Source organism: Danio rerio, chromosome 9 (genome assembly GCF_052040795.2).
Source record: "Danio rerio strain M-AB ecotype USA chromosome 9, GRCz13ab, whole genome shotgun sequence".
Taxonomy (NCBI): Eukaryota; Metazoa; Chordata; class Actinopteri; order Cypriniformes; family Danionidae; genus Danio; species Danio rerio.
In genome coordinates, this window is record NC_141029.1 from 50,735,159 (window position 1) to 50,879,337 (window position 144,179).

General features: G+C 36.1%; 4 protein-coding genes and 1 long non-coding RNA gene across 14 annotated transcripts in view; 3 read left to right on the plus strand and 2 right to left on the minus strand.

The window, feature by feature from the left end:
• The first annotated feature begins 4,819 nt into the window (after window positions 1–4,819).
• abcb11a (ATP binding cassette subfamily B member 11a) lies at window positions 4,820–72,189 on the plus strand. Of its 7 annotated transcripts, none has more exons than XR_015499914.1 (29): window positions 4,820–4,862; window positions 8,312–8,392; window positions 8,519–8,531; window positions 11,650–11,704; window positions 12,459–12,700; window positions 14,650–14,734; window positions 16,106–16,239; window positions 22,074–22,245; window positions 23,872–23,996; window positions 37,880–38,054; window positions 41,314–41,427; window positions 41,581–41,691; window positions 45,230–45,355; window positions 45,924–46,127; window positions 46,613–46,783; window positions 48,202–48,403; window positions 50,796–50,877; window positions 50,964–51,066; window positions 51,147–51,311; window positions 52,155–52,259; window positions 52,338–52,499; window positions 56,798–57,001; window positions 59,019–59,260; window positions 61,974–62,130; window positions 63,918–64,115; window positions 64,647–64,853; window positions 67,607–67,753; window positions 70,798–71,422; window positions 71,732–72,189. XR_015499914.1 is itself a non-coding variant. In XM_087268453.1 (29 exons), exons 3-29 carry the CDS (start codon window positions 8,332–8,334, stop codon window positions 70,996–70,998), a joined length of 3,963 nt encoding a protein of 1,320 aa, XP_087124579.1. In that variant the 5' UTR covers window positions 4,820–4,862; window positions 7,803–7,886; window positions 8,312–8,331; the 3' UTR covers window positions 70,999–72,189. The 7 variants fall into 7 exon arrangements, 4 of the variants coding, with proteins under 4 accessions (XP_087124579.1, XP_087124578.1, XP_087124580.1 ...); XM_087268453.1 differs by adding an exon at window positions 7,803–7,886 and having other exon boundaries at window positions 70,798–72,189; XR_015499915.1 differs by lacking the exon at window positions 8,519–8,531.
• A 2,138-nt stretch (window positions 72,190–74,327) lies between these two features.
• On the plus strand, window positions 74,328–87,157 carry spc25 (SPC25 component of NDC80 kinetochore complex). 2 transcript variants are annotated; one of them, NM_001123057.1, is given in 7 exon segments: window positions 74,335–74,420; window positions 77,366–77,522; window positions 80,163–80,228; window positions 80,323–80,469; window positions 83,415–83,519; window positions 85,732–85,830; window positions 86,727–87,157. In NM_001123057.1, coding segments are annotated over 6 exon segments (705 nt in total). In that variant the 5' UTR covers window positions 74,335–74,420; window positions 77,366–77,371; the 3' UTR covers window positions 86,864–87,157.
• nostrin (nitric oxide synthase trafficking) lies at window positions 86,897–119,048 on the minus strand. 2 transcript variants are annotated; one of them, XR_015498700.1, is made up of 17 exons: window positions 118,912–119,048; window positions 114,696–114,781; window positions 114,380–114,463; window positions 112,071–112,133; window positions 111,908–111,989; window positions 111,557–111,619; window positions 106,500–106,598; window positions 106,303–106,428; window positions 106,134–106,232; window positions 103,889–104,017; window positions 103,698–103,806; window positions 99,504–99,592; window positions 98,665–98,790; window positions 97,043–97,256; window positions 92,351–92,434; window positions 92,022–92,272; window positions 86,897–90,672 (listed from the first exon to the last, which is right to left on the minus strand). XR_015498700.1 is itself a non-coding variant. In NM_001113604.2 (16 exon segments), coding segments are annotated over 16 exon segments (1,617 nt in total). In that variant the 5' UTR covers window positions 118,939–118,968; the 3' UTR covers window positions 92,008–92,135.
• LOC147835423 (uncharacterized) lies at window positions 101,822–112,451 on the plus strand. Its single transcript, XR_015500116.1, has 2 exons — window positions 101,822–102,089; window positions 111,938–112,451. It is a non-coding gene; the product is annotated as an uncharacterized LOC147835423 (long non-coding RNA).
• Window positions 119,049–124,054: 5,006 nt separating the features above from the next.
• The window catches only part of cers6 (ceramide synthase 6), a 70,367-nt gene continuing 50,242 nt past the window's right edge, over window positions 124,055–144,179 (minus strand). The window contains exons 6-12 of one of the 2 annotated variants that reach the window (XR_015500012.1): window positions 142,308–142,400; window positions 135,163–135,291; window positions 134,325–134,431; window positions 133,481–133,637; window positions 132,804–132,827; window positions 126,084–131,122; window positions 124,055–125,929 (exon numbers count right to left, since the gene is read on the minus strand). Coding sequence is in view for 1 of the 2 variants with exons in the window: in XM_087268591.1 (XP_087124717.1) it covers window positions 130,973–131,122; window positions 132,804–132,827; window positions 133,481–133,637; window positions 134,325–134,431; window positions 135,163–135,291; window positions 142,308–142,400 (660 nt within the window). In the remaining variant the exon portion in view is untranslated. Of the gene's footprint in view, window positions 131,123–132,803; window positions 132,828–133,480; window positions 133,638–134,324; window positions 134,432–135,162; window positions 135,292–142,307; window positions 142,401–144,179 lie in introns of both variants that reach the window. The other variant, XM_087268591.1, reaches the window with a different exon arrangement.

Here is a 144,179-nt window from a genome sequence, read left to right on the forward strand (position 1 = left end):
CTAATTGGATATTAGTTAACCCTGCATCCTCTGACTAACTTTAGAATGTTGAGATCCTGTCTGTGACGCATAAACTCTGGGGTGTGAAAACTCTGCGGCACTAGATCCCTAATGGACGTATAACTGAAGAGTATGGAATCAGATATAATTCAAAACACTAAAATGATTTATGAACCACAAATGTGACCCGTTCCTAATTAGAAATACAAACTAAATTTGACCGTCACATAAATTTGAAGTCAGATTGAATCTATAGTTGAAAACAAATATTTATAAATCTTGAAAAATAACCCGATTATTTTCAGAAGCACTTAAAAGGCTTATTTAACCTTTGACCATTGATCGGATTCTGTAGTTGGGCTGATAGAATGGAATCTTACATAATCATCGTACATTGAACAATTACAATTACATGCACAGAAAGAAACAAGTAATATAGATGATTGAATAAGAGGTAGAGGGACTAATGAAAGTGATTTCTACAACCTTTTACCATTAAAAAGTATATCTCTTTTTTGTTCACTTTATTTTGATGGTTCGTTTGGTGAATTTAAGTTACATTGCATCCAACTAATTCTCATTAGATTATAAGTAGACTGTTAGGTTAGGGTTAGGGTTAGTGTAAGTTGACATGTACTTTCAAAGTTTCTTGTAGTCAGTTAAATGTCTGTTGAAGGAGCAGTATCAACAGATAGTAAGCAGACAGTCTACTAATACTCAAATGGACCATCACAATAAAGTGTTACCCAGATTTTTGACTTAATTCTTAACTTTTTACATATTAGGAACAAGCAAACACCCAGCGGTCATTCAACTCAATTTATAACTGATGTCGTCTATGAGATGACGTTAATAATCATCCATGAACTCGGTGTGATTTAATCAGTGACTGATAATACGAGGTACTCATTCACTCTGTTCAGGTGAAGCACAACTGTCAGTTTACAGATGTTTGGCTTTTCATAATTATTATTCTTTTCATCAAATGTAAAGAAAACATACCGAATGCACTTTTTACATTTGAAATGTTCAGATGCAAAAACCTCTAAGTGCCGTCTGAAATTTCAATCGAAAATGAGCATTTATCCTCCTATGTTAATGTTAAGTTATTTCATTTTAAAGACATTTAAAAGAGGGTATTTTTTGTCATAAACTTAAAATTTTAACAGTGTTTTAACTACACACTATAAATCATCAAATAAGCATTAGCAAATAGTGAATTCATTATCTGTTAAGCATTAACTCTACATTAATAAACATTAGTAACAGTTTATAACGGCAGCTACAAATGCTCTATTCTTGACTTACAAACATATTTCAAATGTGCTTAATAATTGTACTTTCATACTTTGTTAATGATTTATTTTTCATTTCTAAATTAAGTATTGCATTATTTACAAACCATTTGTATTTAAGAGTAGTTGAGGGTTTTTAGGATCATTCAGAATGAGTTAGTGAATGATTAATTAACTATTGAAATTAACGTTTATATGTCTTATTATTAAGACATATATTAATGGTTACTATGTATGTTATTAAATGCTTTATTAACTCCACTTCATCTAGTTTTGTGACCTAATCTAAAGTGAGGACTATTTATGCTTTATAAATGCCTTATAAATGACAAATTGTTAAGCGCAAATATTCGTTTCAAAACTATTTTTAAATTCAGTTCTAATTTCCAGCAAACGAATTAATGAACAATATTAACGAAGTGTGCTCAAAAACCTGAGTTATATCCTAAAACACATGCTGTGCCCCATATGGTCTAAAACCTGACAGGTGGGCAAATCTAAGCTTGTTTTTAATAAAACAAATATAAACATGGATATAATAAACAATACTGCTAATAATAATAACATTATACAAAAGCAAATTGTTATGAATGAACTGAAAAAGCCTCCCCAGATGAAGAAGACATAAAAGCAGTGATTTTTTATATTTATGTAGGCTAGAAAATAATGTTTTGTAATATTTTAATCCTTTATATTTATATCCTATATCTATTCTTATTATATCCTATATATATCCTTAATATTAAATTTTTTTCATATGTAAAGATATTTGCCTATTGCTCTCTTTTGTGTATTAAGCAGTGTGTAAGCGAGGCGCAACTCTACGTCAGAGTTTAGACCGGGTTTGTTTTGGTCTAATGAAAAATCTATTATATTTTCTCAAAATAGCCACGCGCCAGCGGTCCGCCTCAGAACGTCTTTCTTTTTAGACCAGAACGCCTATGGGTGCACATATGAGTGCTAATGCATTTGCTATTTAAACAGCGTAGCGCAACGCCTCAAAACAACACCCACATTGCGCCGGGTGTATGATAGGGCCCATAGTGTTCAGAGCAAAAAATCCCAACATTCTTTAAGGTATAATAAATAATATGATGGGTGTTTCTGATGGGACACATTCTGGAGACACTAAAGACTTAAATATTGAAAAAGGGGTAAAATAGGTGCCCTTTAAATTAAAAGTGTGGCCATATTTAGGGATAGAAAGAAAATATATTTAAATTCAAATGAGGTTGAATTCACTAATGAAATTACTTAATATTTGTAATGCCTTTATATTTATTGTAACACTATATTGGATAGCGCTGTTGCCTCACAGCAAGAAGGTAGTTAGTTCGAGCCTCGGCTGGGTCAGTTGGCATTTCTGTGTGGAGTTTGCATGTTCTCCCTGTGTTCGTGCACTCAAAAAAAAAATTGTTGAATGAACATGATTTAATCGTGGCACCCTTTATGCATCTAATCCAATCAAGTAAACCTGAACTGCTTTGAACATGTTGTATGAACACAAAGCACATTTGTAGATAAAACATGGCTTCAATATGTCAGTCTAACTTCTTTGCAACTAATTGACTCAAAATGTTTGTATTGTTTTATTCTAATTAAAATTATTCTAATTTACTCAATGTAACACTAAAGCTTTACTTTAACTAATTTATCTCTTGTTAAATCAGCTAGTAAATTTCTTGTTCAATATTGTTGTTTAAATGGCATTTTTTAAATGACAATACTATGAAGCAAGATTTAAAATTAAGTAATTCAACACAAAAAGGACAGAAAACATGTTTTATATATATATATATATATATATATATATATATTTCTTAGCCTTTAGCAGGCACCAGTCACATTTAAACAAATTTCTTCTTTAATATTCTGATACAAAATGTTATATAGTATCCAAAATTGTAATATGTTATATAAAATGTATAAGAAACATTTAGCCAACAAAATAACCTTGGCTCTTAAGAAAACTGATCCCCAAGCAATACCTGTAGGACGTTAACATCATTTTTTTTTTTACCAATTGAGTTTAAACAGCTTTCTTCACTTTGGTACTCCTATTCAAAATGTAAAAGTATAAAATGTATAGGAAACATATAGCCAACAACATAACATGCATAACATTCAAGCTCTTGGGAAAACCAATTCCCAAACTATGCTTTAGGACACTAATCTTATTGGGAATATGTAAGGCAAACCTTGGCCTAATAAAAACAAACCAACAAATACAGTAACATTGCGTGACAATATTTTAGTATTAAATATTTAACAAATATGAATTAGCAAAATCAAAACATTCACATTTGTGCTGAAAACATGCGTTGATATTTCTTCTTGTTGTTTTTGTATGGTGACATCCAAACGCACTACCGCCACCTACTGATATCCGCGAAGTGACTCTCCAGAGTGAGAGTTGACGATTTGAAGCGTCTCAGTCTCATTGAATCAACATGTTCTGATCAAATTCATTTGATTATTTCTTGATTCAGTTTCAAATAACATGAATTAATCATTTAACATACGTAAACTTGATTTGTTCTTTTCAATCTGGCAATTTTTTATTTTGTAAATCCAATACATGCCTAGTTGATTTTTTTGAGTGCGTGGTTTTCCTCTGGGTACACTAGTTTCCCCCACAAGTCCAAAAACATGCGCTATACGCATCTACTTCGTAAAACATATGTTGGATAAGTTGGCGGTTCATTCCGCTGTGGCGACCCCAGATTAATTAAGGGACTAGGCCGAAAAGAAAATAAATTAATGAATAACATTACATTTTTGTTATTCTTTTGATGTCTCCTCTTTATTAAAAATATTTTCTCCTAGCATATTTATTAAAATGCTTTACCATTTTGGGCTATGAACTTTTATTTATTATATATTATATTTTTACATTATATTCTATACTTATATTTTTGTTAGAATGTTTTCAGTTTGACTTTGATACACATATATATTATTGAACACATAGTGTTATAGTGTATATAAATATGTCCCCCTTTAAAAAAGATAAACACCGTTGAACCTGATTTGATTCAGTGCTGGAACGTTAAATGCAAATTAGCTCATATTTATTTAAATACTCCCTCATTTACTTATTAAAAAATATGTTTCCAAAGCTTACAATACAAAAAAAATGGCTTGCAATTCTTAACATAATCAGTCAAATCAAATCACTTTTATTGTCACATCATCAGCAGCACGTGTGCTATAAAATACAGACAGTGCAAAAACAACATACTGACAGTGCAAAATATAACAACATACAACTACATACTGCCCAAAAAACAGGACAATGTAAAATTGAAAACAATGTCCACTGGATAAATATGATGATTAACTATCGTTGTTATATATTTCTTTCCCCCTGTTCACCTACAGTGTCCTCAGACTCCTCTGAATGCTGTGTTTATTGTGAAGGACAGCCTGAGCACACCTTGACCTGTCAGGCTGAAATCAGGTAAAGTGTTATCAGTCTAATAAAGGGGAAGATATATAATGCTGGAGTTGCGGAAGAACTGACTGATACCGGAGACCCACGCCAGCCAGAGCAGATCATCTCCACAGGTATCTACTTTCCTTGACTGAAATATATTCTTAGTGTTTCTTTTATGTCATGTAGATTTATAGATTATAAAAGTGGTTACATTTAAATGGTGTGATTGTAAATTGGGATCATGAGCAGTGTTTTATAAAGCTTTTATTTTTAAAACATGAAGTCTGGATTTTTTTTTGCGTACAGTTCACATATAAATGTGAACAATTTCTGAAAAAAGTAATAGAGTTAGATACAAAAAAAAAAGCTCTAGGGTAGAGATTAAGTTTTGAGTAGCTCCAAAACAAATCTCTTTCTTCATAATTATTATCACCATTTTATTAGTTTGTTTGTTTTTCTTTTCAAATGAAAACATGTAAATACAGCGGTGTTTTATTACGTTGTGATATTTTTGTTACATTTCAATGAAAAGATTATAAAAAGGATGAATTAATGACAAATAACAATGAATTAATTGAGATTTTTTTTCAATATTAAAAATAAGCTTTTTAACTAGCTGTTATTGAAATATTTCTGACTATCATTTCGTTTTAACGTCAATAAAATTAATTAAACATATAAAGTATATCCAGATACATTTAAAAACAGTTATTGAAAGTAAACTTTACATAGACAATTTTAATGTAACCATTTATCTACTTCAAAGTTGCATGTAAAGTTTACAGTCATTTACAACAAAACAGCAAGTAACAGAGGATCCACATTAAATTTGTAAATTAGAATTTCAGACATTTACCAAGAAATATTTCTAATTATCATTTAGTTTAAATGGCAAAAGTGAAAAAAAAAAAAAAAAACTTGAGATTTATACTAAACCATGTATACACACAACAGGTCAAAGGTTTGGGGTCAGACGGATTTTAAAATAAGCTTCTCCTGCTTAACAAGGCTGCATTTATTTAATCAAAAATACACTACACATTGTGAAATGTTTTTGCACTATAAGATAACTGTTCAATAGTAGTTAATAACCATTAATAATAATAATAATAATAATAAATATTAGAGTGATTTTTGAAGGATCATGTGACTCTGAAGACTGGAGTAATGAAGCTGAAAATTCATCATTAAAATCACTGGAATGAATGATTAAATTAAATCATTAACTGGTAACACTTTACAATAAGGTTCATTAGTTAATGCATTTACTAACATGAACTAATCATGAACAACACATGTACAGCATTTATTAATCATAATTGAACATTTACTAATGCATTATTACCATCTAAAATCATGCTTGTTAACATTAGTTAATGCACCGTGAGTTAACATGAACTCACAATGTACTACTGTATTTTCATTAACTAACGTTAACTAACATAAACAAATACAGTAGTAAATGTATTGTTCATTGTTTGTTCATGTTAGTAAATGCATTATTTAACATTAACTAATGAACCGTATTGTAAAGTGTGACCAGTTAATGATTTAATTTAATCATTCATTCCAGTGATTTTAATGATGAATTTTCAGCTTCATTACTCCAGTCTTCAGAGTCACATGATCCTTCAAAAATCACTCTAATATTTATTATTATTATTATTATTATTATTATTATTATTATTATTATTATTATTATTATTAATGGTAAAAGTAATAATGTCTGGAGTAATAATTTTATTTAAAATCTACATAAAAATAGAAAGCAGTTATTAAAAAGGTTAATAAATATTATTTAAAAAAAGGTTAATAAATATAAAACAATGTTCAATAATAAACAGTTTAACATTGTTTTTACATTTAATAAATGCCGCTCTGATGAACAGAAAAATTTTCTTTAAAAACATGCAAAAATATAGAAAAAACTGACCCTAAACGTTTCTATTTCTAATTGAAATCTATTTATTCTTTTTAATATCACAAATTTTTCTTGTTTGTTTGTTTTTCTTTTTAAATTAAAACATGTAAATACAGTTGTGTTGTATTATGTTGTTGCATTTTTGTTACAGTTCAATGAAAAGATTATAAAAAGGACAATGAATTAATAACAAATAACAATGAATTAAATGTGATGAATTTGATGAATCACATATGAAAATGAGCTGTTACTGAAATATTTTTGATTATTATTCTGTTTTAACCTTAATAAATTAAACATATTAAATATATCCAAATACATTTAAAAAACAGTTGTTAAAAGTAAACTTTACATAGACAATGTTAATGTAACCATTTATCTTTAAAGTTGCATGTAAAGTTTACAGTCCTTTACAACGAAACAGCAAGTAACAAAGGATCTCAATTCAATTTGGCAATTTGAATTCCAGACATTTTCCAAGGAAATATTTCTCATTATCATTTTTAAACATTTGACAAATGCTGTTTAACAGAGCAAGGACATTTTCACAGTGTGTCTGATGCTATTTTTTTCTGAAGAAAGTCTTGTTTTATTTTGGCTAGAATAAATGCAGTTTTTAATTTAAACACCATTTTAAGGACAGTATTGTTAGCCACTTTAAGCTATATTTTTTTCGATAGTCCACAGAACAAACATTGTTATACAATAACTTGCCTAATTACCCTAACCTGCCTAGTTAACCTAATTAGCCTAGTTAAGCCTTTAAATGTCACTTCAAGCTGTATAGAAGTGTCTTAAAAAATATCTAGTCAAATATTATTTACTGTCATCATGGTAAAGATAAAATAAATCAGTTATTAGACATGAGTTATTAAAATAATTATAATTAGAAATGTGTTGATAAAATCTGCTCTCCGTTAAACAGAAATTGGGGAAAAATAAATAGGGGGGGCGAATAATTCTGACTTCAACTGTAAATTGCAGATGAAAGATGACTTATTGAAGTGTGATGAACTACTGTATGTAAATATGTAATTTGCCACACTTGCAAAGTTCTGGAAATGTTTAAACATGTACCTGGAAAAGGCTTAAAGTAACTTCGAAAAAGGGAGAACCCTGTAATTATTTAAAAATGTTTTTGAATATTCAGTAAACAGAATAAGGCAGCACGGTGGCTCAGCGGTTGGCACTGTCTCCTCACAGCAAGAACGTGTCTGGTTCGAGTCTTGGCTGGGTCAGTTGGCATTTCTGTGTGTTTGCATGTTCTCCCCATGTTGGCTCCTCCACTGTCCAAAGACATGCACTTTAGGTGAATTGGCTTCAGTGTATGTGTGTGAATGAGAGAGTGTATAAGTGTTTCCCAGTACTGAGTTGCAGCTGGAAAGGCATCAACAGCATAAAATACATATGCCCGATTAGTTAATGGTTCATTCCGCTGTGGTTACCGCTGATAAATAAGGGACTAAGCCGAAGGAATATGAATGAAGTGGCAGAATAATAAAGCAGGGGAAAGGTTGCTTCAACACACAGATGGAGTGAATAAGTAAAATAATAAAAAAAAACATTTCAGAATTGCTTACTTGTGTATAATGTATTACAGATCAGATTAAAGTTTTTCACTAAAAGGGCAATCATTTCTTGCCGAAAATCACATTTCAGATGCAAACTAACAGAGAAGAATGATGAAGAATAAAAGTGGAAACTCTCCAGAGGACAGCGAAGTCATATACAACGCTGAAGGTATTAATATTATACATTTTGATTGCACTAAAGATGCTTTATAAATGCTCACAATTGAGGTATGTAATTAAAAACTAAGTGAACTGAGTGAAATTAATATTCTGTCACACCTTTTTCACATTTCAGATGCTGACCTAAAGTAAGTACTTTTGTTTACTGATTTTGTTATTATTAATCTTTATTATATATATGCATATTATGACAAATAAACTACTAAAAGAGCTTTCAAAAAGAGCATTATATATATATTTTTATTATTTGTGCAGATATTAAATGTTTGATTTACTGGAAGAAAGTTATTGTTCAGATTCAGAATGCATTTCAGTGATTCATTGAAATATTTGTCATAAATTAATTCATGCTATTAATAATTGTTTATATAATTTAGTGCTGTCAAATGATTAGAGGATCATGTCAAATGATCATTAGCTACGTTTCACAAGTCATTTAATAAATAAAGAAAAGATTGACGCAGCATCTCCTACCGCTGCAAATTCAGTTTTTACGGTTGATATTTGGCACCAGTTAATGAGGAAGTGACGATTTTTGTTCTCTTTGGCTCGTTGGATGGAAACACTGCTGTATTCGCACGTCTTTTATGCGACAATCCAGTTTGCGCATAAAGTTCATTTGCGTTTTTGGATGGAAACCAAGCTATTGTCAGATGATTGCAATTAATAGCATCCAAAATGAAGGTTTGTATTTACATAATGGGTGTAATCACTGTGTGTAAATATTTATTGTTTTATTATTAAATAAAATTAATATAAAATACAAAAAAGTAGAAAATACAAAAACAAAATATTTACATCTATAGTTGTAAATTATTTGAATTTGACATAAATATTTAATTTATAATATTATCTCTATATATGAGCAATATCACATGAGTAGCGCTGCAAAATGGCTGTATATTGGCACTGGTGGGAGGTGTGCATTTTCTCGATGGCATAGGTCGAGTGCCTTATCGTACGTTCACACCAAAAACGGCGAAAGCGTCAAAGTAGCCGGAAGTCATTTACTTTCAATAGGAGTCGGCGGCGAGGAGCAGCATGGCGCGTCTTCGCCGGTGTGGGCGTCGAGGTGAGTTGAAATCAAGTCAACTTTATGGTAATGAGCTTTGACGCGGTGCGGCAGCACAATCAGAATGAAGAAGCCCACCGCTTGAGAGGAGTAAAGAGATCACAGACCTGTGAACTTTGGTTCTGACCACAGTTGTTTCCAAGGGTTTGATGATTGCGGTCGCTGGATTTCCAATTATTTCCAATGTTTTATTACAGGAACATGCATTAAATAAGTTTCTGGTGCGTTACTGATGTGCATTAATGTTATATATATTTATCTAAGCGGAAATCTCATGCAACAGAACAAAACAGTATTGCTGCTTTAGGATATTTCAGACTTAAGGACACATTGGATAATTTAGTGGAGCAAAGCCACACTACACGCAACTTGATCTTCCATTGTTAAATGAATTTGATAAGAAATGCGCAACATCTTCACGATAGAAAACATGTTTTATGCGGGAATGTAACTGATATGATATGCTGCAACGGCTCCTTCAAATACGAGATCAATGTAGCGAATTCTGACACTCTCGCCGCCGGAGCTGAAGGCAGACAGCGTTGTCGCCAGGGCGGCCAGAGCGACCTTGGACGTTTTCATCGCTTTCAGTGTGAACGCACAGTTAGTGTCCCACCAGTGCTGATATACAGCCATATTGCACTGCTACTCATGTGATATTGCGTTTATACAACAGTTTGACGACATAATCGTGTGTATAAAAAAGAAAATCAAACACTGAGAGTCTCAAAAATCCTTTTGTATTAGGGACTACTTTCTTTCGCCATTCACTTTGAATGATTCGTATTTGAATGCTGCTCTAGTGTAATGTCTTAAGTCATGCCAAAACAGGTGATTTCACATTTTAAGATTATAAGGCTGAACAGCATGAAATGCCAACAGTCTACAGAGATTTCCCTGTATTTCTCTGTTGTAATCAGGAGATCACAATTATTAACCTAAAAAAAAACAAAGCAAAGCAAACACTACCAGATTTCTATAGTATAAATACAGCACTACAACATACAAAATAGAGAGATCGACTGAGAATATCACTTACCTAGTTAGTTAGTTAGTTAGTTAGTTAGTTAGTTAGTTAGTTAGTTAGTTAGTTAGTTAGTTAGTTAGTTAGTTTATTTATTTATAAAGCGCAATAAAACAACAGTTGTTGGCCATGGTGCTGTACAAACCTAAAAGCAAATGATCAAAAATAGACAGCAACAGATAAAACAACATAGAACACATCCAACATAACACACAGCATCAACAATAAATAACAAGACACCAGATAGGTACAATAAGATTAATTTTCTCCAAATGTAAAAGCTTTTTTCTAGAAGGTGTAATTTAAGTTTTCCTCTGAACAAAGATTCATTGAAAATTGTTCTAATGGACATAGGTAGGCCAATCCATGTTTTAGGACCTACAACAGAGAAAGCTTGATCTCCTTTTTTATACCTGTTATATATTGTACAGGTTTTTGATACCTGTTTTATAATGATTTAATCAGCTGTAGTTTGAAATACAATAAGAAAATGTTCATTTTTCTCCCCCAAGGACTTATTATGTAGTCTCTGTTGCCATCTTGTGGCGGTCAACCATCAATTTCTTTGCTCTGCTCAATGACAGGCTGATGGCCGCCGATGCACTGTCTCTTGGAAATTATAAATATTTAAAAATATCACTATCCTCATAAATAAACTGCATAGTTTTAATCTAAACAACTACAGTCTCGACTAAAAAAGCCTCAAAAGTACATTATGTTGTCCAACAGCTGCAATATTTGTCAAACTGTAGTAAGTATATTGATCTGCTGCCACTTTCTGTGGGTGGAGTGAAACAAAAGGGTGAAGAGGATGTATGAGTGCTGTTATTGCAGAATATATCTCGGCTATCAACCAATCAGATTCAAAAACCAGACAGAACTGTGTGTGTGTGTGTGTGTATATATATATATATATATATATATATATATATATATATATATATATATATATATATATATATATATATATATATATATATAGTAAATACAAGCTTTAAATTTGAATTTGATTAATTGTGATTAATCATTTGACAGCACTAATATAACAGTAAATTTGTAAAAATCTATTTTAGCTTGACCAAAATATCAATAATAATCTGATTTAGGTTTCACTACAGCTACAGTTTCTAAAATATTTCTGTGTTTGAAGGAATGGTGAAGTCAAAAAAAAAGAAAAAGCACCGACTGTCGGATTCTTTCAGCTGGTAAGCATCTCAGTAGTACTCTACAACGTTTTTTCATTACCTGGATCAAAATATTAGATTAATAAGTGGATGTTTTCAACAACTGAAGTTGGGCAGCAAGAAGGTCACTGGTTCGAGTCCTGGCTAGGCCTGTTGGCGTTTCTGAGTGGAGTTTGCATGTTCTCCCTGTGTTGGTGTGGGTTTCTCCGGATGCTCCGGTTTCCCTCACAGTCCATAGACATGCAGTATAGTTGAATTGGATAAACTAAATTGGCCGTAGTGTATGTATGTGAATGCAAGACTGTATGGGTGTTTCCCAGTGATGGGTATCCACTCGTAAGACATATGCTTTATTGCCAGGTATGTTCATACATTCGAGGAATTTGTTTTGGTGACAGAGCTTCTACAGTGCAACATAATGACAAAGACAGGATATAAAACAGATAATAAATATATTTAATAAAAATAGAAGTAAGAAGTGAATGCCAAGGCTGGAGTGGGACTCCTTTTCAGCCCTGGAGGTTAAGCCTTACACCGGCCCACCTCAGACTGACTATATTAAAATAAGGTCATTTCCAATTCAGGTTCTAATGACACTATCACGCCTTTTTCAAGAAAACAGCTGCTTTAGAACTTCCAATGTTCAACAACCCTAACAGTTTTAATGTTTAAAAAATATATATATATAAATCAGAACTAAGCCGAAGGAAAAAATAGTGAACGAAAGAGCGAAAAAAATAAAATCTAATACTTTTTTTTCCCCTGTAATGTCCAGTTCCGCTTCTCCACATGGAGGGAAGTCTTGATGATGGTTGTGGGCAGCTTTTGCTCTCTGGTTCACGGTGCTGCAACCCCTCTCATGTTGCTGGTGTACGGCATGATGACCAACACATTCGTGGAGTATGAGGTGGAAATTCTGGAGCTCACAGACCCCAACAAAACCTGCATCAACAACACCATCAGCTGGATGAACGGTTCTGCAGTCCAACGGCCTGACAACACCACCATATACTGTGGGTGAGTAAAGAACTACAAACCCGTCTACAAAAGTGTCCACCCCAATCTATAGGTTATTTAAATGTATTGATATTTTCAGATATTTCATTAGATTTATTTTACATTTTAAATATACACTCAATGGCCACTTTATTAGGTACACCTTACTAGTACCGGGTTGGACCCCTTTTTGGCTTCACAACTGCCTCAATCCTTCGTTGCATAGATTCAACAAGGTACTGGAAACATTCCTCCATATTGGTCCATATTGACATGACAGCATCATACAGTTGCTGCTGATCTGTCAGCTGCACATCCATGATGCAAATCTCCCGTTCCACCACATCCCAAAGGTGCTCTATTGGATTAAGTCTGGCGACTGTGGAGGCCATTTGAGTACTGTGAACGCATTGTCATGTTCAAGACACCGGTCTGAAATCATTTGCGCTTTATGACATGGTGTGTTATCCTGCTGGAAGTAGCCATCAGAAGATGGTTACACTGTGGTCATAAAGGGATGGACATGGTCAGCAGCAATACTCAGGTAGGCCGTGACATTGACACGATGCTCAATTGGTACTAAGAAGCCCAAGAAAAAAATCCCTCACACCATTACACTGCCATCAGCAGCCTGAACTGTTAATACAAGGCAGGATGGATCCATGCTTTCATGTTGTTGACGCCAAATTCTAACCCTACCTTAAGAATGTCACAGCAGAAATCGAGACTTAACATACAAGGCAACGATTCCCTATCTTCGATTGTCCAATTTTGGTGAGGCTGTGTGAATTGTAGCCTCAGTTTCCTGTTCTTAGTTAACAGGAGTGGCACCCGGTGTGGTCTTCTGCTGCTGTAGCCCATCTGCCTCAAGGTTGGACATGTTGTGTGTTCAGAGATGCTCTTTTGCATATCACGGTTGTAACAAGTGGTTATTTGAGTTACTGTTTTATTTCTATCAGCTGGAACCAGTCTGGCCATTTTCCTGTGACCTCCGGCATCAACAAGGCATTTGCGTCCACAGAACTGCCGCTCACTGAATATATATATTTTTTTCGGGCCATTTTCTGTAAACCCTAGAGATGGTTGCGCATGAAAATCTCAGTAAATCAGCAGTTTCTGAAATACGCAGACCAGCCCGTCAGGCACCAACAACCATGCCAATTTTAAAAAGTCCCATAAATTACCTTTCTTCCCCATTCTGTTGCTCTGTTTGAACTGCAGCAGATCGTCTTGATCATGTCAACATGCCTAAATGAGCTCAGTTGCTGCCATGTGATTGGCTGATTAGTAATTTGCGTTAATGAGCAGTTGGACAGGTGTACCTAATAAATGTATATGTGTATTTTATTTATATGTATTATTATATTTTGAGATTCATAGTAATTTTCCTAAAGGAATTTTTTATAAATGTAATATTTTTATGTTCAGTATTCATATATAGTATGTCTATTTATTTTATTTATGTTTATTTCGCATTAAATTATATTTAATAATTATATTTGATAATTATATAAATTCTATATATATTATAGAAATATTAATACACACACATATGTGTTTGTGTATTAATATTTATATAATATAAATAGTATTTATATAATTATCAAATATAATTTATAAATATAAGCATGTATGGATGTTTCCCAGTGATGGGTTGCAACTGAAAGGGCATCCACTGCGTAAAACGTGCTGGATAAGTTGGCGGTCCATTCTGCTGTGGCGACCCCAGATTAATAAATTATTAATTAATTAATTTATTAATTTATTTATTTATTTGTTTGTTTGTTTGTTTGTTTGTTTGTTTGTTTGATTTAAATTGTTTCCAGAAGTTACTGAATGGGTTTTAGAAAAGAGCAGAAGGATGTATTAAAACATTGAATATATACTTATTTCAATTTTTGCAAATGTTTCCTCTAAATATGACACATAAAGTCACTATGTCTGTACATATTTCTGCTCTGTCTCCACAGTGTAGATATCGAGGCTGAAATGACCAATTTTGCACTTTACTACATTGGAATTGGAGTTGGAGTTTTAATCTTGAGTTTCTTTCAGGTAAGAAAAGTTCTTGTTTTGTTTGAGGCTTTATTGCACGTGATAATTCAAAGGACAGACCGGTCTGATAATAATGACCAATGTTGGGGAAAGTTACTTTAGAACAGGGGTCACCAATCTCAATCCTGGAGGGCCGGTTTTCCTGCAGGGTTTAGCTCCAACTTGCCTTAACACACCTGCCTGGGTGTTTCAAGTATACCTAGTAAGACCTTGATTAGCTCATTCAGGTGTGTTTGATTAGGGTTGGAGCTGAAATCCGCAGGACACCGGCCCTCCAGGAACAAGTTTGGTGATCCCTGCTTTAGAAAGTAATGCATTACAATATTGAGTCACTCCTCAAAAAGTACTAGTTGTATTACTTGGTTATTTTTATGGTAAGTATTGCTCTGGCCTGCCATCTTGGCTTCTGTCTGTTTCCGTGAAGATCACATTCTCTCATTGACTTAACTCGTTACTTAAAAAAAGTAATGTTATTACGTGATTCACGTTACTTGTAATGCATTACCCCCAACACTGTTAATGTCTGTCTATGATCACAGATGCAATTTTATTGTGCATCTGCTTTATTCATGGGTTCAAGTCAGAGATGCCCAAACTCAAGCTGCGTCCCAAATGGCACACTATACACTATGCACTCATGCACTATGTACTTATGCACTTACACACTCAACAGTATAGTACATGTATGTAGTGTCGTCCTAAATGGCACACTCATGTTTTTTTACTAAGCGGAAACTCAAGCCGTTTTCCTAATGACGTTTGACGGTCGCGAAATCAGTGAAATAAACGACTGAATTATCAAATAATACCTGCCGTTAGTATTGCCGCATTCACCATCGGGAGGCGCTATAATCACTCTTGTAGGAGAATTTTGCTTTCATCATCCAAAATAAATAAAGATGTGCGCCCGATAGCTCCGCCCCTTCCGCTACGTAAGCAAACCTGCGGTCGTTGAGTGCGTGAAGTGTCCATCATTACACACTTCATTTTAGCAGCTGAATGAGTGCATCATCCGGGTAATTAAAGTGCACTTATTATTTTTAGAGTTCTTGCACTATTTATACTACAAAATGGCGTAGAATAGTGCATAAGTATGCGATTTGGGACGCAGCTTCAGTCCTGGAGAGCCAGTGTCGGAATTTAACGCCAACCCCAATCAGACACACCTGGACTAGCTAATCAAGCTCTTACTAGGCTTTCTAGAAACATCTGTGCAGGTGTGTTGAGGCAAGTTGGAGCTAAAATCTGCAGGACACCGGCCCTCCAGGACCATGTTTAAGCACCCCTGATTTAAGTAGTGCATATTTATAATAGCAAAACCTCATCTGGTTTGCAGATTGTCAGTCTAAATGAGCTTTTCTGTGGTTTCAGATCACGTTTTGGGTTTCTGCAGCTGCCAGGCAGATCCAGCGCATCCGAAAAACCTACTTCAGAAAGATCATGCGCATGGAGATCGGCTGGTTTGACTGCAACTCTGTGGGGGAGCTGAACACGAGGATGTCTGAGTAATGTCCAAGTCTATCTGCGTTATCTTAAACCATTGTTAGCTTTGCTCACGAGCCTGTGATTAGTGGTGTTAAATATTAAACTCAGGTACTAAAACCAGGTGTCTTCAATAGTTATCAGATCTGTTTTGGTGGAGGATAGGAATAAAAGTTTCTTATTGTGGAGTTAGACTATTAGTGAGTTTCATATAGTTTAGTTTTATTTCTAAAGATTTGGGCCTGGTTGTGCCCCAAAAAAGCTTAAGCTTGTGAAAGCTTAAGCTTACAAATCCCTTTTTTATAAAGTTCCTCACAGCAGGAAAGTTGCTGGTTCGAGTCCCAGCTGGGTCAGTTTGCATCTCTGTGTGGAGTTTGCATGTTCTCCTCGTCTTGGCGTGGGTTTCCTCCTGGTTGCTCCAGTTTGCCCCACAGTCCAAAGACATGTGCTAGGTGAATTGAATAAGCTAAATAGTCTGTAGTGTATGTATGTGAATGAGTGTGTATGGATGTTTCCCAGTACTGGGTTGCAGTTGAAAGGGCATCCATTGTGTAAAACATATGCTCGATAAGTTGGCAGTTCATTCCGCAATGGTGACCAATGATGAATAAAGGGACTAAGCTAAAGGAAAGTGACGAATGCATGAATGTTGAGTTTGATATGTCCTGGTTTTAGTTGGTTTATGACTGGTATAGATAAATGAATGTGGCACTAAACCTGTCAGTAGGTGGCAACAAGTCTTTTTGAGTGAATCTATTATTCAAACGATTTGCTCAAAATGGCTGATTCATTCAGAATTTTGCTTTTATATGAATGGATCATTGATTCATTGGCTTGCTCTATTTGTTCAGTGTTGCTCTGAGATTCACACATGTCTGCTTTAACCCTTGTGTAATGTTCATGTTTATTACCCTTTCGTATTGACTTCCATTATGATGACATTTTTTTGTTTGCAAAGCTATGACACCATATAATCATGCATTCTTGATTGTTGGTGGATTTCCCTGTTAGGAGGCGGTAAAATGTGTCATTTTAACTGTTGATTTTCAGTTGGCAGCATTAACCCTTTGGATAGGGTTGTGCAAAAACGTTTCTGGCTTTTTATGGAGTTTTATGGAGTAAAACAGCAGATTATAGTGTGTGTGTGCATAAATACACTTACTATGGCCCAAACCCAATTCTATTTTTGTACCCCTTCTCTTTCCCTTTGGCCCTTAAAACTGAGTGTGAAGGGGAAGGGCTTCAAAATGTATCCCTAAGAAATGGGACAGCTCTACAGCACCTGCACACATCATCCTGTGTCATCACAATCTCATGCTTCATATGAGATCAGATGATGGCGACTGCTTTAGTTATTCCATTTTTTTTGTATTTATCTTCAGAAAATCACTGAAGGCATAAATTATGTTATCATAGCGATATAATGTGGCAATAAGATTGTAACTATACTGTGCATTCACACAGTGGCCATATTCATCTATCTTACAGTTTTTCTCAGTCGCTTTGGTGCATTTCTCACTACACTATTTACATTTGCACAACAGGTAATGCATTTCTCAAAACAATTAGTCATTTGTGCACAACCTAGTAGCAGTTTCTCATTCTTTTCAACAAATTGCGAATGCTTTTGGACATGCATCAATTGCTTTCATACAACTCTCTGCTGTTTATAACATTATCATTAGCTTCTGTTATGCCAGTCAAAATTAACTAAACTTGTAAATGCTGAATAGTCATTCCATATAAAACTAATAGTCCTCATTTCATTACTTGAGTCATTACATTAAAAAAAGTTGAACTAGTTGTCAAAATCTGTCAAGCTAATTTTTTAAAACAAATTTAAATCTTAATTTCCCTGAAAATGTCTTTAAAATTGAACAATTTGATGAATGATTTACAGACCTGTGTATGTTGTAGGCTCAGTTCCAATATGTACTGCAATATTGTGTAGAGTTGTGCACAGCTCTACCTAAAGGGAGTTTATGTTTGTTGTAAATAAGAGTGTATTTATTCTTTTGCACAATGCTGTGAATAAATTAGGATTGCAAAGAGCAAATGCAGAGTAAAAATACATACATATTCAGTGTCTTGTACTCAGATACCTCACTAAATGCAGTGATGTCTAACTTTACTGTAGTTTTCAAATGGCTGTGCAAATAGTATACAGTGCATTTTAAGGAAGTGTCACCAAAATCTGACTTTTTTGCATTGAAAAAATGTAAAAGAGTAAACGTCATAATGAAAACATGACTAAGCCATTTGACTATCTTGTTCATAAACAATGGTGGCAGGACTTTTCATCTTGATGACACTGACACTTTGATTGACATGAATACTTGCTTTTGAGGAATGAACTATCCATTATGAGCAAGTGACACGCATTTGCAGGTTATCAGCTAGGTTTTGCAGTTTGCACTAATTGTTTTGAGAAAAACTGTGACACACGAGAACAAAATTAACATTATAGCAGACACTATAAAAAGCCCATTCCCAGCCATTAACTCTTCTGACAGGGTATTCGAGTGTCACCGAGTGTCAGAATGTTATAGAACTGCTGTACAGGAGTTATTATTATGGATTATAGATAGCCTAATTTAGTAGTTTTTATTTTATAATTTTTTTTAAAAAGCATGACGATAAAACACCAACATAGTTATGAATATACCAAATCATGTGCTTGTTTATTGTAAAGTCGTAATAATGATAAAAAATATGAATTTGTGGATCTCCTGACTTCCGGGTACAGCCATGCTGTTATTGTAGATTGTGTATTCTGGGAAGTTTTCATACCCCTTGGTTTCGAGTGTGGTCCTGAAAAATCTTTGTTCGAAGGGCTTTCCACCCCTTCCCCTTGGCCCTACTCCTTCAAGAGAATTGCGACACCTCTTCACGTGAATGCACAAAACGAGGGGTAGGGGTAAGGGAAAGAGGGTTTGGGCCTTAGTTTACTATGTTTTGAGAGCTGAGCTGCTTATTTAGATTATCTCAAGCAAATCAAGATAAGTGAGCAAAGGTTTCTCTTACACTCTTACATACACACACACACACTCACTATACTCTATATAACTTAATATTAAATGGCACATAGGTTACCCCTTTTTTCATATTTATTATAAGTCTTTTGTGTCCCCAGAATGTGTCTGTAAAGTTTCAGCTCAAAACATCCATCAGAGTATTTATTATAGCTGTTTGAAATGTTTGTATTATAGCTGGGAAAAGGTTGTTGCTGTTTTTTTGCACTGGGCCTTTAAGGCGAGTCATCCCCGCCCACCGTTCCCACGTACCTGTCAGCAACATGCCTCAACATGCCCTCGGCTGCCTCAGGAAGTAGATCTCACATAACGTTTGTGAGAAATACTACAGTAAGAACTTTACCAATCAGAATTTGATGCAGTTTTTGTGAAGTTGCAACAATGAGTTCACGTACATACAGTGCAGACACGCAGACACACACACACACACACACACACACACACACACACACATAACACAGGCACGTAGCGCAGACACACATGCACATACATAGCGTAGACACCCAGACACACGCACAGACACGTAGCGCAGGTACACAAGCACATACATAGCGTAGACACGCAGACACACATACACACACGCGCTTAGCACAGACACTTAGCGCAGACACACACATGCACATACATAGCGTAGACACCCAGACACACGCACAGACACATAGCGCAGGTACACAAGCACATACATAGCGTAGACACGCAGACACACATACACACACACGCGCTTAGCACAGACACGTAGCGCAGACACACACGCACATACATAGCGTAGACACGCAGACACACATACACACACACACACACTTTGCACAGACATGTAGCGCAGACACACACGCACATACATAGCGTAGACACGCAGACACACATACACACACACACACACTTAGCACAGTCATGTAGCGCAGACACACATGCACATACATAGCGTAGACACACAGACACACATACACACACACACACTTAGCGCAGACACACACGCACATACATAGCGTAGACACGCAGACACACATACACACACACACACTTAGCACAGACATGTAGCGTAGACACACACGCACATACATAGCGTAGACACGCAGACACAAATACACACATACATAGCACAGACACGTAGCGCAGACTAATACGCACATACAAAGTGTAGACATGCAGACACACACACACTTAGCACAGACACGTAGCGCAGACACACAGGCACATACATAGCGTAGACAGTCAGACACACAGACACACACATACATAGCGCGCACACACACACACACATAGACAGTGAGAGAGACACGCGGCTGTACTGATGAAGTAAATTTGAAGTGAATGGCTGTGCTTCATTACACACGTGCACACGTTTTAAAACATGTTAAACTTGTAAAACTCACTCTTGATCACGTCTGATGATGATTGATGATCCTAGCGAACTGAACAGACCTATTATTCCCGGTTGCTTTGCGCTCGTCCTGTCTTGTCGATATGAGTATATGCATTACTACGGAGACATGTTAATGCGCGCAGCTGTCAATCAATATTGGTGGGCGGGGGGACCGCACTCCTACGTAAAGTTGCGGTCGATCTGAAAACCGCTCCAATTGGTCCACCGTTTTTATGTTGTTAAATTAAAAAAAAAAGGACTGGGTGTGTTTATTTCACCCCAATATGACAGTATATACACTACACTTACACACATGTATGTCCAAACAGCTTGAAAAGTAGATTTTTCACCATAGGTGCCCTTTAAAGCCAGAAACTAAGCTTTTTTGCACTGTAACTGATGATCAACAGTAAAAATGACACTATTACGCCCCAAGTCTAGGGGAAACAAAAAGGGCATAATAAACGAAGAACAAACAAATGTGTTAGGGTGGTGGATTTCCCAAAACTAAACAAAACTTAAAGCAAAAGATTCCCTTCAGTCGACAACCAAACTCACACACTCAATTGAGAGTATATATGAAGATATTTATTATAGAAAAATAGGGTTTATCTAAATGAGCATTTCGTCAGGGTGACCACAGGCCAAAATAACAAACAAAAGAATCTATAAAATAAATCCACTAAATTACCTATTACTATTTAAATAAAAATACAAGAATCTTACCTTACTCCCTAACATAAAGTCAAAAGTAATCAAATAAATAGGCAGGTCACCCCTACACGCTCAAACTCTCAAAAAATATTCAATCATAGGATGGTCATCAATACAAAGTTGATTATTGTTGGTCGTCGGTCGAAGGGGTGAGGGAAACCCAGGAGCTCCACTCCAAACACCAAACGCAGCAGAAATGAGCTCTCCGATTCCTGCCGGAAGCTCCCTTTTGTACAGGCCTCGTAGACCAGCAGCCAATCAGAGCAGGGAATCACACCGGCGTGGGAGCCTATAAGACAACAGAAGAACAGCAAGGAGGCGGGACAAACAAACAAAAAAATTTCATTTTAATGGAAGTCAATGGGGCAAAAACAGACACCAACATAACGAAAGGATAGTAAATTTGCCCAGAGTGTATTGTTGTTTTTTTTATAAATTTTTTTTTTTATTAAGATTTTAGAGCATTTTCTTAAAATGTGTGTCAAAATAAAATTTGTCACCAAAAATTACCCTATTTGCTGAAACAGATATTTGTGGCCAAATTAAGACTCAAAATTCCCTCAGAGTGGATGAAAACATCCCCAAGAGCACACGAGGGTTAACTTTGCTGGAGCTGTAGAACAAAACAGACAATGTTGTGCATGAAATGAAAAATTAATCTCACAGTGAATGCATCTTTGAGTATTTCTGTTCATTTCATCTTGCATAGATACTAGTTTAATTTAGCATGTTTGTTACTTTTTTGCAGTGACATCAACAAAATCAACAACGCTATAGCGGACCAGGTGTCCATCTTCATTGAGAGGATCTCCACGTTTATATTCGGCTTCATGGTGGGCTTCATCGGCGGCTGGAAGCTGACACTGGTGGTCATCGCAGTCAGTCCTCTATTAGGCCTCGCCGCAGGACTCATGGCTATGGTCAGTTTCACCACAGACAAATCAATATGAAGGAGACTGGAGTCAGGGATTGTGTGGCGTTTACAAACACTTAATTCATCATATTACAAATAAAGGCCTTAAAGGGAGAGTTCACCCCAAAATGAACATTTACTCACTATTTATTCACCCTCTTTTTTTCTTCTTCTGTTGAACACAAAAGAAGATAGAGTATTTTGGAGAAAGCTGAAAACATGTAACCATTCACTTCCATAGTAGGAAAAACAAATACTATGGATGTCAATGGTTACAGGTTTACTGCTTTCTTCGAAATATCTTCTTATGTCTTCAACAAAAGAAAGAAACTCTTTTGAAACAGAGAGAAGGTGAGTAAATGATGACATAATTAAAAAATAAATTGAATTATGGGTAATTTTTTAAAGAGATTTTGGGTATCTGTGCCTTTAAGTTCTTTTTCGATTATTCTTCATTTTGATCAGAATGTTTTAAATGTATTAAATTATGGCATTAAATGTTGCGTGCTCTGCAGAAAAAATGAAAGGCCTATTTTAATGTTTAGAAGACAAAAGGATAAAAAAGATGCTAAATGAATTTGGTGTGTTGTTGTTTTAGAAGTTTTGTTAAAAATGAATTTTATTAAAAATGAAAACAACTTTTTCTCTTTTTTTATTAAAAATGAAAAGTTGTTTTCATTTTTAATAATGAACCCAAATTAAATTATTGTTATTACAGTTTTTCCAGTCAGAAATTCTTTGAAATTAAAGTTTCAGACGGGCTACATAAAAAAAAAAAACAATACAAATATATTTAAATAAAATAAATACATACATGCATGTGCGCAAACACACACACACACGCACACACACATATATATATTTATCACCTTAGATTTACAAGGTTCTATCTGACATTTTTGTCAAAATTGAGTTATTGACATTCTTATTAAATGACAACTTATTAACATTATGGGGATGTTTTTTTTACATATAAGTTGTTTACATTTTAAGACTTTGTTGAAAAAGCAAATGTTATACACATGCTGTTCTCTGTATGGAATGCAAAAACTTTGAAGCTCAATATGTCAAAATCATTCAGAACGCAAATAGAACCTTATAATTCCAAGATGACGATATATATATATATATATATATATATATATATATATATATATATATATATATATGTGTGTGTGTGTGTGTGTGTGTTTGTGTGTGTATGTATGTGTGTGTGTGTGTGTATATATATATATATATATATATATATATATATATATATGTGTGTGTGTGTGTGTGTGTGTGTATATATATGTGTGTATGTATATATATATATATATCGGCATCTTGGAATTATATATATACATGGTTCTTCAATATGATTGTGTGTTAGCCGTGCAATATTCTGCCAGTAACATTACTCGTCCAACCTCTTCACCCTTTACCCTTGTGTATTACTCCGCCCACATACAGGAACAAGCTGAGGACACTCTACAGTTTGACAAATATTGCTGCTGTTGGACAAAATAATAAACTTTTGAGGATTTTTTAGTTGAGAATGTAGTCTTTGGGGCTAAGCCCCTTATCTCTTTCGACCCTAGCAACGCCCCTGATATAGATGTATAATAAATAAAGGTTTTGTATTGTCCTGAAGGCAGTGGCGAGGCTGACGGGTCGTGAGCTGAAGGCTTATGCTAAAGCCGGAGCGGTGGCTGATGAAGTGCTGTCCTCCATCAGAACAGTGGCCGCTTTCGGAGGAGAACACAAAGAGGCAGAGAGGTACTTCATCAAGTGCAAAAACTTGTTTACTTCTGCTTTTGAGTGAGAGAACCACAACATTGAACTTTCTTTCATCTGTAATTATTTATTTAGATAGTGAAAAGTGATGAGAAAAAGAGAGGTTAATTTAAATCTTATTAATATGATTAGTTATTTTCCAAAAAATAGGAAGGATAGTTGTTTTCAATGCATATTAATGAAATATTTTTAAAAGGTAGTATTTTGCACGGTAAGATCATAATTGATAAGACATTTGCTGCTCAAATTTGCTGATCACTGCTCAAGTTAATGGTAGTTTAATACTGGCTGTAGAATGCTTGATTCTGATTGGCTAATAAACGTTTTAAGGTGTGCAGTTATTTTCAGATAAACACACAGCTGTAGTAGTTCTAGGCAGGTTTTAAATCCGTTGCGAAACTCGAGAGCTTGCAAATGTAAATGTGAGCACTTGTGATAATAATATTTGTATGTGTAGGTTGAAATGTACACTTACAGCTCTGATGTGAACAGCTGAAATCCTCGATTTGCACACACACACAACAACCCACGCACTTGTGTTTTAAATTGGAAGTTGCAGATTAATAGTTGTGTATTTGTAAAATGTCATTCACAAATACAAAGTGACAGACACACGTGTGCAAGGCAAATTTGATTGCATCTCCATTCTACAACCACAGGTCGGCACTCACAACCTCTCAGATTTGTCAGTACAACTACAAATCTCCCGCGCTCTGACTTTTGCTACACATCTCCCGCGATCTCTGTAGCAGAACTCATCTGTGCACTCGCAGATGCAGAGGCGTGAGCAGCGCTGGGCGGGGGAGGGGCGGGGCAGGTGTAAAGCTGTTTGATTGGCTGAAGCCTGACCAATGAACAATGCCAGCAGCCAACAGGACTGAGGTGCAAAATAATAATTTCCCACGATTATTTCATTAGTTAGGGTTTATTTCAACTCTTTTCTGAAGAGATTCTTGTTAAAAATCAAAAATTCTACTGTAATGTACATACCAGTAAAAGAGCAGCAAAGCCAGTTTATTGGCTACAGCCAGCCAATGAGATGGGGCGTTTCTGTTTGTCAGCACACAGGGCAGCTCACGTTGTTGGAGGCCTCGAGCAATCAGAGGGTAAGTTATGATTTTTTAATAATTATCTATATGTTCAATACTGTTAGCTAAGCTAAGGACTGTGCTGGGTGCTTCTCTTGTTTGTTTCTTATATAAGAAAACAGTTATGAGTTATCTAGGAGCTGCTTTCTATCATGTTATATGGTTCTAAAGATACGATTCAACCCACATGAAATAAGAAGTTGTAATAGCATTTATAGTAAACAATATTACGTTTTTGAACCATACTAACTATAATAAACTGTATTATACTGTATATTTTGCAGTATCTACAACTTTGTTAATGAATGCAACAGCACACTGTAGTATTAACTAGCATGAACTTTAATGAATTGAAGTATACTTTATATGTAAAACCTAATACATTTTAAAGCAGTTTCATTTCTTTCTAATTTATACATCTACATGCATTACATCAGATTTAGGTCCACAACTTGCATCCTTCAACATGATATGTGTGCTCAAAGGAAGAGCAACTAGGTGAGGGAGACAGTGTCCATCGCTCGGCAGAGGGTCCACTTTGAGCATCTCATCTGCAGGGTTAAGCAACATAAGCTGAACAGTCATCATCTCTCTCTATTACAGCGAGCATCAACCAGCTTTACACAATGGCTTGCTTTCTAACCATTAGTAAAGGCTTGAGCAAAGGATTAAAGAGGAGATAACATTTGATGGGTAATGATGAAGTTGGATTTACCACCTCCATCTCAATATGAACAAGGAAAAACCCTGAAATATTTCAATACAAGTAACTAGACATTTGCGCTACACTTATTTGGACTGTAAATTTTATTTGACAAATTACATTCCCTTACAGAACAGGTGTCAAACTCAGTTCCTGGAGGGCTGCAGCTTTGCAAAGTTTAATTTTAACCCTAATTAAACACACCTGATCAAACTAATTGAGTCCTTCAGGTTGTTTGAAACTTTCACTTAAGTGTTTTGAAGCAGGGTTGCAACTAAAAACGTGCAGGGTTACGGCCCTTCAGGAACTGAGTTTGACACCCCTGCCTTACAGTAAAGTGTAAAAATACTACATTAAACAATTATCAAAATAAAAGTTGTGTGTGGGTGAGTGTGTGTTTTGTTCAAATCTGTAGTCATCTTGGCAGGTAAAAAGAGAAAATAAAGTCGGCTTCCTCTTGAATGATCTGAATCATTTTGAAGTGTTTGTAGATGAGCTGGATCATCATGTCATCTTTAGCATAAATAACATCCTTTTCAAGCTATGCAGCTTCTCTGAGTTCCTCATCGACTTGAAACATCCTGATCTCTCCTGTCACTCCATCCTTACAGGAAACTGAGAAATAAAGGTAGTAACTTTCATAATTAAAAAAGTGATATAAAGGACACACTGTACACAAACATGTAAACAGATAGATGGATAGATAGATATGATGCAGGTTATAATAACAAAAACCGGTATGATCTGTAAGAAACTGAAACGCCTAGTGTTATTTTTAATTGCTATTAATGTGTGCGTGTGTGTAAATATACTTCAATTCATTAAAGTTCATGCTAGTTAATACTACAGTGTGCTGTTGCATTCATTAACAAAGTTGTAGATACTGCAAAATATACAGTATAATACAGTTTATTATAGTTAGTATGGTTCAAAAATGTAATATTGTTTACTATAAATGCTATTACAACTTCTTATTTCATGTGGGTTGAATCGTATCTTTAGAACCATATAACATGATAGAAAGCAGCTCCTAGATAACTCATAACTGTTTTCTTATATAAGAAACAAACAAGAGAAGCACCCAGCACAGTCCTTAGCTTAGCTAACAGTATTGAACATATAGATAATTATTAAAAAATCATAACTTACCCTCTGATTGCTGGAGGCCTCCAACAACGTGAGCTGCCCTGTGTGCTGACAAACAGAAACGCCCCATCTCATTGGCTGGCTGTAGCCAATAAACTGGCTTTGCTGCTCTTTTACTGGTATGTACATTACAGTAGAATTTTTGATTTTTAACAAGAATCTCTTCAGAAAAGAGTTTAAATAAACCCTAACTAATGAAATAATCGTGGGAAATTATTATTTTGCACCTCAGTCCTGTTGGCTGCTGGCATTGTTCATTGGTCAGGCTTCAGCCAATCAAACAGCTTTACACCTGCCCCGCCCCTCCCCCGCCCCGCGCTGCTCACGCCTCTGCATCTGCGAGTGCACAGATGAGTTCTGCTACAGAGATCGCGGGAGATGTGTAGCAAAAGTCAGAGCGCGGGAGATTTGTAGTTGTACTGACGAATCTGAGAGGTTGTGAGTGCCGACCTGTGGTTGTAGAGCAAAGATGCAATCAAATTTGCCTTGCACACGTGTGTCTGTCACTTTGTATTTGTGAATGACATTTTACAAATACACAACTATTAATCTGCAACTTCCAATTTAAAACACAAGTGCGTGGGTTGTTGTGTGTGTGTGCAAATCGAGGATTTCAGCTGTTCACATCAGAGCTGTAAGTGTACATTTCAACCTACACATACAAATATTATTATCACAAGTGCTCACATTTACATTTGCAAGCTCTCGAGTTTCGCAACGGATTTACCTTCATAGGTTTTAACTGCATTAAAGTTCCACATGATTTCTGTGTGGAGTTTGTTGGCGTGGGTTTCCTCCGGGTGCTGCAGTTTTTCCCACTGTCCAAAGGCATGCACTGTAGGTGAATTGGATTAACTAAATTGGGCGTAGTGTGTGTGTGTGTGTGTGTGTGTGTGTGTGTGTGTGTGTGTGTGTGTGTGTGTGTGTGTGTGTGTGTGTGTGTGTGTGTGTTATTTACACACACCTAAAGAGTGAAGGGACCAAAATCTCAATATTAATATCAGTATGCTCATTTCAATACTCAAATCAAAGCAAAGAAATGATCACAACATTATTTGGTGCTCTAGGAGAGGCTGAAATATCAATATTAATATCAATACCAAAATATTGATGTTAATTCAATGACATGATTTTTTATGAGACACAGAAGCTTTTTATTTTGTTCAAAACGAGATAAAATAAATACTGTACTGTCACCTAGTGGAATAAAACAACACATTCAGAAAGAGACCAAACAGATCGAAGATCACACAAAGGAAACATTAAAATGCAATGAACTGAAATGTGCAAAATCCAACATATCAGGGCTAGGCGTTTTTTCCGATTAATTCAAATTAACATTTAAAGACTAATTTGTTTTGTATCAAATCGGGGTATCGCGATTTCTTATTTTAATACCATTAGATACATTATAATTGCACCACTGCGCTTTGGTTTACTCTCTGTATTAGGCTATACCTGACTGCCTGTCAGGGTTTCAATCATGGTAGTGAGGGACTGAACACAGATTGGACAGCCTAATTTAACCCAATGCATGAAGTTGTGGGAATGCATTGCAGAGCTGCATGGTGCAATTACAACAAATACAAGCATTTATCTTAAGTTGTGTATTTTTGTCTTTTTAATACCGTTGGATCAAACGCGCTTTGATCCACTTCGCTATTCCAGCACTGCCTGACGAGGGGATTTACATTCAGACTTGCAACAAGTAAAATCCTACATGAATTCACGCTTTATTAAGTCACGTCTGTGTGGATTGTCAAGACAAATTCCCTTATCATGTCGATAAACTCGATCTCTCTACACGTATGAAGGACGGAAAAATCTGCCATGTTAAACAACCGCGCCGATCTTATAGTTTGAACCGCGCTGATCGGCTGCTCAGGCTGGCTTCTGTAAAGATCAGCCTATACAGATCACACAATCTCAATAAACACCATGTAAACATATAAATATTTCGATAAATATTGTTAACGGAATATTTATAACGACATGATCTTGCTTTTGGTTATATGCCGGCTATGAGCTCTTTACGCGCGCTCTCTCTCTCACAAACCGGGAGTTGAGATGCGCTGCAAAAGAGCGCTACACACTCGCCGCACACACTGGCAAGAGAACAGATGCTAAAGTCCACGGAATCAGTTTTTATTTGTTACTTGTTCTTATTTTAAAATGCCTTTTATTCCTAAAACTGGGTAACATATTCTCCCTCGGAGGTATTGGAGTTTAATACCGTGGTGCGCTTTAACCAACACCGCCCTGGAAGTTTACACACTGCTTACAGGCCTACAGCTAGTGTGTTATGAATTGCATGTTTTAAATGATAGGGAGACATGCTACGTTTAATTTTTATTGAAAAATATAAACAACAACCTTGTACACAGTGAAATAATAATTTTTAAAATGGCTTGTCTGTTGTCGGCGTAGCTATATAAATGGAGTAAGCATATTTTTTTATTAATATTAAAACACATTAATACAAACTAAGCCATCCTTTGTTTTTTTTGTTTTTTTTGTTTTTGTTTTTTTGTTCCTGTATATTTTCTATCAAACGAAAAATGCAATGATTTTTTTTTTTCATTTTATTAGAATGATTATAGCTAATTATTAGGCGGTACATTTTCTCCATATTGGCTCTGATTGCGTTTACAGATATTTACAAATAGACTTTTGGCTCAAAAACATTAATGCCTTTTAATTTTAGCGCTGTATTTTGACAGATTTCGGCTTCAGCTATTCTACCTTTCAGGTATATCAGCCTTAGTTTTGCGACTTGACTTGTGTGGCGTCTGTCTGCGGGTGACAGCGAGAGATCAGGCCTCAGATTCGATGTGTGGCCGCACGTCACAGTTACTTCACAGCATTTTTTAAATATTGGCTCAACTAAATTAACGTTTCATTCGATTAAAAGCCGAAATATTGCCACACAGACAAAGCAACTTCGTTTTTTGAAGAGAGCGGCTTCAGTGATAAAAGACGCACACACACACACACACACACACACACACACACACACACACACACACACACACACACACACACACACACACACACACACACACACACACAATGAGTATGCCTTACGTATTTATGGCTATAGGCTCTTGATAGGCTAGGAACAGCCTATCATTCTGCTATTATTCATATATTCTGTTCAAAGATTTTTGTGTTCATCCTTGCTACAAGCAAAAAAAAAAAAAGAAATAAAAGAAATAAACCTAATTGAAGCAATTTATATATGGCATGGCCATTAAAATACAATGGTCCTTAACCAGATCGTTTTTCAATTTACTTATAATGATAATGTTACTTCAGTCAATTTGGAAAAAAAATCGAAATCTTGAATCGGTCAAACTTTATAAAAAAAATCTAGATTTTTATTTGCCAAATCGCCCAGCCATATGACATATGCCTCTTAAAATTGGGAGGGTTTTCTGTAAAAGAAGACCATATTCATCAATCTACTCCGATGTATGTGACCGGGGCACTCTCCTGAGTTCAACGAGGCAAAATTATGTTAGAACAACAACAGCAACAAGGAGCAAAACATGCAGCAGTGCTGAAGTGGTTTAAAGGAAAGCTCTTAAATTTGTTTATATAATTAATAGAATTTTTATAATATTAAGGTTTGTTATCGTTATTGTGAAAGTGTTTTTTTCCCGGTTCTTTCAATGTGCATTAGTGTCGCACGCATGCATGTCATTTGAGTTTTTGGAATGAAAAGATTTGTATTAAAATTATTTGTGTATAATATTCCTTATTTAAAATGTGCATTACATGCTGGATTTTCGATAGAATGAATTTTGTCATCATTGTCATTAAACGTGTCATATTTGAGGGGAAAATGAAAAATAATTCGTGGCCCCTCAGTTTTCATAAGGGATTAGTTGAGTCAAAAGTGAAAATAATTCTGTCGTTAACTACTAACAACAACGTTCTGAACACACATGTATAAATTTAATATTATGAAAAGGCAAAAGAAAATTGCGAAATGAAAGCGATAGTCCAGAGATGCGGTCCACACGTCGAGCCAGGCTGCAACAGTGCAGGTCTCCAGCCGGGTCTTGAACCCGGGTCCTTCTTGTTGCGAAGCGAGCGCGCTACCCATTGAGCCACTGAGTCGTCGTACCGGCCGCGGGAAAAAAACCTGTCTTTTATAGAGTGACCTGCATGAATAAATATAGAAACAATCAATAGTGCGGCCTGATAAATGGTCAAGTACATTGCACCAATGTTGGAGAAATAGGACAATATTGAAAAGAAATAATAAAAAATTTTCATTATTTATCAGCCTGCACTACTCCTTAGTTGTGTATTTATTTAAGCAGGGATTTGTGGATGTATGTACTCATTCATTTATTTATTTATTTGCATATTTATTTATTGTTTAATTTACGCAGGGCTTTATGGATTTTTCAGCTGGGAGGTGTGGTCCACTATAGATTGTAGTCAAGGACGACAAAAGGTACAAGTGTAAAAACAAATAAAAAGTGGCCCCGGGCCTCATCGGCTGCATTTGGATCCGAAACTTGAGGCCGAATCTTGTTGCCAATTGATATCGCTTGTTTTGGGTCACTTTGGAAGAGCTCAATTTGATCAGCCGTCCTGGCACCCAGGGTCCGTAACCGAGCAGCTTCGCAGACTGTCTTTTATACATACGGTAGAAACGTTGTTTCTCATCGACGGTAGGCCACATTTTCAACCGTCGCCTAGACTGCAAAGGTAGACGCCACCCATCTCCTCGAGAAACGTGCTGTCATTTTGGCTTGTTTAAATCTTAGTTTTATTCCATTTGTAGCCGTTTTAAAGGGCGAAGTGCGCTGCCCAGAATGCATTGCGGCAACGAACGACCAATCAAGGGGATTGCTGTGCCAGACCTGTCTTTTCCGCCTTCTGTGTGGAAATCATGTCAAGAACGGCAAACAATACTGTGTACTAGGACGTGGGAGTGCGAGGCGGGCCTGGGGGACACGTAAAGGCCCGTGGACACTTACAACTCGTTCAAGTTGGCCGTTTGATTGACAGACGATCCGGCCGCTATGCTTTGACCACACCCCGAGGGCCATGAAGAGAGTCCCAGGCATGCAAACGATTAATCCGCCCTCTTACGGTTTAGTAGATCCGTCACTTTTGGTCTTGCTTGATATTCCGGCATTTTGTGCTTTGAATTATGTGTTGGGGTATCGGTATACTTATACATGTTGTGACTTTGTTTATTACATTATTTATCAGCCTGCACTATTCCTTAGTTGTGTATTTATTTAAGCAGGGATATATATGTGTGTGTGTGTGTGTGTGTGTGTGTGTGTGTGTGTGTGTGTGTGTGTGTGTGTGTGTGTGTGTGTGTGTGTGTTATTTACACACACCTAAAGAGTGAAGGGACCAAAATCTCAATATTAATATCAGTATGCTCATTTCAATACTCAAATCAAAGCAAAGAAATGATCACAACATTATTTGGTGCTCTAGGAGAGGCTGAAATATCAATATTAATATCAATACCAAAATATTGATGTTAATTCAATGACATGATTTTTTATGAGACACAGAAGCTTTTTATTTTGTTCAAAACGAGATAAAATAAATACTGTACTGTCACCTAGTGGAATAAAACAACACATTCAGAAAGAGACCAAACGGATTGAAGATCACACAAAGGAAACATTAAAATGCAATGAACTGAAATGTGCAAAATCCAACATATCAGGGCTAGGCGTTTTTTTTTTCCGATTAATTCAAATTAACATTTAAAGACTAATTTGTTTTGTATCAAATCGGGGTATCGCGATTTCTTATTTTAATACCATTAGATACATTATAATTGCACCACTGCGCTTTGGTTTACTCTCTGTATTAGGCTATACCTGACTGCCTGTCAGGGTTTCAATCATGGTAGTGAGGGACTGAACACAGATTGGACAGCCTAATTTAACCCAATGCATGAAGTTGTGGGAATGCATTGCAGAGCTGCATGGTGCAATTACAACAAATACAAGCATTTATCTTAAGTTGTGTATTTTTGTCTTTTTAATACCGTTGGATCAAACGCGCTTTGATCCACTTCGCTATTCCAGCACTGCCTGACGAGGGGATTTACATTCAGACTTGCAACAAGTAAAATCCTACATGAATTCACGCTTTATTAAGTCACGTCTGTGTGGATTGTCAAGACAAATTCCCTTATCATGTCGATAAACTCGATCTCTCTACACGTATGAAGGACGGAAAAATCTGCCATGTTAAACAACCGCGCCGATCTTATAGTTTGAACCGCGCTGATCGGCTGCTCAGGCTGGCTTCTGTAAAGATCAGCCTATACAGATCACACAATCTCAATAAACACCATGTAAACATATAAATATTTCGATAAATATTGTTAACGGAATATTTATAACGACATGATCTTGCTTTTGGTTATATGCCGGCTATGAGCTCTTTACGCGCGCTCTCTCTCTCACAAACCGGGAGTTGAGATGCGCTGCAAAAGAGCGCTACACACTCGCCGCACACACTGGCGAGATAACAGATGCTAAAGTCCACGGGACCGGTTTTTATTTGTTACTTGTTCTTATTTTAAAATGCCTTTTATTCTTAAAACTGGGTAACATATTCTCCCTCGGAGGTATTGGAGTTTAATACCGTGGTGCGCTTTAACCAACACCGCCCTGGAAGTTTACACACTGCTTACAGGCCTACAGCTCTAGTGTGTTATGAATTGCATGTTTTAAATGATAGGGAGATATGCTACGTTTAGTTTTTATTGAAAAATATAAACAATAACCTTGTACACAGTGAAATAATTATTTTTGAATGGCTTGTCTGTTGTCGGCGTAGCTATATAAATGGAGTAAGCATATTTTTTTATTAATATTAAAACACATTAATACAAACTAAGCCATCCTTTGTTTTTTTTTGTTTTTTTGTTTTTTTGTTCCTGTATATTTTCTATCAAAAGAAAAATGCAATGATTTTTTTTTTCATTTTATTAGAATGATTATAGCTAATTATTAGGCGGTACATTTTCTCCATATTGGCTCTGATTGCGTTTACAGATATTTACAAATAGACTTTTGGCTCAAAAACATTAATGCCTTTTAATTTTAGCGCTGTATTTTGACAGATTTCGGCTTCAGCTATTCTACCTTCCAGGTATACCAGCCTTAGTTTTGCGACTTGACTTGTGTGGCGTCTGTCTGCGTGTGACAGCGAGAGATCAGGCCTCAGATTCGATGTGTGGCCGCACGTCACAGTTACTTCACAGCATTTTTTAAAATATTGGCTCAACTAAATTAACTTTTCATTCGATTAAAAGCCGAAATAGTGCCACACATACAAAGCAACTTCGTTTTTTGAAGAGAGTGGCTTCAGTGATAAAAGACGCACACACACACACACACACGCACACACACACACACACACACACACACACACACACACACACACACACACAAAATGAGTATGCCTTACGTATTTATGGCTATTGATAGGCTCTTGATAGGCTAGGAACAGCCTATCATTCTGCTATTATTCATAAATTCTGTTAAAAGATTTTTGTGTTCATCCTTGCTACAAGCAAAAAAAAAAAAAAAGAAATAAATAAACCTAATTGAAACAATTTATATATGGCATGGCCATTAAAATACAATGGTCCTTAACCAGATAGTTTTTCAATTTACTTATAAAGATAATGTTACTTCAGTCATGTTGGGAAAAAAATCGAAATCTTGAATCGGTCAAACTTTATAAAAAAAAAAATCTAGATTTTTATTTGCCAAATCGCCCAGCCATATGACATATGCCTCTTAAAATTGGGAGGGTTTTCTGTAAAAGAAGACCATATTCATCAATCTACTCCGATGTATGTGACCGGGGCACTCTCCTGAGTTCAACGAAGCAAAATTATGTTAGAACAACAACAGCAACAAGGAGCAAAACATGCAGCAGTGCTGAAGTGGTTTAAAGGAAAGCTCTTAAATTTGTTTATATAATTAATAGAATTTATATAATATTAAGGTTTGTTATCGTTATTGTGAAAGTGTTTTTTTCCCGGTTCTTTCAATGTGCATTCGTGTCGCACGCATGCATATCATTTGAGTTTTTGGAATGAAAAGATTTGTATTAAAATTATTTGTGTATAATATTCCTTATTTTAAATGTGCATTACATGCTGGATTTTCGATAGCAACCTAGCAAGCAATTGATGTGTTTTTTCATGGTTATTTCGACATATGAATTTTGTCATCATTGTCATTAAACGTGTCATATTTGAGGGCAAAAGGAAAAATAATTCGTGGCCCCTCAGTTTTCATAAGGGATTAGTTGAGTCAAAAGTGAAAATAATTCTGTCGTTAACTACTAACAACAACGTTCTGAACACACATGTATAAATTTGATATTATGAAAAGGCAAAAGAAAATTGCGAAATGAAAGCGATAGTCCAGAGATGCGGTCCCCACGTCGAGCCAGGCTGTAACAGTGCAGGTCTCCAGCCGGGTCTTGAACCCGGGTCCTTCTTGTTTTTTATAGAGTGACCTCTGCCGGCGGACAAGGAAACGATCGAGGAATCCCTCAATTCCTGCATAAATAAATATAGAAACAATCAATAGTGCGGCCTGATAAATGATCAATTACATTGCACCGATGTTGGAGAAATAGGAAAATATTGAAAATAAATAATAAAAAAAATTTCATTATTTATCAGCCTGCACTATTCCTTAGTTGTGTATTTATTTAAGCAGGGATTTGTGGATGTATGTACTCATTTATTTATTTATTGTTTAATTTATGCAGGGATTTATGGATTTTTCAGCTGGGAGGTGTGGTCCACCATAGCTTGTAGTCAAGGACGACAAAAGGTACAAGTGTAAAAACCAATGACTGTAAAAAATATGGACGACGCGACAGCCCTTTTTCCCATTGAACGCCTTGAGGGCAAAACGCCTGCTTGACGGGCACAAACTGTCGCAAAAGACTGCTGAAATTGGAGCCAGACATGCGCAGAAGGATTGTCTGATGGAGCCAGAGGAGGAGCCGCGAAAATGAGCAGAGTCGAGCTTCCAATCAAACGCTTTATGTAAAATCAACTACGCCCCCCGAACTTCTCAGCATGCGTTTGCTGTCATATCAACACAAATGGATGTAATAACGTTAACAAATATGAGGGTTTTATATATTCAATCGCGCCAGCTCCAGGCCGCAGCGCATAACTTACTCGCGGCGTCGCGGGCTGATTCCGGCTCGCATGCGGCAGCGCCTGCTCGCTTTGCCGCCGCATCTGGCTTGATTGACTCGGGCTGGAATTGGGTAGTGAGTCCAGGCATCCGGAGTAGGTCCAGCAGAGGTAACATTAGTCAGTCTGAGCTCTAAGAGATAAGTCTCCGGCAGGCGAGAATCTAGCCGGAACTGTGTTTTGCTATCTGGGTGGCTAGGCGTGTATCAGCAAACTAATAAAGCCCGAAAAAAGCCCTGAACTTAGCGAATAAACAGTGTTCCACCAGGATCATGTATGTCAGAAACTATAGTTTACTGCTGAACTCATTTTGTCATGGTAAAATAACACAGAAATCGAATAATAACATTTCAGTCTACTTCAGTCTCCTGCCGAAGCTCAGACGCCGCGCTTTGAGAAACTGTCAATCACAGCTGTCAATCACGATGACACGCCCAGCATTAAATTACTGCTAAAAACAAACTGTTTACAAAAATGAAGATCTGCACCTATTTCAGCACAATAACCAGTGCCTTAATCGACCAGAACTATCTTTCGGGACATTTTATTGCAAGTGTAATATTTTTTTTTATTTGGGCTCAAGTCTCCTTCATTAACACGGAGGAGGCGGGCTTTATGACTTGTACTGCAGCCAGCCCCCAGGGGGCGATCTAACGGCCGAAACCTTCACTCAAACGTAGGCTTGCGGCACACTTGGTAAAAACAAATAAAAAGTGGCCCCGGGCCTCATCGGCTGCATTTGGATCCGAAACTTGAGGCCGAATTTTGGTTGCCAATTGATATCGCTTGTTTTGGGTCACTTTGGATGAGCTTAATTTGAACAGCCGTCCTGGCACCCAGGGTCCGTAACCGAGCAGCTACGCAGACTGTCTTTTATACATACGGTAGGAACGCTGTTTCTCATCGACGGTAGGCGACATTTTCAACCATGGCCTAGACTGCAAAGGTAGACGCCACCCATCTCTTCGAGAAACGTGCTGTCATTTTGGCTTGTTTAAATCTTAGTTTTATTCCATTTGTAGCTGTTTTAAAGGGCGAAGTGCGCTGCCCAGAATGCATTGCGGCAACGAACGACCAATCAAGGGGATTGCTGTGCCAGACCTGTCTTTTCCGCCTTCTGTGTGGAAATCATGTTGAGAACGGCAAACAATACCGTGTACTAGGACGTGGGAGTGCGAGGTGGGCCTGGGGGACACGTAAAGGCCCGTGGACACTTACAACTCGTTCAAGTTGGCCGTTCGATTGACAGACGATCCGGCCGCTATGCTTTGACCACGCCCCGAGGGCCGTGAAGAGAGTATATATATATATATATATATATATATATATTTTTTTATATATATATATATATATATATATATATATATATATATATATATATATATATATATACATATATATATATATATATATATATATATATATATATATATATATATATATATATATATGTGTGTGCGTGTGTGTTTGTGTGTGTAAATTATGTATAAAGAGCTAATTTTGATCAAGTCATCATTTTTTTTTGTCTTAGTTCATTAATTTGAGCCTAAGTATTGCATAATTTTGATTTGGTATACATTAAAATGATGACATCAGTCAAATTTGGGAGATAAAAAGTCAAACTTTTGACATATGATGCTAAATTGCTGGCTGGCAAAAGCTGTACAGGCAGAAACTGTTGTGTGGTTTATGCCCGCAGGTATGACAGGAATCTGGTGCAGGCGCAGGAGTGGGGCATAAAGAAGGGCATGATCATCGGGGTGTTTCAGGGCTATCTCTGGTGCATCATATTCCTGTGCTACGCTCTCGCCTTCTGGTTCGGCTCTAAACTGGTCATCGAGACCCAGGAGCTCACACCTGGAGGACTCGTTCAGGTAGAAATGACTCTCAGAATTTAATTTTTCTGTTCAAAACAACATCTTCACACATTGAAACTCCGGTCTGTTCCTTAAGGGTATTATTTGTAATTAAAACTATTAAATATGTTTGTTACCTTACTCTTTCCCTGCCGGCGTTTAGAAAAAAAATAGTTGCCAGCCACCAACATTTTTAATATTTTTTTCCTACATTTTTAAATATTTTCTGCTTGGAATATATGAGCATATTATATATCAAAATAAAGAACCGAGACTCTGCTTTCAAACAAAAAAGCATTTTATTTTTCATGTGTTCATGTTGTAATCCTATTTGTGAAAATATAATTTATTGTGGACTTTGAATTAAACTAACAAACATCATATACACAAGTAAATCCTCTGAGTAAAGTTTACTCAGTTTAGATAGTATTGAGTAAAGCTGCGGTCACACTGCACTTTTCTCCCCATAGACTTCTATTCATACGCACGTGAATGCGTCAGCCTGGAAACGCAAGGTCGTGCGACGAGTTTCGCAGTTCGCTGCATTGGAAAGTTCAAGCTTAGTGAACTTTGACCTGCGAAATTGCATCACTTGACTGCGTCAGACCTTTTTTTAAGTTAAGTTAATGAGACAATGAAAGGATTATTTAAGCAATGATTGAGCACTGATGATGAACACCTGCTGTTTATAAGCAGACACACAGCAGAGAAACGCAAAACTACATCTGTCATCAGTCACAGCTCAAGATGAAATCAGGTGAAATATAATACATCGAATCTCTCAAAATCTCAGCACAGGATCATTAGGCAACTCTACAAACAGCAGCTTTGCTTTTTATCAGTGAATTTTACTTAGAGGATTTTGCTGTGTATTCCCCGCTCAGAAGTGTGCACCGTTTATAAGTGAATATTTGCTTAGTTTTTACTGATATGGACTGTTTATTTTAATTTATTTGTTGCTGTTTTTTAACTATTTTTTACTATTTCAACAGAAAGAAATGAGCTAAAATAATTTAAATTAAAATTGGAACATATATAAATATAAGTACAGTAAATGTGCATATTTTAAAACAACAATGGCAACAACAAAAAGGAAAATTCCATGGTTAAAAGTAAATTACTACAATTTTTTAATTAAAAGGTCAAATTTAAAGATGTTAATGGGTAGATAAATAGTGAGTTTTTAACAAAACATTATTTATTTACAGATATTTTACATTTGAATAAAATTGTTTTTTATTTGTGTATATATTTTACTTGAAAGGGATTAAGCCAAAAAGAAAATGAATGAATGAATTAACATTATAGGTGGGCATAGATTATTATTTTTTTAATCTAGATTAATCTCACTGTAATCTTGGTATTAATATAGATTAATCCAGATTACAATGGCTCATTTGAATTCTGCCGAAGACATTCAGAATATGTGTGCAACCCAAATAATAAGTCTTGGAGAACAGGTTTCTCAAGCCAGGTGGCGCATTAGACCAGGGGCTCATCTCCTGTTTTCAGAATGCATCACAAACTGCTTGAGAAACTGTTCTACTATGATAATTGGTGATGAAAATAAATTATGTTTAATAAGATGTACTTGTGTTTAATGTTTATTCAGTTAAACATGAGTTTTGAACTATAAGCTGCAAACAGCGATTTTTGATTACCTTAATCCCACTAAAGTCATAAATGAACTAAACAGAAATGGAATTAAGACATGTGGAGGATTCAGATATTAGTGGCATTATTGAAGTAAACACCGCGATCAAACTTTTACCATCATGTAGGACTTGGCCATATTTTCTGACAAGATCCACACACGCGACTGTCAGTAAAGGACCACACACACACATACACACATCACAAAATGCAGACGTTTGTTCTTTCCACTTTGCGTGCGTTACTAATTTCCACAACACTCTCACCAGTCCTCACTCCTTATCTGCGTCTAATACTCCAGTTTGTCATGGCGGCATGAATGAAATGTTCATGAGTGAAAGTGAAACTGCCAAGTTGCAGTTAAAGTCACCCAAAATTACAGGAAAAGCACTTCGCATAAACACCTAAATCATATCATTGTCTTTTAAGGAAAATAACGATTACAGATGTCCATGTGCGCATAGTCAGTATTGTCTTTGAAGTAAGTGAAACATCCAGAAGAGCATTCTGCAGATTTGATTCAGAAGGGCACTTTTTTTGTCTGACGGCTCACCAGGTTTGACTTTCAGTCACCGTCATTCATTTTAAAAATCACCCGGTCCATTTTATTTGTATATGTTTTACTCTAACGCATAAACTCTACAGGTGTCTGATAGTTAGTTGTGGAGCTAACATTAATCAGATTCACTCTAGTGAACTGCATCCATGTTAGCACGTCACGTTTGAAGTGGGAATTTCACAGTAGGAATACACACAGATTCGAAGGCTCGATCTCGTGACCTACAGTGCAATTCAGCCAGGTATAGATCCTCACTAAAATATCAAGGTGAAAGTCATCATAGCTTGCGTAGAATGGACCCAGCTCCCAACCCAACTTTGAGAATAGATTAACAGCGATATTTTTTTATTGCCCAAAAAGAGTTGTGCGCTAACGCAGCACGTTAACTCCGATAACAGCTCACCACTAATAAATATCTTATTTGTTAATGCACATAAGCATTTATATTTGAGCATAGAATTTTGACTGTTCTGTAATGTGCCCAGCTGATTAAAATGGTTAAAGAATGGTTAAATTATGTTGACAGTTGAATTATTAGCCCTCCTGAATTATTAAGACTGGTTTATACTTCTGCCCCCTGAAAAAATGTTTTCCCCAAATTTTGTTTAACGAAAAGGAGATTTTTTTCTACACATTTCTAAACATAATAATTTTAATAACTTATTTCTAATAACTGATTTATTTTATCTTTGCCATGACAGCACATAATATTTGACTAGATATTTTTTAATATGCTAGTATTCCACTTAAAGTGACATTAAAAGGCTTAATTGGGTTAATTAGGAAAGTTAGAATAATTAGGAAAGTCATTGTATAACGATGGTTTGTTCTGTAGACAATCGAAAAAAAATTGCGTAAGGGGGCTTATAATATTGACCTTAAAATGGTTTTAAAAAAAATAAAAACTGCTTTTATTCTATCCGAAATAAGACTTCCTCCAGAAGAAAAAAAATATTATAGGAAATACTGTGAAAATTTCCTTTCTCTGTTAAACATAATTTGGGAAATATTTGGTAAAGACAAACACAGCAGGGCTAATCATTCTGACTTCTTATAATTCTTCAGGTGTTCTTTGGTGTTCTGATCGGGGCCATGAATCTGGGTCAGGCTTCTCCTTGTCTGGAGGCGTTTGCTTCAGGTCGAGCTGCAGCCAAGAGTATATTTGACACCATTGACAGAGTGAGAAAAACCCATATGCACACACACACACACACACACACACACACACACACACACACACACACACGCACACACACGCTCTCAAAATCAATGAATTTCATTCTTTCAGCTTCAGTGAAAAATTAATCACTGTCACAACCTGTCCTCATACAGGAACCAGAAATCGACTGCTTCTCTGACGAAGGTCACACTTTAGATAAAGTGAAAGGTGACATTGAATTTCACAGCGTTAACTTCAACTATCCCTCCCGTCCTGAAGTAAAGGTGGGTTATGTTTTTTTTTTTGCATGCATGCATATGAATGAATTTAATACTGATCTTTTGTGCGGTGTTTGTGTGAGGGGTTGTTGGGGGTGAAAGTCAAGAGCAGGGAGTGGGGGGTCTGTCTCCATGCCATATGAATCGTTCAGTGATTAATTTGTTCCCAAACCCTTCTTAGCGCGAAGCTAATCTGCGCTGATTAGACTGATGACCCAATCTGTTGTGATTGATCCACTGCGTTCAGAGCGAGACGGAGAGAAATGCACACCCCAGCAATGAAGTAGCAGCGTGTATGTGTGAGCCCGATGTAGGAATGCAATAAAGCAATGCAGTTAAACACCAACATATTACACTACTCTTAATCCTAATCCCACGTAATAACAACGACACACATTCAGTATTAATCCAAAAATTGTTCCAAAAGTTGAACTATTTAGAAAATTTACCACGCCGTGTGTGAGGACCAGCTGATGGTGGCCATAGCAAAGACAAAAGACAGAGCATCGCAAATTCAGAAAAGCATTTAAATCGGTAAAGGAAGAAGCACGCGTCATGTTTTTAACAATTTTGGACGCGATATGTGAACAGCCCCATACAGATTTAGCCTGAGAGGTACAGTACAAGCACTAATCTATAATAGATAAGTGATCACAAGCCACGTAGAGTGATTAAAACTTACAACACACGATTAAACACATATAAACTACACAAAACGAGGCAACAATTTTAATGACACTTACATGTTTTGATCCGGTGGAAGAAGAAACTGGTCCAAATGAACTGTAATAATTACTGACAAAGTCTGTCAAAGTCTGACAAAGTCCTATACATAATAGTCTCTGCTGCTCCTTCCTTTAACAGCAAACGGCCGGCGAATCCCGCGTTGGAGTGTAGGTTATTGTATAAAAAATCAGAAAAATGACAGGAACAAACACAGCACATATACTATGTGCTACGCTATACTGTGGTGTTGTTGTGAGAATGAACTTTCACCGTTAATCTCCATCTGTCAGTAATCGTCATCTTCGTGTCATGATCAGTCCTTTGATTCCTCGCGCCTCCGCTAGTGTCTGAATGGAAAGTGAGTTCACATTTTACTTACATCTGGTACTACATATTTGGTGACCCGAACCCAACAGGATTTATTTATTCGTCTCTGAGTCGACTATTTGGTCAGATTTAAACCTCAGCTGGATGTTTTCATTCACTGCACACTGCATCGAAGCTCATTTTCAAAAACCTTTAATACCGGCTCTTTAAGTCGTTTGATTATGTCAAACTGCTGTGATCAACCCTTTGTAATGTTTTTAGTGAATATTAAATTACTGAAAGAGCTTCAGTTTATCAGGGACGGACCACTGATTCTTTTAAAGAATGAATCGCGATTTTGAGGATCTAAACATGCACGAAAAGTCACGAAACTTTGCACACTCGTTATAGGTTTCGGAAGTGGGCATGGCAAAATGACTCAACAGCGCCACCTATGCACTTTTGACAGACTGGCCCCAGAGATTTAATTCATGCACATGCATGAAAATTGGCACACATGTCAAATATGTCAAAACATACGAAAAAGTCTCTTGGATCGAAATCTCAAACCTAACAGGAAGTCGGATATTTTTAACTTGCTGTGCCAAAAAAGTGTAATTTTTGCCATTTCCAGGCTTTGTATTTCAACAAACTCCTCCTAGGGATTTTATCCGATCAACACCAAAATTGGGTTTTTTCATCTAAAGGCCTTGGCAATGTTAAATTGCGAAGATCTAGAGTTTTCGTCGAAGGGCATGTCTGTGGTGGCCTCGCAAACTTTGCCGATTCGCCATGAAACAGAAAGTTGTTATAACTCAGGCTGCATTGTCCGATCTGCCTCAAAATTCACACGTTTGATAAGAGTCCTGACCTGAACACGCTTCCATGGCAATATCCAGATACAGTTATTGCGCCACCTGCTGGCAACAGGAAATTAAATGTTTTACGGTGTAACAAACTAATCGCACAAATTTTATCGTGTCAGCACCAAAGTTGGGTGGTGTTATCTGAAAGCCCTTGCGATGATATATTGTGAAGATCTGGAGTTTTCACCAAGGAGCGTGTCCGTGGTGGCATGATAAACCTCAGTGCTTTGCCATGAAACAGGAAGTTCTTATAACTCAGCCACACAATGTGCGATCTGCCTGAAACTTCACATGGTTGATAAGATTCCTCTCCTAAAGGCATCTACATAACAATAATGAGTCAGTCATAGCGCCACCTGCTGACAGAAGGAAGTTTGGCTTATAACTCAACCACACAATGTCTGACCTGCCTGAAACTTCACATGGTGGATAAAATTTCTCTCCTGAAGACATCTACATGCCAATCTGAGTTACAACCGCAGCGCCTCCTGCTGACAGAAGGAAGATTGGCTTTTAACTCGGTAACACAATGTCTGACCTGCCTAAAAATTCTTGTTCGACAAGATTCCTCTCCTGAAGACATCTACATGCCAATACTGAGTTACAACCATAGCGCCACCTGCTGACAGAAAGAAGTTTGGCTTATGACCAGGGCCAGACTGAATCTGCGGATGTTTTTTGCTATTTCTGCTGAGAATTTTGGTGAAAATCTGCGGATTTCTATGGAATTATTTTGGGAGTATCATAACCTAAACCTTCATATGTGAAATAAAAAGTAATACCTTTTTAACCTCTATTTAATATTTAAATTGCAAATCTAATAAGATTCACTTTATTTGGTAAACAAAGCAAGTCTCTCATATAATATATCTACTAAAAGACAGAAAATATTACTGTACAAACTGCATTGTACATCAATCAGATGAACATTTTCATATTAGTCAATAATATTACTGTAATTCATTTAAAAACTGAATAAATATAGATTTACACACATTTTCTCAAGTAAATAAACAGAATTAATGATGGGCTAAAATCTGCGGAATTCAGTGGAAAATCTGCGCGCGCAGATTTCGTGTGGGCCTACTTATAACTCAGTAACACAATGTCTGACCTGCCTAAAAATTCACGCTCGACAAGATTCCTCTCCTGGAGACATCTACATGCCAATATTAAGTCACAGTCATAGCGCCACCTGCTGACAGAAGGAAGTTTTGCATAAATCTGTGATTTTATCAGGTTTTTATATATATTGGCTTAAATTAATATTGTTCGCTGTTCTCTGTCATTCTAAGGCCACCGGGCGGCGTTGAGCCCGGGTCCGAGGTCCCTACAGCTTTAATTTGTTTTGTATTTTTCATAGGTTTTATATGTTTTAAAAGTAACCTCAAAGAAATGTAATTAGTAATCTGATAACTTTTTTCATGAAGTCATTAGTAATGTAATCAGATTACAATTTTGCAGTTGTCAGTAATTTGGAATCAGTGTTGTTTTTTTTAAAGTAACTTACCCAACACTGCTTCGTTATGTGTTTAACAGAAGAAAGAAACTCAAAAGAGTGAGAAAGGAGTGAATAAATGTTCATTTTTGTGTGAATTATGCCTTTAGATTATGTCTAGTATTACCTGAGTATTTCTTGTGTTTAGATATTAGATGATTTGAACATTGTGGTCAAAGCTGGCGAGACGACAGCGTTTGTTGGACCCAGCGGATCAGGAAAAACCACAACAATACAACTCATCCAGAGGTTCTATGACCCAAGTGAAGGAATGGTACTGTCATTTGATCCAGTAATATTTTGATATTATTAATATGCCTTCTGGGTGGCACTAAGGCTCAGTCTTTAACACCTCACCTCATAGCAAGAAGGTCACTGCTTCGAGTCCTGGCCGGGCCAGTTGGCATTTCTCTGTAGAGTTTGCATGTTCTCCCCCTTGTTGGTGTGGGTTTCCTCCGGGTGCTCCGGTTTCCTCCATAGTCCGAACACATGCGCTGTAGGTGAATTGGGTAAACTAAATTGACCGTAGTCTATGAGTGTGTATTGGTGTTTCCCAGTACTGGGTTGCAGCTGGAAGTGTATCCGCTGCATAGCCGTATGTCGGAATAGTTGGCGGTTCATTCCGCTGTGGCGACCCTTAATAAATGAAAGGACTAAGCTGAGAAAAATTAATAAATGAAATGATTTATGTTTGAGCAGTGTGTATGTAATTATGCACAATGTATTTATTAGCAAAAGCCTCTCTGAATATATATTGTTTTTGCATTTAAATCCTAAATTGAATGTCTGGTCTGGTGTTGAATATCTAGTTCTCTATCAGCAGTTGTTTTGGTCATTTTCAGGTTTCCCTGGATGGTCATGACATCAGAAGCCTGAACATCCAGTGGTTGCGTTCTCTTATTGGCGTCGTGGAGCAGGAGCCGGTTCTGTTCGCCACCACGATCGCTGAAAACATCCGATATGGCAGAGCTGGAGTCACAATGCAGGAGATCATAGAGGCTGCCAAACAGGCCAATGCCTATAACTTCATCATGAGTCTTCCTCAGGTGAGACGATTACCCTAGTGGAAGATCAGTGCATGCACTACCACAACCACATCATAACCCAGGGGTGTCCAAACTCGGTCCTGGAGGGCCGGTGTCCTGGAGAGTTTAGCTCCAACCCTAAACAAACACACCTGAACCAGCTTAAGCCCTTACTAGATATGCTAGAAAATTCCTGGCAGGTGTGTTGAAGCAAGTTGGAGCTAAACTATGCAGGACACCGGCCCTCCAGGACCGAGTTTGAACACCCCTGTATAACCGTATCTCAGTCAATGTTGGGTGTAATTCGTAACAAAATACACTCAAATTGTTTTTGCTGCTTTTTTAAACTACTTTTTTAAAATTAGATAAATCGACACAATGTTTCAAATTTTTGGGGGGACTGCTTAATTGTTTCATGTTCAACGTTTTAAAAAAAAACCTTTTTTTAATGTTAGCTCTGCAATTAATTTTGGATATCAAACTAATTAAAGCGTGGTGTTTTGCAGACATTTGACACATTGGTTGGTGAAGGTGGAGGGCAAATGAGCGGAGGACAGAAACAGAGGATCGCCATTGCTCGAGCGCTGGTCAGGAATCCCAGAATCCTCCTGTTAGACATGGCCACATCAGCGCTGGATAATGAGAGTGAGGCTGTCGTACAGGAGGCCTTGGACAAGGTGAGACTAATGATATCCTCACCAGCTGATGCTAAAACATAACTTTGGCACAGTCATTCTTTTATCCTGCTGACTATATTATATGCATTCTAATTAATCCAATTATTGGTTTTCCATAAGTGACAAATGGGATCTCAATAAGCACTTGTTTTGTCAGTCAGTGCACTGATCAGGGCGTGAGCCATTTTAAGCGTTGTCTCAATTACACAAATTTTCCAGTGCACTGAAACGCCTGCACCCTGAAAAGTCCCACAATGCACAGTGAATTCATCGAAATGCAGTATGCACCCTTAATGGAAGCTCAGAAGCATGAAATGTGAATCTCGTGGCTCAAATCGTCAAACGTAATTACAAATGAGAGACGTTTTTCTCATTTGAGAAGAAGAAGAAGAATCTGATATTTTTTATTTTAACATGAACAAACAAAGCTAGACACAAAAAAAAATCTATATTTATTTTATTTTATTTTATTATTTATTTTTTTATTTATAATTTTTTTTTTGTTGGCGCCAGTGATGTAGTGGTTAGTGCATCCACAACAGCACTCAAGTGCTCTCGGCAGCCTGAGTTTGATTCCAGCCTCGCGGCCCTTTGCAGATCCTTGCCCTATCTCAGCTCCCCATGCTTTCTTATCAATACTCTATACTGTCATGTCTATTAAAGGTAACCCCCCCCCCCCCCCCAAAAAAAAAAATATTATAAAAATTATATTTACATAGTTATATTTATAAAACTTTTTTTTCTATTAAGCTATAATGTACATTTAAAAACATGGTAAAATATGGAAACATGGAAATTATTAGCTCTGTTGTTATTTGTACATTGTCGTTTTAACACATTGGGCATCCAGAAACTCATTAGAAACCAACTAGTAACCAACTGAAACACACAGAAACTACTTGAACACTGCTTGAACCAGAAGTTACTAAGACTTTTATTTCAGTATGTTAATGAAACACCCAGCAACACCTTGTAAGCACAACAACAATTGTTTAGAATACCTTTAACGCTTCCGTAGTGTCTGTTTTTGCCAGGCAACCATCAACTGTTCACAGAGGATGAGGATGGCAAACTGACAAATCATTGCTGTAGCGCTACACTTTTTATTTACGGAGATAATTAAAAAGCACTGCAGTGTTTGGTTGCTCTGTGTTTGTCTGAGGTAAATAGTCTACTATTTGTCTTGAAACTTGTATAGTTCATAAAAAGTAAGTAGCTGATTGGTTTGTTCTAGTTACATGACTCTATTGAAAAAAACAAACTTGCACATGCAAAACACAATATGTTAACGGCCCCCTAGCAAACTTATTTTTCGTGTGTTAGTGTCCTAGAATCGGTTAGTTTCAATATAAATTTGTGAGCAAGTGAATGTGTTTGTCTGTTTGTTGTTGCACACACTCGTTTCATACATTTTTCAGGCTCGACAGGGCCGAACAACTATCAGCATCGCACATCGTCTGTCCACAATCCGTAATGCAGACGTGATCGTGGGCTTTGAGCATGGCCGTGCTGTGGAGAGAGGCACACACAGCCAGTTACTGGATAAAAAGGGAGTTTACTTCACCTTAGTCACGCTCCAGAATCAAGGGAAGGACACAGACACTGGTAAACCAGAGAACAGTAAGTACAGCCAGTTTCAGGAGTTGCTTGTTTCGAACTTCATGTTCACATATTGCCTGAAGAAGTCATTCATCCAAAAATGAACATACAGTTGGAGTTAGAATTAGCCCTACTGTAAATTTTTCCCAAGTTTCTCAAAAAAACTCTTTGCATTGCTAAGCATATTAGTTTAGACCAGTAGTTCCCAAAGTGGTGGTCTCGAAACAATAAGAGGGGGTCGCTTGGTGATTTCCAAAACTCTCATATATGTTATTAAACTATTAGAATTACCATATTTATCCATAACCTGCAGAGGATAGAAATAGTTTTTAATTTATTATATATTTAATACATACTTAATATTTAAAAATTACATAAAACAAACAACAACATGCAAATTAAAAGCCATCAGCTTTTAATTTTTTTTTTTCCATCGGATTGAGACCCCTGGGTCTATTATGCTAGATTAACGTCACAGCAATAGCGTTGGTTGCAGAACATTGATTTTACGGCACAATGTTCAACTTTGACAACTTTATGACACTCATATATATTAAAAATAAAGCCCATGACTGAACATGGAGGATGATCTCCAAGCATAGTGTGGGTCACGAGTCACTGGTGTTGTTATTTTAGGGGTCGTAAGCTGAAAAGTTTGAGAACCCCTGGTTTAGACAACTTTTGGACAAATGTGATTTTCTAAATATTTTACCTATTTGTTTATTTATTTATTTATTTATTTATTTATTTATTTATTTATTTATTTATTTTTAAATGTATTTATTTTCTTTAACATTTAGATGTTCAAATAGTCAAAGCTCTGTCTCATATTGAACAATCCTAACAAACCATACACCAATGGAAATATTATTTATTTTTATATAAATACATATTTATTAATCTGATGCATAATTCTTAATTTCACAAAATTGACAAATATATATATTTAAATAATATTTGGGTACCCCAAAAAATTAATTTGAATACATTTATTTAATAACTTATTTAATAAGGAAACTTTTCTTTTTAAAAGCCCAGCAGGAAAACAAAACTAAACTATATTTAATTAAAAAATAAATAATTGTATAAAATAAAATAAGATAAAACTAAGTGACAATAAACATTTAAATGCATGTGCCTGTTAGATTTACAGAATAGTTGTAAAGTTGAAGAGATCTTGCATTGCAAATACACTATCTGAAAAAAGTCTCGTCTTCGATCCCAGTTGTAAGAGCAAAAAATATTAACTTGAACTCTAGGAGTCCTGCAAAAACACTTTCTTTGCCATTCCAGATGACTTTATTAATAAGTGATTTGAGTCATTGCAGAGATGTGTGGATGCAGTCCTCCAAACTCACGGGAGTCAGACACAATATTAACTCTTTCTCCACTGCAGCATGACTTTATATTCTTTACTGGACATTATTTCTGTTAAGTGACAAGACTTTTGTCTAATCAAAGTCAGATGTTACTGTCCTGATTAAATAATTAAGGCATGATCATATTTTATTTTAGAAAAATAAGTGTAATCTAGAGGCCTTTGCCTTTCATATAAGCCACTTATAATACCAAATGATCAACTAGAAGTCAAACTATTATTTGTTGTTCCTCAAACTTGGATAGCTGACAAGACTTTTGTCAGGTGGTGTAACTCAATCAAAACAGAGGACTTTGCCTTTCATATAAGCCACTTCTGATACCGAATGATCAACTAGAACTCAAGTTATTATTTGCTGTTCCTACAATTTGTATAGGCAACAAGACATTTGTCAAGTAGTGTATATGCAGGGTAATATATACAGTATTTTACTAAAATTTGGGCCCAAAAATGTATGTAGTTTATTTAATTTAATTTTATTTTATTTTATTTTATTTTATTTTATTTTATTTTATTTTATTTTATTTTATTTATATTTCTTTCATTTTATTTTATTTATTTATTTTTATTATTTTTTTAATTAATTTAATTCATTTATTTATTCATTTATTTATTTATTATTTTTTTACCATGCAATGTTGGAGATAGAATGTATGTAGTAAAGAAGTGAGTTTTCTTAATATTCCAGTAGCAAAATAATAGTAAAAAGTATGTCAAATTAAATTAAATATAAAATAAAATAAAACACTTAAATGCATATGCCCTTTAGATTTGCTAAAAAGTTGTAAAGTAATCTCACATTGCATATGCAAAAGGAATTAGCACTGTAAAGAGTTTCTATTTTAAATGGCACAAATGACATTATTTACATTTACATGCCATCACAAAAAAAAAACTTTAAAAAACATATATGTTATATATATGTGACATATATAAAATTGGCCATTTTCCTAAATGTACATATATGTTTATATATGTTCTTTCCGTGTGGGTGAACCATTCATATAACCGCGCTAACACAAAACTGAATCACAGCTGCAGAGTCGAGAGTTACAGAGGAGGCTGAACTCGAGGAGCTCAGGAGATTCAGCAGTGGAAGTTATGAGAGCGTCTTAAGGTACATCATGCCTCATATTTGAAAAAAACATAATTAAAAATGTTTTCTTTTATACTAAAATGCCTTTCCTTTTTGCTCTCTTTGAGACGGCGATCTCTTTCTCAATTGTCAAACAGTCTTTCTGTCATTTCTGGAAAATTTGACTTCAATTCAGACCTTTTCGAAATGGAGGAATCGGATAACAACAAGGTTTGGAGCTTAGTATATTTTTTCAACAACACCATGCAATAACATCTTATGTATTATAATAGCTCTATGTCGTGTTGCAGAAAAGCAAAGGTAAAGCTAAAGAGGACATAAAACCGGCTCCTGTGGCTCGAATCCTGAAGTATAACCGTCCCGAATGGCCTTACATGCTGCTGGGGTCTATAGGTGCTGCTATAAATGGATCCCTCAACCCAATGTATGCTCTGTTGTTCAGTCAAATACTTGGGGTGAGTGCTGAAACCCACACAGAATCACAGAAATTAAGGTGATGTTTTAATTTAATGTACTATTCAGGATATTAACAATGCATTAACTAAGAAAGCTTGAGTCCCAGCTGTGCCAGTTGGCATTTGTGTGGAGTTTGCATGTTCTCCCTGTGTTGGTGTGGGTTTCCTTCGGGTGCTCCGGTTTCCCTCACAGTCCAAAGACATGTTCTATAGGTGAATTGAATTAACTAAATTGGCCGTAGTGTATGAGTGTGTGTGTGAATGTGAGAGTGTATGGGTGCTTCCCAATATTGGGTTGTGGCTGGAAGGGCATCCGCAGTTTAAAGCCTCATTTACACTATAAGCGACTTGCAGCAGCAAAGCAACAAGCGATTGTTCATTTTAACGAAGATCTGGCTACTTCCGGCGACCTCCGTCTACACGAGCGAAAGCAACTGTTGGCTACCAGGTGGGCGTGTCGAGCGATGCAGGACTTCTTTAACTTAATGCAAATGAAGAGCGATTTTCTTGAGCAACAGCCAATAGGAGGACCAGTAGAGCTCACATGATCTTCTTGTTTGCAGCAGGTCGCCACCCAGAACGCAAGGCAGCTACAAAGTCACTGCTAGTGTGAATAAGGCATAAAACAAATTCCAGAATAGTTGGCGGTTCATTCACAGAGTTTTTCAGTCGTTAATAAATTGGGGACTGCAATAAAAAGTATGATCATATGAAACTATAATCAGTAGTGGAGTGTGTTTTTGCAGCTGTGTTTAGAAGCTCTAGTGCAAATTCTCACAGTTCACCTTTATTTGAAGTATTTCTTGCTAATAAAGCTTTAACAATATTACGGATGTTTTTCAGACGTTCTCTATTCCGGACCCGGATGACCAGAGGAGACAGATAAATGGGATTTGTATTTTGTTTGTGGTCATAGGAGTCGTAAGCTTCTTTTCACAGTTCTTACAGGTATTTCCTCCATTTCCTTGTGTTTTTGCTGTCTATGCTTGACTGTCTCCCTTAAGTAATGTGAGATGTTGGTTGCAGGGCTACTCATTCGCTAAATCAGGAGAGCTGTTGACTCGTCGGCTGAGGAAATTTGGATTTCAGGCGATGCTAAAGCAGGAGATCGGCTGGTTTGACGATCCCATGAACAGTCCTGGTGCTTTAACGACCAGATTGGCCACCAATGCCTCCATGGTTCAGGGGGTGAGTGCAGAACACCACAGCGGAATGAACTGCCAACTATTCCAGCATATGTTTTATGGAGCGGATGCCCTTCCAGCCACAATACAGTACTGGGAAACACCCATCTCACATTCTCACACACACTTATGCAATACAGCCAACTTAGTTAATTCAATTAAGCAAAAATCATGACCAAGATAATCATGGTTATAATTTTTCCATAACTGAGCAGTTCTATTTTAAAGAAGCAATAGCAAATGAAAAACATGAGCATTTAATTTTGAGAATGAAGGAGAAAATTAAGATGATAGATTGCCTGAATTTGGCACATACGTACACTTATGGTGCGTTCACACCAGACACGGATGAAGACTCAAGCACGAGTGATTTAGATTTTAAGTCAATGCGAGACGCGAATAGACATCCTGCGCCACCATTCGCACAAATGAGCCAAAATAATGCAGTTTGCATGAATGAAGCCGCACAAATTGAGAATTTTACGTGTGAATTGCTTGACTTAAATGGACATTCGCGCCATGTTAACCAATCAGGAGCCTGCTCTTGTAGGGGCGTGATCATGATGTAGCGCCTGTTGTTGGTGTCCCAAGGGGAAATTCTTCTGCCAACACGGGAGAACAGCTCATCAAACTGGGCTCGGCTCAGTGGGAAGCACAGCTAAAAGCTTCCATCATCCAGGTATAGTTTCTGGAGGAGTTGATGAACTCACAGAGCTGAATGCAGCTCCGAAAGGATCTATAGTGGACACGTCACCAAACAAATCTGCGCTGTTTTCAGCCTTCCTAAAGCACATAAACACAGCGACCGTCTCAATAAAATCTTTGTTAGCCATTTAGCAATGAAGCTAGAGTCACTGGGCAGACAGTAGCCTCTCCAATGATGCGAATCTGAGGCTATTTTGAAATGAGTTTGATGTGCAAATCAAGCGAATATGACGCATGAAGCGAGTAAACTAAAATGTTCACCAGTCTGTATATGCGCAAATAGGATGGTTTATTAATGCATGCCACGTCTGGTGTAAACACATTATTAGAAAGTTAGGTCCCACTTTATATTAAGTGTCCTTCACTACTATGTAGTAGGATCAAAAATAAATACAATGTAGTTACTGTTTTCATAATGTATTTGAGAACACGTGTATTGCTCTTGAGTTGGGATTGAGGTTGGGTTATGGACCGGTTTGGTGGTGTGGGTAGGTTTAATGGTGGGTTAAGGTGTAGGGAATGATCAGCAGTGTATTTACAAATGTAATTACAGAAGTTAATTACAGATGTAATTACATACAGGTATTTAATCAAGCATAAGTACACAATAAATACATGTATTTACACAATAAGTACATTGTAACAAACTATTATTTCCTGTGTAAGTACATATTAGTTAAGGCCACTTAATATAAAGTGGGACCAAAAGTTGCACTTAAAAAGGCTTAAATGTGCAATGAAGTGCTTGAAATATGCATGTAGCTCCTCCTCTTTTAAAAAGCAGCCAATAGCATTTTAGTTTTTCAGAGTTCAGATTGGTTGAGATCAAGTGCATCAAATGAAAAGTATCTTTAAGGGGGTGGGGCATGTCAGATACTAGAGAGCATTTGATTGGTCAGAAGATTTGATAAGAAACTAAAGCAGTGGTGTGCAAACTTTTTAGACCCGAGGGCTACACAAGTTTTGCAAACCAAGTGAAGGGCCACATGTCAAATCCTTCAAAAAATAACTTTTATTTTTAGTGGCAGTATGCATGAAACATGTAATATCTGACAAAAACATGTCACATTAACACATAACTGATTTTTTAGATTTTAGATTTTATTATGAGTCAAATTTACAAATTTGTAAAAATAAATTTGCACTGCTATTTATATTAATCATCACTTATCAATCATCATAAAACAATAAAATAATCTCTTATAAAATATAATAATAATGTAGTTTTTACAGTGGGGAATAGAAAAGATATTGTCTGATAGAAAAAAAATCTCATATTAACACATTAAAAATAGTTCTTAAAGTTTATTATTTAGTCACATTTACAATAATCTAATTTGCACTGCTTTTACATTATACAGATTAATCACCATAAAACTTGATAAAACCACAAATCTTTGATAAAATAACTTTTTAAAGTGCATGTATGCATGGAAAATATTTTCTATGACAAAAATGAACACATTTAACCAGCAATTATTATATAATTTGAGTCAAATTCACAACAATCTCATTTGAGCTTTATTAATATGCTCATATCAATCATTATAAAACTATGAGATAAAACAGAAGAAGAATCTTAGTCTTTAGTCTTAGTCATGTTATTATGAGTGTGTCAATGTGAACAATGAGCCTGAAAATAAAGTTAGGTTATATTAATATCAACAGCAGCACAATTGCAAAATAGCTGATTAGTAGTTGCCTGACGACATAAAAAAAGCGCACCGAGCTCCATTTTTTTCTGGTAAACAAAAAGGCAGTGCGGTCCACCTCAGAGTTTTTAGAACGTAAATGCACGAATATTAAAGGGCAGCTAAATCTCCAACACTATTTTTTAAAACATCACAATGTCCCTTCCTGCGAAATCTGAATATATATTCTGTGAAGAATTCTTTATAGATATCCAGTCCTTTGTAACGGTGGTCACACAAAAAAATTAAATTTAATATTTACACTTATATAAGTAACCCAAACAGTATTGTGTGTCTTAGCACTAAAAATGGGACAAAAATTAAATACATGATTTAGGAGAGATTCGAATTCAGGTCAGCCGCGTCGTAACGCAATGCTCTGACTACTGGACCACAATGGCATAGTCTATTTCTCCACCTTTTAGATTTCTGATCAAGTTATGTCAGAGTTATTAATGTAGTAAATCATCTGATTGTCCTTGAGCAGGTGTAATGTTCATTCATTCATTCATTTTCTTGTCGGCTTAGTCCCTTTATCAATCCGGGGTCGCCACAGCGGAATGTACCGCCAACTAATCCAGGAAGTTTTTACGCAGCGGATGCCCTTCCAGCCACAACCCATCTCTGGGAAACATCCACACATACACACACATACACAACGGACAATTTAGCCTACCCAATTCACCTATACCGCATGTCTTTGGACTGTGGGGGAAACCGGAGTACCCGGAGGAAACCCACGCGAACGCAGGGAGAACATGCAAACTCCACACAGAAACGCCAACTGAGCCGAGGATCGAACCAGCAACCCAGCGACCTTCTTGCTGTGAGGCGAACGTGCTACCCACTGCACCACTGCGTCGCCTGGTGTAATATTCATTAATGTTGATTGTTCAATTTCTTATATTCACTAAGGTGCCACTGTTAGCCGTCGAATGATAGTTACGTCATCATTAACCTGCAGGCTGCATTTTCTCACGGGGCTGCGAGAAAATAAATAAAAAGAGCGGAGCTGCTGCAAAATAATGAATAAAAAGAGTGAGGCTTTGGTCAAATAAATACATAAATGAAAAAAGTGCGACTGCTGAGAGGAACACCGGCCCTCGCGGCCAAAAAACAGACCGGCCCACCGGGAATCCTCCCGGTCCTCCCTATTAGCCAATCCGGGCCTGGGGTTTGGGGTAATCGCCCCCTTAGGTTGTAGTCTTTAAAAACAGCAATACTTTCTTACCATATTAAACCTACTGGTTTTGATATTGGTCAAGAAGTATTTTGTTGTCCATACTTTCTTTAACACACAACATTCAGAGTCAGTTTTCAGTAATTAACGGTCAAGTGCATTTTAATATCCGAGAGTGTGTTCTAATTCTACTGGTTGCTCTAACTGTACAGCGTGCAATACTGCCATCACATGGCGTTTACTTGTATTGCACCATTACTTTACTAATTCTAACACTAAACTGTTACTCAAAAGCAGTATTTTAAAAACTCCCTCGCAGGCCTGCATGAAAGTGTTCAGCGGGCCGCATATGGCTCGCTGGCCATAGTTTGCCCACCTCTGAACTAAAATACTAAATATAAATTACTAAAATATAAGGTGACGTGAAAAAAAATCCATTTAGGAGGAAGTGACAAACTGCAAGCTTTGATTGTTTAAATCTTAGTGCAAATTTTGTCACTTTTTTACCACACAAACATATAGATATCTCTTAAGGCTAAAATATTGATACTAACATTTAAAAAGTGTTATTTTAATTTCACAAGACTATAAATGCCATGTATAGTGCAGACTTTAAACTGAAACCTGATTAAAAATTCATCATATGCTCTTTTAAGATTGACATCAATTACGGTAATTATAGGTGAAGTGTGGGTTTGATTGTGTGAAATGTGTTCTTCATCAAAGGCCACAGGTTCACAGATTGGCATGATCGTCAACTCTCTGACCAACATCGGCGCTTCCTTCATTATTGCCTATTACTTCAGCTGGAAGCTCAGTCTGGTGGTCACCTGCTTCCTGCCTCTCATCGGCCTCTCTGGAGTCTTTCAGTCCAAAATGTTGACAGGACTCGCTAATGAGGACAAAACCGCACTGGAGGCTGCAGGACAGGTAAAAGTCATGTTTAATACAGCTTCATCCACTCATTCAAATGTAACATTCATGCATTTTCTAGTGTAAAAATGCAACAGCAATAAAATGTTGTGTTTTAATTTATTGTTATTAAATATATATGAGCAATATCACACTCGTAGCAGTGCGATATGGCTATACACCCGATATACAGCCATATCGCACTGCTACCAGTGTGATATTGCGTTTATACAACAGTTTGACGGCATAATTTTGTATATAAAAACAAAATCAAGCATGGAGAGTCTCAAAAAACCTTTTGTATGAGGAACTACTTTCTTCCGCCTTGAATTCAATTCATAAGCTGACAGTTGAACAGCTGAGCAAGCATTTTTTAAACTTTTGATCTGTGGTGTCTGCTTTTTGCTGGTTGTATGTGGGCGGAGTAATACACAAAGGGTAAAGAGGCTGTACGGGTGCTGATATTACTTAAATATATCATGGCTATCAGCCAATCAGATTCGAGAACCAGACAGAACTGTTGTGTATATATATATATATATATATATATATATATATATATATATATATATATATATATATATATATATTTGTGTGTGTGTGTGTGTGTGTGTGTGTGTGTATACTATATATTTCTTTACATTTTTAAAATATAAAATAAAAAAAACATTTTATTTTATTTTGTATATATTTTTTTATAAAAAAAATTTGTTTTCATATTTTATTTCACATAAATATTTTTCTTTAATTTAATGTTATTTTATTTCATATTTTATTTTATTTATCACACTATATTTTATTATGTTTCATTTAAATATGTTAATAAATGTTTAAATTATTACATTAAACAAGTGATTTTATGCATTATTTATTTTATTTTCGAGTTTAAATATTTTATTTTATCATTTTTGGTTTTATTTTGATTTCAATTGTTTTTTCATTTATATATTTATTTTTATTAATTTGTTTATTCATTCGTTTTTCTTCAACTCAGTCCCTGATTTATCAGAACTCGCCACAGCGAAAGGAAACTGCCTAATTGAATCTTATAAATATATTTTTATTTCTGTTTAATTTGAACATTTTTGTAAATTACAAGCTTGGAAGAATAATGTCTACATTTAGCTTTTATCATGATTCAGTTGGGCTTGTTATCAATTCATTTAGTTTTAATACTCATTATTATTATTATTATTATTTGTATTTATTTATTTATTTATTTATTTTCTGCATTCTTAATCAATCATTTGCACTAAAGTTGCCGCTCACTGGATATTTTCTCTTTTTCTGACCGTTTTCTGTAAACCTTTGAGATGGTTGTGCGTAAAAAATCAAAATAGATGAGCAGTTTCTGAAATACTCAGACCAGCCCGTCTGGCACCAACAACCATGCCACATTCAAAGTTACTTAAATCACCTTTCTTCCCCATTCTAATGCCATCTGATTGGCTGATAAGAAATTTGCGTTAACGAGCAGTTGGACAGGTGTACCTAATAAAGTAGCCGGTGAGTGTATGGCTGCGTCCGAAACCGCCTGCTACTCAGTAGGTACTGCATTTGAATTTAAACGTACTACCCGGCCGTTAGAAAAGTATGTTATATACAGTATGAATGTGAAAAGTATGAATGGAATTGGGACATGCTACATCCGCCATTTTGTCATGGTCACGTGACCTACCTGCGTCAATTGCGTCGCTTTACTCCCATTCATGAATTCGCTCGCGAGGCATCATGGGATAGCACAGCATGCATGGGATGCACACTCTAGAATCTCGCCGGAAGTAGTAAGCCATCCGGGTACTTCTCGCATACTGATTTTCGAATTCTATGAATTCGGGCACACTACTCGGCTTGCATACTGATTTTAGCGTACTATATAGTATGGAAGTATGCGGTTTCAGACGCAGCCTATTTGTAGACATTACATGAAACATTAGGTCTTGAAAGTCCTGGAGAAGTCATAGAATTTTAGTTGTATGATGTAAATGTGCATGAGTCTTGTCTAATAAGATTTTGGTCCTCTCTGTTGATGTAGGTGTCCAGTGAAGCTATGAGCAACATCAGGACCATCGCCGGTTTAGCCAAAGAAAAGCACTTTGTGGCTCAATTTGAAAAGCAGCTTCAGGCTCCGTATAAAGCAGCCAAGAAAAAAGCTTACGTTTATGGGATTTGTTTCGCATTCGCTCGCTGTGTCATTTTCATGGCCTACGCTGCATCCTTTAGATACGGAGGCTATTTGGTCAGTCATGAGGGGCTTCAATACATGATGGTGTTCAGGTAAGTGTGGTTTTCTGTAACTTTCAAGCAATGTGTTGTGGCATGTAAGGATGGACAATATTGAAAAATCAGACACTGGCCCAATCCCAATTCTATTTTTTTATATCCTTCCCCTTGACAATTTAATCCGAGTCTGCAGGGAAAGGGCTTCAAAATTTACCCCTAAGAATTGGAACAGCATTACAGCACCTGCACACGTCATCATATGTCATCACGATCTCCTGCTTTATTTGAGATCAGACAATGGTGACTGCTATGGTTATACCAGCTGTGCTATTTTTGGTATTTATCTTCAGGAAATCACTGAAGGCATATATTATGTTATCATAACGATATAATGTGGCAGTAAGACCGTAATTATACTGTGCATTTATACAGTGGCCATATACATTTATATAAACAAACGAAAACAACATTAACATTATAGCAGACACTGTAAAAAGCCCCTTCCCAGCCACTAGACTTTTCTGACAGGGTATTCGAGTGTCATCGAGTGTCAGATTGTTGTGGGACTGCTGTACAGGAGTTATTATTAGGGATTATAGATTATTAGCTTTTTTTTTTTTTTAAAGCATGACGAACGCGACCGCGTTTATGAATGTATCTGTAAATGTTTTATAAATGTAAAACATGTGTTTGTTTGTTGTAAAAATTCATAATAATGACAAAAAAATACTAATTTGTGGATCTCCTTACTTCCAGGTGCAGCTATGCTGCCATTGTAGATGGTGTATTCTGGTGTATTTTGAGTGTCATCCTGAAAAATCTTTGTTCGAAGGGCTATCTACCCCTTCCCCTTACTGTGCGTTCATACCGAGAGTGTTAAAGGTCGCTCTGGCCGCCCTGGCGACAACGCTGTCTGCCTACAGCTCTGACAGCGAGAGCATCAAAATTTGATACATTGATCTCGTATTTGAAGGAGCCGTTGCAGCATATCATATCAGTTACATTCCCGCATAAAACATGCTTTCTAACGTGAAAATGTTGCAAACCTATTATCAAATTTATTTAACTACGGAAGATCAAGTTGCATGTGGTGTGGCTTTGCTCCACTTAATTATCCAATGTGTCCATATGTCTGAAATATTCTGAAGCAGCAATACTGTTTTGCATTGTTCCATGAGATTCCCCCTTTAAAAAAAAAAAAAAAAAAAATATATATATATATATATATATATATATATATATATATATATATGTATATATATATATATATATATATATATATATATATATGTATATGTATGTATATATATATATATATATATATATATATATATATATATATATATATATATATATATATATATATATATATATATATGTGTATATATATGTATATATATATATATATATATATATATATATGTATATATATGTGTGTGTATATATATATATATATATGTATATATATGTATATATATGTATAACATTGATGCACATCAGTAACAGTCGGCAGTAACTTTTTTAATGTTTGTCGCTGTGAGAAGTTCACAGTGACTATGTTCTCTGGACTCTTCTCAAGCGCTGGACTTCTACATTCTGATTGTTTGCCGCTGAACCGCACCATAGCTCATTACCATAAAGTTGACTTGATTTCAACTCTCCTCGACGCCCACACCGGCGAAGATGCACGGCGCTGCTCCTCGCCACTTATCGCTGCCGACTCCATTGAAAATGAATGACTTCCGGCTACTTTGACGCACTCGTCGCCTTCAGTGTGAACGTACAGTTAGCCCTATGCCTTCAAGCTAAATAGAATTGGGTAAGAGGAAGGGCTAATGGGTATAATTGGGACTGGGCTAATGTGATGATTTGTTTTTCTACGATAAATATTGCGATATGAATACAGTTTCACCAGATGGTTAAATAGCCCTATTTTGGAAGGAAATCTTGAATTCAGACTGATGATGGTGATTTTGTAAGGGTTTTGTAAGTGAATCATGATTTTAAAAATAGGATGGAAAAAACAATTTACAAGCAAAAATAAGAACAATAGAGCAAAGAAAAAAGTAAAACAAACAGCTTTATGGTTTTCCAGTTAGTGAAACAGTATTCAGTTACAGAAATTGAACAATTAAATGTGAAATAACACGAGACTTCATTGTCGTTGTGAGCAGGGTTGTCTACGCTGGAGATCACTTCCTGTAGTCTGTTGTAATTGCCAGCAGGGTTTTCTCTATCGGAGATTACTTCTCAATGAACTACAACTCCCAGAACTCTCTGCGCTCATCAACTTCTGCAACAGCTGACAATAATCCGGACATTACTCTTTATAGTTTTAATAAACTAAAACTAGTTTCTAATAACTGATTTATTTAGTTTTTGTAATGATGACAGCACATAATATTTTACTAGATATTTTTCAAGAGACAAGTATTCAACTTAAAGGGACATTTAGAGGCTTAACTAGATTAATTAGGGTAAGTTAGGGTAATTGGGCAAGTCGTTGTATAACGATGGTTTGTTCTGTTGACAATCAAAAACATATTGCTTAAGGGGGCTGATAATACTGACCATAAAATAGTTATAAAAAATAAACTGCTTTTATTCTAGCTGAAATAAAACAAATAAGCCTTTCTCCAGAAGAAAAAATATGATAGGAAATACTGTGAAAATTTCTTTGCATAATTAAACATCATTTAGGAAATATTTTGACACTACATGTGGTCAAGTCGTATAACAGGTGTAAAAATAGATGTTTCTTCCTCAGAGTGATTTCTGCTCTGGTGACCAGCGCCACTGCACTTGGCAGAGCTTCATCTTTCACACCAGACTATGCGAAAGCGAAGATCTCCGCTGCACAGCTTTTCCAGCTGTTGGACAGGGTTCCTAAAATTAATGTCAGCAAAACAGAAGGACAAAGCTGGGTAAGAAAGCTTGTTTTTCTTTCATCCCAATGTTCAGCTTCTTTTGGCTAGTTAGCCTTGCCCATTTATCCCTTGCTGGTAAATCTAGACCATTCTATAGACAAACAAACCATCAACATCATCATTTTTCATTCACTGGGGCTGTGTAATTTGAAAAATGTAATTTTTTCATGCTGTAACGTAAAACACTGGACAACAGAGATGAAGGATCGACGTGCAGTTTATTTCAAGTTTAGTCAAACAGGCGTATATCATAACAGGAACATTAAGGAAATCCAAAGAGTGTCATTATAAACAGGCAAATATTCAGAACAGGCAGCAAAGGAATAATAAATGGGATACCAGGCAAAGGTAGTCATGTGACGTTGTGCACAGAGGCTTTGAAACATGTATTAAAAAATTGATACATTTCGCAGGGAAGCAGTGTGCCGGAGCTTGATTCGTTTTGTCATCATCACGTGATCAGTAACGTCCGAAGCTTTATTTTCGCTTTTACCCACGAATTTTGATTCAAAGATTTAAACACCCTCGTGGATTAGTAAAGTGTATAGCGAGAGATTAGACATCAATTATTTCAAAGCACTGCACTAGTCCCACGCACCAGTAATTTAACTAAAATGCAATAGTCATTTATAGTAAAAAGATTTTGAACCATTCTAAAGTGTATTATTGTATTATTTACTACTATTTTTAACGAAGGCTACTGCATATTGTGGTGTAGAGTGTAACAGAGGACAGCTGGTTCGTGTGGTCCTGAAAGCCACACTCCCATAGCCTCCTCGTTAGAGCATTCACCTCACATGCAAGAATCGCCGGTTCAATCCCCGCTTGGAACGAGGCGATGGGCGAAGGACCAGTTGGAATGTGATAATTGTAAAAACTTTTGAATGTCTTGGATTTCACTAGTCATCGGTGGTATAATGTAACATAACTTATATGTAATAGACTACAGTAATTGAGTTATTTGTTTATATTACTATTGTTGTATTACTACATGAATGAGTTGGTCAGTTGTGAACATTTGACATTTTTGCAACACAGTGCATTCCCACACTTTAACCAGCAGAGGTTCACTTGATCAGAAAGCTTCATATCACCATCACTAGAAAAAGGTCAAAACACACAGCAGAATAAACAGGGAAATACTCATAGAATTGCTTAACAATGATAAACAGGACTCCGCAATGTGTGTGTGTGTCTGTCTGTGAGGGGTAAATGTAAAGTCCAGCTAATCAGTCTGTGATGAGTTAGCAGCTATGAGTGTGTAAACAAGGGAATGAGGAACTGGTGTGAAGTGCATGATGTTATTTGTAGTCCGGTTCAGTAACAGATCTGTAGTTCTCCAGTGATCTGTACGAATTAGATCACTGGTGATCGTAACACATACAAATTTCCAGTGCAAAGTTATTTTGTTTTATTTTACTTTATTTTGACGTTAAATATCAGTATTTTATATATTTATTATTTGAGTTGTTTTGTTTTTGATACTTTTTAAATCTTAAATCTGAAATGTATTTTTATAGTTTAATAGCTTAATAATATTTTATTATTGGATATTTTAAAATGTTACTATATTTTAATATTTGTTTAGTTATTAAGTGTTTTTGTTTGATTGTTGTATTTTTAAATGTTAAATCAGGGTTTTTTTTGTTTTGTTTTATTAAGTGTTTTAAAATGTTATCATATTTTAAATTTAAACTTGTATATGTTTATTTTAATGTTATTCAGTTTCAGATTGTTATGTATCTTATAAAATAACATATTGGTTTTCATTCTTTTCATACCAGAATGACTTTAAGGGCAAAGTGGAATTCAAAGGATGCAGGTTCACGTATCCCAGCAGGCCAGACGTGCAGGTTCTGAGGGGTCTGGTGGTGTCGGTTCATCCAGGACAGACTCTGGCTTTTGTGGGTAGCAGTGGCTGTGGAAAGAGCACCAGTGTTCAGCTACTGGAACGATTCTACGACCCCGATGAGGGACAAGTGGTATGAAACCACATTTACAGCATGCTTGATGCACCCTAACACCCATCTTACTTTTTAATTAATGCTTTATAGCAGGGGTCACTAAACTTGTTCCTGGCAGACCGGTGTCCTGCAGATTTTAGCTCCAACCCTAATCAAATCACACCTGAACAAGCTAATGAAGGTCTTTCTAGAAATACTTGAAACATCCAGGCAGGTGTGTTGAGGCAACTTGGAGCTAAACCCTGCAGGAACACCGGCCCTCCAGGACCTAGATTGGTGACCCCTGCTTTATACAGTATTTTGTACTTTCCGAATGCGCTGTATTTTAATGAGCTCATGGACTGTTTTAAATTGTTTTGGTGTTACAAAAATGATTTAATGCAGTAATATCTATTGCTGCATTAAATTAATCCTTGCATTTTTGCTAAAGGAAATGAACCCAATAAACCACAGCTAATAGATGTTATCCAAATGTCTTTCCAAAATAAATCCCAATACTACGAATGATTGCAAAGCACAAAATGAACAGTGATTCTCTTCTTGCTGTAGCTGATTGATGGACGCCCATCCGACAGCATCAGCGTTCCCTTCCTGAGGTCTCAGATTGGTATTGTATCCCAGGAGCCCGTGCTGTTCGACTGCAGTATCGCAGAGAATATCCAGTATGGAGATAACTCTCGAACCGTGAGCATGGAGGAGATTATAGACGCTGCTAAGAAGGCTTATCTGCATGACTTTGTGATGACGCTTCCTGATGTAAGTTATGCATTACTGTTGATTTATCACTGTCACTATACGATAAGCAGATTTGAATATAGCAGTAACAGGGTGTCCGCAGGGTCTTAATAAGTGTTTCAAAAACAAAATTGTAGGCATTTAAAAGTCTTAAATTCACTGAAATATTGTGTTTTAGGTCTTAAATCATTTTAAACAGCTCTTAATTTTTATGTCAATGTCAAGATACCCAAATTTGTCTGACGCCCAACCAATCACTCACAACTTTTAACAAAAGTTCATTTTTAACTCTACAGCAGGGAAAATAAGTATTGAACACGTCATGTTTTTTTTTTTTTTTTCTGGTGTTACGGCCCAAAAATCAAAACTGGCTCGAATAATAACAACAATCAAGGTTTGAGCCGAACACATGAAAAGACACAGGCACTTGAATTAATAAATTGACGTCCCGTCAACACTCTGTAATTTTCATAAATCAAATGTTTTTAAAAGACAAAACATTAACAAAAATCAAGTAGATCGGTAGGGGAGCTAAGGAAAACAGGTCTCTGACTATTATCGTACGTTCACACCGAAAGCAGCGTGAGCGACCAAGGTCGCTCTGGGCGCCCTGGTGACAACGCTGTATGCCTTCAGCTCCAGCGGCGAGAGAGTCAAAACTCACTACATTGATCTCGTATTTAAAGGTGCAGTTGCAGCATATCAGTTACATTCCTGCATAAAACATGTTTCTAGCGTAAGAATATAGCGCACATCTTAATAAATTCATATAACAATGGAAGATCAAGTTGCGTGCATTGTGGCTTGGCTCTTTTTATCCAATATGTGTCCATATGTCAGAAATATCCTGAAGCAGCTATACTGTTTTGTACTGTCACGTCACATGAGATTCCCACTTTAAAGATAAATTTATATAACATTAATGAACATCAGTAACTCGCCAGTAAGTTATTTAATGCATGTTCCTGTAAGAAAACATTGTAAATATTTGGAAATCCGGCGACCACAATCATCAAACCCTTGGGAACAACTGTGGTCTGAACCAAAGTTTACAGGTCTGTGTTCTCTGAACTCCTATCAAGCGGTGGACGTTTTCATTCTGATTGCTTGCCGCCGAACCACGTCATAACCAAGTTGACTTGATTTCAACTCTCCTCGCCGCTTATCGCTGTCAGCTCTCATTGAAAATGAATGACTTCCGGCTACTTTGACGCTCTCGCTGCTTTCGGTGTGAACGTACGGTTAGGGTTGTGTCGATAGACGATGCCATCGTCCATCACCAATGGCCGACAAACTTCACGATGCTGAGCCGGCATCGTGATCCATCGCCCCGCCCCACATTTATATTGATGTATAACTTATTTGCATGTCATCCTAATAGCAATAACAGTCTTTTCATGAGCTGTGTTAAATGTTACACACAGCTACCGCTTGCACAGCTGACAGCATCGTGAGGATTACCTCTCACGCTTAAAATGTGTAGATTCAGTGGCAAATGCTGTTACCTGCAAACCCCGTCCCACAGACTTTACAGTGAATGGCTTTAGTCATTTTCATAGCGTACTTGAAGCCACTTTTATCCACTCTTGGAAAAGTGTAAATGGTAGATTAGCATTCAGCACATGATCACTAATAAGATGTGCCGTTATTAGTAACTGTAGGTAAATCTGTCAGTGTTATTTTCATTCTCTCATCTTCATCGCTTCACATTTTCGCGGTTGTAGCTCCTGTCATCTGAAAGCTGAAGGCATTGACTGAGTGATTGACAGCTGATATTAACCAATTCGAATATTAACCAAACCATTCGAGTTCAGTTAGAGCAGTGGGCCAATAAGAAGAGCACAAAGGCGGGGCAAGCATTGTAGGCTTTTTACTTCATCAAGTTCACATAACAACTGTTTATCTGCTCCTGAGGGCTGCGTTTGGTGTTTTTAGGTGCAAAGATGCATTCTGCATAAATGTCTCCTAAATCTGTGCACACGGTGAGGATTTTGCAGTGAAAACAATGAAAATGTATGCACTACAGTGAACTCCAACCGAACTCTTGTCTCCTCCACCAGCCGGGGGAAAAGCCATTAGAACCGCTGTAGAAAAGCCGTAGAGTCCCGTGGAAAAAAAAGTGATTGACAGGTGGTCAGTTGTTTGTAACTTTATTTATTTATGGTTTGGTTATGGGTAAAGCAAAGACCATGTGGGTCAGGTAGTGAAAACGGTAGGCTACAATTAATTAATTCATTATGAATGAATTGAAATTTAACAATGGCCCCCACCCCCAATGTAAAGTCAATGTCAGTTTTTATAATGGAAGTCTATGGGACAGTTGCCATACATAGTTGCTAGGGTGTGGCTAGTTGAAAGGTCATCAGTGATTGGCAGATTGGTAGTTTGAGTTAAATGAGCCCAACCTTAAGTCCGTATGACAGTCTGGCGCAAAGTCATGAGGTCACAAAGTTTGGTCCAATGTTAAGTCAAGGGGACTTTTCCAAATTTGCCAGGTCAGTTTTGGGAAAACCGCAAGTCGGATCAGTTGGAAAAGATATACCAACCCGAGTCAGTATAGTTTGGAGGTTTGGAGTTAGTTTGGTGGATCCAGAATGAACAGTCTAGGAGGAGATGCGTTCTTAAAATAGTCTAAGTAGACGGAAGAAAAAGAATAAGCTTATGTAGTATAACAGTATGTTGGATTTCTCAAGCCACCATAATGATAACTTCCCGCTTTTCAGAATTGAGTATGGTTGAGTTGTCGAATCACTGCTTAACTCTGTGTTTTCCAGAAATACGAGACTCAGGTTGGTGCTCAGGGCTCTCAGCTGTCTCGTGGACAGAAACAGCGAATAGCGATTGCCCGAGCCATCGTCAGAAACCCCAAAATCCTGCTGCTGGATGAGGCCACGTCTGCACTCGATACTGAAAGCGAAAAGGTAAAACAATATCCAGGGTGAATGCAAATGTGTTTATAATCCAGAGTTTAACTTCCTGCAAACATGAGACCAGATCCATAGCTTGTGCACGTGCAAACCTTCTTTTGGGTTCTAAAGGACAGGTGATCTTGTTTCATTTGCAATTGTAGGAGTGTCAAATGCAAAATTGTATACAAGTTGAAAAAAGTAAATAAAAATTTTTGATCTGATCTTATTTTCTTTCTCACAATTTTAATTGTACTTTTTCAAATTCAGACTTGTCTTCTCAGAATGTCATCACAATTGCTTGGTATAAACTCGGAATTACCATCCCATAATTCTGACATTTTTATTAATTTTTTAATAATCAACCCCAGTAACACATCAGGGTCTTTTTCAATGATTGTCCTATAAAGGCTTAAGTCCTGTGAAATTAAAATATATTTTTTTTAGATATTAGTATCAGTAAGTGGCACAGTTTTTCCTCCGGGTGCTCTGGTTTCCCCCACAGTCCAATGACATGTGGTACAGGTGAATTGGGTAGGCTAAATTGTTCGAAGTGAATGAGTATATTCACACTGGATGTTTCCCAGAGATGGGTTGCGGCTTGAAGGGCATCCGCTGTGTAAAAATATGCTGGATAAGTTGGCGGTTCGTTCCATTGTGGCGACCAGGGATTAATAAAGGGGCTAAGCCGAAAAAAATTAATGAATGAATTAGTATCAGTAAGTTTGTATCATTATAGTCTAGTGTTCTCCAAAACAGTGACCAAATTTGCATTTAGAAGATTTACAGTGCAGCCTGAAAGTATTAATAGCGCTTCACTTGTTCCACTTTTTTTTTGTTACAGCCTTATTCCAAAATGGATTAAAATTAATTTATTTCCTCAACATTCTACTCGCAATACCCCATAAAGACAATGTGAACAAAGAGTTTTTGAAATTGTTGCAAATTTATTAAAAATAAAAACTCTATAAAAAAAATCACATGTACAGAAGTATTCACAGCCTTTGCTCAATACTTTGTTGATGCACCTTTGGCAGCAATTATAGCCTCAAGTCTTGTTGAATATGATGCCACAAGCTTGGTACACCTGTCTTTGGGAATTTTTGCCCATTCCTCTTTGCAGGACCTCTCAAGCTCTATCAGGTTGGACGGGAAGCGACGGTGTACAGCCATTTTCAGATGTCTCCAGAGATGTTCAATGGGATTTAGGTCTGGGCTCTGGCTGGGCCACTCAATGACATTCACCAAGTTGTTATGAAGCCACTTCATTGATATTTTGGAGGTGTGCTTTGGGTCATTGTCCTGCTGGAAGATGACCCGTCGCCCCAGTCTGAGGTCAAGAGCACTCTGAAGCAGGTTTTCATTCAGGATGTCTCTGTACATTGCTGCATTCATCTTTCCTGCTGCTGAAAAACATCCCCACAGCATGATGCTGCCACCACCATGCTTCACTGTAGGGATGGTTTTAGCCTGGTGATGAGTGGTGCCTGGTTTTCTCTAAACGTAATGCCTGGCATTCACTCAAAAGAGTTTAATTTTAGTCTCATCAGACCAGAGAATTTTGTTTCTTATGGTCCGAGAGTCCTTCAGATGCAGATTGGCTTCTGTTTGGCCACTCTACCATACAGGCCTGATTGGTGGATTTCTGCACAGATGGTTGTCCTACTGTAAGCTTCTCCTCTCTCCACAGAAGATTGAAACTGATCAGAAAGAGTGATTATCAGGTTATTGAATACCTCCCTGATTAAGGCTTTTCTCCCATAATCACTCAGTTAAATGACCGGCCAGCTCTTGGAAAAGTCCTGGTAGTTCCAAACATCTTCCACTTGCGAATGATGGGGGCCACTGTGCTCATTGGAACTTTCAGAGCAGCAGAAAATTTTCTATAACCTTTCACCAGCCTTGTGCTCATGACAATCCTGTCTCAGAGGTCTACAGACAATTCCTTTGTCTTCATGCTTGGTTTGTGCTTTGACATACACTGTCAACCCTGGGCCCTTATATAGACAGGTGTACTCCTTTTCAAGTCATATCCAATTAACTGAGTATACCACAGGGGAACTCCAATTAAGCTGCTGAAACATCTCAAGAATGATCAATAGAAACAGAATGTACCTGAGCTCAATTTAGAGCTTTACGGCAAAGGCTGTCAATACTTCTGTACATGCGATTTTTTTATTTTATTTTTTTTCCTCAGGGTTTTTTATTTTTAATAAATTTGCAACATTTTCAAAAACTCTTTTTTCCCATTGTCATTATTTGTGTGGAGGATGTTGAGGAAATAAATGGATTTGATCCATTTTGGAATAAGACTGTAACATAAAAAATGTGGAAAAAGTCAAGTGCTATGAATACTTTCCAGATGCACTGCACTCTACAACACGAATTTACCACACTCACCACCAACGGCAACAACATTTTTCTCAGCGTCAGTTCCATTGTGTGGTACATTCTCTTTCCGTAAAGAATCTGTTATTGTACATTTGTTTCTGGACTGGTAAAAGTGTTTTGCATCTTGTTATTTTTTTTTCTAAAATGTAAATTTGTTTCGTCCTTGGTAAAATTGTTTTTCCTATAAAATTGTGTCTTTTGATGAGTAAAAATGTTTTTCAAAATGTAAATTTGTCTCGAGTTTCGTAAAAGTGTTTCACACTTTGTAATGTTGTTTTGCACTTCCCGGCCGCCGTACCTCTGCTAGTAAACTCATAAGCAAACAATCGGGTCATGAGATCGCCGAGATTAGCGAGTACCGATCGAGTCATGAAATGTGATTATTGGCCGATACCTATCACCGGCAGATCAATCCCTATAAGAAATACTGTGAAAATTGCTCTGTTAAACATCATTTGCGAGATATTTGAATACTTCCAGTTACTTCCAGTTACTATGACCATGTACGTGAAGCTGCTTTGACACAATCTACATTGTAAAAGCGCTATACAAATAAAGCTGAATTGAATTGAATTGAATTGAATTGAATTGAATTGAAAAATAAATTCACAGGAGGGCGAATCATTTTGACCTCAGCTAAATTTGTCTGTCTGCTGTTCTCTCCTCAGACGGTTCAGGCAGCGCTGGACGAGGCCCGTCAGGGACGCACGTGTATCGTCATCGCTCACAGACTCTCCACCATCCAGAGTGCCGACATCATCGCAGTGATGTCACAGGGCGAGGTCATCGAGAAAGGCACACACGACGAGCTCATGGCCAAGAAAGCCGCATATTATAAACTGGTTACCACAGGGGCTCCTATTAGTTAACATTCAGATAAGCAGATCGTCCCGCCTCAAACTCACGCCATTTATAGAGCCAATGCTGGATAATCTGATCGAGTCGGGATGCTGTGATGATGTAGAGATAACACAGGAATGGTTAAAAGGGTGTGCTTTTATGTGTATTTATTGATAAGTGGACTTTTATTTTGCCTTGGCAGTATCCTTCACTGTGTGTGTTTAATTTATACCTAAAGAAATGAAGCAAATGACTGAAGGGTAATGGAGATTTGACTTCTTCTACAGTTTTCTACTTAGTAGCTGCAGATATGATGGCCTTGAACTATAGCAGCAATAGTATGACACTGATAACATGTCCTTAATCACTGATATGTTTGTGCTAAGTCATCATCGCTGTGCCATGTGTTTGCTATTATTGTGTGTTTGCGTGTGAGTGTGTGTGCGTGTGCTTGTCACTTTGCAAATGGTTTGACAATTGTTTTGCACATTATTTTTGAAAGCATATCAACACACTGATATGTTTGTGCTCAGTCATTGCTGTGCTATGTGTTTGCTCTTTGTGTGTGTGTGTGTGTGTGTGTGTGTGTGTGTGTGTGTGTGTGTGTGTGTGTGTGTGTGTGTGTGTGTGTGTGTGTGTGTGTGTGTGTGTGTGTGTGTGTGTGTGTGTGTGTGTTGCTTTGCAAATGGTTTGATGATCATATTGCACATATTGATTTTGAATGCTCATAAAATTAGCTGAAATTATGAAGCATAAAAAAAGATTTGTGAATTAAATTATATGAAGTAAGAGTAACACTGATCACCTACTAGCTTTTGTAATGCACATACTGTATATTTGATATTGGCTCTTCAGACTGTTCAGGTTTTGTTCTCGTCAGGCGTGTGAGCTTATTGCAAGAAAAACTAACTAATTATTTTCCTCAGAATTATACATTTAAATCTCGCAGTTTAGACTTTTTCTCCACAGAAACGCGATAGCCTGTAAACTCGCAAACTCTTAGAAATAAAGTCAGAATTAAGATGCAAGCTCAGAATTGCAGGTGGCAAAGTCAGAGTTATGAGATATTGTAAAAACTTTTGTATTGTATAAAATTTGTACTGTATAACATATTGTGTAGCTGTGAAAAAAAAACTTACACTGACATTTTATAAGTTGTAAGAGCCTATAAACGGATTTGTTTTTGAAAAATATTTTTAAAATAAAGAAAATTAATTTTATTTTGTCAATTTGGTTTTTTTTTTGTCATAGTTTTATTTAGATTTTTAAGTGTACATTTCATGATCATTTTTATTTAAGTTTAGTTATATTTAGTTACTTCAATGTACACTAAAAGAAAATTAGAAAATCTACATTTTATCATATAAATGTATTTTATTTTAGGATTAATTAACCCTGACTCTGAGCAATACTCATAAAAAAAAAGACTTTTGCTGCTTGTTTAAACTACTTATTTAAAATGAGTTGAAACAACACAATTCTTAAAGGTGTAGTATATAAGTCTGACATCCAGTGGTTGAACTAAGTATTGCAATCCTTGATCAAAACAAACACAACCGCAGGTTGCCAGATTGAGGACAAGAGTGAGTGATTTAAACCGTGTTCTATATAAAAGCAACAGCATGCAATTGAAGGAATATTTTCTATATTAAAAGGAGTTTTGTCCTAACCAACACCTCGAATTGATATATTAGAAACGGCTTCTATTTCTTGCAGCTGAACAACAGAATAGCACACCTCATTTGTTTATGTCGGTGTTAAATGCTAATAATGTGAGTTTGAAGGCCATTTTACATGACCTTTATTGCCAACTACTGAAAGCAGCAGCAGATATTTCACCTTAGATCTGGAAAATGAAATAAACAGTTTGAGATTGAACTTTACACTAAACACATATCAGTGATTCAGTATGTACATTTAATAATGTTAAACTGGGTTAATATGTATTAAGTAGAATATAAACCTTACCATTTCATGAGTGATTGCATATTCTGTGCTTCTGAATAGCTGTATTAAAATTTCTGTCATATTTGCAAATTGCTTATCACTGCAAATCTTGTCACGTAATGTGTTGTTAGGACACGGGGTTAGGCTACAATGTAACCTGCTCACCTAATGTTTACGTTGGTAATATTTATATTATTTGCTAATTAATAACCTCATGTGGAACTCTGAATCTGCGTCTCATTTCGGAGTTTGCTACTGTCCACCAGAGTTCACATTTCGGTCATGGATGCCTACTTTGAGAGCCTTTCTAACTGAAGGAATGAATGAAATACGCTGTTTTCCAGCAACGTAACCCGGGTGCTCAAATATAATTGGCTAAACTAGCAGTGGGTGGGTAAATTTCCACTACAAAGACAGCCGTTCTGACACGGAAAACAGATTTTAAAAGCAGAATATCTGACTCCAGCGTTGATTTTCAGATAAACAAGAATGTTCACTATTTCTTAATTATCTGCAAACATATTATGGTATTTTATGCTTTAGAAGAGTCAAAAAACTTACATACAGCACCTTTAAGTTTAATTAGGGATACAACTTAACTGTTTTATGTTCAATCCACTTAAATTTGTAAAAAGATTAGGTCAACTTAATCGATTTGTGTTGGGACATCAAGAAGGATTTGTGGAACTCAGCGTTTTTACAGTGCTATATAGTCACAAAGCTGCCAATAAGGCAATTTTTGAGACAAAATGTATTTGGTTAAAAAGAAAAGTCAAAAAATGCTTTTAAAACTGGTTTAACTAAATGCTTAATACATTTTAGATGAGAGTTTGTAGCAGAAAGACCACATGACAGCAAACAGTAAAGGGCTGCATAATAAGGCTATGACTGTATTAACATATCGCATCAAAGAATAACATTAGAAGAAAACAATCCAATAATGGTGGTTTATATTTTAATATTTTATTTAGAATCGTATTTTATATTTTGTCTTAGCCATAAATTCAAAACTGCATATTTGTTGTATTTTAGGTTATCAAAGACAACAGTTGTAGTCAATGTAAATGTAAGGAAAGGTTTACCTTAAATGTAAGGTAAATATTAAAGACATTAACGTTAATCAACTTTTTTTTTAAGGTTTCTTCATGTCTCCGATTTGTGTTTTACTAATATATGAATGTCCCTCAGGAAACATATGTTAACGTTACGTAATGCTGCTCAAACACCAGATGGCGTAGCATTACTACAAAATGAGGAGAAATAAACAACCACATATCATCTACATAATCATTAAATACTCATATAAATCCACACTTCAGAATGCTAAATTAACCGTATTTGGTCTTCTTTTGATAGTTTAACCACAATCTTTTCGTGCCGCTATTTTGTAGATGAGACGGCGCGCTTGTGTGACGCCATTTCCGGTGTAACTGTTAAGGATCCAGGCGCCGATTTTTGAAAACAACAAGAGCAAACTTGTGACTATTTTTACTTCACAAAACAGGTAAGTGGTTTCAATGTCCTTCACGACACTTAAAACATCATTAAAGCTGTGCTTTCTAGCTTTTAGGGCTAAAAGAAGAGAGAAAATAAAATCAGATCGCACCGAATAACTGCTGCAGTGACTTACATGATGTTATTATGACAGCAACTGTAACGTTATACTGATTGAGGTAAAGTTGGTGTTATGTTTACACATTCAGACTTTATCCTTAATAATATAATTTCAGAAAGTAAATAGTTAAAATCATATCAGCAGCCAAATACTATTAAAGTAAAACGCTGTTTGACAATACAGTCAATTAAACAGTACTAATGTTGTTTTCAAGTCGTATTTACATGTGGTTTCAGACGGTTTCAGACCGAATTAGCGTGGTAAACAATATAGGAGCCCTTAAAATTAGCGAATGTGCGAATATAAATCCAACATTACCTCAATTTTGTACTGTATTCGTTATTACGTTACATGAGTATTGTTAAAACCTATAATGTTGTATTTTCTATGTATAATACTATATGTTGTTGTATTACAGTAGACTAGAGTGGATAATGTGTAATAATAAGCCGTATACACATTATGTGCCAACTGCAAAACCTGATGACACGTACAAAGGGAGAAAGTTGATCAAAGTGTTTCTGCAGACTGTTTTTATCAAGTGTGGTTCTAAAAAAATACAATGTATCAATTATAACCATTAGAAATTATTTATGGGTAATTCTTCAACTATGGCACTTTTATGTCCTTTGATTATATATCCAAATGATTATATATCCTAATATATATATATATATATATATATATATATATATATATATATATATATATATATATATATAATTTGGTTCAAATGTCTCTTTCTTTGTCAAACTAACAATAAAACCTACTTGTAAAAAATGTACTAGCTTTCTAATATATTTTTCATATTATTCAACCTCATTTTAGGTGTCAAAATCACTGTTTTCACCCTGTCGCACACCCGGAGTTTTAAACTTTAACAATGAAAATAACATTTTAAAATATTATTTATCTGGTATCTATTAATGTGTCTTAATTAAGCACCAGTGAAATAAGTTAAATATTTCATAATTATTAATGAGAGGCTATTATCAATAATAGTTTTTTTACAAAATATAGCTGTCACACCGTATCAGTGTTATTTCCACCACAACACTGTAATGATGTTTAGATGTTTGTGTGAAAAATTATTTAGGTGGTGTCTGTGAAAATGAATGGTGTCATCTGACAACATGTTCAAGATGGTGGGAATTAAAATTTTCACACACTTGAAGAAAAATCACGGTAAATTTTGCTGGATAAGGAAATACATTTATTCTACGTCATTTCCAAACATGTTGTACCTTCAAAGATGTTTTTAAAAACCAAACAAAATTAAGGTCAATAAGAGTGTTTTTTTATACATGAAAGGCTAGTATCAATTCAAAGCTAATCGCTGAAGCTATTTTTAATTTTTTCACAATAAACTGTTGAAATGTCACTGTCGTTTCCATCACTACACACAATAAAAAAAAATATTGAAAAAGTTGTCATCACACATTAAAAGTGTATTCACAATGTATGTTCATGCTCTATTTATTTGTTTATTTATGGCCTAATAAACTCTTAACCAAATTAATATTACATTTTAGAGTGTGACAGGTGTACAATTCAGCATACAACTAATTAATTTGATTGACAAATGCATAATTATTATATGTATTGTGGAAAGATTGGTTAAACTAGATACAAAAAAAAAGATCTTTGACAATGTTTGACTGCAATAATGTATTTCATTTTGAAATAAGCTGTATATTGAGATGTGGTGGAATTGACATTTATTCAGTTCACAATGGAAAAAAGTTTCAGTTCTTATCTAAGTTTGTCCTCTTACAGTTCTTAAAACTAGACAAATTGTTTAAACTTAAGTTACGTTAATTTTGAACAAGTTTTTTTTTTTTTTTTACTCAACTTCACAAGGCTAAACGTGCCTGTAGTTGAAGAATCTTCTTATCTGAACATGCAGCTCAACTCCTTGTTCAAGCTCTTGTTCTCTCCAAACTGGATTACTGCAACTCTCTACTAGCTGGGCTTCCAGCTAACTCTATCAAGCCTCTTCAACTGCTCCAGAATGCAGCAGCACGAGTGGTCTTCAATGAACCTAAACGAGCACATGTCACTCCGCTGCTAGTCCGTTTGCACTGGCTGCCAGTTGCTGCTCGCATCAAATTCAAAACTCTGATGTTTGCCTACAAAGTGACTTCTGGCCTTGCTCCTTCTTATCTGCTCTCGCTTCTGCAGATCTATGTGCCCTCCAGAAACTTGCGTTCTGTGAATGAACGTCGCCTTGTGGTTCCATCCCAAAGAGGGAAGAAATCACTTTCGCGAACGCTCACGCTCAATCTGCCCAGTTGGTGGAATGAACTCCCTAACTGCATCAGAACAGCAGAGTCACTCGCTACTTTCAAGAAACGACTAAAAACCCAACTATTTAGTCTCCACTACACTTCCTAATCTGCAATTGCCTCTCTGAATATCACACTAACTGTACCAAAAAAAAAAAAAGAATACTAATACTACTAATACTTCCCTTCTTAGACTCTACAGACCTGAAACTTGCCGACAGCACTTATTCATTGTTGCTCTTGGTTGTGTAAATTGCTTCCTTGTCCTCATTTGTAAGTCGCTTTGGATAAAAGCGTCTGCTAAATGACTAAATGTAAATGTAAAGAATGGCCCTTATATTCATAGACTGTTACCGCACAACTGTGTTTAAACTGTGATTTTTACATAATTGGTCCTCTTTAAAACATAAGTAAATAAATAACTGTTGCGCTGTAGTGTCTTGCCATTATCATTAGGCAGATGCAAGTAATTAAAGCAACAAAATAAATAGAATTCCCAGTCGGTCTATTGTAAGTAATTGTCACTGTCTTGCTGGTTTGGTTTTGCAGCTCATCATGGCATCTGTCAGAGAATATAATGTAGTGGAGCAGTTCAACAGCAAACTGGAGGAGATCAGGGCCAAAATGCTGGATCAGGCCATGGGAGAAGTGCTCAATGACACGGAGCTCTGTCAGGAACACAGGCAGTACAAGAAATCTGTCCTGGGTGAGAGAAATGCTGGAAAAATGCTTCAAAAGTGCATATGCAATACAGTACATATACTGTTATAACACTAATACTATAGTCATCACTCTGGATTTAATGAAAGGGTTATACTGTATAGAAGGAATTTTCATCGTGTTTGTGTTTTCATAATGTTTTTGCAAGCAATGTTTCATCATGGTTTACTAAAAACTTCACTAAAATGTCTTAAAGTGACAACAGTTTATTTAGCAAGCGATCTTGTTAGGCATGTTTAGAACAATAATTATTAAAAGACCATTTAAGCATCACAGTGCAGCTCCAACATATTCATTGGGATTTTATGTTTTGATCTCCTTTAGAGTGCAGGATTTTACACATTTGCCAGCTAGATATTTTCAGTTGTTTAAAGCAAAATTAAATGTAGTATCATGATGATTAGCTCTTTGCTATATTAATGATAAAAAAGTATTTTATATATATTAGCGATTTCATGCAAATGTCAACCTTGCTATAAAAAAAATTACTTATTCGCCAAAAATGCAAAACCATTTCTTCATTTTTTTGTATTTTACAGTGCTTTAAAAATACTCAAAACTGTTTCTGTCAATGTCAACCATTTTTTTTAATTTACTAAAGTCACACAAGTGGCAATTTCACATCCTTCACATCCATAACAGAGAGATGTCACATCCATAACAAAGCTTTTTCATCACAAATGCAAAAATGTCAAATAAAATGAAATCAGTTCTTTTTGTTTTATAGTGAGCCGACTCTTATCCTTTTGATGAGGATCGTGTCTTTAAGGTTGTGCAGTTTAATTCACAGATTTTCTACAAAGTATGTTGTGTGCTGTAAACTCGCAGACTTTTTCATATATATATATATATATATATATATATATATATTTTTGTATATATATATATATATATATAAAGCAGTGCTCAGCATAAACGAGTACACCATTTTGAAAATTACAAAACCAAACATCTTTCAAAAAAAAGATAATACATTTAAATTCAAGCAAAATATTACAAAAAAATACAAATTACAAAATTTCAACTAAATTTGAGATATTTTTGTTTATTCATTTTACTATTTTTAAAATGTTTCTTTTATATCAGGCGTCTTAGCCCCCTTTGTTTTTTTTTGTTTGTTTTTTTTTTCTTCTTTTTTTAATATTCCCCAAATGATGTTTAACAAAGCAAGGAAATTTTCACAGTACTGTATGTTTGATAATATTTTTTCTTCTAGAGAAAGTTTTATTTGTTTTATTTTGGCTAGAATTAAAGTAGTTTTAAATAAAAAAAAAAAAAACATTTTAAGGTCAAAATTATTAGCCCCTTTAAACTATATATTTTTGGATAGTCTACAGAAAAAAAAAACATTGTTATACAGCAACTTGCCTAATTACCCTAACCTGCCTAGTTAACCTAATTAACCTAGTTAAGCCTTTAAATGTCACTTTAGGCTGTATAGAAGTGTCTTGAAAAAGATCTAGTCAAATATTATTTACTGTCATCATGGCAAAGATAAAATAAATTGTTTATTAGAAATGAGTTCATAAAACTATTATGTTTAGAAATGTGTTGAAAAAAATCTGCTCTCCGCTAAACAGAGGAAAAAATAGGGGGGCTAATAATTCTGACTTCAACTGTGCGTGTGTGTGCCAAATGGCCCGTAGGCCAGCAGTTTGTTACACATGTTTTATTTTTTTCCCTAACATATAAATTTTGGTGTACTTATGTTCGGACCGTTATCTTAAGATTTTTTGTTAGATTAGCTCCAGATTTGGCTTCAGTACTGACTAATGTATATGCACAAATATTGCTTTGAAATATCTCATTTATATATATTATTAAATTAGAAGTTTTAATATATTGTTTATTTCACCTGATGCCAGAAGTGGCAACAACAAAAAAACAATACCCACATTGCTTCTTTATTTTATAACACCAGGATATACTGTGTAAAATAGAAAGTTTACTGCATTTGTGCATTTAATCTTCTTTACTACACAAATACGTGTACCATTTGAATCAAAAGTAAACCTTAAACTGTTTTACATTTTTATCTTTTATTATTATTATTGTTGTATTTTATCTTGTATAATTTGTATTGCTGTTGATGTCTTTTTATTGTTATAATTCTTTTATTAATATAAAAAGTAGGGCTGCATGATATTGGAAAAAAAACTAACATTGCAATATTTTTTGCAATATATATTGCAATATGAAAATAATTACTTAAGATAACTAATTGGTAAGAATTCCTAATTTTATGTTGAGTTGGCCTGGTTTTGTAGGGGAATACATCTACATAAAATGTGCACATTTATAAAAAAAAATGTTTACAAAATTAAATTAATTAAAGCACAGATGAAAATAGAACAGCATTTTATAATGGAGTCTAACAGTATTATAGTACAGAAATTCAATAATAATGAAAAATAACACGGCATAGTCTTCATTGTATAAATAATTTGCACAGATTGAAATATCGATGCTGAAATGATATATTGGCAGCCATAATAAAAAGTGATATTTATAAAATGTTTTAATAAAATATTTTTATTTTATTTATTTATTTTTTACATTTTGCCATGAGAATAGCCAGAGAAGCTGATATGGCAATACATTTAAAACTCTCTCTCTCTCTACACAGATACATGCTTTAAGAAATGCAACGAGGATGAAACCATGTTTGACATGATACAAAAAAACAAACAAGGTAAGAAATTGACTTGTATATAATATAATAGAAATATATAATATGTGTGCATCTTAAATAACCACCACCTTACTTAAATGTGTTTTTAAATTAGAATTGAAGGAGAACTCGTCTTTACTGAGAGAGAAGTCTGCTGAACATGTTGAGATTGTGTCGGGGATTGAAGACAAGGAGCATCACAAAGCGCTCCTGTTTCAGAGAATTGAGAAGCTCAAGAAGGATCAGGCCAAAAACAGGGAATGTGTGTAGAACTATCTTTCCTCTCAGATGTTGATGTACAATTGCTATTATAAATTTAAAAAGCCATTGATGAAGACAAAATGATTAGCCCTCATGTCTCAAAATAGTGATGTTTAACAGAGGAAATGTTTAACAGAGGATAACAGAGGATAATAGGAAATTAGTATTTCCTATTATACTTTTCTTCTGAAGAAAGTTTTATTTCTTTTAGTGTTGACTTGAATAATATAATAAAACTGATAACTGCTAAGATCAATATTATTAGGCCCCTTGAGAAATTATGTATTATTGATTGGCTACAGAACAGACCGTAGTTGTCCAGTGAGTTGCTTAATATAACTTGCTAGGTTAACAAGCTTTTAGATAGTACTTTAAGCTGAAGACTGTTATCTTGACAAATAACTAGTAAAATATGATGTACTGTCATCATGACAAATGTAAAAGAAATTAGTTTATAGAAATTGGGTACTAAAGCTCTTATGTTTAAAATAATTTGTCCTTTAAACAGCGCTTCGTAAATATTTATATAATTATAGCTTCACAGGAGGGCTAATAGTTTTGTCTTCAACTGTGTGTCAGAGATGAGTGGATTTAGGGTCAGTGTATCTTTTGGTCATTGGATTTTAATTTTAGAAATGGATATTGAAAAAAGAAAAATGAGCCTTTTTTTATTTTTGTTTTAAAATTAGTGATAATAATAATTATATATATATATATATATATATATATATATATATATATATATATATATATATATATATATATATATATGTATATATATATATGTATGTATGTGTATATATATATATATATATATATATATATATATATATATATATATATATATATATATATATATATATATATATATATAATTATTATTATTAATTTTAAATTTTTTTTTTGCATGTTTTAAATGAAACAACCTATATTTTGACGGTATATGCAGGCATTGTGTTGCTTTACTGAGCTATTCGGCGCCAACTGACTTTTTTGCAGTGCTGTTTATGCTCAAAGTTATAATGCATTGATTAATATTGACCAAAAATACATTGAATGACAGTAAAAAGAAGCAATTAAAAAAAGTCTACTTTCTAGCATAGACTACAGATTTTTTAATACATGAATTGAAATTATAATATATATATATAATATAAATTATTATATATATATATACATACACACACACATGTTAAATTAGGCAATAGAATAGGCTGTATTTAGGGTAAAGACACACACAACAGCGGTCTTAAAGCTATCGTAATGTTGTCCGAAAGTCCTGTTTAAAAAGACATTGGGATGCTTAGACGATGTTTTTGAAACATACTGAAATCCTTTCAGATCAAATTAATTTTGTTTATTTTAATTTTAAACAATAATGTGGAGAGATGACTTGTTGAAATGTGCGCAATGATTCCAAACGAATGTCCAATGTTAGTCCACTGAAGTGGAAGTGCTTTTAACAATAAACTTTATTTTTAGAAAACTGTTCAATAAAACAATGCAAATAATGCATATATCATCAAATATGCTGTTCCATTTAAATGCTGCTATGTAAAAGTAATAATAAAATAATAATAATTATATATATTATTATATAGTTATTTATTATATAAATAAATATTTATATATAATATATTATTATGATACAATATTATATATATATAACCGGCTTTAATGAGGAAAATTTGTCTCAACAAAATCCTGTTATCACAAGAAAATACCTTTAATAACATTATTAAGTGGAATAATAGCCTATAGTAGGCTAGCCTGTGTGTGGCATCATTGTGTCTCTGTGAATGAGTCGGCCAGGTTTTGGAATATAAAAAACAAGTCTTTATTAATTTTTGTTTTCTGGGGATTTAATTTTTTGTTATTCAAAATAAAATATGAAAATCAAATCATCATTTTTGAATTTTGCTTTTTCCTTTTTCACCATAAAAAAGAAAAACGTATCTCGTATTTCAATATTACTTTTGAATTTTAAAACGAAAATCAAAAAACATTTGATTTTTCAATATCCGTTTCTAAAATGAAAATCTAGTTACCAAAAGAAGCACTGACCATTTAGGAACTTTATCAGTAATTTGCATTAAATAATTGCAAAGAAATGCAACGATGGTTAGGGATGCAACGATTAACCAGTTTCACTATTAACCATGCTTTAATTCATCACATTTAATTAACCGTAAAGGCTTTTCAACAACACATTTCGGCACAAAACAAAACTACACCAACTAAACAAAGTTATGCCAACTGTGCGCCTGTTTAGAGTTTAAGGCTTGTACACTGAAGCTAATATGCACGCACACTGGATTAAAGGTTGATTTTAACTATGGCTGATGCTATTAACTAAGGCCTTTTGCACACACAATTTATTTTCAGTGGAGTGCATATTTTCAGCAGCCTTTGACTACATTTGCTTTTCTAAAAGGGAATTACTTAGTTTATATGTTGCTTAGATTTACATTAGACAAATACTTTTTTTATTTCATTTATTTATTGTTTTGTCATTTATTTTCAGTGTAAAATGATTAATTTTGGCATGTTTAAATGCCAAAAACTTTTTTCACTTATTTTTAAGTTCAAAGAGAATTTATTATTATTTTGTGCTGTATTATTTGGTTACTAAGCCGGAATAAATAACATTATAAAATATAAGGAGTTTTTTAGTGATTTTCTAAACTAGTAGTGTTTTGAAATCAATAAATGCATAATAATCATAACCATGATTATTCCTTAGACTATAATCCTACAACCAAAATAATTGTTGCATCCCTAACATTCGTGAATTATTAATTATGCTTACCTTTAAATTAAAAGCAAAAGAAAATATAATAAGTATTAGCTTATTACCCATTTCTGCGTTTCTATCTGCAAATTAGAAATACAAATCCTGTTCATTTTGTTAGTCTAAACTAATGGGTATTATATGCATTTCTACAGTGATTCAGTCACAAAACAAAGCCAACAAGGACAGGCTGAAGAAGCTGAACAAATGTAAAGACGTCTTTCAGAAGCATCTCAGCCTTGAGATCAGAAAAATTCAAGGTAAAGTCTTTGCGCTTAACAATGGCATATAACTAAAGTTATTTTCCTCATTACGTTGCTCTGCATAATTGAGTACACCCCATTTTGAAAATGTATACGTTTACCCATTTCTCAGTTAATATGGTGAATATATATTGGTGCATTTGAACAAAACAGATTTATTAAACCGATATATTTATTTAATTAATATTTTAGTCACAGAATACACAAACTACAACATTTCAACAAAATTGTATTTATATTATTTTGTTTCTTTTGCTATTTTTTAACATTTTATTTAATATTTTTCTATAACATATACAATTGGGCTACTAATTTAATAACCATTATTGTAATTTATTTTGGTCACACTTTATTTTGATAGTCCGTTTGTTGAATTTAAGTTGCATTGCATCTACATGCCAACTAAATCTCATTAGATTATAAGTAGACTGTTAGTTTAGGGTTGGGGTTAGTGTAAGTTGACATGTACTTGCAAAGTTTCTTATAGTCAGTTAAATGTCTGTTGAAGAAGCAGTATCAACAGATAATAAGCCGACAGTCTACTAAGGCCAATCCCATTTTATTTTTGTACCCCTACCCCTTCCCCTTGGCCCTTACAATCGAGGGTGAAGGGGAAGGGCTTCAAAATTTTCTCCTAAGAATTGGGGCAGCACTACAGCACCTGCACACGTCATCATATGTCCTCGCGATCTCCTGCTTCATGTGAGATCAGACGATGGCGACTGCTGTAGTGATTCCAGTTGTGATATTTTTGGGTATTTATCTTCAGGAGATCACTGTAGGCATATAGTATGTTATCATAACAATCTATTGTGGCAATATGATCGTAATTTTACTTTGTATTTACACAGTGGCCATATTCATCAATGTAAACACACCAAAAACAACATTTACATTATAGCAGACACTGTAAAAAAAGCCCATTGACAGCCACTAGACATTACTGACTGGGTATTCGAGTGTCAGAATGTTTTGGGACTGCTGTACAGGAGTTATTTAATAGGGATTCTAGATCTCGAAATTTAGCGTTTTTTTTTTTTTTTTATAAGCATGACAGTAGAACCCGAACGCGGTTATGACCCCTTCCCCTTAGCCCTACGCCTTCAAGCTTAAGAGAATTGGGAAACCCCTACCCCTTGGCGTTCATGCGCAAAACGAGGGGTAGGGATAAAGGGAAGGGCTAAAGGGGTAGAATTGGGATTGGGCCTAATACTCAAATGGACCATCACAATAAAGTGTTACCGTGATTTTGTTAGATTAGCTCCAGATTTGGCTTCAGTACTGACTAATCTAATGTATATGCACAAAAATAATATTGTAAAGCTTCTTCTAGAAGAAATTAATGTAAATGAGAGATTTGTGGGGGTTGTATTCATATTTGCTGAGCACTATATATATTAATTATTGGTATATATCAATACAAATGTATTGAAAATCATTGAGGTATGTAAAGTGTTCTGAAGAAAATGTTTTGGCTCTAGTTCTAGGTCACTAATCATATGTGAGCATTTCCAGATTTTCTAATCACTCAGATTTATAATTTGAAGTTTGTGTTGATACAGTTTGCAGTACAATTGTGTATTCAGTTTTGAAGTTGTTAGCAGCAGTCTTATACAGTTGAAAACAACATTATTAGCCCTTAATTAAGGTGCTGTTTCATGGATGGATTTGTCAACACATTTTTAAACAGTTTTAATAACCAGTTCCTATTTTCTTTTGTCTTTGCCATGATGACAGTACATACTATTTTACTACATTTAAAAAATGATGTTTGCTGTTTGTTCAAACTACGCATTTAAAATGAGCTGAAACAACACTTCTTTTTTTTATTTATTGTTTTATGTTTAATCCACCTAAATTTGTAAAAACGGATTAGCTAACTTCATTCCTTCATGTTGTCCCAACACAAGTCGATTGTGTGGAACCAAGCATTTTTACAGTGTAGTTATTTTTAAAAGATTCCAGTATTCAACTTAAAGTGCAATTTAAAGGCTAAACTAGGTTAATTAGGAAGTTGTTATTGTTTTAAAACAGCTTTACAAAAGGTTAATTAGGCTCATATATATATATATATATATATATATATAAATGTATACTTATTTAAATAATTAAAATTAATAACAATAATTAAACTGCACTGATCTATAATTTTGTCTTCAACTGTATTCGGAGGTGTAAGGTTTGTTCTTGTGATTTGATTTATTTGAAGGTGAAAAGCTGCAGTTTGTCTTCAGGAACATCAATGCTAAAGATCCAGACATGGTTCATGCGTTTCTCCTCCAGTTGGATGCAGAGGGCATTTACCACAGTAAGACTCATCTTTTGAACGGATAAACCTGCTTTTCCCGTTAGAACCAATTATCCATGTTATCTTTATACCAATAAAACAACGTCTATTTTATTTTATATTTATTTCAGTGTTTTAAGTTTGTGCCACAAGCTGTAAAATTTTGAAAAAATATTACAACTTAAAATAAAGTATATTATTTAAATGTATAGTAAAATGTCATTAATCCTGTGGTGTGTGTGTGTGTGTGTGTACATGTGTGTACATGTGTGTGTGTGTGCGTGTTTACACGTGTGTGTGTGTGTGTGTGTGTGTGCGTGTGTTTACACATGTGTGTGTACACGTGTGTGTGTGTGTGTGTGTGTGTGTGTGTACACATATAATTTTCCAGTAACAATTATATTTCTTTTACCAAAGTCACAACAGTCTGAATTTTACATCTGTCACATCCATAATGAAGCTTTTTTTTCACATAAATGCATTAATAAAATAAAATCTATCGTTTTTGTACTATAGTGAGCCAACTCTTATCTTTTCTATGAGCATTTTTTTTTTAGGTTGTGCAGTTTAATTCACAGAATTAGTATGTTGTATACAGTAAACTCGCAAATTTTTTTACACACATCCATAACGCATGTTTATCTCCCTCATTTAAAATAAATAAAAAAAAATGTTTACAGATTGATGTTTTTCTGATCCCATGACTCTGTGGCTAGTTGTTTCGGAAAATATAAACTGATGTTTCAGTATAATTTTAACATATGCATACTATCTGAAATAATGTTTTAAGATTTTACTGCAAATGTCACATCCATAACGCTGGAATTGCTCATTTAATAACATTGTATAATTCTCATAATCATGAAAAAAAAGATGATCTGTCAATATTTTATAACCATGATCATTTTTTTCTTCAGTTATCTCCTGCGACCCTCCTCTGGAGAAAATGACACAGCTAGAGAGCAGACTGCAGGAAACCAACAACTTCTCTGCCTTCCTGGCTAACGTCCGGAGAGAGTTTGTGGCGCTTCATACAGGTGCAAAGATGACCTAAATTTCAGAAACGGTCAGAGACCCAGACACCATATTTATAGATATCATCAGCAAATATATCCTGCTTTTTATTTTTTGAACCACCAGTAATCACTTAGTGTGAAGTATTAAATTGTTTCTGCTTTGTACATTGCTTTATTGATTCATTATTTTTAACAATAAACAACATTTATACAAGTCGTAAAACTTAAAGTGCTTCGTTTTATACTACAGTGACAATATAATGTAAACAATTTGAATGCTGTGTGATCAAAATCATTAATAAAATTAACAACACATTTTTTGTGAAACGTTATATAGCAGCCGTGTTTCATTCAGAGGCTACCCATGATCACAAAAAACCCAAAACATCAATTTTTTCACAGTTTTGATGTGTAGTAAGGACATTTACGCAATCATGTCAATTAATTAATTGGTTCTATATTGCATTTGCATACTTTTAATACTGCTTACAAGCCACAGTAATACATTGTTCATTAGTGAGTGAATTATTCACAATAATCAATATATCGACAACTTGTGCTATATTTGGAGATAACATCAAATTCATTCATTCATTCATTCATTTTCTTGTCGGCTTAGTCCCTTTATTAATCCGGGGTCGCCACAGCGGAATGAACCGCCAACTTATCCAGCAAGTTTTTACGCAGCGGATGCCCTTCCAGCCGCAACCCATCTCTGGGAAACATCCACACACACATTCACACACTATGGACAATTTAGCCTACCCAATTCACCTGTACCGCATGTCTTTGGACTGGGGGGGAAACCGGAGCACCCGGAGGAAACCCACGCGAAGACAGGGAGAACATGCAAACTCCACACAGAAGCGCCAACTGAGCCGAGGTTCGACCCAGCGACCTTCTTGCTGTGAGGCGACAGCACTACCTACTCCGCCACTGCCTCGCCCTAACATCAAATTATAGAATTTAAATAACCTTAAAGGTGCTGTATGTAAGTTTTTGACTTACTTTGAGTTTTTTTAAAGCATAAAAATACCATGGTATGTTTGCATTATAGAAACAAGCTAAGTGAACATTCTTGTTTATCTGAAAAACAATGCTGAAGTCAGATATTGTGCTTTGATATTGTGTGTTTACGTGCCTGAATGGTTGTCTTTGTTTTGGTCATTTAATCCGCCCTCTGCCACTTTAGCCAATTATATTTCAGCACCCTGGGTTGCCTTCATGGAAAACAGCCTATTTATTCATTCAGTCTGGGAGGCTCTCAAAGGCTGCATTTACACTGCAGATCTTGATGGTCAATTCCGATTTTGTGACTGTATCCGACTTTTTTTTGATGACCTGCTTACATCATCTTTTAAAAGTGACTCGTATCCGATCGTCTGCATTTAGGGTGCTTTCACACCTACACTTTTGTTTCGGAACGTATCTCGTTTGCCCAGTTAGCGCGGTTCGATTGGCATATGTGAACAGGGCAATCGCGCTCTGTTCCGCGCCAAAGTAATCGCTCCGAGATCGCTTGAATGAGGTGGTCTCGGCTCGATTGAAACGAACCCTGGAGCGGTTCGATTGCAGTGAGAAAGCGATCCGATCCGAGCGCGGTTATATCACAGTGTTTTATGGATATGTAATAGGCTTACGGCTATATGAAGAGAGAATTATGAGTAGGGCGGGAAGTTTCGCGAGTCTCCGGATGCCCGCAAACGAGTGATGATCTCCCGGTAATCTCGCGTCTCTCTCCCAGTCCTCAAATAGGCATCATCGCGCACCCTTCTCACCCCTCCCCACCGTGTCTCTCCCCAGACACGTCACGCGCGCACCCTGACAATCACCACCAAACCACCACCTCTCCTGACAGCTGAGCGGGACGCTGCAAAATAAACCCTGACACTCTGACCAATGTAAGGAGAGTTTACTCGCACGTGACTTGTTTTAGCTCTTTTGGTCCGATTAGAAACTTTGCAGTGTGAAAGCGAACCGCTCCAAGAGCAAAGAGCAACAATGTAACAATTCTAATCTCTGTTTCGCAACAACTGAATCGATTCACAGGTGTGAAAGCACCCTTACACAGCACATGGCAAAGGCGCAATGACCAGGAAAAAAACGAGCGGGCGCTGACTAACAGCTGATAATTAAAGAGTGCTCTTTTCACTATTCCTGTATGTAATATGTTTGCAGCTTTTAACAAGCTGTTTTACTATAGTTTGACAGAAAGGTTCTCATTTGTCCATCTACTTTTGATATATAGGCTTTTTTCAACTCTTTAGGCATCTTAATGTAATGTCCATGGCGTGATTAATGCACGAGATGTACACACTAGTTTTATATTGGTTACGTGGCGGACATTGCATTCTCTCGCTCTCGTTAACATGCTTAAGTACCTGTGCTATATGACAAAAAAAAACCTGTTTTAGTCCTCGTGTTTGAGATTTAAGGTTTGGGACTCTGCTAAAGTCTGGTCGGAAAAGAAAGTGACAGACTTGACGTCATTCGCAACGGTTTTTAATGCCATATTCGATCTGTGCCACATGGGAGAAAAAAAAATAGAATTGAGTCACTTGAACAGTGCAGTGTATATGCAGCCAAAGTGTGCCTCCCTGACCGAAATGCGACTTTTGGTGGACAGTAACAGACTCCAAAATGAGACGCAGATTCAGAGTTTCACATGAGGTGGTCATTGATTAGCAAATAATCTAAATATTTATTACTAATGTAAGCATTAGGTGAGCAGGTTACATTGTAACCCAGTGTCCTAACAACACGCTTTGTGACTATATTTGCAGTGATACGCAATTTGGCATGACAGAAATTTAAATACAGCCATTCAGAGGCACAGAATAGTGCACTCACTGCACTCCAACAAAATGATAAGTTTTATAAACTACTTAATACACATTAAACCTCTTTAAAATTATTAACATTATTAAATGTAGTTGCTGAATCACTGATATGTGTTAAGTCACAGTTCTCAATTTCTAATGGTTTACTTTATTGTCAATTTCTGAGGTGAATATTTCTGTGATCTGTTGCTGCTTTCAGTACTATGGCAATAAATGTAATGTAAAATGCCATTCAAACTCACATTATTAGCATTAAACACTGAATAAAGCACATGAGGTGTTTCTGAGATGATCACTGTCAGTCATGTTGTTCACCAGTGGTAAATAGAAGCTGTTTCTAAAATATTAATTTCAGGTGTTGGTTAGAACAAAAACTCCTTTTAATATGTAAATATTCCTTCTATTGTGTGCCATTGATTTTATTTAGATCACGGTTTATATTAGCCTTTAGACTCGACAGTCAGGCACACTGTTGTTGATGTCGTCAATCTGGCAACCTGCGCTTGCATGTGTTTTTATATATATATATATTATTATCCTGTTATAATCATATAATCAGTTGCATAAAATGGTCTCAAAATGACAACAGTATCGCTTTTCGCAACAATTTCTGTGAAAAAATATCGCACAACAAAAGTCCCTTATCGTGACATGCCTAGTGAGTGCTCTTTGGATTTATTAAGTGATTCTACTGAATGATTATTTTAATCCCATTAATTATGTTAAAAAACTGTTTTAATTTTCCTTGTATTAAAATTTCACCCCAAAATACAATTTTTATTTTAGATTTCTCAACCCCAGGGTATTCAAGATGTAGATGGCTTTTTCGTCAATAGAGCATAAAAGATTTATAGCTGTGATACTTCATAAACTACTCCATGAAATGCAAATCCAAAAAGCATGAAGGCAAAACTACATTCAAATCTGTGACTCATTGAGATGCATTGAGGTCTTGGGAAAATAAGTCATTATTATATCACAGAAGCCGAACATTATTTGAAGTTGAAGTCAGAATTATTAGCCCCCTGTATATTTTTCCTCCAATTTCTGTTTAACAGAGTGAAGATTTTCCTCAACACATTCTTAAACATAATAGTTTTAAGAACTAATTTCTAAGAACTGATTTCTTTTATCTTTGCCATGAAGACAGTACATAATATTTTACTAGATATTTTTCAAGACACTTCTATACAGCTTACAGTGACATTTAAAGGCTTGATTAGGTTAATTAGGCAAGTTAGGGTAATTATGCAAGTCATTCTATAACAATAGTTTGTTCTGTAGAAAAAAAAAAGCTTAAGAGGGGTAATAATATTGACCTTAAAATGTTTTTTTTTTTTTTTTTTAGAAATTTTTTTGTTTTTTTTTAGAAATTAGAAATATTATTTTTATTAGAATTTATTCTAGCTGAAATAAAACCAAATCCTTGCTCTGTTAAATATTTAAGAGAAATATTAAGAGAAAAAAAATCACTGAAGGGCTAATAATTCTGACTTAAACAGTGTACATATACATATATATATATATATATATATATATATATATATATATATATATATATATATATATATATATATATATATATATATATATATATACATATATATATATATATATATATATATATATATATATATATATATATATATATATATATATATATATATATATATATATATCGATTTTTTTATTTTTTTCTTCTTTTTTAAATATTTCCCAAATGATGTTTAATAGAGCAAGTACATTTTCACAGTATGTCTGATAATAATTTTTCTTCTGTAAAAAGGCTTATTTGTTTTATTTCGGCTAGAATAAAAGCAGTTAGAATTTTTTATGAATCATTTTAGGGACAAAATTATTAGCCCCTTTAAGCTATATTTTTTCTCGACAATCTACAGAACAAACCACTGGTTTACAATAACTTGCCTAATTACCCTAACCTGCCTATTTAACTTAATTCACCTAGTTTAAGCCTTTAAATGTCACTTTAATCTGTATAGAAGAGTCTTTGAAAAATATCTAGTAAAATATTATTTACTGTCATCATGGTAAAGATAAAATAAAACAGTTATTAGAAATGAGTTATTAAAATTAATATGTTTAGAAATGTGTTGAAAAAAATCTTCTCTCCGTTAAACAGAAATTGGGGAAAAAAATAAACAAGCGGTCTAATATTTTAGGGGGGCCAATAATTCTGACTTCAACTGTGTATGTATGTATGTATGTATGTATGTATGTATGTATGTATGTATGTATGTATATATATATATATATATATATATATATATATATATATATATTAATATATATATATATATATATATATATATATATAAACATAATCCTCATAATCCATGTCAAATAACCTAGCAAATATGGTTCCTCACTCACTAAAGGGTTAAAGTATGAGTGAGTAATGATCTAGTGGCAGTGGAGTCAATGACCTTTTCCTCCACATGTTCTCTTGAAGTTAGGCATCAGACGACTTCATGGCAGTAAAAACAGGCAGCTCTTCAACATATGTGGAAGGGAAAAGTCCTTTCTGTCCATTCAGCTCACCGAACCACCAGCCTGTGTCGTCCTTCTCAAAGATCTCCAACACGTCTCCTGGCAGATCGAAGACAGAGTCAACAAGACACATGCAGGTGAAGAAGGATGATGTATTAAGATGAACTGCCTTATTACCTTCATTAATGTTTAACTCGTCCTCTCTCTCTGACGCAAAGCTGTAGAGAGCCTTGCATCTGCCAATACAGCACAACTCTGCTCCTGTTTAGGGAACAGAAGTGTGTGTTAGGAAAAGCGATGTGCAAGTCTGGTCGACTATACAGTACAATACAGCTCCTAGTATTAGTTGACACTCTTTTGGCCAATACCAGATACTATTTTTACTTTTTCTTTTGTGTGTTTTTAGGACAGTGTTAATTTAAATGGTAATAATAAAATAATGCTGTTTTACAGAGAGAATATTTTTTTCAAAACATAATAGTTTAAAGAACTAATTTATTTTGTCTTTGCCATGATGATAGTACACACTGTTTTACTAGTTACTTTGCAAGATTTTAGTATTCAGCTTAAAGTAACATTTAAAGGCTTAACTAAGGTAATTAGGCAAGCTAGATCAATTAGGTAAGGTAACTAGTTTGTTCATTTATTCATTAATTTTCCTTCGGCTTAGTCCCTTATTCATCAGGGGTCGCCACAGCGGAATGAACTGCCAACTATTCCAATAGTATCTGGATGCAGCCTTGATGATGCAAGCTGAGATTGCATCACTCAGCGATGCAACGTCAGACTCAATGGAGCGAGTGACGTCACTGTGATGGGTAGGGTTAGGGGTGGGGTTAGGTGAGCGCATTAAAAATCATTGGATGCAGCTCAGATTGCACTGCACCGAGTCTGCAGCCAGACCCCTCTCAACTCTTCTGGCATATGTTTGATGCAGCTGATGCCCTTCTAGCTGCAACCCAGTACTGGAAAACACCCTTTCATTCTCACACACACACACACACACACACACACTACAGCCAATTTAGTTTATTCAATTCACCTAAAGTGCATGTGTTTGGACTGTGGGGGAAACCAGAGCACATGGAAGAAACCCACGCCAACACGAGGAGAACATGCAAACTCCAAACAGAAATGCCAATTGGCCCAGTCGAGACTCGAACCAGCGACCTTCTTGATGAGAGGCAACAGTGCTAACCACTGAGCCACTATGCCGGTTCAACAGTAGTAAAAAAAACTACGGCTTATAATATAGACCCTAAAAATAGTTTGTAAAAAATGTGGAAATGCTTTTATTTCCAACATACTAAATGAACCAGAAAGACTTTCTGTAGATGAGAAAATATAATTGTAAATACTGTAAAATTTCACTGTTAAGGTATAAATGAAGCTAACATAAACTAATCATATGGTCTTGTTAGTTCACATTGCTAGTTTGTCCTTTTAATCTTTAATAGAAATCTGAAAATGCACTTCCTGTTATTTTTTTCAGTTAAAGGGTCACGAAACGCCAGAACACATTTTTTGAGATGTTGACAGTCATATATGTGTCTCAAGCTACTTAAAACACCATTAGGACACATATATTTCACTAAAAAGTTTGAGCAAATTCATTCTTCCGCTTTGAAACGAATTTTCAAAGTTACGTCTTGACCATTAGATCCTTGTGTGTATTCCAGCATGGAGACTGGATGTCTGTACCAGCAAGTACCACGTGACGCATTTGAGTGAGCAGCATTAATACATGAGAAAGACTTGCTTCAAACCTATAAGCGCTCTATTGTGTATGCCAGGGGTGTCCAAACTCGCTCCTGGAGGGCCGGTGTCCTGCAGATTTTAGCTCCAACTTGATTCAACACACCTGCCAGGATGTTTCTAGAACGCCTAGTAAGAGCTTGATTAGCTAGGCCAGCTGTGTGTGATTGGGGTTGAAACTAAACTTTGCAGGAGACCGACCGGCCCTCCAGGACTGAGTCTGGACATCCCTGGTGTGTGCAGTGCAACTTTAATATGCATGATAGCTTCGAAAACGACAGAGAGAGGATACACTGTGTTGAAAAAAAAACAAGAGGAAGAAGAAGAATTGTTTGGAGACATGGGTCAGTGTTGTGTTTATAAATGTGCTGAAATAAAGGTTTTGTTTTCATTTCCCTGCTATGAGAGCGCAGCTGGACTCAAGTGTGGATTACAGTGTACGCGATTTTTTTTACATGAGAGCTTTGATGTAGAGGTCTGCATTCCCGCGGCTGTCCCGTGGGCGCCGCAGGACCCAACCAGATTTCTGCGGCGCGGGAATAAATTTCCGAATAAATCGTGGGAGCGGTCGGTAACGGGTTTAATTTAGGACGGGAGCGGGCTGTCTAGCAATATCGCGGATATTGCTCTGCGAATGAGAGAGAGCGAGAGCGAGCTTTGCCTGTGTGTGTGCTTAGTGCTTGTGTGTGTGTATGTTAGTGCGTGCGCGAATGAGAGAGAGAGAGCTTTCCCAGATAGCAAAATACACTCAGGCCAGTTCCGGCTAGATTCTCGCCTGCCGGAGACTTACCACTCAGCCCGGCTCCGGCTGCCGGACTCCGGATGCTTGTGGACTCACTGCCAGATTCCGGCCCGAATCAATCGGGCCAGATGCGGCGGCCGTAAGCGAGCCGGAATCGGCCCGAGAGTAATGTGCAATGCGGCCCGGAGCTGGCGCGACTCAGTATTTATATACCTTTATATAAAACCTTTTGATATTACATTGGTACTTGATACATGGTATTACAAGCCTTTGAGTTGATATAACAGCAAACGCCTGTGTGTCTGCTTGGTGCTTGTGTGTGTGTTAGTGCGCGCGCGCGTATGAGAGAGAGAGAGATTTGTCTGTTTGTGTGTGTGTTTATACAGACAGCTTGGCTGTCTGGACTGTATAGCTGGGGGATTTTCGGTTTTATTCTCCCCCGCTCTTTAGTGGGATCGGGCGCGGCGGCCAGAAAACGGGGTGGGTCGGGCAGCGGGACAATAAATTCTTAATATAAGCGGGAGCGGTCGGGTTCGGGCTAAAACCTGGCGGGAGCGGGATTCAAAATTTAGTCCCGCGCAGATCTCTACTTTGATGCATCTGGAAATGGTAAAATCCAGATTTGTTGCTCATCTCCTTTTAAAAAAAACGCAGTTCCAGTTGGTGTTGATTGTCCTGTCTCTACAGATATGGTAAGCGATCAGTGGTCTTTGTTTGTTTATTCAGATGGCAAAGTTGGCTAGTATCATCAGCAGAACTCTTTCAGTGTTTAAAAGACATACCCTAGTCAAAATTATATAGTTACTAAGTTTACAGTACGTTAGGTGTACAGTATGTAACGTTACAGTACATTAGTTTTTTTTTCCCCAATTCATTGTGCGGTATCAACCATTCCATTATTATTCCACCATTCTTCCAGCAGTTCCTCGTATGCAATATCTCGTTTGTCACGGGGGGCATGCATAACACGTTCCTGAATAAAAGTGAAAGTGCCAAACAGCAGTTAAAGTAAACAAATTAAGAATTTGTCAAATAATTCTATTACTGATGTCCATGTAAACGCAGTCAACTTCTCCCCTGCATCTGTGTGTTGTTTTGCCTCTGTGAAATTCTGCACGTGCTCGAACTGAAAACTCTCATTTTTATGCAAACCTATGCCTCTTTCCCTCCCCAACACTCACAACTGCTCCTATCGGAGGTAGACCGAAGAAAAACGGTGTTATTTGCAAGTTTGTCTTTGGAATGAGCTAGTTGAGTAATTTCCGCCTGTTTGTTCGGCAGAGACAACAAAGCTAAAGAGGGAGGACATCAACAGTGTGAGTGGCGTAGCTCGTACCGCACATGGCAACATGTTTTGACCCTGTCATTCAAGAACGCGGTTCGAATCCAGCGTCTGATGAACTCATTCTTCTTTTTCCCCCACTACGTATCAGATTTTGCCTACTCTACATCATGAGGAAGACAAGTAGGAATCATTAATAAGTGTGTGTATTATGTTAAGCGCATTTGAGCATCACGTATTATTTGCACATTTATTGAATGGAAATTTTTCTGGTTCACATATGCAAATTCGTCTTCAGATGGCGCCTTTATAGCAATGTGAGTGCAGTTGATCGCTCTAATTACCTTGGGAAGACAGGCGACCGCTGCAAATTGTGCTTTAATGTTTGGCTGGTCAACTGTATGGTATGGAAACCTTATATACCTGCTAGACATGCGGATGATCTCGTCCCATACAGCTGTCAGCTGCCATTGCACGGCTCAAAAATACTTTGTAGTTATTTAACACAATTGCCTCTAGAAGTCGCCAATGGAAATAAAACAAACACGCACAAGAACTGTGCGTACGCCTGCCATGAAGTTGGCGTGGAACAACGCACATTCTCACGTTCATTTAATCGTTAGTAAATCCAAACGTGAGCGATTCTGAGCGTGAAACCTGGTGCACGCAAAGTTTTTGTGCGTACGCAGCGTTGATACATGAGGCCCCTGGACTCACTCACTTTCCTGACTTTTTAGAGGTGCTTAAATTCTCAGATTACGTCTGTCTGAGGTAAGGGGTGTGGCTAACATACTTAGCCACGCTCCTCCAGCTGTCACAACAAACAGAAATGGTGAGCAGGAGGTGTCTGTTAGGTTGTAATAACTCTCCCCAAACTCTTTTCCTGATCTTTTTTAAATGAAATGCCTTCTTTACTACATCCAATCAGCTAGCAGTAGAAAAAAACAATCTACGCCCACTGTTTTCTCATTTAATATTCCGTTTTTTATCAGAACTGCATCACAATACAAAAAAAATAATAAAATGAAATAAAAAAAACAACTTTCGGTTATTTTGGACTTTAAACATCACCTGTATTGTGTATATTTACCTTTATCGTCTTCATATTCAGATACACTTCCATTAACCGGGCCATTCTTTAGGTCATCAGAATTGGTCGCCTCATTCGAGGGGTTTTCTCCAGTCCCTTTAGGGCTTGGGCTTGTCTCATTGCTCACTGCTGCCCTCATGGACTGACGTGATCTGAAAGGAGTCTTTTTGATCCTCACCGGTCGAGAAAGCTGCACTACACTGTGCTCACAGTCCTGGAGCAAAACCAGACACAAAACTGAGTCTTTTTATTCAACCCTGGCTGTTTCCAGACTGTGGCCTTAAGGAAATGCATTTATCACAATCAAGAAATTGTAACAAGGTCATAAACAAAACATGATGCTAAATTAGTGCTCTCAATAAACACATTTACATGCTTTTTCATGTCCTGGTTTTACATATTTCAATTCAGTTTTATAGACTATAGAATTTATTGAATCCACTGTTATAATATTTTGCTTGTTTGTTTAAAATGGTCTATTTTAGTCAGTACTTTAAAACTGTGATATGTCATGTTTTTATAAATGTAAATATCGTTAAATTTTTAAGTTTAGTTTTAGTTATTTAACACAAATACAATTGCACAATTTTAGTACTACATAAACGCACATATAGTCATGCCAACTACCTGTAACTGATATATTTTTGAATATGTATTGGATCTCAATAAATAGTAAAAAAATAATACAATAATGATAATAACTGACAATCAGCAATGGATGAAGTTTAATTTGACTATAACTTTTAAAATAAATCTTTAAAATAATATATTTACTTATTTATATTAATATAAATCCACCATAATATTCATTCATTCATTTTCCTTCAGATTTGTCCCTTTATTCATCAGAGGTCATCACAGCGGAATGAACCGCCAACTTATCCAGCATATGTTTTACACTGCGTATGCCCTTCCAGCTGCAACCCAGTACTGAGAAACAGCCAACCACACACACACACACACACACACTACAGCCAATTTAGTTTATTCAATCCCCCTATGGGGGTGGAGCAGTGGGTAGCGGATTAGTTGGCATTTCTGTGTGGAGTTTGCATGTTATTCTCGTGTTTACGTGGGTTTACTCCGAGTGCTCCGGTTTCCCCCACAGTTTAAAAACGTGGTATAGATAAATTGGGTAAGCTAAATTGTCAATAGTGTATGTGTGTAAATGAGTGTGTATGGGTGTTTCCCAGTGATGGGTTGAAGCTGGATCCGCTGCGTAAAACACATGCTGGATAAGTTGGCGGTTCATTCCAAAGTGGCGACCCCAGATTAATAAAGGGACTAAGCTGAAAATAAAATGAATGAATGATGCTGCTGGTGATAATTTGACTAAAATGAAAATATAATTAATTTCAAATACAAGTAATTAAACCGTTATAGTTTTTATTACATTTATTTTTATTATTTTTATTTTTTACATTTGAAATTTGGTTCAAGTAATTTAGTCGTTTCAGAATTTGTTTAATTAATTTTAGCAATTATTAGATTCCCTGCAGAACTACAATGAAACTTCTAAAACATTTGCATTTAAAATGAACACTGATAACAGTTTTACCTTCTATAAATAAATTCAAATAAAAAAAGTTGGTGGATTGTTGGACAGAAATTGTAAAACTCACCTTTTCTTTCCATTTTGTGATGCTGTCGCTGAATCGATGTCTTGATTTGGGTTTACCTTCAATCTCTGCCAGACTGTGAGTCAGTTTGCAGTGCGTTGCCTCTAAAAGGTCTAGTTTGAGGATGGCCTGTCGAGATGAATCAGACAATAGTTTTATAAACCAAATATTAAAAGTTACTGTATATAATATTGTACACTTTGAAATTGGACAGAAATACCTAGTGGTTGAACTAGGTATTGCAGTCCAAATTCAAAATATTAGACTGTGTTTGATCAACTGGCCCCTCCTACGATGACTTGACTCACAAGCAGGTTGCCAGACTGACGACATTAACAGGAGTGAGCATGCCTAACAATCAAGCATTACACTAAGCTGCTCAGCTAACATTTATGTTTGTACTATTTATATTATTTACTAATTAAAAAAACAGCTTATGTGGATTTTTATAGCACTGTATCTGCATTTTTGGCCATACCCGCATACATCAATGCAGCCTTCATAACTGAAGAAAAAAACGGTTTGTTTACTATCAAGGCAACCCAAGGTGCTGAAATATAATTGGGTAAACTGGCAGTGGGCTGGTTATAGATTCCAAAACTGAGACAGACATACTGACCCGTGATACACGTTTTCCAAGGAGAATAACTGACTTTAAGCAATGTTTAACAGATAATCAAGTATGTTCACTTGTTTGGTAAATATCTGCAAACGTAGCATGCTATTATTGTGCATTAAAAGAGTCAAAAACGTACATACTGCACCTTTAAATAGTCAAAAAGTCTCAATGAAAATGTAATTTAGATGTTATATGTTTGTTATTACATGTAAGAGTGTCTCACCTCCTCCAGTAACTGCTCGGTTTCCTCAAGGTTTTTCTGGTTTGAGAAGTTTGGTTGCTCTGTATAGACTTTCACCATCTTCTCTAAACCTGAAAACCAGATTTATGTGTCAGTGCTGAGCTAAAGGCGTACATTATAACAGCACAGGAACACCTAATAAGATCTCTGAGGAATAAAATGTTCTTTTAAAGGGGGCATTTCACACAAAATTTAGCTTTCCATAAAATCACCAGCAGTTTCCCACTTCTCTCGTTGCGCCTGACCAGACAGACAAGAGACAAGTTATGTTAAAATGATATGTACATATACAGTTGTACTTAAAAATGATTTCTTAATTGCTTGCATGTTTGTCACACATTAATGTTTCAAATCATTTAAGAAATTAAAATTTTAGTCATAGAGAACACAAGTAAACACATCATGCAGTTCTGAAATGAAGGTTTTTATCATTAAGAGAAAACTAAATCTAAAAAAAAACAATGTGTGACAAAGTGTTTGCCCCCTGTTAAAGCATAACGTAAATCTGCTTCTTCTTCTTCGTCTTCTTCAATTTAATGGCGGTTGACAAACAACAAAATGGTGTATTTCCGCCACCAACTGGTATGGAGTGTGGATCATTATGATTTAGCCCTCACTTCCACTTTCTTTAATTAAATCCTCCCCCATAAATGCGAATTTTTAAGATATTTTGATAAAAAGGTAAAACATTTATTTCCTGAATTATTTTGTAGGATGTCATCTAATTTGAATTGAACTTTTATTTCATCTAAATTCTTACTAAGTTCTCTCCTTTCATCTTCATATTTCTTGCAGTGTAATATCACATGTTACTGTCTCCTCTTGTCCACAAAACTCACATTGTCCTGTGCCATGTTTCCCCATTTTAAAAAGTGTACTATTTAATTTTGTGTCCAAATCTCATCCTGGATATTATCTCCTCTCTCCTGTTTTTTCCGACACTTCTCATTTCTCCTACTTGCTTTTGAATTTTATAAAAACACCGGCCCTTATTTTCATTGTCCCATTGTCTTTGCCACCTTTCCTTCATTCTTTTCTTAATAATACTCTTCAGTTTTACTTATACTTACATTTAGACTGATGTCATTATTTTTGACAGCTTGTTTTGCTTCCTTATCTGCAATTTCATTTCCTTGAATACCAATATGAGCAGGAACCCATAAAAATATTACTGTTAGACCCATCATTTGATTTCTGTACAAGGTTTGCATTATTTCTAATAAAATGTCTGGTCTACTTTCTGAATTACTATAATGTAAGCTTGTAAGTGAAGAACTCGGGTCTGAACGAATAACTGATTTTAAAGATCTTATCTCCTCTACCCATTGACATGCTAATAAAAGTGCTATCATTTCTCCTGTATATACAGATACTTCGTCACTAATCCTTTTTCCTACTGATATTTGAAATTCAGGAACTGTAAAAGCCACACCTACTCAATTTAAACTCTTAGAGGCATCTTTATATATTTTAACATGACTGTAAAATTCATTGATATATTTTTCTACATAAAATAGATTACACTCCTCATCCTTTTCTCTCTTTTCTTATATTGTAAAATCTACCGATGTGTCTGGTAGTATGTAAATCTGCTTTCACACCTGAGTTCAATTTATTTAGCCACACCCAGGCCTAATCACTGCCACACCTGTTCGCAATCAAGAAATCACTTAAATAGGACCTGACAAAGTGAAGTAGATCATTAAAGGGAATGAAACAGCTGATATACTGGCGAAGGAGGCAATAAGGCAGGAAAATGTTATGGAAATACCATTCAGTAAAAAAAGATGAAAGCAATAATTAAAGAGAAAATCAATATTAAATGGCAAAATAAATGGGACAATGTAAATACTGGGACACATCGTTTTAACATTCAAAAGAAAGTAGGCAGGATGAAGAGGAGAAGTATGTTGGAAGACAATGTAATATCTAGATTAAGACTAGGGCACACTAGATTAAATAAAACATTGCATATCATTGGAAAGCATCCTACTGGGTTATGCGAATATTGTCTAGTAGAAGAATCAGTTGATCATATAATAAGTCATTGTCAGAAATATAAAGAAAGGGAAGTATTCAAGAAAATACAGCAGGGTACAATAGAAACAAATCAAATGCTTAGCCAAACAGAGTACTAAAGTTATTTAATTTCATTTTTAAGGCAAACTGGGCTAATATATAGAATATAACATATACTATGAGCTTCATAATTATTCTGGTTCACACTCCAGTATAGTAGGTGGCGGTAATGCACCTTAAAGTTGGATGCCACCTGCCATAAAACAACACGAAGAAGAAGTAGAAGAGCAAAAGATCATCAAAAGCTAGACATCATGTTGAGATCCAAAGACAATAAAAACAAATGAGAAAGAAAATAATTGAGATCTACCAGTCTAAAAAAGGTTATAAAGCCATTTCTAAAGCTTTGAGACTACAGCAAATCACCCAATATCTACAAATGGCAAGACCATGGAACAGTGGAGAATCTTCTGAGGAGTTGCCGGCCAAAATTATCTGTTTTGCAAGTCTCAGAGCAACACTGCAATGTTTGGATGCTGAATGAATCAAGTAAGCCAAATATACTGTTATCATTCATTAAGAGTTGTTTGCTTCATTTTGTAACGAACAAGTATTACATGCTTTAATAATTATCATTGGTTCCTTGTGGTGTGATAAACTGGATATAATGTCAGTAAGAGCCACTAGGCTCTGCTAGAGGGGATTGATAACCGGATATATTCCAGGCCACCATAGAGCAAGTGAGTTGCATTTGATAGAGGGCATGTGAACTGATGCCACCAACCCACTCTGGTTCTGGTATTTTGAGAACTTTATTGTTGCTTCTTAAATGTGAGTATTGACTGAGTGTTTAGGCTTGAATGTATTTTCAGTATTTAGTTGAGATTTGCCCTTTGTTTATGTCTTATGTAGACAGAACCTGTTGTACTGGAGGTTTCAATGATTGATGATTGTTTGATGCATACTTTAAATCAGTGGTCACCAAACTTGTCCCCAAAGGGCCGGTGCCCTGCAGATTTTAACTCCAACCCTAATCAAACACACCTGAACAAGCTAATCAAGGTCTTACTAGGTAAACTTGAAACATCCAAGCAGGTTTGTTGAGGCAAGATGGAGCTAAACCCTCCATTGGTGACCCCTGCTTTAAATGGACAACACTGATTGTTGATTTGGGTTTCAAGGAACAATGTTCATCATTGTGTTTTCTAGAAAGGGTGGAACATTGGCGTTTGAACTATCAGAGTATTACTCGACACGGTCGGTGACTCTTTATTCTGCAATTCTCTATCATTATTTCCAGAGGGAGGATATGTGGATATCATTGCATCACATTCTATAGTATATATTCACCTCATTATCTATTTAACCTGACTGTTTATGTTCAAAGACTGCGCAATTGTGTATATATTAATTGCAGGGTGCGAATTATACTTTGACTATCGAGGGGGTCAAGTTTTTTTCGGTTATGCTCGGTAATATACCTTAGCGAACCAAAGTTACATATTTAATTTAATTTATTCATTAAACTTTTGTTTTAAAGGATATTGAGTGGTTCTCAATGACATTTGTGATTATTAATTAAATAGTTTGCATTCCTGCATCTATTAATGAATGACCATGAAAGACTGCACATATTTTTTGTTTTGCTGTTTAACTTCCATGTGCGAGCAAGTGTATAATAAAATATGCATCTAGTTTTATGGACACCTAGAGTACAAATGCCTATAATACAAGAAACATGCTTTGTGAGCACTTATACTGTCTGTTAGTGCTCTAGATTTGCTGCTTTCAAGCTGCTAAATAAATATTTTTGGTGCAAACATGCATTCACAATGTTATGGACCATTATAGGGGTGCTCAGAGAAAACGATTTCTTAAATATTAAAGGACAGACCCCCATACATCTTGATTTGATGCTCTTCATGGGGGATCAAGCGTTAATTAGGGTGTCAGACCCCCCCTGTAATTTGCACAGTGATTAATTGTCTTTGTTTGTGTGGTATATACTTCCACGTGGAGAAATTAAAATAAATAAGAAAATATCAGGCTTGTGAAGTTTAATTTCAGTTCAATGGAAATTCGGTGAATCCCGCATTTGGAACAAATCACTTGAATGAAAGATTCAGTAGCACTAAAGCAAAATCTTCTGGATCAAACCTTCTCTGTCTGTTTTAGATTTGGTGATCCAGTCCTCCAGACGCTGAAGTCTAGTCCTGATGGCGTCTTTTCTCCTGTCTTTTCCCATCATTGTCTTTCCCTCCTCCTCCTGCACACACACACGCACAAACATGAGTCCATTTAATTTCAGTTTCTGTATACATGAATTTGTGCCGGAAAGTCAGTCTTACAAAGTAGTCAGCCATGAGAAATTCAGCTTTGTTTTCGTCCGCTGTTGTGGTGGCGACGTCCTCGACCAGAGACTGAATGTCTTTCTCCACATCCACCCTCCGCACAGCCTGATCAATCTGCTTGTGGCTCTGACAGCAAAAACATCCAGCTAATGCAAATCAGACACAAAAACTAATCCCAAAGGCAGTTTATTCATTAGGTAAATACGCAGATCAAGAGTCTAATGTGACAGTGTCTTAGTGTCAGCTCACTTTTTTTATGCAATATTTACAATTTTATATATAAAACTTTTGTTTTCATATGCTAAGATATATTCTATTAAAATATTTAGATACGAAATAAATCATTTTTACTAGTTAGTTTTGCTACTAAACCCCATTAAATGTTCATTATTTGGTTTTCAATGTTTAATAAACTTTTTTTTTTATCCCATTATGTTTTCTACTTAATTTTGTCTTTAGATTTTATGGCTAAAATAAAAAATAAATTATGGCTAAAAATCAATTAAAATAATAATAAAAAAAAATGTTTATGATGGTATTGTTGAACAAAGTGTGAACAATTTTGAAGTCTTGAACATTACTGAATTGACCCTTCGCTAAGCCACACCCAAAAACTGCCACCCACCAATCGTGGCTTAGCAACTGCAGCTACGCGCAGGGGCTCTGTTAAACTTTAGAGCGAGGGAAACAAGCCAAAGCATTGTGCATATTAATTGTGCAAATCTGATACCCGGTATCCTTAAAGTTTGGACGAGATGGTGGAATTTTTTCTCTTTTCAAAACCTAAAACCCAAGAGGAGAAATGCCAGCGTGGATCAAGCTCTGTGAGGGGCTTTAAAGAAGCGGAGTTAAGTTGGTTTTGTTTTGATATTGCTGACACATTCAGTCATAGACCGACGACAAGAACTCGCACACCTCTTACCCTAAACAAATCTTAATTGTGTTCCACACAAAAATACAAAGCAGGTCATGTTTCACAGCTGTCTTTTTCTTTATTGCTCTATTATGAGCACTGCTCTGTTAAGCCCTCGCCATAGTCATACTAATAGCAGTCACATTTCCATCTGTTTCAAGCTGCGAATATTTGAAAATGCATATCAACAGAAAAAAAGAGATATGATTACATTCTGAACACTTGTGATCAATATACTTCACCCGCAGATGTTTTTGAGTAATTTATAACCCTCATGTCCAAGTCAGAGCTACAATTCACTGATGTCTTCGTCAGTCTTTTGGAGATGTAGTCATTGGTGATTGACGTTATAGTAGGTTAGTGTCTGCTTTTATATTTGGTGTCTGATTAATATTTGCTTGTAGGGAAAATCTGTTTGTTTACTTCTGCTATTTATACTTTGGTTTGCATTTCAATTGATTTTTTTTATTCCACATAACTGCACATTAGAATAGAAACTGGATAAAGAGCACACAAACATACTGACAGATATAGTTACTTGCACATTGTTATGGGTCAATGATGCTAATATTCAACAAAATCCATCAGTTTCCCCTTTCTGGCTGCTCTTTCTTTGAATGAATTATGGAGAAACACTGTCTGTGTGTTTCCTGGTCTGTTAGTAACGCTCTATTTCATTGCACAACAATTAATCTATTAGGCTTTTTGGCTAAATAAAGAGAAATCACGGTTTAGTTTGTTAATATTAGATTATTTTTAAATTTCACCTCTCCTGCTGTGCATGAACTGAGCTGTTGAATGGCCAGCTTATGAGGCAGCTAGGCTAAGCTTACTTCAATTTTGGTTCTGTTATTTTCTAATCTGTTGTCTATTATGTCGTGAATATACTCCTGAAACGTATACTGCAGTCCTTTTTTGTCTGTCTTTCTCAGATATTTCACTTGTTTGCCAAAAATGGCTATTATACTTGGCGCAATAGCCTAGTGGTTGGCGCGCTGACATATGGTGCAATAGCACGTCAGGGCGTCGCGAGTACGAATCCCGGCTCGAGGACATTTCCCTAACCTACCTCCTCTCTCTCTCTCTCTCCCACTTTGCTTCCTGTTTCAATACTGTCCTGTCTAAAAAAGGCCAAAAATAAATATAAAAAAAAAAAGACTATAATATCCCTGGCAATGTCTGACACTGGTGCATACATATTGTAATAGACGTGCCAGGCATGAAAGCAGGCGTAGCAACAGTAATTAAGGAGGGCGGGGCTTAGCGAAGGGACAATTCATTATGCTTTATTTGTTGACATTTTGATGATTTTCATATAGATTTGCTTACATGAATGACGGTCTGTGAATAAACAGTCATGAAGAGACTGTACTTGTTCAGGGTGTTGGCCAGAGTCTCTATTCTTTGCTTCTCAAGCTCCTGAACGATCTGAAATACAGGCCAGAATCAGTCAAAACTCAATAACTTCCTGAAAGTGTCAAATGTTAACAATCTGAACCTGGTAGCATGTTTTGAGCGTGTTCTCCAGCTTCAGGCGGATGTGGTGACCCTCCATGTTAGTGTTGAAATATTCTTCATCCACTCTGACCTGAAGCTCTGCTGATTTACTCAATCTGTTGAACATCTAGACAAAAACGACAGTCATCTGATGTCCAAAAACATAATGGTAACCCACTTTAGCTTAGTCACAAATACCTTCTGCTTTTCTTTCTCTGTACAGATTTGCTTGTTTTTTTCTACAAAGCTGAAGAGAGCTTCATGTTCTCTTGTCAACCCGATCAGCTTCTTTTTTAGCTGTAGAAAAACACATTTCTGCTCATTACTACTTCTTTAATTGCAAAAAAAAAAATTGTTTACACAAATTAATTAATACACAGTTGAGGTCAAAATTATTAGCCAGGGCTCAACAATAAGGACTGCCCGGTGGCCCGGGGCCAGCGTGAAATACGCTCCGGACAGTAGACAGGATTGTGACCGGCCCCTATCGGCCAGTAACGATGAGCATGTAATTTTTTTTCGTAACCTGGTAACAACCAGTACAGTGAAAAGATGGCAACATGACAGCAACATCAAACTATTAGGCTAAAAGAAAACATCTGTTTCTAAAGTCTTGGAAGCAAACAATTACATGGGTACAAAATTAAGAATCTAAAACAAACAAAAAAGTTGTCGTCAGTTTGGCAAGCCATTTTCATAACAATTATTTAGAATTGCAATAAAACACCAGCACATTTTCCATACTGCTCTTTCGTTTGCATAAAATATTGCAATTAAATTTTGCTCATTATACATTTATTACATTTTTTAAATGTTTAAATTCTAGATTCACTGATTTATTTATTTATTGCCACATTATTTAAAATATGTGGATAAGAAATAGCTATTAACTTTTTTTTTTTTTGGTCTGGCCAGTGAAAACTTTGGCAGGGCAAGAAAAAAATCTGGAATCCAATTGGCCCAGTAGAAAAAATCCTTAACGTTAAACCCTGTAAGCTCTCCTGTAATTTTTTTTTTCGTTTTCAAATATTTCCCAACTGACGTTTAACAGAGGGCGAGGCAGTGGCGCAGTAGGTAGTGCTATCGCTTCACAGCAAGAAGGTCGCTGGTTTGAATCTCGGCTCAGTTGGCATTTCTTTGTGGAGTTTGCATGTTCTCCCTGCCTTCGCGTGGGTTTCCTCCGGGTGCTCCGGTTTCCCCCACAGTCCAAAGACATGCGGTACAGGTGAATTGGGTAGGCTAAATTGTCCGTATTGTATGAGTGTGTGTGTGTGAATGTGTGTGTGGATGATTCCCAGAGATGGGCTGGAAGGGCATCCGCTGCGTAAAAACTTGCTGGATAAGTTGGTGGTTCATTCCGCTGTGGCGACCCCGGATTAATAAAGGGACTAAGCCAACAACAACATGAATGAATGATGTTTACAGAGCAAGGAATTTTTCACAATATTTACTATAATAATTTTTCTTCTGGAGAAAGTCTTATTTGGTTTATTTTGGCTAGAACTAAAACCGTTTTTAATTTTACTAAAACCATTTTAAGGTTAATATTATTAGCTCTTTTAAGCTGTATTTTGTTCGACTGTCTATAGAACAAACCATCGCTATACAATGATTTGCCCAATTACCCTAACTTAGTCAAGCCTTTAATATCATGTATTGTCAACACTGTGTGGTGTTCAGCGACGCAAAATGGTTGACGTTGTCCAGATAATTAAGGATTATATTATTAATGTAAGAAACTATTGGTAGTTATATTTTTAGTTATATGCTGTACCTGACCAGCACAAGACCAGAAAGAACTAGTATAAACCAGCATACCATAATCAAAACATACTTTACCAGTAGGAATGCTTAAAATAATCGATTAATCGTTAACTGAAAGGGTGCGTTTGTAACTGATAAATGATTCAGTTAAACAATTAAAAAATATAATCTCATATTTTTTAAGAGTTTGGCTGCAAAAGGGGCAGAACGAATGTGCTTTATTGTATTAAGAAGGGCGTCTTTTGAATGGTTTATTAAAGTGTTTTGCACGTGGCTCATCCCAGAGCAGCAGTGTTTGTGTTGTTAAGACAACTACAGAGAACTTTTAAAGATGGAGGAAGGACTAGTGCTCACTGTTTCAATTTATCTAGAGCTGTATGACTTTACAAATCTTAAATATCACAATATTATTAAATATTACAACTGTAACAACATAGACAGCAACACTCGCACACAATCAATACGCAGCTGATTCAGTCGTCTCCTAGTGACATAAAAAACAGCACCGCAAAATGGAAGAAGAATATTGCTGTTTGATACAGACGAGTTGATGCCAAACCAGCGCTGATGCTGATGGCCTACTGCAGGGGTGCTCAATCCTGTTCCTGGAGATCTACCTTCCTGTACAGTTTAGCTCCTACCCTGATCAAACCCACCTGAACCAATTAATTAGGACCTGAAATCTACTTGATAATTACAGACAGGTGTGTTTGATAAGGGTTGCAACTGAAATCTGCAGGAAGGTAGATCTCCAGGAACAGGATTGGCCACCCCTGGCCTACTGGATCTGCATCATAGGCACAACAAATAGGCTTTAGCTTTAATTTTACAGCTTATAAAGCATGTATGCAAATTAATGCAATATCATGTTTGAATAACAAAACTGTTTACAAAAATACAAAAAGAAAAACATAAGCACGTGTTGTCATTGTCTTTTCATTACACGCAGCATGCACACTTGAGCCGCGAGTGAGAGAGGAAACCATATATCAAGACATAATCTTTAAAATAATGATTTATATTAAAAATGTAAAAAGGTTATGTGATATAATAGTAGCAGCGGGGCATTAAATAAATGCAGATTTTTCCGTGGAGCGAGCGATATGAGGTAGTCTGCTATTTTTTTCTGACGGAAGACAAAAACATATGATTGTGGAAAAAAAAAAATCACCATGTGCTTACACCCCATGCAGCAAAGGCTGTAATGTTATTGTGGAGAAAGCTAAATTGCTGACGTGCTTGCAGTCAAGTTTTAATTATGTTCCAGAGAATTATAAAAAAAGAAATAGCTCTAGCATTTGACAAAGGACAGCTTCCAAAATCTCTCCCAGGAGCAGCTCCGACCGTAATAGCACAACCTGTGGTTTGTGAGCCACAACCTGTTTGTATTTTTAGTTGTTAAAATTGATCCATTACATGCATAGTGTCTAGCATTAATGGTATGTTGTAGTGAGGATGTAAACAAGGATGTAAATAACAGGAAATGCTGTTTAGCACTGCTAACAATTTAGCTACAAATTCATAGTTATCCATTAAACCCCCTATAAACATTAACAATCTTCTGCTGCATATTTATCTCTCTGTGCAGCCGCTTTAGTGCGTTCTACATCTCGTGAACGTTTCATATTACTTACACATGCTTAAAACCCGAATATAAATGAAAGACCCTTGTCAGGTTTTATTTTAGAGAGCAGGGGTCCGTTCTTCGTACGTTGATTACTCGGTTAGCTGGATTTGGATATTGAAGATTTGACACGATCCAGGATGGTTTCGTTCTTCAAAGCTGATCCGAGATTTGTTGTCATAGCAACAGTTCTGCTAGGTCAAACCTGATCAGGAGCAGGTTCAATTCATATAAACAGGATTAGATCGGCTTAGTTCAAGCAAAGATAATACAGAAAGTATGTTCCGAATTCTGATATTTTCTTACAGTAGTAGTTATATACACTTGGGAAAATGGTACATATTTTTTAACTATATATAATATATATATACATATATAAAGTAAAAGTTATTAATAAAATAAATAAAGTTATTGATATTAATAAAACGTATGCAATCTGCACCCTCGAATTGAAAGTACAAAGACTGCCACCTGGTGGTGCAAAGAGAAAACGTATTGATATGAACTTTTTAGATCGCTTAGTACAAATTGTGTATAATAGAAATGCACTGTATGTGACTTTTTTTTAAAGCAATAATATATTTATGCAGTCATAAACATGTTTTGACAGTTAATATACCGGTGATTTGATGCTTCACAAAAGTTGCAGACGCCTTACCAATATGAAAATGCTTTTGTAAACAACCAGTTATTCTTTACACTGATTAAAAAATGGCTACTATAATAAAGAAAATCTTTTCTAAATGTGGAACTAAATACATTGATAAAGCAATAATACATTTATGCAGTCATAAACATGTTTTGACAGTTAATATGCCAGTGATTTGATGCTTCACAAAAGTTGCAGACGCCTTTACCAATATGAAAATGCTTTTGTAAACAACCAGTTATTCTTTACACTGATTAAAAAACGGCTACTATAATAAAGAAAATCTTTTCTAAATGTGGAACTAAATACATTGATTTTTATTGAAATACATGATGAATACTCTTGACACATGAAAGTGTAAAGCCTGCAGCTCACAACAAATGTGGAAGGTTATTGCGTGTTATATTTAACAAATCGTTTACTGCTAATTTGATGTAATTTTGCTCACATGGATAATAGAATATTAATCAGATGATGTCATTACGCTGCTGTGCCGTCAGCCAATCATTGCATTGCTGATCATGATTTCGAGGATCGATAGATCTTTCCTTCACAACACACACAGCGATCTCAGATCAGTTCATCCAGACATTCTAATCTGATTCGCGAACTTGTTTGAAGAACCAAATTAGCGAGAGATCAGTTATCAAGATTAAAAGATCCAGGATCTGCCAAATAATCTTGGATCATTTAAGCGAGGTACGAAGAACGGACCCCAGGCATGAGGTTCAACTGTGTCCTCTTCATTTTCGGTCTAATTCAGGCTCAAACTGATATGGCTAATAGCTACACTGTCAATGACACAGTCTATATGCCTCAAAATAGCAACATGTCACCAATGCGCCTTATCACATCTCCTGTTCAGATCAACACAACCTTGGGTCCTCAAATACGCGCAAATGCATTTGTTTAAACAACGTGGTGCAGGATGTAAAAATGATACCTGCGCTGGGCTAAAATTAGCAAAAATAAAAAATAAATAAATAAAACACTTGTGTTGTGTCTGCATTGCACCAGCTCTATGATGTCATACTTTTATAGCTGTTTTTTTTCTCTGAAATGTGAGGTAATCGCAGGATAAAAAGTAACTTTCCTTTTTATGTCCTGTAGCAGATAAATGGCCTCAAATAAAACAGAAAGCTTATGAACCCCAATTTAATTTTACATTCCTTGATCAAATCCCTCAGACTTATAGAGCTTCTAGCTGTATGTTCTTACCTTAATCTGTTCACTCCAGTTTGTGAGAACAAGCTTTCCAGACTTCTCCACTGCATTGTCAAGCTGTGTACATGAAGACTTAATGTAAATGCCGCTGAACATCATTTTGTAAATGTATACATGTAGTTATATTGTCATGCAACAGTAGTCAACGATTGAAGTGGATCAAAAAAGGTTTTCAAGTTTGTCCTAGGACATGAACGGATGTTGTTCAATAGTTTCAGAACAACTTTGATGAAAGGTTTTGATTCACTTCAAATGTTGACTACTGTATATAATTGGTCAAAATGTAAAATTTGATGAATTAAAATGAAATGTACTCTGCAGTACTAGTGACTGGATGTGACATACCGGCCTTTTTCGTTTGCCGTGTTCATCCAGGATTTGCCGGATTTCCTGAATGACATCCTGATTGAGAGCGTTTCCCAGAATGCTGTAAGAATAATGCAGATATAAATGCACAGCAGCCACATGAATAATGAAGCGAGGAGAATGATGCAGTGTAGTGTGGTACCGGTGGGCATCTGCCGAGGCGAACATCTCATCTGATATGAAGGACCAGGCATGATACGTGGAGCTTTGAAGAGGGAAAAACTGTCAATGAGTTTGCAGAGCAACTGCATCAAATATTAACCTGCACTGCTGATGTGGTGAAAACAACTCGACACTGAAGAACAATACTCGTCTCACTCTTCGTCCAATTCTATGGGTAAAAAGGACCTGACATGCATTACTTGTTGTTTTAGCTTGTTTATACTTCAATCAAAGCGTCATTTTTAAAGGTTTGAACTTTTAGGTTTAAGATTTTAATATATTGTTGATTTTGAAAGTAAATTGCACAAAGAATTTTAAGATATTTTTATGAATAAAAATAACATTTAAAAGTTTTGGAAAATGTACTTTAAAATACTTTTTACTGTACTTTTTTATATTGATTATTGTTTTTAATATAAACACTCACCGGCCACTTTATTAGGTACACCTTACTAGTACTGGGTTGGACCCCCTTTTCCCTTCAGAACTGCCTTAATTGTTCATAGCATCATGGCATTCATTCAACAAGGCACTGGAAATATTCCTGAGAGATTTTGGTCCATATTGACAAGATAGCATCACACAGTTGCTGCAGATTTATCGGCTGCACATCCATGATGCGATTCTGCCCTTCCACATCCCAAAGGTCTGTTGGATTGAGATCTGGTGACTGTGGAGGCCATTTGAGTACAGTGAACTCATTGTCATGTTCAAGAAACCAGTTTGAGATGATTCACGCTTGATAATATGGTGCCTTATCCTGGCATCAACAAGGCATTTGTGCCCACAGAACTGCCACTCACTGGATATTTTCTCTTTTTCGTACCATTCTCTGTAGACCCTAGAGACAATTGTGCATGAAAATCCCAGTGGATCAGCAGTTTCTGAAATACTCAGACCAGCCCATCTGGCACCAACAACCATGTCACGTTCAAAGACACTCAAATCCCCTTTCTTCCCCATTCTGATGCTCAGTTTGAACTGCAGCAGATCATATTGACCATGTCTACACGCCTAAATGCATTGAGTTGCTGTCATGTGATTAGAAATTTGCATTAACGAGCAGTTGGTATTTGTGACAGTTTATTGTACCTAATAAAGTGGCCGGTGAGTGAAAAATTAACCATGTAAAAATATTTTTGATTAGACCATTTTAATATAAATAATTTTAAAAAGCTAACAAATTAAAACTAATATAATATATTAGCATTGGTGTACCATATAATATTAATATATAATTTATTTCTAATTATTTTTTATGCATTTGTTTAATATTTATTACTAAAATCACAATAATCATTATTTTAATATAACTTAAAAATCTAACAGTCACTCTAACAAATAAGTTGCTAAAATAATAATGTTGATGTATAAAATTCATATAAATTAAATTATATTTATAATATTATTATTTATTATTATTATTAAAACTTATTTCTAGGGCAAGACGGAATCTCATACATTTTTGCTAATACTGCGCAGAATTGTGTTAATATGCGGAATGACTTTGGGAGTGTCATAACTAAAACCTTAATATATGAAATAAAAAGTAATATCTTTTTAACTTGTATTTAATGTTTACAATGCAAATCCAATTAGACCCACTTTGTTTGGTAAACAAAGCAAGTCTCTCATATATATATATATATATATATATATATATATATATATATATATATATATATATATATATATATATATATATATATATATATAAGACAGAACATATTACTTTACAAACTGTACTGTAAATAAATAATATGAATATTTAACATTAGTCAAAAATATTACTGTAATTAATTAAAAAGCTGAATAAATATAAATTAACACACATTTACACAAGTAAATAAAAAAAATTAATAATGGGCTAAAAATCTGCAGTTCTGTGAGTTCTGTGCGTGCAGATTCCGTGTGAGCATGCATACTTCTATTTATGTATTCATACTTTTTTTCTGTTTAAATATTTATTGCTAATATCACACAAATTTAAAAAAATGTCTTTTTATAGTAATTCTGATTTGATTTACGATACTACACTGTAAAAAATGCTGAGTTCCACACAACATGAAGGAATTTAGTTAACTTATTAGTTTTTAGAGTTTTAATTGGACTGAACACAAATCATTCATCATCATTATCCCCCGAACCCCCCACAAAAAAAAATCAATAATTGTGTTTCAGCTCATTTAAAATAAGTAGTTTGAACTTACAGCAAACGTCATTTTTTGTGTGTATATGTATTTTAAGTTTTAGGCGGATCATTGAAAGTCGTAAGATGTGTTCACTCACTTGTCATTCATCTCTTTGGAGACTTTAAGAAGTTTTCCTGCAATCTTCTGAAGTCCTTTTGAATAGTTGATCTCCAGTTCAGATCTAGACTCAAAGAAAACAGTGTGTGTGTGTTGTGCTAGTGTTGTTTATTGCAAAGGAGCCTGCAGAGAATCCTCACTGAGATTCTGCCCGTAACATTTCAAAGCATATTTTGACCATTTTACAGAACTTTTACTTTGTGTTTTGGCCTCCAGAGTGTATCTTCAGTGTAGTCTAGTCTTAGAGGTCAAGCAATACAACAAGCCGAAGAGAATAAAAGCAGAGTTTGTGTTACCTTTGCTGAAACACAGCCAGAAGCTCTTTACAGAAAAACTCTCCATTCTTAGAGATTCTCTTCAGCTCCTGATACAGCAGATTATACTGAAACACACACACACACATACACACTAATCAAAACACACATTCACAACATATATATCTGTCTTTCTATATAACTGTCCACCCATCCATCCTTTATCCATCCAACTGCCCATCCATGCTCCATCCAACTATCCATCCATATACCAGCCCATCCACCCGTTTTCCATTCATCCATCCACCTTCCCATCCAACTATCGATCCATCCATCTGTTATTACATCCATCCACCTGCCAATCCATCATCCCTGCTCATCTATCCATTTATCTGTTTTCCACTCATCCACCTGCCCATCCATCTATTGATTCAATTCAATTCAGCTTTATTTGTATAGCGCTTTTACAAAGTAGATTGTGTCAAAGCAGCTTCACATAAATGGTCATAGTAACTGGAACAGTGTGGTTGTAACGATGGGGAGTGACACCAACAACAGAAGTTTGGATCCACGTGCAGGTTTATTAGAATTGTCAGGCAAGCAGTGGTCAATATTGGCAAACAGATGTATGAGGGCAATCCAGAGTCGAAGTCAAAACAACAAGCAGTTAGTCAGAGGCAGGCAGCAAACAGCATTAAATAAATAAACAAGGCAAAGGATCAAAAACACGGCAAAGGCAGACAAAGGAAACGCGTTGTAATGTCACTGTGACAGATAACAAGACTCGGCAAACTGAAGGAGTGAATGTGTGGCTTAAATAGTGTGTGTTAATCAGTCTCTGAAAGTCCTCAGGTGTGAATGTAAATCAAGCTAAATGAGAAAGCAGGTGTGTGGGCGAAGAGCATGTATGAAGTTGTTGTCCAGGAAAAGTGTAGTTCTAAGTGTGTGTGTGTTTACCAGCGACATCTGGTGGTTGTTCGCTGGTGAACATGACAGTAGTTCAGTTTTTAGTGTTTAAGTTCAGTTCAGTTCAGCTCAGTTCAGTGTGATTTAAAATCATCACTGAGAGTTCAAACACTGAAGAGCAAATTCATCGATGTGTAGCTCTACCAATCCTGAACCATGCAAGCCAGTCGCGACAGCATCCATCCATCTGTTTTTTTATACTTTCATCCGTTTTTCTATATATCTATTGTCCATCCATCTGTTTTCCATCCATCAGTCTATTTTCATTATACATAAATCCTTCAACTACCCATCTATTTGTTTTCTATATATCCATCCATCCATCCATCCATCCGTTTTCCATCTATCCATGCATCCTTTTTTCCATCCATCTACTGATCAATCTATCTGTTTTCCATCCATCTACCTGCCCTTCCAATCCATTTGCCATTCATCTATCCATCCCCCTGCCCATCTATTGATCCATACATTCATCCATCTTACATTTTATCCAACTGTTTTCCATTTATAAATCTATTTTTCTATATATCCATCCATCCATCCCTTCATCTACCCATCTATTTGTTTTCTATATATCCATCCATCTGTTTTCCATATATTCATCCATTTTCCATACATCTTTTAATCCATCTATTGATCTGTCTATCCATTTCCATTCATCTACCTGCCCATTCATACACCCATCCAATCTCTTTTTCCATTTATCCATCCATCCTCTTGATAATCTATCTATCCATCTGTTTTCCATCTATCCACACTTGAACACTTTACTCTTGGCTTTGTGAGTGTAAAACATACTTTTGAATTACTATTGAATTCATGAAAAGTGTAAGACAATATTGTATGTAGCTTTAGAGTCTCCAATAGTTCCAAATATCAAACTTTCAACATTGTACCAACTTTATGCCAGTCTGGCATTAAGTTCCAACTATCATGGAATTTAATGAAATATCATAGAATAGTAAAAGGTCATACATTGAAAGTCAGGGATTATTTTTTATTTATTTATTTATTTTTGTCCAAGTATTTTTTTGTTTGTGGCCGGTTTTGTTTGCTCAGTGTTAAACCAGTCCCACCAGATTTTGCGCAACAATTTTTGCAACCTAAAATGATTTAAATGAATTTGAGTGACTCAAAATTCATAGCAATAATTACGGTGTTTCTTGTGGTATTTTGCTTTAAAAATGTACACAAAATTACACGTTCTTCAAGATCAAGATTGCAAAATGCAATTCAAAAGCATAAATAAACGTTGGGAAAAATACATGAATCATAAAATACTGTTGTTCAGAGGAGCTTTATCTTTATGCTGATGATGCCGCAATTTTAGTATCTCATCATGACAAAAGGGCCCTGGAAGAAATTATGAGTTCACTGTTAAAAAGTGTTTACAACTGGTTTTTAGACAACAAACGTTCTTTACACATGGGTAAAACAGAGGCTATTTTATTTGCTTCAAGAGTAAAATTAAAAAAAGATGATAATTTTGTAGTTAAGATTAATGATTGGAAAATTCAGTCAAAAAATGTGGTAAATTATTTGGGTTGTTTAATAGATAATAAATTATCATGAGATGCTATGGCAAAAAAAGTTTTTATGAAGATTTGTGGAAAAATTAGGTTTTTAGCAAGACAATCTGATCTGTTGGATGTTCATTCTTTACAATTGTTGGCAGGAGCTTTAATTCAACCCCATTTTGATCATGCTACGTCATTTTGGTACAGTAGCTGCTCACAGAGTTTAAAGGAGAAATTGCAAAAGGCACAAAATAAATTAGTACGAATAATTTTAAAAATGCATCCTAGAGCACATTTTCACAAAGAGTCTTTTAATATATTAGGTATGTTAACTGTTAGTAATAGAGTGTGTTTTTTAAAACTGGGAATGGTGCGTAAAATGTTTAATAATGTGGTTCCTAGTTATTTGATGGACTATTTTCAAAAGGTGAGGCAACAGCATTCATACAGTACTAGGAGTTGGGATTTTAATATTTGTTTATTTAAATTTAGAAGTTTAGTGGGGAAAAATATGTTTTTATATACAAGTGCAATCATGTGGAACAAACTACCAAAATCAATCAAGGAAATAAAAGATTTAAGGTTGTTCAAAAAAGCTATCAAAAGATGGTTGTTTGATGAGGATAATTAGTTTGCATGGTGGACGAGGATGTTTTAATTTATATGTTACTTGAGTGTGAATAGGTTTGCGGCTGGAAGGCCATTAGCTGTGTAGAACATGTGCTGGATAAGTTGACTGTTCGTACCTCTGTGGCGACTGTTTGTTTTATTCTTCATTAGTATTTTGAAGCCATACATTGTTTTTATTTAACAGAGGACCAAAATGGAAATAAGCCCAGGGCTTTATTGTGTTTTTATCCTCGACAGTTTTTTTTAACAAAGTGTATGGAATACTTTTTGTACAATTTGTCTAAAATCTGTCAAATAAAATTCAGTTCAATTCAATACTTTACCATGTGGCCAAAATGGGAGGGAATTCTGTGTCACTTAAATTTTTTGTCAGCATATGTCAGGGAATTTGGCTTAAAGTGGGGACCCTGTTCATCATTTAGAACCAAAGCACCCTAGCAACCATCCAGAACTCCCTAGCCACCATTTAACAATGTTGGGCTTACACTTAAGTTCAAGTAAAAATTCACAACGTTTACTTCTGACTTATCCCCTGCCTATTATTAAGACATTAACTGTTTATTAGCATTTATAAAATACAACATCTCTAATCCTACCCAATACCTAAACCCTTTTACCTTACTACCTATTAATAAGCAGGTAATAAGCAGTTTATTGAGCTAAAAGGCACAGTTAGTGGTTTGTGAATAGCATGAATTGTACATCAAAGCAGGGATGCCCTGGAGGGCCGGTGTCTTGCATATAGCTCCAACTTCCTTCAACACACCGACCTGGAAGTTTTTATTACACCTAGAAAAGGCTTGATTAGCTTGTTCAGGTGTGTTTAATCGGGATTGGAACTAAAATATGCAGGACACCGGCCCTCCAGGACCGAGTTTGGTAACCCCTGAAATCAAATGTGACCATTATTTGCTTGAGATCAATCAATCAGCTGTTTTCTTTGCCTAAACTTTCATTCATTTCCCAGAGTTTTTCAGGCAAAGCCTAACCGAGTTGACAGAACTTTACTCCTCTAGTTAATAAGTGATTCCTCCACCACAGTGTATGATATAAAGCAGACATCAACACTGACTAAATTCGAGCATAATTATATTCTAGCAAGTACGTCAGATTAGCAGTTATGAAGATATTCATATGAAACTCACAGTACAGCTGCTCAGCGGGTCCTTCATCTTCACTCACGCTGGTCGTTCTTTAACTCTGCGGCTCAAACTTTGACCCCAGTCTCTCTCTGTTCTTGAAAAAACGCATGCGGAAACCAGCGCAAGATTACTGCATCATTAACCCACCATAAAAGCGAAGGAGTGGTGGAATGAAGCTTCAGTCTTCGCTATAGAGATTACTGTGTTTCACTATGCATGAAGCTGCGTCAGCTGATGTTTGTGTTGAGGAGCCAATAAACTGTATGATCATTTATACAACCAGCTGAAAGTCTGAAAACGCTTACAAATACATTGCTTTAACTCACAGAGGTGAGTGGGCTTGACAAACCACCTGTGGAAAACATTCTTTCATCTCCTTGACACATTAACCGACACCAGTGTTGCACATTTGCACTGGACACTTTCTTACAATCACTCCATTTCTGAAAATAATTGTGCTTTATGAAGTGTGCTTGGGTATGAGTGAGCTTAACAAACCTCTACTTCTCTCTCTCTCTCTCTCTCTCTCTCTCTCTCTCTTTCTCTTTAATTCAATAATTGCTTTATCTAATTATCAATGCAACATAATGATCAGTACATTAACAATGATTCTTCTTTTTCTTTGGCCTTAGTCCCGTATGGTTGCGGGGTCGGCTCTTTTGGAACAAGTCCTCCATTTAAACTTGTCCATATGATAACGACTTTTTTTTGACACCTTCCGGCCAGCCTCTCGTCTGGGCCTGTCACCCTCATATATTCATATACTATGGACAATTTAACCTACCCAATTCACAATGTCATTTCAATTTAATGTCTTCGGAGCACCCGGAGGAAACCCACGCGAACGCAGGGAGAACATGCAAACTCCTCACAGAAATGCCAACTGAGCCGAGATTCGAACCAGCGACCTTCTTGCTATGAAGCGACAGCACTACCTACTGCGCCACTGCTTCGTCTACATTAACAATGATTAATTTATATAATTGTGTGTGTGTGTTTGCAAGCACATCACTAATGTTTTTATTGGTCTCCTCTCTCTTTTTGACAGCCATTATTGCATTGATCTATCCGTCCGTCTGTCTGTCTGCATATAATTCCATAGTAATTTTTATTTGGAGGGTAATATGTGACTTAACATGAATTACAACATGTTTATCCTTTAGTTTATTTATTTTTGCTAGTATAAACATTTTGTTGTAAAATAAGTAAAACTATCACCCATGTTGTGCGTTTTTTTTTATTATAACTATAGTTTTGCTAAAAATTTAGCTATGGATTACATTAACATAATCATGCTAATAAAGAACTTGAAACTATGCTGAACTTAAAGGTGCAGTACGTGATTGTCTTCAGAAGCATTTTGGTTGTGCTGGTCTCTTCACAGTCTAATAGTAATGGTTACAGTAAATGATCTAAATGTGTTTAAATGTGTTTTTATATTCTGGGTAAGCCATAAAACAAAAAAATGTTCATCCAATTAAATATTGTTGGACAGAAATCTCTCATTAATCTGATAAGTAGCTCAAACTGTCTGTCAGCAAATGCAGATTTGGGCTTTTGCGCATCTCTGTTCACGTATATTTGCCATTAGCGTGTGCACGCCTGCATGAGTGCCGCGTGTTCAACACACGTGCACACAAGACAGTCACAGTTGCAGTAAAATCAAATGCTGAATTGAAACTTTTTAAACTCCTGAATCAATATTGGAGTTAGTTTTGCATGCTGGAGGAAGGACGACACCATGGCTGAAGTATTTCTGTTAGACAGGTAATGCTCTGTTTTAAAACTATTTTAGCTCCACGCAAAGCTGATGCAGATGTTGTTGTTACAAATGGGTTATATGCACAGAAGTGTTGTTCAGTCACATTAATCTTTCACCGGGAGATTTTAGTGGCTATTTATGCTGTAAAGTCCGTTTACAGCATAGATAATGTAGATTTTTATTTAGTTTAACCTCAAAACATCAGTAAATAGCGCTATTCCACCTAGCCTGCTTTACTGAGCTGAAGTTACTTTTATATTCACATTGGGTCATTTCTGAACAATGACAACCTGTGATGCTCTCACTATATTGTTTACCATGCTACTCTGAATATTCGCTCTGAAATAGCATTTAAGTGTGGCTTAAGTGTCATTGCATGCCGCCAGACAACCACTACATACACTTCTTTTTTTTTATTTATGATTTATTTAACATTTTTCCATTTTACAAACATATCAAACAACCCTTACAGAAATAATAATAGAAAAACATGTATAAATATAAATACAAATAACATATTGATAAGAAAGTGAATAAATAAATTAAAATAAAAAAGGTAAATAAAATAAAATTAACAATTAATGCGAGGCAGATGTCTACATTTATACAGTGTGAATGACATAAACTAGTGGGTTGTCTGCTGTGGTGTCACGGTGGCCGCGTTCATGATATCAGGAGGCATAGCTTTGAAACACAGTCCCCCCCCTCCGTCCAAAGCTAATATGCTAACAGATTAGCATTTTGGCAGATCACCTACTGCACCTATATTTCACTAAAAAGTGTAAATTGGTTGTTTTTGCATTATTTCAAGCAAATTCGTATTTCCGGTTTGAAACGAATTTTTGAAGCTGCACTGCAAAAAATGCTTTTCTTACTTAGATTTTTTGTCTTGTTTCGAGTTCAAATATCTAAAAATTCTCAAATCGCAAAGAATTTTCTAGACAAGCAAAACATATTGTCTTGTTTTGAGAAATAATATGCCAATATTAAGTGAGTTTTTCCTTAAAACAAGCAAAATAATCTGCCAATGGGGTAAGCAAATTAATCTTATGTCAAAAGGAAAAACAAGATTATTTTGCTTACCCCATTGGCAGATTATTTTGCTTGTTTTAAAGATAAACTCACTTAATATTGGCATATTATTCCTTAAAACAAGACAATGTGTTTTGCTTGTCTAGAAAATTCTTCTTGATTTGAGAATTTTTAGATATTTGGACTTGAAACAAGACAAAAAATCTAGGTAAGAAAAGCATTTTTTGCAGTGTGCGTCACGGCCATGACATAATAGCGTTGTATTCCAGCGTGCAGACTGGGCGTCTGTGCCAGAGTGTGTCTTATTACGTCTTACAGTGTGATGCATTAATGCATGAGTAAGGCTTGGTTCAAACCAATCAGCGCGCTCTATTGTGCAACTTCATTAATATTCATTACTGTCAGAGTGTAGATGGCAGAGACGCCACGTTGTGTTGGCAAAACAAGCGTGAAGTGTTGCTTTTATAGTTTGCTGCAGTTAAGTTTCGTTTGCATTTTCTCTCTGTGAGAGCTCAGAGTCACGTGTGGATTAACAGTGTACGCGACGCTCGACAACAATAACTTACGTGTCTAAGGAGGATTATTGTTTACCTGGAGCTGTTCTCATCTGCAAACGCTTAAATCCAGATTCGCTTTAGTCTCCTCTTAATAAAGACGCGGCTCTAGTTGCTGGTGATTGTCCTGTCTCTACAGATTTGGTAAGTGAGCGACCAGTGCTCTTTGTTTATTCAGTTCGTATTTTATTCGTATCAAACAAACTATTGCAACGAGTGTAAACAAGTTAGCACTAACAGTTACAACCAAACTATAACCTCGTGTTGGATTTTGTGACCGGAATAACACACGCGGCTTTCTGACGCTACCTGCCGTGTGCATCTAAGTTTCCGGGAAATGCTGAGTTTTTTTTTTCTCTCATTCGCCGTGCGGTATCAAACATTGCATAAAAAATACACGCTTAGAGCAGCGCCTCGAATAAAATATCACGTTTGTCGGGAGGGGCATGAATGAATTCCCTGAATGAAAGAGCCAAACTGCAGTTAAAGTCCACCATTTAATAATCTGGCAAATAATTCGACTACAGATGTCCATGTAAACAGTCACATTGTCCGCAGTGGTTGTGTGTTTTGACTCTGAAATTCAGCGCACCCAAATAGACACTCCCACACCAAGCCTCTTTTGTTCCTCCTACACTCCCCCCTAAACAGAGCTGGACACGCCCACTTTTCTGACTTTTTCCAAAGTAGAGGTGTGAAAACACCCTGCTGAAATGAGGGGGTTTCATGGCCCTTTAAGTGAAAGAAACCGGCGTCAATCCTTTGATTGTCTAATCGTTTTAGTCTCCGCCCACTCATAGTCTCTCATTGATCACAGCTGCTGATGACCAAAGCAGATATAAAGCTGCTGCTGCTGCTCTTCACTTGTTCTTTTGATGCAATTATGAAATAAAATTAAATAACTCAAATCCTAATATCTATCCTAAAAAAAGAAAGTTTGTATCTTTCTATTTTTTTCTCTTTCTGTAGAATGGTAAAATATCTCTTCCTCTGGTTTTTAGTTAGCCCATTCACCTTATTCTCAGCTGTCGAGCGGGCGCTGCCATTTGAATCTTTTTTTCTCGCGACTTCCGTTCACATTCACTTCCATTCATTTTTTGACGTTAACAACTGCTCGATACGCTGCTTGATGTTGCAATTTAATATTTTCTTATTATAATATGCTACTTGGTCTGTGTAGTCATGCAAACATTTGTTTGTTGAGCAAGTAGTTTGGCCATTTTCTGCCGTTTATTATTCCTAGTCATTTCTCCCATGGGCGACTGAATCGGAAGTTCTAAGACAATCGCGAAAACAGGCGCACTTCCGCATTTTAGAATAAGGTCAATATTGCTTTTTCTGAAGCTCTTTGGATGTCTTTAAGCAACTGGTTTCTTATTGGTTCGAGTTTTATTTTCCCCTCATTCATCCATAACCCAAAATAGTTCAAAACAAAAGTCCCTTACGTGTACTAGACGCGAGTTAGATGCGATATTACACTGACCGAAGTCGTTTTATAAACCAAAACTGTGTTAAATGTAAATGTTTACTGTTTACTTAACACTTGTGAATATAAAAATGTAAAAATGGATGTAATGTTTCATTTTTGTTCATCTTAACCAATATAGTTAATGAAAGAATAGTTAGATATAGACGTAAATGTGGGTAAAAGCTGTAGTTTGAATGATAGTGGCAAAGTATATATGCATTTAATGAGTATTTTGAGCTGTTTAAATACCCTAAAAACAGCCTTTTGTGATTTTTATGAATATCCTACTTGACATGTTTTTTTTACCCATAGATGAAACAAAATCAGGCAGAAAGCGTAGGTCTGTCGTGTTTATTTAAAATACATGGCAACATAATTCATTAGTACCGCTGATAATCAGTTTTCCAGCAAAGGCAGAGAATACAGTTGTCTTTTTTTCTTAATTCTTCACCTTTTGACATCAAATGTAAACCACATAACACAGCAACCTGTCTGCAGTGCAAATAAGACGACGGCTAAAATTAGCTGTAGCGCTTGTCCAGATTAAACAGACAGCAGCATTGACCTCCTCCACACTGAAAGAAACAACAACCCAAAGCATTAAAATGAACTCAGCTGAATGATCATTGCGTTTAAAAAATGGGTAGTAACAAAAATAAAAGCAGTGTAAGGTGGTGTTTAATATTCAAAGTGCATGTTCACCGAGTGCTGCTCTCAAACAGTGTGATAATATATTTCATAATCTCATAATGTTTCTGAAGCATTTACTGAAGTACAGTAATGAAATCAAACCTTGATTATGATTGGAATCAGACTGGGATTCAATCAGGAGTGATTATCGAAAATAATATACCTGCTGAATGAATATCACATCGAATAAATACTTTCCTGGAAATGAAGATGCAGACACTTTGCTTAAAACAAGCTGAATCCTTTTTTGTTTGTTCAAAATATTAAATTAAAATAAGTCTCCGTTTCAATTTCAAGCAATTCATCTGATAATCAAATCTGATAATCTGTTATCAAAAGTCTGGGCTCAGTAAAATGAGATGAATAGTGGAGAGAGGGGACAGTTGCAACACTTGTTGCCTTTCCTTCAGTTTCTCAAAGACAGGTTTTTTGTTTGTTTGTTTGTTTGTTTGTTTTGTTGTGGAAACTCCAAATTTGAATATGTTAAACTCACATCTATTGGACACCCATCCACATTGCTATAACATGTGTACATGCTGTATGATAATATTTGCAGAATTTAAACTTGAACAGACAAAGTCAAACGATGCAACTGACCCCGAGCAGGAGGACCGTTCCAACATTTATTCAAATGTAATAATAAAAAATTAAAACATCAGGTGGGATTTTATTTTTATTTTTTGGTAAACAGACTAATTGTAAATTGGTTATGTAACCATGTAACCTACTGCACCCAGCCTGCTCTGAGCTGAGATTGAGCCAGCAACCTTCCGCATGGGAGTCAGTTGCTCTAACGAGAAGGCTAAAGACCATGGCGTCTAGTGTATGTTGCTAGAGCACATTTAGAGGTCAGAGGAGTGAGGTTTACCTGCATAGCACTTCACTAGCTGGCCTCCATGACACTCACCCCCTAAACCTCACTCTCATCCCGGACGAGCCCTCACATGTAACCCACCGGTCTACTGCACCCAGTCCGGTCTGAGCTGTGATCGAACCGGCGATTCTTTGCATGGGAGGTGGGTAATCTAACAAGGAGGCTAAAGACTATAGTCTCAATTATCTGTCGTTAGAGCACCTTTAGAGGTCAGAGGAGTGAGGTTTAGCTGCATAGCATTTTGCTAGCTGTCCTCTATTACACTCACCCCTAAACGTCACTCCCATCCTGGACAAGCCCACACATGTAACCCACCGGTCTTACTGCTCCCAACCTGGTCTGAGCTGGGATCAAACCGGCGATTCTTTGCATGGAAGTCATTTGCTCTAACAAGGAGGCTAAAGACCATTGGCCGCTAGCGTCTTGTCGCCGAGCACCCTTTGAGGTCAGAGGAGTGAGGTTTACCTGCATAACACTTAAATAGCTGGCCTCCATGACACTCACCCCCTAAACCTCACTCTCATCCCGGACGAGCCCCCACATGTAACCCACCCTTCTACTGCACCCAGTCCGGTCTGAGCTGTGATCGAACCGGCGATTCTTTGCATGGGAGTTGGGTACTCTAACAAGGAGGCTAAAGACTATAGTCTCAATTATCTGTCGTTAGAGCACCTTTGGAGGTCAGAGGAGTGAGGTTTACCTGCATAGCATTTTGCTAGCTGTCCTCTTTTACACTCACCCCTAAACGTCACTCCCATCCTGGACAAGCCCACACATGTAACCCATCGGTCGTACTGCTCCCAGCCTGGTCTGTCAACCATTATTAAACCATCTATGCTAGAGAGATACAATAGCTTTAACATCTTATATCTATACCTATCTAAAGCTAAGAAAGCAATGATTTAAATTCATACTAATTAATAATGTTTCACAAAAACAGATTAGACCGTATGAGAAATCCTCAAAAGGAGTTTGATACTGAAAGAATGGTCACATTTCTCTCAGATTGAAGGATGGTCTAACTGAGAATATGTAGTATGAATATTATCACTAGCCTTATCCTGATTGGATGAATAAGTCTTTGTGCAACTGCTCCATATTGCAATGGTCCCCACTGTCCACTACTTTTTTTTTCCAAGGATGCATTAAAATGTTGAAAATGAAATGCCATTTCACTGAACATTTTAATTCATCATATAATCCCGAAAATAATTAACATTCATTCATTTTCTTTTCAGCGTAGTCCCTTTATTAATCTGGGATCACCACAGAGGAATGAACCACCAACTTATCCAGCATATGTTTTACACAGTGGATACCCTTCCAGCTGCAACCCATCACTGGGAAACACCCATACACGCTCATTCACACATATACACAATGGCCAATTAAGTTTATTCAATTCACCTATTGCGCATGTGTTTGGACTTTGGAGGAAACCGGAGCACCCGGAGGAATCCCATGCCAACACGGGGAGAACATGCAGACTCCACAAAAATGGCAACTGATATAGCAGGGGCTCGAATCGGCGACCTTTATGCTGTGAGGTGACAGTGATAACCACTGAGCAACCATGTCACCCACTGTAAATACAGTATTTTTACCAAATAAACGCAGCCTTGATGAACATCTTTCAAAACAAAAATCTTACCAAGCCCAAACTTTAAAACAGTTCAGAAAATAGGTTTTAAGAAGGAATATGAGTGGTCTGTGATGCATTTCTTTATATTGGTTCATTTGGACATTGACTTGGGTGATTCTTCCATTTTTAAAACACTGTTTGTTATTCGTATTTCATGGAGACGTTGGTGCTCGTGACGGAACCGGTGCTCAACTGCTGGATTTCTCAATCTCTGTACGGATTTCTGCTTGAGAGCTGAATTATAACCTCAAATAACCATAGTGCATCATTGTGCTTAAACCATTTGAAGTCACTGGGCAACTGGACATACAGTGAAACAGAATCACAGCATCATACAGCAATACCAGTTTAGACCATAGATATGAATATGCACAAGCCACATTTGAGCACTCCAGACACATCAATGTGTTGTTTTGATGAAAACAGATGTCAATACTCAGACGATGAAAAAAAATAAAAATAAAAATTCTAAAAATGTTACTAATACATTCGGTGGGTCTGAAATCTCATCGTTCTCTACTATATACACTGTGAAAAATAGCTGTAAATTAGCAGCTCCCCCCCCCCCCTGTTTATTTCTGCTTTTGAATTGCATTATGGGACTTTAATCTTTCTTACAACTTTTTTTTTTACCTTAAAAAGGTAAAAAAGTGACTTACAAACATTTTTAATAGTTTAAAGTGATGTATTGTCTGGGTTGGTGTTGTGTATTATGGTACAAATATCTTCAAAAAATATATTATTTTTACTTATTTCTCTCTATATATTATTTCGTTAACATTATATTATTTCAAACTACTAAAACGTCAATATTTGTTAGATTGTTAAACTTGGTTGAAAATTCAACTCTACAAAGACGACAGAGTAAAGATTACTTTCTCATAATGCAATTCACAACCGTAAATAAACCGAAAACTTGTGAAACACAAAACAAAGAAACTGTTAATTATCAATGCACTCACTGGCCACATTATTAGGTACAGCTTAATAGTACCAGGTTGGACCCCCTTTTGCCTTCAGAACTGCCTTAATAGGCCCAAAGTGTGGCAAGAAAATATCCATTGCACCACCACCAGCCTGAATCATAGATACAAGGCAGGATGGATCCGTGCTTTTATGTTGTTGCTTTTATGATGTTGGAAATTGAGAATCCTCAGACCACGCATAGTTTTTCCAATTTTCTATTGTCCAATTTTGGTGAGCCAGTGCGAATTGCAGCTTCAGTTTCCTGTTCTTAGCTGACAGGAGTGGCACCCGGTGTGGTCTTCTACTGCTGTAGCCCATCTGCCTCAATGTTGGACGTGTTGAGTGTTTAGAGATGCTCTTCTGCAGACCTCGCTTGTAACGAGTGGTTATTTTGAGTTGCCTTTCTATCAGCTGGAACCAGTCTGGCCATTCTCTTCTGACCTCTGGCATCAACAAGGCATTTGCGCCCACAGAACTGCCGCTCACTGGATACTTTCTCTTTTTCGGACCATGCATTAACGAACAGTTGGACATGTGCCTAATAAAGTATTTTTACAGTGTAGGACAGTATGTGAGTCGAATAGTATAACCAAATTTATAGTAAAAAAATAAAACGCAAATGAGGAGTACCCGTATGATTTATTACTTCTGACGTGCGCATCCAATAAAGACTTTACTATCCCACGAGGCTGAGGGAGAAAATTTATTAACTCCTATTAATATTCATATTTATATTTGTTTTTATTAAAACAAGCTTAAATTGAAATATGTAGACTAATGGATGTCTTCAGTGGAACACTGTTTCCTTACCCCCGATAGGGAGAAAGTGAGAGAGAAAGTAAAGAGGCCGAATCGTGGAGGCTCGTTCTTTATTCCGCGCTGCAGATGGTCTGTTTAATTGTTTTCTCTGTAGTGAAGTGTTCAGTTTTTCCACTTACAAAGTCTGCCATGTAAATAGCAAATGCGCTATGGCGTGAAGCAACAGACTCTTAAAGGGAATGTGAGAAGAGACTTACATTGGTTTATTCTCAAAACACCTATAACTCACTAATAAGCACAACCCTGTTAGACCATGCACCGCGCATATTTTACCATCCTTAAAATAGCAAAAGTGGATTCAGACATGCCCTTAATGCTTTTGCCCCATGCGCTTTAGACTTTTGCGCCTAGATCGTTAAAATAGAGCCCATTGTGTGAATGAGCCCTTACTGCAGTGTATACTCAAACAAGTATTAACATTTAAAAACACATCAGGCAACTGGCCAGAATTGACACATTCTGTGACATCGTGATGATTTTGGTTTGTTTAGATCTTTAGCTCTATGTTTTGTTCATATTTTAGACAAACCATTTGTTTGTTTGCGCACCAGAATTCAGAAGAATGTGTTAAGTGTTTTTCAGGGACTTTTAAATGTAATATTGCAGCCTTAAATTACTGATTTTGTGACAGCTTTTCTCAAAACTCAGGATATTTTTCAGGAAAAATTCTTGTAAAGTTCTTCTTGTTTGATCTCAAGAACTATTGAAGTCACAAAATCCTGGAGTGACTGGTTAATAGTAATGCCTGATGGCGGTTATATCCGCGAGCGATGCAGATAATGAGCAGGTCGGATAATAAAAAAATACATTGTGATTAATTGCGGGTATGTTGCGGGTGGATGTAGCGGGACATGGCCGTGGACCAGCGAAAAAGCAGAGAGTGGGCTTTGCAGAATGGGAAGATGAGACGCAAAAAAATAATGGATGAAGTGCAAGAGTAGCCTACTGTTTAAAGTTTCAGGTAGAGTCGTCGTCAGGGGAAAATCTGCTATCGTTCTGGGAGAAACAAGATTGTTTATTTCCACGTCCGCAGCGCCTTGCGAGAAGAATTTTCAATCATGTTTATTCCTACTACAAGAGGTGCGAGCTAACGCTCATTCAGTGCAGCTGGCCGCGTTTTGGAGGCAAGGCGGAATCGCCTGAATCCAAGCACAGTCGATGCTGTTCTGTTTTTGCACAGAAGAGAATAGCTAAGTAAACACAACATAGCTGCCGTTTAGGCTACCGCAGCACCATTTCTGTTATCTTGTTCCTGTATCTGTAAAAGCTAAAATGTCTTATTTTTACTTTCTATATTTGAAAATGAAGAAAATCTTGACTAAAGTTAAACTTTTTGTTTTTATAAATAAATGTTCATTTAAAAACGTTTACGATTAACCTATTAATTTACTATCAGAGACCCGCAGATTATAGCTCACTGAATCTGCTGTTAATATCTACAGTGACCTATCATCATGCCTAAAACAAAGAATTAAATTAATAAAGTGACGATCGGGCGCTGGTCGGGTGCGGAAAACATATATCAGATAAAACTATTAGTGCGGGCAGGTGGATGATTAGTATGAAGCCGCGGATTCGGGTGTTATTTTAGCTGAGCCGTGCATCTCTACCGGTTAATTTTATCAAATGAACCACATGAACACAACAAATGCATTTTTTTTTAACCAAGCTTTTCAAATGTGAACACACCCAGTGATTTTGTCCAAAAGTTTGCATTTGGAATTGCAATTTCTTTTTCTTGCATGATTTAGACCAGTGACTTCAAAAAAAGGCTACTTCTTTAGTGTAAACGCACAGATTGAGCACCGGCTCCAGCACCGCTGTCTTATCATGTAATGTATGTTTCAAAACTAAAAAGAAAGCAGCACAGTTTTTAAAGATACAACAAATAAATAAATATACAAAAAGACACTAATCCAAGAAAACTACTATTCCCATGATGCCAGAACACATGACCGCAGCAGCAGGAGCATGCTCACATGATTATGAAAGAAATAACGCTTTCATTCATCTGCTCGAAACCAAAAGAGTGAGCCGCGCTCAATCTAAAAGGTGCTTCCATTACAAATGGCCACAAACAAAAGCGAACGAACGGAACACAAAACATCAGGGGGAAAACGGCGGGAAAAAAAAGCGACCGACCGAAAACAAACCGCATTCACATTATTGAGAAGTTCCAGTACGGGCCTGGTAATGTTCATACATGATTTGACACAACGGAGGTGATGCAGCTGGGAGCCGGGAAATGTCCGGCTAGTTAGTGTTCGTCTGGACACAGGGACGAGGACAGGTAGCCGTTGGTGCCGTGGGCCCCGTTGGTCCCGTTAGTGTGATGTTTCTGCAACGGAGGATGAAGCTCGTCTTCGTCAGAGCTCGACTCAATGTCACTGCGGTCGTCCTTTGACACCTGGGAAGATTAAAAACATGGTTTACATGACAATAAATGCTATGTTTAGGACCATTTTTAAGAGAACATTTCATATTATTGACAATAAGCTCATTTTACTGCTCACATAGAGTTACATGTCCAAACTCGGTCATTGAGGGCCGGTGTCCTGTAAAGTTTAGTTCCAACCCCAATCAGACACACCTGGGCTAGCTAATCAACCTTTTACTAGGCTTTCTAGAAACATCCTTGCAGGTGTGTTGAGGCAAGTTGGAGCTAAAATCTGCAGGACACCGGCCCTCCAGGACTGAGTTTGGACACCCCTGGCAAAGATCTATAAGTAAGATGCGAATGGCTTAATTCAATGACCTATGCTAAGCTAAAAGGGGTCATGTCTGACCCAGAAATCCACTAAATAGATTCCGAAGTGATAAAACTACTTAAAACTGTTTCAATATTTAATACTTTTAGCTTAGCTTAGCATAGACTATTGCATCGGACTAGATCATTGGCATCTCACTCAAAGTCTAGAGGTTTGATAATTTTCTGAATCTATTCAGCCAGTCTTTGTCTGGCGTTAGCACTTTTAGCTTAGCTTAGCATAGATAATTCAATCGCATTAGACCATTAGCATCTCACTCAAAAATGTCCAGAGTTTTGATAATTTTCTGAATCTATTCAGCCAATCTTTGTCTGGCGGGAGCACTTTTAGCTTAGCTTAGCATAGATAATTGAATCGGATTAGACCATTAGCATCTCACTCAAAGATGTCCAGAGTTTTTGATAATTTTCTGAATCTATTCAGCCAGTCTTTGTCTGGTGTTAGCACTTTTAGCTTAGCTTAGCATAGATAATTGAATCAGATTAGACCATTAGCATCTCACTCAAAAATGTAAAGAGTTTTGATAATTTTCTAAATCTATTCAGCCGATCTCGTATCTGGCGGGAGCACTTTTAGCTTAGCATAGATAATTGAATCAGATAAGTCCATTAGCATTTCACTCAAAAATTTCTAGAGTTTAGATAATTTTCTGAATTCATTAAGTTGATCTGCGTCTGTGGCTAGAGCACTTTTAGCTTAGCTTAGCACAGATAATTGAATCGGATTAGACCATTAGCATCTCACCCAAAAATGTCCATAGTTTTGATAATTTTCTGAATCTATTCAGCCGATCTCGTATCTGGCAAGAGCACTGTAAGCTTAGCTTAGCATAGATAACTGAATCAGATAAGACCATTAGCATCTCACTCAAAAATGTCCAGAGTTTTGATAATTTTCTGAATTCATTCAGTTGATCTGTGTCTGTGGCGAGAGCACTTTTAGCATTCAGAAGAATTCCTCTGGATTTTTCAGGTTCTTTTATATATAATACTGCAGCCTTAAACATATTTGATTTGACTTTATAATGAGACAGCTTTTCTCACAACTTCTAGCATAATTTGCTTCAATTCTTGCATTGTGCTATGAAAATAACCTAAGATTTTAGTGAAATTTGAGGAAACAGAGACTTTGAATGAAAAAACTATAAGAACAGTATTTATTTTGAAATCTTTTGCAGCATTAGGTGTCAATTTTGATAAATTTTTTGCATCCTCACTCAATAAAATATTTAAAAACAACTAAATCCTAAATGTGTTTTTTTCCATTTGTTTTCTTTTTAAACACTACTTTATAAACTCTCTGGTTGATGAATGTACTCACATGTAAAGGATTCCATTTTCCTGCCTTTAGTCGCAGCGATGAAGACAGAGAAGAGAGAAAAAGCATCAGGTTAAAGTGGTTCATCAAACCAATAATAATAAGTTTTAAATCAACACAATGATTCTGGAGGAAAGATTATATTTCAGCCCTTTTGCATTCTCCCTCAAAACAATATTGCATCCACCCCAAAAACATTGATTCATGAAACAATTGTGTGCTCTTGCAACAATGTGAAATGTATTTGTTCATAAACAAAATTGCATTTGTACGCAAAACACTGAAATTTTAAATAATTGTGATCGTTTGCATTTTGTGTGGCAAAGTGTGAAATATTCATTTTAGAAAGATGCTTATTAATTGCAATAATAACACAGTAATATTGTGTTTTTATTCATACTATACAGTGTTTTGTTTTTGTTAAATAAATGAATATAAAGAGCTTTAAAAGAAATCACATATAATCACAAAAAATCTGGCAATTTATATACATTATATATATTAGCCCCCCTGAATTATTAGCCCCCCTGTTTATTTTTTCCCCAATTTCTGTTTCTCCTTTAAACAGAAATTGGAGTAAAAATATACAGGGGGGGGGGGGGGGGTGATAACTCTGACTTCAAATGTACTTTTCTGAAATCATTCAGTGCTTGTCACAGGTGTGTGTTTGTCCTTCTCACCTTTCCTCTGGAAATGGCCCGGCAGGCGATGCGCACTATTAGATATGACCAGAAGGTGTGCAGCGCCTGAAGAAGAACGAGCAGTCCGTTAAAGAGCCACCAGGACGGGTACGGGCCTACGATCTCCCAGCTCTCAAACACTGTGGTGTTCAAGATCCTGCAAACACACACATTTCATGAGGACATTACAAGGAACATACATTACACAGCACTATGGGTTTCATAGAGTCATAAATGGGATAGTTCACCCAAAATTGAAAACTCACTATCTACTAAGGATTCATTTTAAGTTTATTTGTATAGTGCTGTTTTCACAATATATATTTTTTTGTTTCGAGGCAGCTTTACAAAAGGTGTATACTATTGCATCACAATCAAATTTAGAAAAGTTAAGCTTATTAGTTATGATAACTCGTATCAAATAGCTTTTATCAGTTAGCTTTAGTCCCTTTTATTAAGATGGGGTTACCACAGCGGAATGAACCGCCAACTTATCCAGCATATGTTTTATGCAGCGGATGCCCTTCCAGCTCATCAATAGGAAACGCCTTACAAACTCATTCACACACATACACTACGGACAACTTAGATCACCCAAATGTAAGGCTGTAACATAAAAAATGTGGAAAAAGTCAAGCGCTATGAATAATAAGAAAGAATAATGCATAATAATAATAATAGTTGCATATTATGTTAATAAAGCGTGGTACATCATCTTTTGTGTGATTTAAATGTCTGTAAAAGCGTGATGATTTTGATCTGGTCCTCAAATCTCGACTGCTGTAGTCATAGAAACCATCGCTATCGGCAACAGCACAGAGTGAAGGTGATAAACCAGTCTCACCACACAGGGTAAAGTGCCAGTCTGGAGCCCATGAAGACCAGTGCGAACATGACGAAGAGCAGCGGGCAGAGACGCTGGCACTTCACATAGTTCGCCATCTTAGCAGCCTGCAAACACACATACACAAATCATGGTTTATGTCAATTACATGCAGACATCTTACATAAACACATCTTAAATCTAGAATATATTTATTTTTAATTAGATTTATATATATATATATATATATATATATATATATATAAATATATATATATATATATATATATATAAATAAATATATATATATATATATATAAATAAATATATATATATATATATATATAAATAAATATATATATATATATATATATATATATATATATATATATATATACATATATATATATATATATATATATAAATATATATATATATATATATATATATATATATATATATATATATATATATATATATATAAATAAATATATAAATATATAAATATATATATATATATATATTTATTTATTTATATATATATATATATATATATATATATATATATATATATATATATATATATATATAAATCTAATTAAAAATTCGCACGTCTCACCGGATCCCTCCTCGCTCTTCAGACACTGTCAAACACCACCCAACCCAAATTCTCGCCCCTCTAGTGGGGCAGGCCGCACAGTTTGAAAACCTCTGGTCTAATCATCTTGTTTAATCCCGCACCTTTTCACAGCGCCGTACAACAGAATTTCGCATGCACAAACTCTAGCGTAACCGCGGCATCATGCATATATTGTTATTGCAGTGTGTTTTGATTTTAATGGATGTTAGAGTGACTGACCTCGAGCAGGACGTCGGCAGCGTCGTGCAGACATAAGACCAGCGTTCCCACTCGAGCCATATTATTCACATAGGAGAAACTGAGCAGAGAGATGGTGGACACGTGATGCACGAACATCAGCACAAAATCCTGCAGAAAAACACACACACACACACACACACACTTTAATTTGTTTAAAATATATATTAGTTAGTTCAAAATCAATATTAGCTTTTTAAAATTACAATTGACATCTGACATTTCAGGAAATCTGAGATGAGTTCAGATTTACTGTAATAAAAAAAAAAATCCTTGTTTATTTAATAATGAAGAGTGGCATGGTGGCCTCTATGTGGAGTTTGCATGTTCTCCCCGTGTTGATGTGGGTTTTCTCTGGGTGCTCCAGTTTTCTCACAGTCCAAACACATGTGCTATAGATGAATGGAATAAGCTAAAAAGGCAGAGTGTGTGTGTGTAAATACAATAGTGTATGGATGTTTCCCAGTGATGGGTTGCAGCTGGAAGGGCATCCGCTGCGTAAAACATATGCTAGATAAGTTGGCGGTTCATTCCACTGTGGTGACTACAGATTAATAAAGGACAGGCGTGGATTGGCTAATCGGGAGGACTGGGAGTATTCCCAGTGGACCGGTCCTTTTTTTTGGCCATGAGGGCCGGTGTCCCACTGCCTGCACTTTAAACAGTCACACTTTTTTCATTCATTTATTTATTTGACCATAGCCTCACTCTTTTTATTCATTATTTTACCGCAGCTCCACTCTTATTATTTATTTTCTCGCAGCCCCATGAGCAGAATGCAGCCTGCAGGTTAATGATGTCCAATAAAGAAATCTATGAAGTCCGTTTCTTGTCAGATGTTGACTTTTAATCTTCACTCAGAGATCCATAAATTAAAATAAACACAATATAACCTCAAATTTTGATCATTATGGATGCGTCAAAGAAAATTGTGTGACTCCTATGTTTTCTAAAGATCGCACTGCCGTCAGATTTGACAGACGCAGTTCTTAAAGAGCCCGCACACAATTTTTAACATGCTACATGTCCTCAATGCCAAAAGCACAGACTTATCCATCTGAAAAACACATATGAATAATCTTAGTTCTCAAATGCAAACAATTCAAAACAAAAATATTCAAAAATGAAATGCATCACATAACATTATTAAATTCAAAGAAATACACTCCTACAACACATATTCAGATATTGCAGAAAAGGACATTGTGATGTTTTAAAGAATAGTGTTGGAGATTTAGCTACAGTTTAATGTTCTCATATTTATGACAAATATTTTAAGTTATAAAGCAGCTGTTTCCTTGAAAAAGACATGATAGTGTCATGAGAAAATTCAATACATTTCATTCGAAACTTTATTTTATACATGCAGCTTAATTCATATTTGTATTTATTTGATATTTTTACATTTCAAGGTTTGGATATATATGAGCACTAACACTTACGGAAAGTAGATTCTGATACTGTTAACCATTATGGTCACACTTTACAATAAGGTTCATTAGTTAACGTTAATTAATGCATTTACTAACATGAACAAACAATAAACAATACATTTACTACTGTATTTGTTCATGTTAGTTAACGTTAGTTAATGAAAATACAGTAGTTCTTTGTTAGTTCATGTTAACTCATGGTGCATTAACTAATGTTAACAAGCATGGACTTGGATGTTAATAATGCATTAGTAAATGTTCAATTATGATTAATAAATGCTGTACATGTGTTGTTCATGATTAGTTCATGTTAGTAAATGCATTAACTAATAAACCTTATTGTAAAGTGTTACCAACATTACATTGTGTTAACTGTTCAAATAAATCTTAACTGTGAAGTACTAAATTGAAAATGATGTTATTTTAATGTAGTCAGTCGTGAACTGAAGTGGGCCGGTCTACGGCTTGAAACTTCAGGGCTGAAAAGGAGTCCCACTCCGGCCCTGATAAAGGGACTAAGCCAAAAAGTAAACGAATGAATGTTGTTTGTGCATATTTGTCCCAAAGCATTTTGTACTAGAGTGTATGATAACAAAAAACATGTCAGCAAAGCAAACAGCAGAAAAGTGACAAGAATTGTCTGACAATAGCCCCTTTCACACATACAGACCTTTCCGGAAAATTGGTGGCTATTTTCCTGAAAGGTTGTATGTGTGAACAGGTCCTTTTTGAAAATACCGGTAAATTCGTTCTGGCTATTTTACGGAAAGAGAAGTTGTAACATTACTGGTAATTTGCCGGAATGCTGCGCTGTGTGAATGCAGAAGGAAGATTGCCGTAATAAGCGCGTGCACGTCTAGAATGTGCTGACGTGAGACGTCTGCCTTAGCCAATCACAACAGTCAGACGCATTTACGTCCGCGCGGTTTATGAGAAAAAAAGCATTTGAATATTTTTCCAGACACATTTAGCTGCTAGAAGTTAGTCAGATCACGTTTATATGTTCTTCTTAATGCCAACTGTGTAAATAATCATCGATGAGATGCTTATGATAAGCCGTTGTTTGTTTACCTTCAAGCTTTGCGTGTGCCTGTGAAACAGCCTGTGAGCGCCTGCACACGCACATATTATGAACATCTCGACATGCGAAAGTTGTTCACAATATTGATCATCCACAGAGTTTGTAATTTAGTCAAATGTTTACAAATACAAGCGCAGCCGTTTAAAGCTCATTTGTGGTGAATGATGTCAGAATTTACCGGTATTTTGGAATGGATGTGTGAATGCTCTTTTCCGGAAAATTTCTGTAACGTCCTCGTCTGTGTGAACAGCGCTTTTTTGAATATACCGGTAAAGTCGTTCCGGAAATTTTCCAGATATTTACCGGTATCACTGTGTGAAAGGGGCTAATGAGGAGCTGGAGAAGGAAGCAGACAAATAAAACCTGTAAAACACACATCAAAACTTAAACACATCCAGCGTTTCAGACTCACAGTCTGCAGTTCAGCTCTTTACATTTGCATTCATTTGCATGGCATTTGTTTGAGTCTGTCCATGTGTGTCCCATCCAGAACAGTGTCAACGAAATTTGCCTGTTCACACTGAAAAACTGGAGCCGTAACAGAAGAGTTATGATGTCCAGGTGCTATGAGTTATGAGGGGAATTTTGGACCAAGGACGTGCAGTCAACAGAGGTAGGTGAGGCACATCATCCTCACCTGCCATCATGAGATCTATACTAAAATAAAATGCAATTTCGATACGATTCAAATTATTTTGATCATTTTTATGATTAAAATCGCTGTTTTTTTGTGTATCTCTTATTCAATTACAGCGTAGGAAGCAAGATGAGGCAGCCAGAGCTCTGCCTCACGTCAGATTGTGCAATCTCTTGCACACTGGCTTGAGCGCGAAGCTTTTGCTCACTCAGTGTAATGCTGTATTAAAATGTTTTAATACATTGTAGACATTTTTATTATATATTCTCACTTTCAATATAGTATATGATGTAATTCATGCATGTCTATCACTTATTTACTGTTAGAATCTGACATAAAGTCGCACTGAAGAGGGCGCACCTGAGCTCACGGTTATTCCTGTTTAGTGGTTGCTCTTCTACTATGCAGTAAAGTTCAATAGGAGTCTGTTATTCTAGGTTTTGCTCTGATTGACTGCAAAAAACGCTGATATCAGCTCAAAGAGTTCTCAAAATTTCGATCAAAGAGTGAATAATAAATAATGGACGACCAATGCCAAAATCAAGGACTTGCTTCAAAGGACCGGACAGATGATAATGGGATCATTTCAAAGTAGTTCAAATCATGTCAAGACGTCATTTACAAGTACTGTAAATGTAAGACAAGTGTGCAAATCCTGTGTGTGTGTGTGTGAGTGAAAGAAAGAGAGCGCAAGCAATCAAGAGAGCGCATGTGCATCCGCTGTGGTGCTGTGTGTGAATGAGAGAGAGGGCATCGGCCGTGGTGCTGTGTGTCGCTTGTTATAGTTGTCTGTAGCATACAACTGGGTTTTTTTAGGGGGGTATATTTAATCGCTATGCTTTTTACATTCTTCCTTGGCCAAATATGTACCTCCCATGTGTATAGAAAGAATGCTGATAGGATAAATGAAACACAATTGGTAGTTTGCATATATACAGGTTGATATGTTTGTAAATCTGACTTTTGAGTTTGAAAGAGCCTCACTGCACCTCACCGCACGTCACTGGACCAATATGATTTTATGGTGTGGCCTGAAGAATCTCATGTTTTATTTAAGCTAGTTTTAATCTTTATAGTTTGTTAAAAAAAAAATTAAATGTAAAAAGTAAAAATAAAATGTACTAATAAATGTAATAAATGTGCAGATTTTCCACACCGATGAGCAATTTATAAAATGTTAGATATGTCATTTGATTACATTTCTTTAATATTTTGTCTTCTGGTCAACAAGGCTGCATTTATTTGATAAATAGATAGCAAAAACATTATTATGACTGTTTAAATTAATCGTTATCTGTTTGAATATATTTAATAAGGTAATTTCTTTATGTGATTCAAAGCTGAATTTTCAGAATTGTCACTATTTTAAATTAAAACCTTTTTTTATAATTTATAGACAGTTAGGTCCATAAATATTTGTACATCGACACAATTCTAACATTTTTGGCTCTATACACCATCACAATGGATTTGAAATGAAATTAATGATGTGCTTTGACATCAGACTGTCAGCTTTAATTTGAGGGTATTTACAATCAAATCAGGGGAACACTGTAGGGATTACAACAGTTTGCATATGTGCCTCCCACTTGTTAAGGGTCCAAAAGTAATTGGAAAGAATAATAATCATAAATCAAACCTTCCCTTTTTAATACTTGGTTGCAAATCCTTTGCATCATCAGATGCTGGGATTCATTCCTGCTGGTGCTCTGCCAGGCCTCTACAGCAACTGTCTTCAGTTCCTGCTTGTTCTTAGGGCATTTTCCCTTCAGTTTAGTCTTCAGTATATAAAATGCAAGCTCAATCGGAGTCAGGTCAGGTGATTGACTTGGCCATTGCATAACATTCCACTTTTTCCCCCTCAAAAACTCTTCGGTTGCTTTTGCAGTATGCTTTGGTTCATTCTCCATCTGCTCTGTGAAGCGCAGTCCAATGAATTATGAAATATTTGGCTTAGTATGAGCAGAAAATACTGCCTGAAACACTTCAGAATTCATCCTGCTGCTTTTGTCAGCAGTCACATCATCCATAAATACAAGAGAACCAGTTCCATTGACAGCCATACATGCCTACGCCATGTCACCATGCTTCACTGCTTAAGGCTGATTTATATGTCTGCGTCAAACGCCGGCGTATGCTACGGCGCTAACGCATAGCCTTTCGCCGTGGCTGTCGGCGTCACTGACATGCACCTCTCAAAAATTGTAACTACACGTCGCAACGACACGTAGCGCAAGCTCTGTGATTGGTCAGTTTGGTAGCGCTGACGAGTCTGGGCGGGACCGAGAGCCGCGCGAGCTGGACGCGAGCCCAACGGAGCGATTGTTTACAAGTGTGGAGTCCCGTGAAGGAGCTCCTAATGGAAAGTTTTGTTTTATGTTTACCTCATGGTTAAAGTTGTTGCACGTCTGCCAGTTCCTGCCTCAAAATGAGCAAGTTTGAGCCACTTGTACATCCAGGAAGTGTTCAGGAAAAGCAAAACAGCAGAGAAGAAACTCGACACAGAGGAACATTTACACCTCACTGCCCACTAGCGTTTCAGAAGTGTTAATTCAGACCAACAGAAACAGCGCTCAGAAGTATAAATGCACAGCTACCCGCGTTGCATGCGCCGTGGGTCACGCCGGTCACTTGACGCAGAAGTATAAACCAGGCTTTAGAATCGTGAGCAGTTCCTCTCCTTCTCTTCCCATCACTCTGGTACAAGTTGATCTTGATCTCATCTGTCCATAAGATGTTGTTCCAGCACTGTGAAGACTTTTTTTACAACTCTAATCTGGCCTTCCTGTTATTGAGACTAACCAATGGTTTACATCTTGTGGTGAATCATCTATATTCACTCTGGTGTAGTCTTCTCTTGAGACTCTGACACACATACATCTACCTCCTGGAGAGTGTTCTTGATCTGGCCACTGTTGTGAAGGGTGTTTTCTTCACCAGCGAAAGAATTCTTCAGTCGTCCACCACAGTTGTTTCTGTGGTCTTCCGGGTCTTTTGGTGTTGCTGAGCTCACTGGTGCATTTCTTGTTTTTAGGACAAACAGTTGTTTTGGCCACGCCTGATGTTTTGCTATCTCTCTGATGCATTTGTTTTGTTTTTTCAGCCTAATGACAGCTTGCTTGACTGTGACAGTAACAGATTCTAAATGCAAAATGAACTCTGAAATTTACTTGAAATGAACTCTGGACTTTTTAATCTGCTCATTTTATTTGAGATATTGGGGGAATATCACACCCTTGGCCATAGAACAGCTTAGAAGCCAATTGTCCCATTACTTTGGGACCATTAACAAGTGGGAAGCACATTTGCAAACTGTTGTAATCCCTACAGTGTTCACCTGATTTGGATGTAAATACCCTCAAATTATAGCTGACAGTCTGCAATTAAAGCACATCATTCATTTCATTTCAAATCCATTGTGTTTGTGTATAGAGCCAAAAATGTTAGAATCGTGTTGCAGTCCAAATATTTATGGACCTAACTGTAAGTACATATATATAATGAATTAAAATGTAATGTAAATTGATAGAAAGTAGTATTTAAAAGTGTTGATAACACTAAAATATTATCAGTTTTCATTAAAATGTACATTTACGAATTTAAATATAATGAGAGATTTTAGATTTTAAATATTTTGACATTTAATTAACTTGGTCTTAAAAAGTCTTACTTGTTATCTTTTATCTACTATACCCCTGCAGAACCTCTATAACCAAGATTAGTCTTAAACATTAAAAAAATAGTTGACTTCAACATTCAACAACAAGTTCTTCCAAAACCAGAAAAAAAAGAAACCAACAACAAAAAACAGAGTGAACTCAAAACACTGAAGCATCAACACTCTTCGTAAGCACACACAGCATCCTTCAGAGTTCAGATGTACAATAACCAGCAGCCCTTAACTAATGCAGTGAGGAGGGAAAGGTTTTACAAGCTCTAAATAAAGAGTAGATGGTTTTAAACTCATTTCACATACCTTTCTTCTGATGTCTGTGAACTGCGAGAAGAGCAGCGACAGGTAGAAAGAGAGCTCCAGTATATAGTAGTAATGTAGATCCACTGTTAACGGCTAGAAAAAAGAACATTCACAATGTTAAATATACATATACAGTAATCGTAAACCCTCCTGTTGACTAGCGGTTCAATAATGACCCATGATCATTTTATCAATTCATTAATTATAATTTGACTTGGTTGCTGGTTTATTAGGGGTCACCACAGTGGAATGAACCGATTACTACTCTGGCATCTGTTTTACACAGCAGATACCCTTCCATACTGGTAAAATGATCATTTTCATTCATTCATTCATTTATTCATTTTCTTTTTGGCTTAGTAATCAATGTCCCTGATTAATTAGTGGCTCTTTATTCTTAATCAGGAGTCGCCACAGCGGAATGCACCGCCAACTTATCCAGCATGTGTTTTACACAGCGGATGCTCTTCCAGACACAACCCAGCACTGGGTCACCAAAATGACCATTTTCATTCATTCATTTTCTTGTCAACTTAGTCCCTTTATTAATCCGGGGTCGCCACAGCGGAATGAACCGCCAACTTATCCAGCAAGTTTTTACGCAGCGGATGCCCTTTCAGCCACAACCCATCTCTGGGAAACATCCACACTATGGACAATTTAGCCTATCCAATTGACCTGTAACACATGTCTTTGGACAGTGGGGGAAACCGGAGCACCCGGAGGAAACCCACGCGAAGGCAGGGAGAACATGCAAACTCCACACAGAAACACCAACTGAGCCAAGGTTCGAACCAGCGACCTTCTTGCTGTGAGGCGACAGCACTACCTACCGCGCCACTGCCTCGCCCAAATGACCATTTTAACAACAGGAAAAAACTAAATTATGTTTTTTTATCTTGAAGTTTTATTGTTTTTTTAGGGCTGTCAAAATTAACGCACACGATTAATTTGAAATATTTAACGAGTAAAAAAAACACAATTAACGTAGTTAATAAACGCGGAAAAGAGATGTGTACCTGCAAAAGACATTGTTCAGTCTGGAGTGAGTGAGTGAGTGAGTGAGTTGGTGTAGTGTGTATGGGGATGATTTCTGTCTGATGGTTAAATATAGTCTGAATACTCATTCATTTCCTACGGCGGTCACTTTTGACCAAGAACACCACAGGTGTAACAAGGTTGATTAAAACACTCAAAATTCAATGAAAAACATGATCACCACTTTTATATGTTCAAATGCATAGTGTGGAGGATATCATATAAGGCCTTGAGGCAATGAGATGTAAAACACAAGATTAATGAGTGTTTTAAGTTGTAAATCTGTCAGATTTGATACGATCATGACAGGAAGGTTAATCCTTGTTTTTGTAGTTTTCCACTTCTAATTCTTGACTCTTATGCTATACGTCATGTCATATTCAACGAAAAGAATTCACTCTCCTGTCCAGCTGATGGTGCTAATGCACCAAAAATGCACCTCAAAAAAAGTAGAAGAAGAGGAAGGTGGCAGTCTCTCACTAAAAGTTAAACGAAATAGTTTTAAAAAGGATTTGTTTTTAAAGAAAACGCATCAATTTACTACAGGAGATCTTTATTTACCCTCTGCAGCCGTTTGAGGCACTTTTATCAGGAATGGAGGCACTAAACTGGAATTGTTTTGGACACAAAAGAAAAACACACAGCCATTGCCAATTTAGAGCTTGGAGGTGCCAGGAGAATTGTTATTAATGACTCCAACTGCATTCAACTGACAGAGGAAAGTCATAAACATCTAGGATGCCTTAATGGTGAGTTAATAATGGGATTGTATATTTTGGATGCACATTTTAAGAGTCAGAGAGACCAAAAACTAACACAGGCTCATTGGAAATA

Bases quoted from the DNA above. Each gene is read 5' to 3' on its own strand.
- abcb11a (XM_087268453.1), top strand. From the start codon at position 8,332: ATGATGAAGAATAAAAGTGGAAACTCTCCAGAGGACAGCGAAGTCATA. The intron at 46,128-46,612 runs GTGAGACGATTA...GGTGTTTTGCAG, and splicing joins TCATCATGAGTCTTCCTCAG to ACATTTGACACATTGGTTGG. The intron at 59,261-61,973 runs GTAAGTGTGGTT...TTTCTTCCTCAG, and splicing joins CAATACATGATGGTGTTCAG to AGTGATTTCTGCTCTGGTGA.